Genomic DNA, 101,620 nt, shown 5'->3' on the forward strand with positions numbered 1-101,620 from the left:
TATATAGAGAGTACATAAAAAGTGGACAGAGGTTTGGGAAGAAAGCAGAGGCTACCGACTATGAGATGCTGCTGCTGGTTTTGGCAAAGTACTGTAAGCCAATGAGATGTAATTTTCTTTTGTTTTTTTTATCAGTGGGATCGTGATAGGATAGGATTTGTTAACGTCAAAAACAACAGGTGGGAGAAAATGGCGTCTCCACCGTATCTAGGCTAGAATGCGACTTATTGCTAGTGATGGGCACAAAGTTTTTATATAAAAATCCAATCGAGTCTGAAGAATCAAGTCCAGTTGTTTTCGTTCAACAGAGAGAGGGTAGAAGCATGATGGGATGTGAGTATTTGGCCATGTCTCCACCTGGAATCATAGTTGATGACGACTACGTACCATACATTCATGTGTCACCAAAACCAAATTCTCAGCTCTCCATGACAATTGATGATTTTGTTTGAAAACATGATATAAATTATACTTTAACAATTTATTTAATATTTAAAGTTTTTTATATTAAAATAAATTTTTTACATGATATCAGGATTTTAATTAATAAACAAACGGTAATGAGTTAGAATTTCTTCATATATATTCTAATTAATTAAAAAAAAAAATTAAACACTAAATAATGATAGGTTTATACAAGTTTCAATCCCAAAATATTTTTACTTAAAGATATTTGTTATAAAATAGTATAGATCATATCTTGAAACTCCATTTAATAATTTAAATTTTTTTTTATTAATTGAACTGGTTCTTTGATAATTTGGTTACTTATATTTTAAGCAAAAAATCAAGGATATATATCCTTTATTTTTATTTTTATTTTCATTTACAAGATTATGATCTATATCAATCATTATATTATCAAATTTGGTGTAATATAATTAAATCCTTCATCCATTTTCGTTAATAATTTTGTTAGGCCTGACCAAATGATATTAACCGGCTCAAATAATTAAAGGGTAATTGAGAATAATACCGCATATACATTTTGTATTTAATGTAAATAAAAACATAGAATAAAATAAAAAGGAAAAGAAGTGAACATGTAAAGGAGGGGGGGAAACTTATTATTTCTTTTAAAAAAAAAAACTAAATTAATAAAGTAAAAAAACTTTTAACTTTGATCCGATCCAAGAATCTTGTTCATGGCAGTTTCTCCTCAGAGAACTGCACGAGCAATATGATACGATGAGGACACTTAAGATATATGACGTCTAATTTCAAAATCTGAGATTTTTGTGCGTTACATGGATCGATGATTGCGAAAGATTTATTATAAACATTGTTTACATTTATATTAAAGAAAATATTTTCAATAAAATAAAATATTTTTCATTAATTAGTAGTATTGAAAGATGATAATAATAACAAAGAAATTGTGATGTTGATAATAAAAATAGTGATGATCGATGATGTAATTATAATGATAGTATTAATTTAATTATGATTATGATGATAATATTTTTATATGATAATGGTTATGATAATATTCGTAATAATAACAGTGGTTCTATGACAACATTTTGATAATAATAATAATAATAATAATAATAAATATGATAAAATTATAGTTATAATAATTATTATTTTAATAATAAGATTATGGTGTGGCAATGGTTACGATAATTAGTGATGGTGATGATTGTTGTTTGGATAGTAATGAAAATTTATCAAGTTTTTTATTTATTTATTTTTAAAGTTAATTATTTTCCGGCAAACAGAGACACAGTTTGAAATGTCTCCTCCAATCAGCGAGTTGAAAAGCTAGCTAAAGCCCCCTTCTTGAAAAAATAAAATAAAAACCATGTACAATAAATTTGTTTGATATATTTATCGAGTTAATTGCAAAGTGTACTAATTAATTGGGGTGTTTTCATCAAACTATATTTTATAAGGGATGGATTGGTTAATAAAATTCTATATATATATCTCTCTCTCTTCCCTTAGCCTCGTTTATTTATTATATTTATTGGAAAGTAGTTTTCATGAAAAATAAATTTTTTAAAAGAGAATTATTTTTTAATATTTAGTAGTATTATAAAAAAATAAGTTGAAATATTTAACCATGTCATAAAAATAACTTATTAACGTTTTAGTTTTTTTTAATTTTATTAAAAAAATGAGGACTAAATCTAATAGATAAAAAAATTAAAGGAGAATGAATTTTTTTTAAAAAAAATCTAATTTCATAAATGATTTTAAATAAAATAAATAGCAATTAAAATAATAAAAACCAATCAGTCAGATAAAAAAATTAAAAGATGATACAATTAAAAAAAATTTAATTTCATAAATTATTTTAAATAAAATAAATAATAATATAAAATAAAATAAATAGCTAGCTACCTGTGTTACTGGTGGTTTCGGCTCACATGAAAGCTAATAGTAGTATTTTAGCATGTTGGATTTATGAAATAATATAAATTATATTTTGAAATTTTATTTAATTATTTAAATTTTTAGGTTAAAATAATTTTTTATATAGTATAAGAATCTTGTTTACCAAGCCATCTATTTAAAAATTAAATATAAAATAATATGACATCGTGTAAGTTTTAAGTTCAAAAAGTACTTTTCTTTTAAGAAAATATAATATGTTAGAAAATAATATTATATTTGATAATATAAATCATAAGATCTGATTTGATAATTTAAATTTTTAAGTTGAAATGATTTTTTTTCTAGATTTGATCATTGAAAATCCAAATTAAGCCAAGATATAGGAGGTTAATCTACTTATTTTCCTTCAACAATGAAGCTTGACGGATATAATTCTAGCATTTGCCAAAGCATATGCTCAAAACCAGGAAAAATACAAGTTTTTTTTTTTTTAAAAAAGGAAAAGTGGAAAACTAACAACTTGCATGTGCAATTTTAAAAATAATTGTACTGTTGGAAAGTGCGATTTGTTTTTATAAAAAAAAATAACTAGAATAATGAAGAAGACATTGAAACTTCGAAAACGATGCCTCTAGTATTTCTCGTCCAGATAAGTCCAATAATACCAAATAAAAATTATTAAATGGGTGCAGAGGCTAGTGAGCCAGGCTGCCACTGGGAAAAAACTACTTGTTTTTCTTCACTAATGGGGCTTGAAGGATATTATTTTAGCATTTGCAAAAGCGTCTGCTCAAAACCAGGAAAAACACAGCACTACTTTTTGAGAACAATGATCGTTGATCATACGCAGCACGTTTCACATAATCATAATCATAATTTTTTTAAAAAAATTCTTAAGTTTCAAGGGGCTCGCACCGTATAAAAACATTGTCGACACGTCATGCATGCATAATGTTGTTAGAAATAATTTAATTATTAGTGCATCAATTTTACAAATTTTGTCAATTCAGTATATAGATTTTAAGTTTGTTTGTTTGAGTACATTGAATTTTTTTGTCGAGTACTTTCATCCAAGTTTCATTTTATTTGTTCTAAAATCTAATATATTTAGAAATAAAATTTATGTAATTGAATAAAAGGTTAATTATTTAATTTTTACGATTTAATTTGTTTTTCTTAGTCAAGAATGGTAGCTTGACGTGAGAAGTTAAATATTTATAAAATATTATTTTTGATAAATATGAAAATCGTGTATGTTTAAATATTTTTGTAAAGAGAAAACAATATAATAATATTTTAAAAAGTAATTTTATCTTAATAACATTAATGAAACATAAATAGAATTATATAAATATTAATAAGATGAGGAGTTGATAACCAGAGATTTTTATACACCTAAATACCTCGAGAAAATAGAATTCAAAATATATATGGGTTAGTAAATCCAAAATATTTTTTTTCATAGTTTGGGCCCATGGTTTTTTAATCCCTATTGGCTAAAAAGGAGAGGATAAGATTTTAATCCAATCATGTTAGCTTATTAATTCAACATCCTGCAATAATTCTAAAAGCTGTTTCATTCTAAAAATTTACTCGCGGAAATTATATTTTAATGTACTAATCAAAGGGATAGCTTCCTATTAAAAAAGAAATGAAATGAAGAACTCCCAAAAGAAATGGGAGAGCAGAAATTGTAAAATAAATGGTGTCAACAAAATTTATCCAAAAATAATATGGTTTGATATTCAGTAAATTGGGACCAAAATTTACAATTTACACTATTTTTCCCCCATCATTCAGGAATTCACTTTCAACATTGATCGAAACATAAATTGCAAGAGCATAATCTGATGGAGCTGAATAATTGTTGATGGGTTCCAACTTCCATCTCTATAAGAAGGTGGCCTTGTCATGTTTCTTCAAATAATGAAGTCTTGAAAACTGTAGATTGTCTCTATGCTGCTACCAGTCCATGCATGAATGTAGTTCCTCTGCAATATTTAGTTTAGAGACTAGTAAGGACCCCAAGAACTTAAGTACATGACTTTTCTCAGTGACTCCTCTGACTGCTTTGATTTCTGATTTTCTCTTAGTTTACCTGGAACCGCCCTAGAAGTTTGAGAAGAGAGCTTCTTGGCCAGAGAGAATGACCTGACTTGGTTCTTGGCATGTTGATGTAATGATCTTATTGTGTAGTTCCATCTGCAGAATCCTTGATCTTTCAAGGCTTCGACGGCTGCAATACTAGTTGCTACAGCCCAAGCTTTGCTTGCTGAACTCATTTCTCTATTTCCTTCTTAGTACTAGAACATCAAGGATTTGAAATGGACAATTTTTAGATAGAAGTTGAGATGTAATTGAGGATTTGAGTTTGACGGTGGAAATGGCAAGCTGGGTGCTTTTGCTTATATAGAGAGGAGGTAGGTAAGTGCAAGAAAGGGGGCCAGAAGTTCGGAGGAAAATCAGAAGCTAGCCACAAGCTGTAGCAGGTGGTTTTGGCTTAAACGAAAGCAAATGGTATTATATCAGTGGGGTTACGCTAGGATAAGATGAATTTAATGTACAGGATTGCCCACTTGCCTAAAATACAAAGGAGAAAAAGATGGGGAATTTTTACCTTTTAGCATGTTCGGTCAAGACAAAGCTAGAGTGTGACTTGTTTAGTGAAAGGCACACGGTTTTGCTTTACAAAAATCCAAATCGAGCCTCAAGTATAGGAGGCAAATCCACTAGTTTTTTCTTCAAGAATGGAGCTAAAAGGATAGAGTTTTAGCATTTGTCTTGGCCTCTACTCAAACCTGGGAAAATACAGGAGTCCTTGCTGAAAAAAATAGTAGGATTCATTGCATGTGTCACAAAAAAAACAAAAAAAAACAAGTTCTCTGCTCATGGAAAAGGACGACACACGTTATCCAATGCCAACTGATGACTGATCCAATTACCTTCAGCAAATATTGCCCCCTCAACCTCAAGATTTCTAATTTGTGAAGCTTATTTATTTATATACTTATCAGATTTGTTTTTTTTTTTTAAAAAAAAAGTGGTACTACCAAAAAAATGGGAAAACAGAAAACCATAGAATAAATGGTGTCAACAAAAAATTATCCAAAAATCATATGAATTGACTGGAAAATTGACAATTTACATCAACTGCAACAATCAGAGATACATGACTTTTCTTAGAGACTCCTCTGACTGTTTTCCCTTCTCTTCCTTGACCTTGCTTGAAATCATTGCAAAAGTTGAAGAAGAAAGCGTTGGTGTAGTGTTCTCAATGTGTAGTTGCACCAGCAGAAGCCTCGGTCTTTCAAAGCTTCCACACCTCCAAGAGCAGCTGCTACCATCCAAGCTTTACTTGTAGAACTCGATTTTTACCTGGTATGTAATGCAGAACAACTAGTTGAAAACTCTTTTGATGTGGGGATATTGTAGAGAGTAAGATATCACTTTCCATGTTCGATGAAGTAAATGGCAAGGACGAGTTTACTTTGTACAGGTGAGAGCACCAAAATTTTAGGAAAAAACCTGAGAAAAACCAAAAGCATATAATTTTGAGTGAACAGGCCAACGGTATATTGAGTGAGGAAACCAGCAAAGGCCTACGGTATTTTTTATGGGATAAGACGTCCCTATTCTCCTTGTAATATTGTATACAATTTGGCATTTGTACTCCTGGGATGCTATAATGCCACCATGATTTATCAACATATAATTAAATAATCTCCAATTGCTTGAAATGCTAAAGCATCAACCTTGATTTATCAGCATATAAATAAGCTCCAGTTGCTTGAAATGTTAAAGCATCAACCTTGATTTATCAAGGTATGGTTAAAAACTTAAATCCATGCTCAAAATTAAGCAGAATATTTGCATGTCGTGTTCTGTGATTTTAAGCTTCTGCATATTCGCCTGTCCTTAAGTAGGAGAGCAAATACAAGGATGATGGCCTAAATTGGCCATGTTCTTTCACAACAAAATGATGAAAAGCCGAGCTAGATTACAAGAGAGATAAAATAAAAAGAAAACACACGTAAATAGTAAGAGATAGGAAGGTGATGACAACAATATTTGTTCAACAAAACTCTCGTGTTGGATAATTACAGCTTGCAGTTCACATCGATACTTGCAGCAATCACTCATCAATTTCCTCATGTTTTGTTCTTCACAATGGACCAGCTTTAGCTTGAAAGTGTAATACCAATTATATTTTAAAGTATTTTTTACTAAAAAATATATCAAAATAATTTTTTAAAAAATTATTTTTAAAAACAATCCAAAAATAAAAAATAAAAAAATTAAGTAAAAACACCAATTTTGTTTTAAAATTGCGGTGCAAACGCAACCCTAGAAAGGTCTAAAAATATGTTTGTTTTTATGGCAACTTTTATTTTTAAGACCGGTCAACTACAAAAACAAGGTGTTCGGTTATATTTGAATTACATGTTTATGTTTATGTTTGTGTGATCTATTAAAATTTACAGTCCAACTAAGTTAACAAAAAGCAACATCAACATATTTTTACTGAGTTACAAACTCAATCCAACAAAAAAAACACCTTCTTTCTTAACATGCTACAGTCATTTTACCTCAACAAAATCAGTGTCTTTCTTTTTAATTGTTCTTATTCCAATATATTATGATTTCTATGCAAATTAAGAAAAAACTTAAGTGTTTTTTTTGGTAATTTAAGTTATAAGATCAATTTCAAACATATTTTTAATCAAATATTTTTAATATATTTTTTATTAGATAATATTTTCAACAATAATTTTAACCAAATATCTATTTAATTTAAACAAAACTAAAACGTGATTATTTTTTCATATCTCAACCACAAGAGACACACAACAAAAACAAACACTTTATAGGCTTGAGCTTCACACGTCGAACTTCTTAATTCATTAATACGGACCCCAACAACCCAAGTACATGGCCTTCCTCAAATACTCCTCGGATTGGCTTGATTCCCTCAATTTGCTTGAAACCATAGAAGAAGATGAAGAAGAGAGCTTCTTGGCCTGAGGTGTTGACCTCGTGTTATTCTTGGCATGCTGGTGTAATGATCTTATGGTGTAGGTCCATCCGCAAAAGCCCTGGTCCTTCAATGCCTTTACAGCACCAGTGCTAACTGTCACAATCCAAGCCCTTCTTGATGTGCTCGTATTTTCTTCTTTAAACCTAAAAATCTCCTCTTTCTTTTAGGTAGATGGCTGTATGTAGTAGGAATAATGGATTGCAATGGGGTTTTATTTATAGAGGGTGACGGTACGTAGTGAGTGAAGGTGAGGAGTAGAAACAAGAAACTAGAAACCATCAGCTAGCTATAGCTAGAAGGCAGTGGCTTTGGCCCCAGGTAAAGCAAAAGGTTAGTATCTTGTTTTGGCATAATGACTCTCTTGACCATGCACAACCATTTGACAAGTCAATTATACAAGGAGAAATATGGGTTTTGGTCACACTTTGATGGTGAAATTGGACAGAATAATGTAGCCATTAGAGTAAAGCAACCAATAATGGACACACCCTTTTCCTCTAAACTGCCTGCTACTCTATTATATAATAGATGAGGCAAAAATGGGAGTAACAGGTGGCACACTATGGTCATGCATGTGTGGTTTAGATCTCGTTTGATATTGTATTAACTATTACTTTTTAAAGTATTTTTAATTTAAAAATATATTAAAATATTATTTTATTATTTTTTAAAATTTATTTTTAACATCAGCACATCAAAATAATATGAAAATATCAAAAAACTTAATTTGAAGTAAAGAAAAAATAAAAAAATTATTTTTTTTCAAAAACGTTTTTAAAACGCAAAAACAAATAAGCTATTAGATTTTAAATATGTGTTTGGGAGGACAGTCGAACCACGTTTCTGAAAGTTTTTTATAATTTTATTCAAAAAAAAAATTTAAATGGTACTAACTAAAATAATATCCAAATATATTCTTATATATTTGTAATTAATCAACTTTTAAGAAAATTACACCTAATTGTTAGAAAAATATTATTTAAAAAAGGCCAAGTGTCCTAGATGGGCTATTGCACCTGGCTCATAAAATAAAAACACTAGGCGTAGGGGCTTGCAAGGCCAAGCCCGCACCCTGGCATGTTTTTTTGGTTGGTTGTTGCCTTGCTTTTTTTTAATAAAAAAATAATTAAACAACATGTTATTTGAAAGCCCTAAACCCGACCACTGGATTGGTGATCAAAAAATTCAAGATTGCTGATTTTGGCTAAAAAAGATATTTTTAATTTATTATTATCTAAAAACACCTAACAAATACCCTAATAAACTTAAAATGCTAATCTCTTAGCTTAAAACACCTCAAAATTAATTAAAAAAAATCAAGTTGAAAACAAAAATACTATATCGATCCCCCATCTAACATTTCTGGTAAGATAAAAAGCAAATAAAAAACACCCAGAGACGCCAAGAAGTCAAATAATTCTCAGGACGATGCTAATATCCTTCGAATTAACAAACCAGAAAACCAATCTAATAATTCTAAAAAGACAAAAAAAAAAAAAAAAAAAGAATGGTATCCCAAGGTTCCCAACCTTAATTTCCATATATATGCACAGGTTTTCTGTGGCCTCTTTAAGAAATCGCAGTAATGAGCTCATTAATTGCAATTTTCCTAATCTGAAAGATTTATTTAAATCGTGATTTTGCTTGGCTTACAAGAACTGCTTCTGTTGAAGACACCCTTTGAAAAGACACCGTATTTTGGCAGGTAGCAGAACCAAATCGCCTAATTTTTCCATCGGGCCAAACGTTTAGGTCATTAATCACAGGGTTTAGTCCTGACGTTTATAGGCCAACAAACATGAGTCTTAAGGTGCTTAAGCAGAAATTGTTTTAGAGCAGTTCAAGGCCTAGAAGACCAGAAGTCTAAAGGGATGATGATGCATCCTCAGGCAAAACCAAGACCAGAATCGGAAAGTTTCACTCAGTTTAGATGGGTTTCTGGTGCCCACTGAACCCAGGAAGAAGGCTGGTGCTGGTGAGAAGCGAAGGCTGAGGGAAGCTGAAAAGGCTGAGAATGTCATGCATCTCATTTCTTGTACTGGTTTTGGTTTTTGGATAAATGTGTACTGGTTTTGTTAATTTCTCGTATTTCACAGTACACGAATTAATATTCTGTTGTTTTTGAAATATTATTTAAATCTTATAGAATTTTGCTATATAAATCTTTAATTTCATGGTATTTGTTTTTGTTATTTATTTATTTCGGTTGAATCCAACACCCTACACTATTCGATTACACGATCGAAGATGGTGCTTTCTCAATCTTCAAATTTCCAAAAACTTCAAAACCAGAGACCTATGGAAATCCCGAATTTTAATAATTAGTTTATTCCATGGTTCTGAAACGCTTGGTTGGCCGACTGGATGCTCCAGCCATTTAGGTCGGGTTTTATTTTAAATTAATTGGACATTAAAAGTGCCAAACTTGATTGATTTGATGAGTTCATCCATAATATGGCTAAATTTAGGTGAATTTGATTAAGTTCCTTTCATATAATTTATTTTTAAATCAAAATAATATCATTTTAAAAATTCAGGTGAATCTAATTAAGTCAATTTCATATAATATATTTCTTAAAAATAAAAATAGTATTATTTTGAATGAAATAATTGATTTGAAATGACTCGGTGACATGCAAATTGATCAGATTGTCCCATGACTTAGTTGATCTAATTAAATTCAAGTAAACTTGATTGAGCCAACTCCAAGGAATTTAATTAAAAAAAAATAATGTTTTAGATAAAATAATTGATTTAGATTGGCTAGGTGACATTCAAAATGATCCTATAATCTAAAAAATAAAGTTTCGGATAATATTTAATAACTATGATTTTTGCAAGCTAACCTCTCCAAGAAATTTATGTTAGAATAGTTTTTTTTGCAAGTTTTGAATTTTTCATTCGAGGATTCTAATTTCGTCGTATGATCAAGAGAAAATTAAATAAAGTACAAGACGTAGCTTTATATAATTATTGCGGATATTAGCTTAATTTAGTAGATAAATTCACTTATTTATTTATTTTGTTACAAGCGAGACTAGAAAGTACTGCGATCTTTCAGAGAGGGGAGAATTAGGTAGATGCTAGTCAAGATAACAGTTCTTCGATGAAGTCCCTTTCTCAAGTAATCTAAAAAATGAATCTTGCTTGCAATTGGTTGAGTACCTAATTTAATGGAAGTCTGTCCCCTGATGCTTCGCCTAACAATGAGCCTTCTAGTAAATTGCAAAACACAAGATTATCTATGCATTCAGACATGTTGTGAAGTCTTCAGAGTTACAGTGCTTCTGTGTCCATTTGTCCTTGGTATTATCCAATAGATGAAAAGTCTATTTGTGATGCATGATGGTTTGAATAGATGAAAAGTCTATTTGTGTGATGCATGATGGTTTGATGCCTGTCTTTACTAGCTAGAGATAATATCTCCTTGAACCTTACTGTTATATATCTTGAAATTGTTGATTTGATTGATGTTTGATCAATAGATCATGTTGTGTTACTGATAAGCATATTCCTCTCCTAGTTCTATGGCCTCCCCATCACCATCAGGGTAAAGCATATCTTACAAGCAAGATAGTTTTGTCAAACATGTAGGTACCACATTGCATTAGCACCTTAATAGTTCCGATCCATGTTCTTTGCTTAAACACATGATCATTGCTTCCATTTATCCTCTTAGTAATTCCCATCGTGATAATTTCTTATCTGGTTCGATAGATTATATATACATGATCTTGAAGGAACAAGGAACAGAAAAAAAAGATAGTCATAGATGTTAACTTCAGAAATATTACATGTACATTACAGGCTCTGTATACATAAGCTTCTAAGCAACACCTCGGCCAGCTTTCGCAAATCGGATTGCACATCAGTTAGGAGTTAGGACCCCAGCAGCTCAAGTACATCACAGTCCTCAGTGACTCCTCTGCCTGTTTAAGCTTGTTATCTTCACTGTTTTTACCAGATTTATTGAGATCATTAAAACTGAAATTACCTGAAAAGCTTATCGTTTGCTTAGATGAAGCAGCCTCCTTGAGGTCAGTTTTAGGAGCTTTGTCTTTAACACTTTGCATCCTTTGGGAACCAGCTGGATGAAACTCTTCCTTGCTGATGGATCTCAAGCTCATGAATGCTTAATTTCCTTTGTGTGTGTGTGTAGGAAGTACTACTGTTTGTTTCAAGAACGTTAGAGAAGAGAGGAAGAGAGATGTAAATTCTACTCTATAAGAGTAGAGTAGAGCAGAGCTGGAGTGGAAGGATGTCAAGTAGCTGATCTAGTTATTGACTTGTGGGGGAACTTTGAGACTAGAGTTCAATATATATATAGGCTTTATTTGTTTATGTAATGTGGTGTGTTCAGTGTTTTACATCAATTACAATTTTAAAGATATTTAGTTAAGTAACACACTACAGTTTTGCAGAAGTTTATTTAAAAGTATTTTTTTCTTGGAATTACTTTGATTTTTTTTAAAAAAAAGCTATAATTTGCATACATGCTCAATTACTTCCGATATGGACTGTAGAAAAAAAATAGAAATGGGTTGAAGAAATCTTTCTTCTATCCATAAATTTCATGACATTGAAGTAAGAGTAAATGAATCTTTTCTCTTACCATTTTGTTTCTCGTGATATATAAATCTATTTTTTTAATTATGTTTCTTTGTGTCTACGAGAATTCTTTACATGTATTAACCTAGTTCTTCCAACATGAGCCGGAAGGAATTAATACAGGTAACTAGAACATTAATGGAGGTCCTATGTTGTTTCTTCTCTTTTGCATGAAAAATAGAGATGACAAGCTAATCTAAGTTCCTGACGCGAGACTTTAGACTCATAACATCCATACATACCTTAAGGGATTCTATTACTTCATCTATCATCTTCATGATCATACCAGTCTGTCGCACTTGATTTAAAATCTAAATTACTGGGTTATTAAATCAATTTGATGGTTTTCGTATCAAGTTAAATTAATTATTTTATCAAAATTAATATTGTTTGAATTTTTTTTTAATAAAAAATTCTTTATAGTTAACTAAACGATTAAACCTCATCTAAATTTAACCGGTCAAATATTCTAGAGTCACTAATATTTAACTAATTCAATATTAAGAATAATTCAAAATAAAATTTAACCACGATACACATCATTCAATCAATATATTTAATCAAATTAAATTTAATAACTTTTCTCTTTATCAAACCAAGGCATATGTAGTTGATGTGTCTTCCGGTGTCCACCATTACATTTTTTTAGTGAAAGATTCTAAATCTATCACAGCATTGGAGAATCTGTCCAACTAAAACTTCATTTTTCTGTATAGGTATAACATATTATATGCTTGTAGCTAGCTAGATTCTTTGGAAAACATGACTCGACATCAAATTTGTTTCTTTATCCATCTTAAGATCTTTCCTTGCTATTCCAAGCTTCTTTTGGTGTATCTTTTTGTCCCTTGAACTGTAGATCACTGAAAGTTTTTTCTCTCTCTAGCTTTACAGTTAGAAAACAGTCCGTCAAGATTGTTGCTGATTATTAAAAGATATCAAGCACGTTACTTCCACTGTCATTGGAGCAGAAGGCATATAACCACGTGAATCAATGGATAGCATGGAGATGGATACATGAAAAGTCAGTTGGATAAGATCGACACATAATCGTGGAGAAGCTAGCCATGGCTCTAAGTTGCAACTTGCTCCCTTCCTTACTTCTTGTTTTCTGTTTCAGTGAATTCTATAAATTAACCAGGTTGCTGGTTGAGTACTGGAGCACGTATTTCAGCCACAAGGTCATGAAACTCGCTCAATCCCAATCAAGTGAATATCATGACCAAGACAAAAATGACCAAGACCCTTTGATGGGACGGTTCCCAAACTGGGTCTGATATTTATACTTGAAACATGACTGTAATGATTTGCTTTCAAGAAATATATATTTTTTGCGATAAAAACAAACCTTCATGTGCCCAAGTTGATTCTAAAATATTATCTAATTAATCTAAACAAAAAGGACAATATGTATATCTTGACCAAGTCCATTTTCATTTTTCTTTTTGTAATTGTCATTTTGCCATTTAAATCCCTTCTCATTTCAATTATTTGATGAAATTATTTTGCCTTTCTCTGGTATCTAAATACAAATAAAAGTGTATGCGTCAAAACAGCAAAGCAATGGTACACTAGAACACGCTGAAAATCGCCTTCATGTAAGCTGTAACTTAAGCAATACGCATTTATTTTTGGACAAAGACCCATGTAGATGTAGTTCCTCCCAAAATGCATCTACTCAAAGAAAATGGCATCCAAGTACCTCTAAGTTTCAGCATTATATATCTACCATTACAGTGAGAAAGGACTCCTGAGAAGAAAGGCTGTTTCTCTCTCAGACAGCGGTTCCATGTTCACGTACATCCTAATTGAGTTCGACCTAAGACATCAGCTGAACCCAGTGTGTTTGTGTATCATTTTCTTTCTCTTTTTATTCTATCAGTATGTCATGATGTTCTAAAAATCAATATGATCATAAATAAAGTTATTTAATGCTAGGATGGAAGATAATCATGCATTTAGGTCAATATTTTTTTTTTTTAAGCTTAGAAAGTATATGGTTGTTGATAAAAAAATCCAAAACCTGCAAAACATTTTCTTCTAGTAGAAACCCTTAGATATTGATAAAGTAAGTGGCTTTTTAGTAAGGGATTACAATAAATGAAAGAATGAGCAATAAATTCCAAGAATAAGAGTTTTTTTTCTTGTTTTTATATGATAAATACTCTAAGAATTAAAGTATAAATACTTAGAGAATAAAACTTATGAACCCTTTATCCGGGTGGTTCAAGGGGTATTTTAAGCCCTTAAACCTTGTCATGTTGCTAGAATAGAAGGATTGGAGTTATTTTCTTTTGTTAGCATTAATAAGTGATAAATATCTCTTACACCATATCAATGGGGAGTAAATATTTCTTACACAATATTAATGGCGATGGAAATATGGTAGGTCCTTATAAGATATTTATACACCTAGGAGTGTAGAGAGATGAGTGCTCATGTCATTAACATTTTATGTTAAAAGTTATAAAAATAAACAAATGAAGTCTCATGACCCAGCCTGGGAGCCTATATATAATGGTCGTCATACCCATATCCACTTGGATTTAGTACGATACAAAGCCCATGGGCAGTGGGTCTCATAACTTACTAAACCCATGTCTACTTGGGCTCAGCGCGTAGTTGAACCTAAGGATGTTAATCTGGCAGTTTGCCACCTTCTTGTCTATTTAGGCTTAATTAACGCATAATAGAACCCAATGACATTGGGTCTAACAACTCACTAGATCCAATTTATTTGGACTCAATGCATAGCTAAACTCAAGGATGTTAGGTTTAGCAGCTCGCTAAACTCATGTCTGTTTGGGCTCTGCACTTAGCTAAACCCAGGGATATTGAGTCTGACAACTCGCTAGACCCACGACAGTTTGGGCTCTGCGCTTAGCTGAACCCAAGAATATTGGATTTGGCAGCTCGTCAAACCTATGTCTATTCAGGCTCAGCATGTAGCGGAACCCAAAAACATTGGGTTTGGCAACTCGCAAGACCCACATCTATTTAAGCTTAACGCATAGCTGAACCCAAGAAAATTAGGTATGATATCTTGCTAGACCCATATATAATTGGACTTAGCATGTACATAAAACCTAGGGAAGTTGGGTCTGACAATTTATCAGACTTATATGTACTTGGAATTAGCGCATAGTTAAACCCATGGATATTGGGTCTAACAGCTCATTAAACTCATGTCTGTTTAGGCTCAACACGTAGTTGAACTCAAGGATGTTGGGTCTAGCAATTCACTATACTTATATTTACTTGGACTCAACGCGCAACTAAACCTAAAGATGTTTGGTATGATATCTTGCTAGATCCATGTCTGCTTGGACTTAGTATTCAGATGAACCCTAAGGATATTGGGCTTGAAAGCAAACTAGACTCATACTATTTAGGTTTGATATTTTGTCAAGTTTAGGTATGTTAGATTATCACCCTATTTTTTTCCCTTTTAAATATAAACTTAGGTTAAAAATTAAATTTCAAAAATATGTTGATATATTTTTCAGACTAGTTTACACATAATCACGGGTTAATTTTATTTTTAAATAATTTTAAAAATATCTTGTCTTCATCGGTTTGGTGTATTCTCTAACTAATAATTTTAAATGTTAAATTAAAAAAATAAAAATAGAAAACATACATTCTTAACCATCATAAATCGATTTTTGTTAGAAAAAATACTCTCCGCGGCACCAGGAAGCAGAGGGGGGCAAGGAACAGGTGAGCACCTAAAAGACAAGAAAGGCTAGAAGCCCAAATATGCTAGAACACCCATTAGAGATAGTAAAGCCCAGTAATAATCATTTAGTTGACCCAATTTCAATTGGTAACTATGATAGCTGTTCATGGACCAAACTTGGGCCAAGTTTTTGTTACATTTTGAATGGGTCCAGTCCAAAATACAAAAATTACTACAGACCAACCAACACAAAAATTGGATCCATGGATAGTTATGGACTAAATAGTGACTGCACTACGCCGTGGGCCGGCCCAAATATTTTTCAGTATAAGAAAGAATGTTAAGGAAATGCAAGCAAGTGTTCCTAAAAAAACTAAAAGAAATTGAGACTCGGGTCGATGAATCGATTGTGTTTAATAAGCTCGACTAGTTTAAATAATATAAACAAGAAATGCAATAAAAATAAATAAAATGACAAAAAAGTTGACAACCAAAAAAAAAAAAATTGACTTCAGCCCATCAAGGTTAACATGTCAAATCTGCGACTTGGTTGTGATACTGGAATAACATAATCGAAAGCATACTAAATAAAATTATAAAGTTCAATTATCAAATAACTCAATGTTTAAGGGTAAAACTAAAAAAAAATAAAAAAGACTCGAGTCAACTCAGGTTAACCTACTAACCTTTCGACCATGGACATAATATTGAGATAACCCCATATAAAAAAATTTGAAAAGAAAAAAAAACATGAATATCATTCTTTGATAAATCAAATGTTGAATGATAAAAATATTAAAAAATCAATTTAAAAAATGACCAAATTTAACTCATGTTACCTTTCAAAACTCACGACTCCAGTCATGAGCTCGAGACTAATCCTATAAATGGTAAACCATAAAAAATAACAAAGAAAAATTTTAAATTATCAAAATATTAAAGGATAAAATTGAAAAAAAAACACAATTAAAAAAAATTCAAAATAAATGAAATAACAATTTAAAAAATGGAGAATAAAACTTTTACAACTATGATAAATACCTAATAAATTAGCTTAAATTGCCATCTCTACAAGTATTGGGAGCACAACTTGAGAAGATGATTGTTTGCGAGGATGCTTGTAACTGTAGTGTAATGTTTTTTTTAAATAGTTTTTTTTCTTGAAAATATATTAAAATAATTTTTTTTCAGATTTGTTTTTTTTTATTTTTAACATTAACAAATTAAAAATATTATTAAATACAAAAAATACCAATTTAATATTTTTTTAAGCTAGAAATACTTTTAAGAAGTTCTTAAAAAATATAAACAAAAAATGTGTCAAACACCGCGAGGTTTACCATCAAGGAAGGAAAGTGTATCTTTGGTATTGAAATTGAATATGCTTTTCATCAAAAATTGGAAAAACAAATTTTTTCAAATTAACTTTTTTAGTATTTTTTAATTATTTTGATGTACAATGTCAAAAATAAATTCTAAAAATAAAAAAATTATATTATTTTAATATATTTTAAAACAAATATTATTTTAAAAAATAATTTCCCTACACTCTAAACACCCTATTAATAAAAAAATCTTCAGTGGACTTCCTTGTTTCCAAGCAACCCATTGGTAAAAACCGCAAACACCCATACAACAACCCAAACAAATAAAACAGATTACGTGTCAAACTTCACTGGTTCCCTCTAAAAATCACAAAAGTCCTGTTTGTTTGTTTTTGTTTTTTGTTTTTTTTAAGATAAGCCTCTCTTTCAATTTCTAACCTCTCACTTTCTCTCCTTTTCTCTCAATCCAAACACAGGATTTAGAAAATGCAAATAATTTTCTTCTCTTCTTTCCCTATAACTTAATTTTCCCGGAAAAACACTCTCTCATTTTCTCTCTATTCAAACACGCATTTGTATCGATAAACAATGACTGCCATTACTAGCCTATCGTTCTCTGCTGTAAACCAATCTTCTAGTGAGCGAAACACTTTCGTGTCCTCTTTAGCGTCGCGTAATTTAAGTTTTGAAGGTTTTCGACTTCGGTCGGTTTTTTCGTGTCACTATGTTGGCGTTAAAGCTTCGAATTCGACTTCTCGTACGGCTATTCATTGCATGTCCACTTCCACTGGTAAAAAAAAATAGTCTTTGCTGATTTTTTTTATTGTTTTTCTGTTTTGTGTTTGGTTGCTGAGAAAGTGGGAGAAAATAGAAATAAAAGTTGTAGAAAGTTAGTGTAGTTAGGAGGTTAAGCTTTTAACATTCAATTGTTTGATTATAGATTCATTTTTTCACATTCATGAGGAATTAGCGGGATTTATTCATTTATTTTTATGAATTGTTTGTGTGAAAATTTCTGTTTAATAGTTGAAAAGAACTAATTTTGTGATTGATTCAGTAACAAAATGAAGTAAATATATTTTAGTATTTTTTTTTAACTATTAATGATTCACCTAGTGGATATTGGAAACTTAGACTTGAAATTTATATGTATGTTTTTAATGCGTAATTGTAGTTTCTGAGAATTTGTGGTCAAAGATTTTATTTTTCCTTGTCATTATTGTGTTTATGGTTTTAATTCTGCAATTTTTAGGTTTGTTGATGTAGCGTATGATAGTGTGTGGATTTGTTGGTAATGGTTTGTTTGGTTTATTGGGTTTTCAGATGTGCCACCAACGGTATCCGAGACAAAGTCCAATTTCTTAAAGGCGTACAAGAGACCGATCCCGAGTATCTATAATACTGTTTTGCAGGAGTTGATAGTACAACAACATTTGATGAGGTATAAGAAGACTTACCTTTATGATCCCGTGTTTGGTCTTGGTCTTGTTACTGTGTATGATCAACTCATGGAAGGGTATCCGAGTGACGAGGATCGAGAGGCCATTTTTCAGGCTTACATTAAGGCATTGAAGGAGGACCCGGAGCAATACAGGCTTGTTTTCTGAGTTTTTCTTTGGTTTTGTTGCTGGAAGTCTTTTTGTTTATTTCAACTCCCCAATAAAAGTTTAGTTTTCAAACAGGAATTAGTGTAAATAATGATTGTTAATGCTTTATGAGAGTATCTCTTTTATCAAGCTTATTGCATCTGAATGATAATTTTTTATATTTGAAACTATTGCATGAGAAATAAGAAAACGTTTGTTATTGTTGATTATTGGCATTTGTTTTCTGAAGACCACAAATCACTTTAAAATTCTGTTTATTTAGATGGAGAGAGTTAAATAATTGCTGGATGTTTGCAAGAATAAGGCTTAGGTGGTTCTCATGGATGGTTTCAGAGAAACATGAGAAAAAAAAATCTTATTCTATGCATAATTTACAACTATTTTTCTCAAGAATTTTTTTTATCAACATTGTTACCTTTATATATAGATCATTTGAGTTTTTCTAACCAATTGAAATGAAAAGAAATACAGGCAACACATAAAGATAGATAAATGACAAACGTAGCAGAAACTGAAACGTTTGAAAAGCTTAGCCAGATCATTTGAAAAATTGGAGATGCCTGGTGCTTTTAAGATGTTCATATATTGGTGGTCAATTTTTTTCTCTTTTATTCCTTTGTTACTCTGCATAACAGGAAACTGAAAGAATATAATTGTTACATCATATAGATCATTAATAGTTTCATTGAACAGAGTCTAAAAATTACCTTTCTATTTGACCTGACTTGAATCACCATTTGGGTTGAATAGTTCTGTATGTTTTGGTCTGCAGAATTGATGCTAAAAAGCTGGAAGAATGGGCTCGGGCTCAGACTCATAGTTCATTAGTTGACTTTTCATCTAAGGAAGGAGAAATTGAGGGGATATTAAAGGGCATTGCAGAAAGAGCTGCGAGTGGGAATTTCAGCTACAGCCGTTTCTTTGCTGTTGGGTTATTTCGTCTTCTTGAGCTGTCAAATGCAAGTGAACCAACAGTACTAGAAAAGGTTGGTTGTTACATTCCTTCTCTATTGCAATCTATGTAATATAGTGCTCTACTATTCTATTTAAAGTTTTAGTTTTCTAGTGATTTTCATTGTTTTGGATGTTGTTTTTAGCTCATCAAATCCATAAATTCTTCAGTTCCCAAGATTTGCTTCAATTTATAGTTGCATGTGTATAAATTTAGCCCATTTAACCCTCAAATCCGAGATCCAAATTTCCAGTATAGTATCTAGTTGTGTCAAGAAGTTTGGAGAATATGGATTTATATGAGACCTTCTTCTTGCAGATTGTGAAGATATTATGTGATACATTTTTAACTTTGTGTATTTGGGACATTTTATGACTTTAAATCCTTTCAGCTTCTGCCTGACAAAATGAATACGAAGCAAAAAAAAAAAAAAAAAGAAGCTTCAGGAACTGAAAGTTCTAATGGTGAATATATCCAAGTAATAAATTCATTGGCATCCTAAGGTTAATTTTTCCTTCCATGGGCTCAAGAGCTTCATATGCTTTCTTATTGCATATATTTGAGAACCATGACTTCTTACTTGAGAAAGTGTTGTTTTCAATTGGAGATTCAGTTCCTCGAACAAGATATGATGCATGTAGTATTTCAATTAACAGAGATTTCGGACTTGAATTTTCCAATTTTAATTTCAAGTGGTTGGATTTTTAATTTGGCTAACTTCAACTCCTTAATGAACTTTGTTATGAAATAAAGATTTTTGCTTGATAGTTTGACATTTACCCTTTAATTTCCATGCAACAGCTTTGTTCGGCACTAAACATCAATAAAAGAAGTGTGGATCGGGACCTTGATGTATATCGAGGCCTTCTTTCTAAATTGGTTCAAGCGAAAGAGTTACTGAAGGAGTATGTAGATAGGTAAAGATCTACATCCTTTCTCCATACAATTTCTTTTACATAAAAATGATGGTATGTGATATTATTTTATTCCACTGGTGATTATTACATTATCCATAAACAAAAACATAATTGTGCATCAGCCTGGACTGCTTCTCTTAGCTGCAAGTGTGCACCCTCTTAAAATGGGAGTATGTGAAAATAACACGCACAGAACTTCTTGCGAGTCGGAAACTGTAATCTGGAGAAAATTTGTATTCATCAAACTTAAACAGTAAATGTTTAATCAAAGTACATTGTTATATAATACGAACAATCTAGTTGTGAACTTGCTATGATATCTATGTTGAGCCATGTAAATTGTTCATCAAATGCCCATAACATCTAAAACTGATTCCTCCCAAGATATGTTCTAGCATTCTTCTTCTTTTGTTTGTCCCATCTTGCATGTGGTTCTGTTTTCTAAGATGCTTTTGGCTTTCAGGGAAAAGAAGAAACAAGAAGAACGTGCAGAATCACAGAAGGCTAATGAGATGGTAGCAAAATGTTTGGGAGATCCCCAAGTTGTAGGACAGTAGTTCAGTCAACACAGCATCGCTCACCACACAGATCAAATTATACGAAAGCTTCAACATCGTCACTCCTTTATTTTAAGGTACACTCGAAAGACTTCTCTGTTTCAGCAAACCATATGTCAGCTTGTGGATTTACAGTATGATGATCAGGATACATTCCCTCTTTGTTCCACATGTTTATATATTTCTTTCCTTTATTTCAAACAATTTTCTTTCTTATTTCTGTACCAGAAATGTATCCTGTTATTAAACACCCAGTTGCAAATATATCTTTGTGCTCATCACTATTAAACTTCCTTTTTGCGTTAACTGTGTTTGACCACGAATCTAATCAATAAACTTGATGAACAATGTCATACAAACAAATCATAGAAAATCTTCATTTATACTGGTGATAAGCACATAATTGTGCACAATCTACAGAAATGAAATATTAATTTATTCAACTGGTGATAAGCACATGCTATACAGAAACAAAAACATAATTGTGCATCAGCCTGAACTGCATCTGTAAGCTGCAAGTATGCATCCTCTTAAAATGGGAGTTTCTGAAAATAACATGTACTGAACCTGTGAATCATTTTCAAAATTTGATTTGCTACAGGAGAATGGACTTTTACTATTGTTAATTGGTGAAAGACATTTTGGTAACTAAAATTTTAGTCACAGCTACAAATTTGCACATACAATTGGAACCCGAACCCCCCTAGGGAATTGACCCTGATAAGGAGAGTAAGCAAATAAAAACAGAAAGATATTTTAGGATAATATTTAGTGAGCAGATGGGACAAAGCTGTCTTAGTGAGAAAGTGGGACAGAAGTCAGGTCATGTCACCATGAACCAAATATAATTGTACTTGAGATATTGATTGAAAGTATCAGCTTCCCTAAATTTTCTCCACTCCACAAGGTACAGGGACTTCCACATTACTATCTTTGTCCTTTGTGTCAATTATGATGGCTTAATCAAAGTCAATTGGTAGGAGTTGCTTCCGGGATTCTTAATGATCATGATGTAGGTATGTAGGGAAATTAATGCAGAGTATTTACTTTATTATAATGGAAAATTTTACTGATACAAATAGGATATAATGCAATGATTTCATAAAGCACTATAGTAAGTGATAGTCCAGTGAATGTTTTGCATAAGCAAGAAAGACGAACTCTTGACCAGTGTTCATTGTTTCATAAATCATTATATTTTTTTTTATTTGGAGGGAAAGTGATCATATTGAAGAGTAAATTATAAATTAGTTCCTCTAGTTTCAAGAAATGAATTAATTAGTCTTTTTTGTTTCAAAAACTGTTTTTTTAGTTCTTAGACCAGTGTTGACCAAGCTTGATTTAATATTATTTTATTTTAAAAAAAGCACCCCCCCCCCCCCCCCCCCCCTCCAAATCAATCTTGTGAACTTATGTGGTTTGATTCTCTAACCAAACATAATTGATAGAGATTGGAATAAAAGAGAACAGAAAAATCTACCTTAGAGAGTGAAGAATCTGGGTTTTGAGGGCAAGAGAAGCTGCCAATCAATCTCCAATTTTCTTTTCGCCTTCTCCAACTTATTCTCCATCTTCATTACTGCTCACACACTTCTTGCCTACACTTACCTAAACCTTAGAAAGACTGGAATCACCACTGAAAACCACAAAATCTTCAAAATTAGCCACAATTTGCTCAAACAAACAAGACCCAAATCAAACCCAATGAGAAAAGGAAGCTCAATTGCTGGAAGACATTCCATGAACCCTTCAACCGGAATTTTTATATGAAGGGAAGAGACAGCTGCTGCCATGTGAATTCCAATCACAATTGACTCCAATTCATTTTTGGTTTTCGTATTTGATTTTACTTGATGGAACAATAACCAAGTTGCAAGCAAGAGGGAAAAAAAAACTAAATAAAACGCTGTGAGGACGATTATGGTGTTACAGTATAAATCTTTAAAAATAAAATGAAGCCCGATGGTTGTAAAATAATAAAAATAAAGCGCATTTTGTATGAAATAAGCTTTAAGGTTAGGGGTAGATTATAACCATAACACCTGCAAAGACCTGTTTCACCAACAGTAATTTTTGGCAAGGTACCAAGCAATCCTAAAATAAAATTGCAAGAGTTTTAACCACCAGTTTTATTATCAATTGGTAAATGGATAAATTTACAATCAATTTCAGTAACAATATGGATGAAAAATGATATAAATGAAACTCCAAAACCATGAGAGAATCAACCCAATAAACATGTAAGCAAATCACAGAGAAAAAAATGAATATTTAAAGGTTTAACTGAGATGAGAAATGTCAACTTCATCTGGGATCCTGAATGTATCAGCTGCGCCAAATTTCCTAAACTCTTCGGCTAGTACCGAGTCCTCCTCGTCACTGTCTTTGTCTGCATCATGACAGGATGGCGATAAAGGATCGTTGACACTTTTAGACCTGCAATCATCGGTGGCAAGCATGTTGACTTGGCCAAGATGAGAGATTTCCACCAACACAGTATTATCATCATCGGATGGTAGCGGTTGCTTCCAGGGTTCCCCGTCAATTCTCATGAATGTGTGGTCAGCGCCACCTTTGTGAAACTCGAAGCGGATTCTGTGTGCCTAGTGCCAAAACCAAAAGAAAGTCGAGTTTAGAAGATTAATCTACATATTATGTAATGCCATTTTTATGAGACATTTTGATTTCTTGTATGAACCTAGAAATCACAGCACGCATTTCCATCTTAGGTCACTGATTGATTCCTTTATATCCATGAATAAGTAATCGATCTTGGTTTCCTCTTCGTGAATGAATTTCTGATATCCATAAAGAACGCGCCATTTAAAATCAGGGAAGAATTTCAGTTACAGTTTTATTTTTTCACCTGTGCAAGACGAGTTCCATGTCCATTTGGAGCAAGCAAAACAAGCCCATGCCAAGCGTCTCTAAAACCAACAACCTCGATAAGTCCATCATCAACAAAAGGTGGAGTCAAGCCTCTCTGAAACGAATATAAGAGGCCAATTCATCAGATTTTCCTCAGTAAAATAAACGTTCATGAGATTAAATTATTTAGTTTCCGTCAAAACTAAAATTTAAAGTAGATAAGCAAGTGGACAGATAAAACTGACGTCACGTCGTTTGTTGCTATTTGGTGTTCCCCATGGATTTAGTCCACCAGAAAAGCTGGGCAAGTTAAGGCATACAATTGACCTAATGCTGTTCGTAGAAAAAACAGAGGAGGGGATGTCAATAGACAAAACATTTTATAGTTTTTTCTAAGCAATATTTAGTTTCAGTGGAAACTTAGAAGCGTTTAACATTTCTTCAAAGTTAGCAGTCATGGAAAAGTGATGCATAAAACTGAAGCACATAACCATTGAGTTACCTGTTAGGTATATGAAGCTTTTCCCATTGACCAGTCTTCTTCATGATCTTCACTGTAGCAAGGTGCGCTATGTTCCTGTAATGAAGAATCATCGCTATTACATAATTTGCTGAGGCATGCAGCATTTATCATAACATGATTCGCTGTAGGATTTGCCAGCGAGTCTCTAAACTCTCAGACAATGAAATATATTTGTCTTATTTATAGCTCTATCTCTTCTCAAAGGGATACCAGTTGAAATCCCAATATACAGCGCAGACAGTAATATTGCATGCATCCAGGTAACAGTTAACTCTCGCTCTCTCTGTTTTGCTTTTTATACACTAACCTTGAAGAAGGGTGATAAAGAGAAGCTAAAAACCATCCTTGTGTACAACCAAGCTTTGCATAAGTACTCTGTTTCAATAGGGAGAAAATAAACAATAATTAAGAAAGCAGTATTTCACTTTGAGCTGACCATTTAGTATGTACAAAAGTAGGGACAAGTTATCAAACGAACAGTATTACATTCTTTAGCCGACCAATTATTGTCCTACCAACCAGAGTCCTAATGGTAGACTTCGGAGAAGCCCCGTATTTTGGTGAAGAATAGAAGTTTGATCAAAATTTGACATCCTTTCTTCAACAGTCAAGTATAATTGAACTACCGTGATATTTAATTCAATTTATTAAAATGCACTAGGAATATAGAAGACATTGCAGTACCTGATTAATCAACTGATTTTTGAATTTTTCAGGATGCAACTTCCGCTCAGAATGAAATGCATATGACACTTGGGCATCCATGCCTGTAAACAACAGAATACAAGTCGTGGTTATGTCAGAAAAACGTTTTGGGGTAAAATGTAAAATTTCTGAAATCCAAGTCTTCATGGCATGCTTCAAGAAAGAAGATTTTGAACTTTAAAAAGTTAAATTGACATTCCTTGTTATTTAAAACATATTTACAGTGTGACATTTTGTAACGGAAGTTAGAAGATACAACAAAACAAAATAAATCCTCTCTATATAATTCACATTTACATCTTAATGCTTATAATCACATGCATATAGGGTAGATATTAAAAACTTATAATCTGATATTAAATATTGAACGTCTCCACTATCTCAGATGTTTTCAATGAATCGATGATTACATAAAAAAAACAAGAACTCAGATATTCTAAACCTCAAGAACAAACTCTATAAATAAGACACGGAGTTTATCTTGCAGTTCAAAAATACTAATAAATTGCACTATACTTTAGAGGCATCCATGACAGATGTCGCGGGGCATGTGCGGCGTTGAGTGATGGTAGGTCTGCCTCCGGAAAGGATGCATTGGAAATGGGTTTTAGCTCTATCCATAAAATTATGATTATAAAGTTCAAGAGCTCTCGCCTAGTATTAAGTTATTAGGAAACCTATGATATGTGAGAATTTGGATAAGGGACTGGTTGTGCAAAGGAAGACACATCGCCCTCAGTGCACCCTACCTGAGGTAAGCTGCGTTATTGTTTAATTGTTTTTCTAAGTCAAGTTTATATTCGTTAGTCTCGTCTAAGATTCAAGGTAGATCTCCTTCATGAGGAAGTCTCTATCTTATCTGGTTAAATCCTAACCGTTCTAAAGTCTAAATTTTAGCATTGCATTTATTTTACTCTTTGTATCTTTAATACCTGAGAGTATACTTTATAATGTAATTTTATACCCTCAAATATTAAAGTCTACATATAAATTCATAACACTTTAAATATAAAGTGAACAAAATGATTAGTGAAAGATTGTTGATATTTTAATCAAACTCTAACGGATAATCATAAACTGATTATGATATCAATTTTACATTTTAAAACATGAGAGATGCAATTTTTTTTTCTTATGAAAATATGTTTGGAAAAATTTTAGGATTCAACAGCATGCACGGAAACAAAACATTTTTGTTTTTTTAAGAGGAAATTAATTTATTTTTTTTTTTGAATATTTTAAATTTTCAATTTTTTTAGAAAGTTTTGGAGAAAACCGAGTATTTTAATACCGGATCTATATCTTACAATGTAAGTATACAACATGAAATTATGCAAAATGGTTGGAAAAACATGCGAGGGACCCACAAATATTTTTAAAATGCCCTTTGGAAAATTTGAAAATTTTTCTTTTTTCCTTTAATATTATTATATTATTATTAAATATATTAGGTTGGGCTCGGCCCAACCATATGAGCCGAACCTAGCCGGGTCAGGTCGGGCCGACTACGGGTTTGCGCTAAACCCGACCCGACCATGTGGACTGGGCTGAAATAGATCCAATCCAAACCTTTCCAACTGTTGCAGGACATGAATTAATTAATTAACATCCTGCATGCAAAACTAGGGTGGCGGGGGGAGGCAGACTGACACAGGAGAGATGGGAGCTACTTGGCGTGGAGATGGTTGGTGGTCATGCTGGGAGGTTCGGTGTGATGCTGGTGATGGCGGCGGAGAAAGTGGGAGAAAGCTAGCAGGGAGAGAAAAGGGGGATTATTGGTTTTTTTAGACTCTAGCTTCTGATTTATTTCTCTTCAGGGCATATAATTCACCCTTATTTATAATAGGTAGAAAGGGACACTGTCTCTTCTGGGAATAAATCTTAACCCTTGATTCAGCTGGAAAAGATATCAATCATTGGCTCAAAGTGGTCATCATGAACTGTCAAATTTGATAGTTGAAGGTTGCTTGAGTTGGTCTTTTTGGGCCGTCGCCACAGCCAGTGTAGTGTCAATCGGCCAGAAAAAACCATACCAGGGTATGGTCAAGTGTTAGGCTATCATTTTCGTGCAAGTTTTGTCAAATTTGATGGAGAGGTGAAGAATTAAATGTACTTGAAAAGCAACCCCCTAAACAGTCTCTTTCAGGTGAAAAGAAAGAAAAAGATGAATAATAGACAAAACAACAAGTCATCTGGTCTGTCTTTTTTTTTTTACTATTTGGTCAAAACGCGCCGTTTCATTTAAATGAAACAATGTCGTTTCGACTTTTAGGGTTTTAATTCAAGCATTTTGCCAAAGTTCAATTTGATCCTCCATCTTTTATTTTTTTTTCAATTGCAGCCCTAATTGACCCTAAACTTTTAATTTTATACCTGAAAAAACTTCAACATCAGCCCTGAATTTCAGGGCCTTTTTCATTGTAGTCCTTGATTTCGGATTTATGCAAATTGATCCTCAATTGACCAATAAACTTTTGATTTTCTTTAATTTCATCTCTGATTTCAATCAATTGGATCCCCAAAGTTCGACGCCTTTTTCAAAATGATCTTTGGCTGTTAATTTCTTCAATTTAACCCCTAAATGACCCTAAAACTTTGATTTTCTTGCGATTTTACCCCTGATTGGAATCAATTGACTTTGTAAAAATTAAATTTGATCCTCTAAAATTCTAATTTTCTAAATTAAGCTCAAATTAGACTTTCAAATTTAATTTTTCACCAATTAAGCCCCTAATAAAATTAATTTGACTCATTTAAAATATAATTAAGTCCTTGTACCTAATTAAATCTTTTAATTAGACTCAAATTAATTCTTAAACATAATTAAACTTTAATTTGGTCCATGATTAAATCAAATTGACCTATTAAAAATCTAATTATATCCTTGGACTTTATTTTTATGCAGATTCGTTCAATTATAATTTAATTTGACATTGAATCTGTATTATCTCTTTAATCTTGGGTACAACAAGGTACAATTAGATTCTCAATTCCATCAAAAATTGCAGCTTGATTTTCCTACTTTTGCTAAAATACTAGTTTTCTTGCTATTATTATTTATTATTTATTATTTATTTTAAAAGAAAAGGGAGTAAAACTTTAGGGAATAACCCAAAAATGAATTATGAAAACAGATATATCTTCTTTTAAGGTTTCAATTGGCCAATAAGAAAAATAAAAAGAATTATACTTGGTCCAGGATAGAAGTCTTACCCATACTGAAGTAGTTCCAGAATCCCCCACGAAATGTGATATAACCTTCCTGTGAAGCAACCAAAACATTTTTGTAAGACATGCATGATGCAACTTAAATTCAAAGAAGTTGATATGTTAAAGTGGAGAACAGAACGATTCTAAGGTTTGTCCACACTTTTCTTCGCTAGAGATAGTACTCTCTTAGAAGTCAACGAATTTTGTTTTTCTCACTTGTAGAAAAATTGTACAAAAACAATTAATGACAATAAATAAAACACGTTCTCAGTAGGAATCTTCCGATTTTATCAAAGGTTTTGCACTAAAGCTAAAGCAGAAAAAAGGCCACAGCATTTAGTTATTTATGATGCAGGCAAATATACACTATTGAATTTTAATTGGGTCTGGTTTAAATGGTACCGAAGAAATCCAATTGTCAGTCTACCGTAAATGCAATTTCATATGCAATATCCTTCTTCAAAGGAACTACCTTTGGTATCAGAGTAGGCACTTGATAGATATCAAAGACTGCACCAGCACCAAGAAAACAAGTGAGGTTCTTTCAAAAAGTATATGTTATTTCCAGGCTCAAACGTAATATCGAAGAATTTTAATTTGAAAGAGTAGAAAAGTAGTGTTGGGGTTCAAATAGGCAATTACTACTGGATTTTGCACGGGCATCAAATGCAGTTTCCTGATTATAAGCAAAATGATGACCAAGAAATGTTTTAGACAGTTCTTAAGAGCACTTTTCCAAAAAAAAAAAAGTTCGTAAGGGCAATGTAGACTGCACTACCATGTTGAGCTCATCTGTTGGAGAAACGCGGTGAACTGCATGCAGAGAATGTGGTAGTTCAAGAGGTGCAATGGGATCACAGGAACCTTCTTTAGGAGCTCTCATCCTCATGAGAATATGCCAGCTGAATTTCAAACAAGAATATAAAAAAGCAAATATGTAAGTCAAAATAAAAATGAAGCAAGCAATGACGAACCAAAATATAAAGCAATCACCCCATGTTTGTTCAATCAGACACCAAACTTATGGCGCAGAAAGAGATTTTCAAGAAATTAAATCCTAAGCGAATTATCCCCACAAGAACATTAATCCGAGTCATGTAACCAGACAAAGCTACACTATGCATGCACATACAAACACAAAGATAGTTATGCTAACTAACTTGTCTATTTTCATTTCCTTGGCATTCTTTACTTTCTTCATAAAAGCCATCACAGCCTGAACATCCGTTCCTGGATTCTTCTTTCCCTGCAAATACACTTCATATTACACTCCAGTTCTTCCAGATTGCTCATTCTAACATTACATCACTCAAACTACCATCAATTTCAGAAATCTCGAAACGTTCAAATTACATCCTCCATTTCAAATTCATAGACATTATTTCTTACCCAACCAAACGCGAACGGAAGATTGTTTCCGGTCCCCAGTGGCATAGTAGCAATCGGCAGCGGATGCGATAATTTAAGATCGCAAACAACACCAAGAAGCCATCCAGCTGTTCCATCTCCACCAGCAACCTAACATTAATCCAAACAAAAACATTTCAACAAACATAAATATAAAAATAAAACAATTAATCCCAACAAAAACATTTCAACACTCATAAATTTAAAAATAAAAAATAAAACAATCAATCCAAACAAAAATATTTCAACACATAAAAAAAAATAAAACAAACACAATTACATTCACATTCACCTTCACATTCAGGAATCCAAACACCACCTAAAAACTAAAATTAAAAAAAAAAACTTACAATAATTCGCAATTTCTCTTGAATTTTAGCCGCAAATTCATCATTAGATTTCAATTTCTCCAAATTCAAATAAATCCTCCGCAACACCACATCCGGCGCTTCCTTCCCCAAATCAAAAACCTAAAAGTCCATTAAAAACATAAACAAATCACCGATTTGTCATCAGAGAAGAGAAACTCAAATAAAAAAAAAAGCCTCACCTGATTTTCATTAAGAAGAGCAGAATAAGTCTTAAAAAGATCTGCACCAAGCTGACCACCACTTTTGGAATTGATAAAAACCAGAACCGGACACTGAGGTAGCTGAGGTGGAGGAGTGGAATCGGATTTCGAATCAGGAACCAAAATGTAATTAGGAATATAAAATTCCTTAAGGAAATCCGAATCTGAAACCGAATCCGTCGTCAATGTACCCTCCATCTAGCCGGGAAAAAAAAGAAACGAAATTTGATTGAAAGAGGAATTCGATTCTGAGAATTTTGATTTAGTTGGAGAGAAAGAGAATTCAATTCTCTTATTATAGCAATACAGAGGGGCAGCAGTTGACTCGGTTTGTTTGTTTACTGAGAGGTATCCACGTTTGTGAATGTGAATCACGCTCGCTGTTATTTTCGTTTCGCGCTAAGAAGGTGATGCTGTCAGATTCCACTTGGGGTGGGGTCCATGCTGATGTGTTGTCCTACTTGGCATTTACGGCGGTTAGGTTTAAGAATCCAATGTTGTTGTCACGTGGATTTTTTTTCCTTTTCTTTTCTTAAGAATATATCCCATAATTTTTTCTGAGTTACGAGTTTTAATTGGACAAGTGTATCATTCAGCTCAATTTTAATATTTTTATAAATTAAAATAATTTTATTTTAATTAAAAATAAATAAATAATCAACGGGTTACAATCGAGTTTTACTGGATTTGTCAAGTTTTTAACTTTCTTTATTTTTTTATAAATCCAGCCCGGTTTCGGTCTCAAGTCGGTCAGATTCCAGGTTGACCTATCGGACCGAGTCAGATTTTAAAACTATGATTTTAAGTGTATATTTTTTTAATTTTTATCACATAAAAGGCACCTGATTAAGTTAAAAAAAGAAATAAATTATATTTGGTTAAATTTAAAATAACGTGAAATCATGAAATAATTAAAACCCAAAGTTTTTTTATTTGTTATTATTTGCTATGGTGGAGAATGAATGAAAAAAGGGAAGAAGAAGATGTTGATGGTGATATGAACATAAATGGAGATGTTGAGATGTGGCTGGAGCTTATATACCATTATAGAATCATAATTCAATCCTTCTAGAAATCAATACTATTGTATCAACAGAAATGATATATCTCTATTATGAATTTAATAATTTTGGTTTGATTTATCAAAAGAATTTAATAATTTTTTCTAAATTTATATTTAAAGTTTAAATCCAAGAAATTAAAAAAAAAAGTAAACTTCCTTAGCCAATAAACCTATCTTTAAAGATAAACAAAAATATATTTAGTAAAAAAAAAAAAACAAATACATAAATAATTTTATCTCTTAAACAATTTTAAAGATAATAATCAAATGTTATAAATTTAACACTATTGATTTAGCATGAATTTGATATTGTGATGTATAATATTTTTTAAAAATATATATTAAAATGATTCAATTTTGATATCAGTATATCAAAAATAAAAAAAAAATACTAAAAAAATCAATAAAATACTTTTTTCCCGATAAAATATACTCTTAAAATATAAAAAAATAAATATAAGTCACTCCTGAACATCCCAAATCTCATTGCATTATTGCATGAATACCTAATAATAACTCCTATTTTGTTTTTTTTGTTTTTTATTTTTTTTGACATGGATTGGATCAAGCCCAACGAGCATAATGTTAAATAATTTTTAGTGGCTTGATATGGAGCTCCTCATAGTCCGCCACCAGAACTTAGGCACATGGGAAGGAAAAAACTTCTCATCTTCTTGGCAAACATTGACGCAACAATGTCAAATATAACCCAATATTGCTCCATCAAGAACAATGACTAATTATCTCTATCGTCAATGTGTTTCGTCCATACTTTATCGATTGTCTCCCTTCTATTCAAAGATTACACAACTATCCTATAGCATATTACACCCGTGTACGTATCCATCTTCTAGATTTCAAAAATAACCAGTAAGACAGAGATGGTATTGATTTATTAGCAGGTTTTTATGCTTCATAGTTTATTTAAGCCTTTCATCAATACATACATGCAACGCAAAGTAACCAGGAGAAGCTAAATTACCAGATGAATCTGCCGAGATTAAGGTAGGTTACACGGGAGGAACTATGCATGATTCTTGAAACTTGTTGTCGCACAACACCATAAGCAAAATTATGATAAACCGAAACGATATGAGAGAGAGAGGGGGGGCGTACCTTGTATGCTGTGAAACATGAAGTTCTTCGTTTACTCTGTTCATGGTGCTTGTCTCCAGAAATAGTATCTACTTTGCTGATCTTGGATGGAAGAGAGTTGCCCATAGCAAAGGTGGCTAACAAATATAACAATCTTGGTATAGACAGAAGATGCTTTGCTTGGAAAGAAGATGCTTTGCTTGGAGAGAGAGACGTGGTGTGGGTTTAAGAGAGACAATGAAGATTCTATCCAATTCATAAAAGGCGATTTAATTTTCTATGTATGAATGTCAAGAACTAATTTAATCATTTGAAGACCAACAAGGTTTCAAGGAGAAAGAAACAAAAGCAAAATCCTCCTTGTAAAGTTGCTTATAATTTTCAGTTGTCTACAATTCCACGTCTGAGTAGCAAAATTCAAAGCAATCGAAATCCATTCCTGCACGGCGAATTTTCTCATTCATCAAAAATTAAAAATTTTACTTGTGTTTTCTATGTGGAAAAAAAAAATCCCTTTTATTTTGTACGCAAAGAAAAAACTGGAAGATTGCTCAGCTGATTAGGATGATTTGGACCAAAGAACGAAAAATAACAATTTGCCGCCGCGGACTGTGGGCAGACGTGGTCAAGCATATGAGAATAGACAAAAATGATTAGATTATAACTGTTTATCATACATTATTGATTATGAAAACAAACTAAATAGGAAGCTGATGCTGTTTTGTGGGTCAGGTAAGATTTCTCTTCATATAAAAAAAAATATTTAGGCAATGATAATAGTTTAAAGAGTAAAAAGAATATGATACTCGTGTTATTAATTCAAATAGGTTTAATAAATTTGGTTAATTAAAAAAATTAATTTTATAAAAAGAAAATTAAAAAAATTAAAACTCAGTTATTAGTAAATCAAACATCGAAGGACAAACTAAAAAATCAATTTTAAAAAAGAATAAAAAAAACCCAACTCGAGTTAGCATGTCAAATTCATGATATGATCGTGAGATTGAGATAATCTTGTAAAAAAATAATTGAATAAAAAAATAGATGCTGACTCCCAAGCAAACTAAATGATGAAAGGTGAAACTAAAAAAAAATCAATTAAGAAAAAACTCAAGTAAACTCGGGTTAACTCGACTAACCTGCGACCCGAGATATGAGATTATGATAACTTAATAAAAAGGAATGTGGGAAAAAAATCAGAAAACTCAAGGTCCAAAATTTAATGTTGAAGGATGGAATTAAAAATTTTTTTAAAAAAAAGACTTTAAATAATACCAAGTCAAATTGAGCTAATTTTTTTTTTTTGGGTGGTTGTTGAACCTGGGTTTTTCATGTATTGTTTTATAGCAACTTTCACATGGATGAGAAACTCTCATCATGGTGCTTGTTATTTTGGATAATTAATTTTATGATTTTGATTTATTTTATAATGATTTTTAACTTAATATGTCACAAAAACACTTAATATGTGTTGATTCTACAAATTAAACAACACTTTTGGATTTTTATCTAAAATCTTTGTGAAAATTATAGCTGTAATACTCAATTCGAAGAGTGATTTGAAAAAGAACTTGGTTTACGTACAGAGTTAATCTTCAAGTCCAGGTTAATGTTTTTTTTATTAAAAAAATAGTGATTTTTTTTTTCCGTATTGATATAGACGCGTCAATATCTAGGAAAGACAAAGCGCAAGGCAATTGCCGAAACAACTAGCTAGGAGGTAGGGGCGGCTCCAAACGAGCTCTACAATCTGCCATGAAAATGAATTAAGGGCTCCATTTCATTATCACCTCCTTCCTCTTCATCAGTTGCCGTTCTTGCCTTTGACATGCAATTAAGACCACACGTAAGCACAAGTTAAGTGAAAGTTGATATATGTGATCGAGAGGGGTATTGGTTGTCGCTATTTTCTCGAGCTGTTGAGCAGTGGTTTGACCCATTATAAACGTGGCTCGAACCTTATTGGAAGGTGGCGGCGGAGGTTGTGATCCTTCATACTAGTTTTCTTGAAATGATTTCACACAATGTCGACCTCGAGTTCAAGGCCTTCAGGCTGGTCCCTTAACTGAGTCCTAATATCATAATATGGCACGAATTGATCAGCCCTAATTAAAAAATGCTTCATCGATCTAGATCTCTTCCGGCTGCTTTTGTGATTGAAGACCACAACCTTGCAAAACTGCCATCACCTATCCCATGTTGGATGTTGAATCCCATACAAATCCTTTTTCCTGGGAAAGCGTCATGACTTTGAATGCTGCTTTCGGAAAAAGTACTGAGTAGTCATTTGACACAGGTCGTCCTGGTGAGAATTCTAGTGCAAAATCACTGCTAGATTCAGTGAAGATTAATGAAGTTGAATCGCCTTCTAAAATAACGGATTTCAAGCTTATTAGAATTCGGAGGAAATATTAAGTTTTCAGCAAAAAGGTAGAAGTATTTGAGGGTGATGGGAGAATGAATGTTCAAGGCTTGCAATGATGAACTCGATGAAATGATTCCTGGAGATATTTGTGTGTTCATTGAAGATGATACGTTCTATGGAAACCCAATTAACGCAAAGAAAATCGAGAAAGGTTAGAGGCAGTGCCTGTTGATTTTCATTAGCTATTGTAAAATAATTATGTGAGTGAAAGTTTTTTGAGTTTAAAATTTATATAAATTTATATTTTATTTTTATTAAATAAATAAAAATAATAAAATTCAAATTTATAATTACTTAATTATTAAAGTAATAATATCATATTATATCATATCAAAATACCGTTTTAATTTAATAATTTAAAATATTAAATAAAATTTTAATATATAATTTATATTATTTTTTATAACTATTACCTGACCGTTGTTAGCATTTGCAGTCTATTATATTGATTTTCATTTCCTTCTTAGAATTTTTTTTTTATCGAAACTGAGGGCTAGCATGTAAAAATAAAATAAAATTAGAACACGACACGCCAACCCCAGGGAGTTGGGAACTCTAGCTTACGTGGCTGCCAACTAGAAAGCTTGCACGAGGTCTAATTGAAGTTGTCAGCTCTGACCCGGTTGGGTCTTTAATTATAGGCTTGTGACGAGTCAGCCTAGATTTATCTTAAAATAAGTTGTTTCAATTTTTTATTAAAAGAAGTATTAAACAATATTTTTTTAATAAAAATTTAAAAAATTCTTGAAGTTGACTTTACAAAATAAACTGTATCATAATTGATAGATCTGATATCGATGGCGTATTCAAAATTATTTGAAAAGATTTGATAAATCGGTGGGGCCAGATAGATTTAGGCCCCCTCCTTTAGTATTGCTGTCAAATTATATTTTTAATATTTATTTTTTAGTTTTAAATTAATATATTTTTTTATATTTTTGAATAATATTAAAAATAAATTTTAAAAAATATAAAAAAATTATTTAAATATATTTATAAATAAAAAATACTTTAAAAACAACTTTTATTAGACGCTTGCAGTCCTGTATGAATTGCTTTTAACCAATTTCAAGTACTTGAGTTACCTTGAAAAGTCAATGCTGCCATCTGCTGACCGGGCAGGGATCAAAGTCCAAAGACCCATCTGAGCTTTGAGTCCAGTTTTTCGAAGGAGTGGTAGAATCGAGCTTCATCGTGGGGTCATGATTTGGGCTCAGCCCATTATGATAAACTTGCAGACAAGGTTAGGGCCATATTTGTGATAGCCCAGCCCAACTCTGGATTTTATATCACTTCTAAGCTAATTAATGACAAGCCCAATTTCCCACTTGCTAGAAAGAAAAATAATCGGCAATTAAAAAATGGGGTCAAATTATGTGGAACCTTTAATCATGCCAATTTTCTTATAACTAGATCAAGTTTCTAGCCCATTTGAGTTTTTTTTCCTATAATGATGGATGGAATTTTACAACAAAAAAAAATTATACAAATCAAAAGTAAATCTACACTCCGTTCAAAATAAACTGATTTATTAAAAAGTTTAATTTAATATTTTTATTTTTTAATAAAGTTTATTGGATAATAATAAAGAAAATAACATGAGCTAATTTGGGTGTTGGAATGCTGAATTTTGGACATTCTAGTAATACTAGCTAGGCCCATGATCTAATTGTTATTTTGAAAGGATAATCTTTCATCAGATCAGTAACTGGTTAGTGTCTCTTACCTACTTGTCCTATTCTTACAATTGTTTTTAATTATAGATCGAAAAGACAACGTATACATTTAAATTGAGAGTTTTTAGTTTCAATAAATATAAAAAAGAAGTCATTTATGATAATAAAAATTTAAATTAAAAAAATAAGAGATAAATGTTGATTAAAATATTTGATCTAATAACATATGTTATAAACCCAACTGAATTTAATAATTTTATTTATCGGAGTTAATTTTTTATTTAATCAAACGATAATAAAAATAAACATGCATATGGGAGCGAATCAGTGATTAAGTAAAAAACTTTGTAGGGTTACCTAAAAAGGAATGCCCACTGATATTAACAAAAAATTACAATTTTATTCAAAAACCAAGCAAAAAATAAATAATATTCACCAAATACTAAATTGAAAAACTTTTAGATAGACTCAAATTAAGTTGTTTGGTCTCGAAATATGATCCATAGAGCTAGTTATCTATAAGAAATTTGTTTCTTGGAACTAATTTTTATTTAATCGAATAATAATAAAAATAAATATGCATAAAAAAACAATTGAAAAAAATTAAAGAAAAAAATATTATGTGGGGTTGAACTAAAAGAACGCCTACTAATAACAGAAAAAAATAATGTTGCAATCTTATTCGTAAACCAAGTAAAAATTAAATAATATTTTATTAAAAAACATCATAAAATTTTGTTTAATTTATTTATTTTAATTAATCTTAATTAAAATCAAATACTTATTAGATCAAACATCTCACACATACATTGAATCAATCTTTTTAATTAATATACAATTAAATAAAAAATAAATTAAAGTTAAAAAAAAAACCCGTGTCAAGGCTTGGATGGCATATTTGCTTGTCTCATTAAAAGAAAAGGTCAAGTGTATGGACTGCATGGCCTGGCCCACACACCTGACCTTTCATTTTTTTTGGAAGTAGGAGCGGATTGACATGTCATCTATCCCTTATTGTTTTTAAAAAAATAATAACAAACGATGCATCATCTATTATGACAAATAATGATTCACTTATCGTGGCAAACAATTTGTTGTCAAATTGCCTATTTTTTTACCATTGAAAGGATGATTAGGAAATTAGGCTAGTGTTTTCTTGACCTAGAAATATGATTTTTTGACTTACTTTCACCTAAAAACACTTAATAAACATCCTTATAATGTCAAAGAAAAAAAAACAGATCAACGATCAAAACACCCTAAAATTTGCTTAAAAACACAAAATCAAACAAAAACAAAAACATCTCTTAACCCTGATTTTTTTTTTTGGCAAGATAAAGGGAAAAAATATCCCAATAAAAATTCTCTTATCGAATGAAACTTGTTAACACAAAGAACAATCTTTTTGTGTTTGAAATGTAGTCATCTAATGATTTTCTCTCTCTTTCACTGTTTTTTAATGATTTTCTATTTCGTCAACTAAAAAATAAACAAATTGATGTTTGGATCAAAACTAAAACTTTAAAAACTAAATGGACTAAAAATGAATGAAAACCAAAGTAGATGGATGAAAAAGAAATTTTCTATGCTAATTTGTAACTGGTCACCAGATTTCCTCATGTTATTTACTTTGATCCTCTTTTTTTAAATTATATTTTTCTGTAACAAATTAGCAGTGAGTGGTCATTAAAATGGCCTAAAAAAGATACAGTCGAGGAGGAAAAAACTCATTACTAAAATCCATAGTGAATTTAGGCATTTCTAGAGCATATATACGTGCATTGTAGAAAAAGCCTATCTGTCTGTGCTTTCCTCTTTTGAATTTTGAACATAAACCTCATTTGTGCTTTAAAAAAAATGCATCGCCATATCAACGAGCATTTTGGTGGCCAAAGACACAAATCCATCGTTCATCAACACCAGCAGCAAATCATTTACGTGTAATTTTGACATCGATCATGTAAATTTCTGCCACAAACCTAGCTAGCTAGTACGTCCACGTGCCCTAGCTCATCTTCTCACAATCCAACAACTGACAGGATCAAAGTTAAGTTTATCTTCTTCGATCATGCTATAAATTCTTTATACATTACAGAATTTGGAGCTCAAGATTCTGTTGATTTACCTAATGTTTTCTATTAAGTACGTAGCATAAACTAGCTATAAGTACATAGAATAATATTGTCTCATACCTTGAAAATTAACCTCTATTTTTTATACGCATGCATGTGAATTCAAAAGATTTAAATGATACCTTGAGAAGAAGATGAAATTAAAAACCCACCATTATTCAAAGTTTGTTGGAGCTCTCGGCTATCTAGATCCAACAACAATTTAACAACATATGTATAACTACCATATATATATATATATATATATATATATATATATATATATAGACATATATATACACACACACACACACACACACACACACACACTTATTTCTGGCATTATATAATATATAGCTAAGTCAACTCTTAAGACGTTTAATGACCATAGATATAAAGAGTAAGCCATGCACAAGCAAACCCTAGATTTGTGACAAGTAATTACCTGAAATAGTATATGTTATGTAAGCAAATATTAGATTTATAAGCCATGCATTATAAAAGAAATTATGGTGACGAACTGCTTTCAGGAACTTTCCACAACAGCGTCATGGATTGATATCGCAGCCACATTAATGGGAAATGAATAGAAGATTCACATAATCTATATGTTTATGTTCTTAATAATTTAACGTGTATACACGCAGGCACCTGTCATCATGGTAATCTAAAGACTTAAAATATACATGTAATTAATCTTGTAAATTAAATGGCATTGTCACGTAGACAGCAAACAGGGAGACAGGGGACTAAGATTTCTCCTCTCTCTTTTTTTTTTTTTTCTTCCTGTTGAGCTTGACTAGATAATTAAGATCATGGTTTGAATAATAGATCCCTTTCGTATTGTATTAGATACCTAGAATATCTAGAATATATGTATAACATTCTTAATACAATGTTATTTCTATTAATAATGGTTAATGACATTGCTAGGGATGTTATAGAATAGAATAGATCATGTATTAAGACTTCATATAACGATTTATATTTTTGGATTAAAATAATTTTTTGACACGATATTAGAGTTTTGATGATCAAACAGTTACAAATTTGAATCTCGTGATCTGTATTTTTATTTTAATTAAAATTAATTATTACCATAAAGTAGTGTAAGTCCGTGGAGGTTTCAATATCTCCAAAAAATTTTACTTAAAAAATAATATACTGAAATCTCTTCTAATAGTTTAAGTTTTTATATTGATATGATTCTTTGACAAGAATATCCTTTTAATTTGCACTTTCTTTTTAATTGAAATGTTCATTAGATTATTAAGTGGCTAATTCCATCATCTTTCTTTTATTTTTTCATTTTGTCATTTCGAGATTATATAATTTGTAATTTCCATAGAGTTTAAGGCTCCCTCTTGAATCTAAAAAAAAAGTTTTTATTTTTATTTTTTCATCTTAATTCCACTCGAACATGTTGTCAAATATGACTTTACTAGCTAAACTAACTTGTTCTTCGAGATCAAATTAATGTACTGAAGTTCTTGTATGTTTTCCAAAAAGTAAAAATATAAGAAAGGTAGTGAACAAGTAGAGCAAGCAAGGTTCAGGGAATTACCATATTGACCTAGGGCAAAACATAGCTAGGTGCATGTAATATAATAATATTTGACCAATGGCTCTGATTGTTAGCTAGAGAGTGGATGAAATTAACACCGGATTTTCAATGACTTTGAATTTGGTTCCACAGAGAGGGTAGCCTTTCAAGCTTCCACAGAGGAGGCAAACATGTAATATTTGGACTATCAAGGGACAATTGTCGAAGGGAGAGAGCTCCAAGGTCATTGAGAAGAGAAGGTTGACTTTATTGTTGGAGTTAGAAAGCACACCTGTAATTTTATGCTACGTGGTTGGATCTTGGTGGTCGATTTAGACTGGTCATGCTTGGAAGATTACAGGCCTCTCATACAAACACACCTGTAAAGGTCAGTGGGAAAGCAGCAGACATTATGTTAAAATATTATCACGAGGAAATCAAGAAGGAGCTAACAAATATTTGATAAATGTGAAAGACAATAAGCCCTAGCTCCTATATAATATATATTTTTTAGTTTAACGTGGGTGTTCGGGCCAGCTTGCGTGTATCTCGACTAATTCCACGGGCCCTGAAGTTAACGATCATATAAGCCTTCAGTGGCCATCATATGAGCAACCACAGGGTTCGAACCTGAGACCACAGAGGGAGCAAACTTCTTAATCTCAAGCTTTTATCACTGGGCCACCACCTAGATGGTTGCTCCTATATAATATTGTTGTTATATGTTGATGAATGGCATATTAATGAAAAATCAATGTCTAATTAATAAATTAATTCCAATTCTTTTTATATGGGATGCTATTGCAAACTATTTATGGTGTATATGGTTATGGATTTTAGTATAATTTTAGGATCATAAATAAATTATTCACAAATATATATATATATATATATATAATTAGGACTATGAAATGAATCATATTGTTGGATACATAAAAGATAAAAACATATTTAGTTAAAAAAAAATTAAAATATAAAATAAATCTAACCGGTTTTGAAATAGATTTATATACTTTCAAAACAAAACATAATGTAAAAAAACATGTCTTATTTATCATTCTTGTTTCTGTATTTTCCATTTCGATATAATAATTAAAGGTTATTGAATGATAGAACTAGATTAATAGTCATTTTGTAGTTGAAAACTCTTTGAATGAAGCAGTGATCATTTTTCAAGTATAATTAAATTGCAAATTATCAGCATTTGTTGATATTAAAATTATGAACTCTTGTTCTTAATTAATAGCAAGTATGTACTCATATATTTCCACGTACAGTAAATCTCATATGGTTACTTAATTTTGCTTGGCTATTAGAGTACTGTGCTGAAATGCCGATGACAGCTAACGTAGGGAGGCCTAATCATCTCTAAAATGGGCAAATGATTTAAAATAAATGATAGCAACCAGCCATGCAACTGAGGAAAAAATTCTCCGATCAAGTCTAACCACTACCGTCCAATCATTCTCATCTTGGACTCGTACAAAAACAAAGTCAAACACATTACACGGTTATCGCTTCTCTGTATGATCCAAATTTCGTTTAATCCATCTACTTTCATAGGCATTCACACCATGATCTTCAATTTGATCTGCTGATAGTTAAAGTTGCCTGTTTTTGTAGCATGTATCTTTCAGACTTTCAAAGCTTTTTGACCTTTTTCATTTTACATGTATTTGCAATCTCAAGAACAAGGATTTCTTCAATCTGGGAACTTGATGTGAAGATGGAAGCATTTCTCCTGATAAAACGAAATTAATTGGAATAAGAAAATATTTTTTTTTTGTTTAAAGTCTTTAATTGTGCATAATTACTAGATTGCATACCCATATATATATATATATATTATACATGTGTGTTATTGTATTATTAACATAGAGAAGAAAGATACGTACGTGGCCAGAGGCCGGCACCAAATCTTTTTGACTTGAAATCTCTCTGTCCCCCTCTATATATATGAAGGGTCATCTTCCTCCTAGCAGCCACAAGAACACTTTCTGTTTTAAGATCAGCTTAGCCCACTTTCTCTCCTTTTGACAACCTTGTCTCCTTCCTTACAAAGTCCTAACCACAAGCACTATTGCAAGAAAAAAGAACACGGTACTATATCAATGGGAAGAGCACCTTGCTGTGACAAAAATGGACTCAAGAAAGGTCCTTGGACTCCTGAAGAAGATCAAAAGCTCACCGCTTATATTCAACTTCAGGGACCTGGAAACTGGCGTTCCCTCCCCAAAAATGCTGGTATATATATATATGATCGTTAATTTATGAATGATGGATTTTTTGTTTTATTTTTCTTATAACTTAGCTTGTTGCATTCATTGTATAGGGCTCCAAAGGTGTGGAAAGAGCTGTCGTCTTCGTTGGACAAACTACCTGAGGCCTGATATCAAGAGAGGAAGATTTTCATTTGAAGAAGAAGAGTCTATAATTCAACTTCACAGTATTTTGGGAAACAAGTAAGACTACTATCCCTTTGGATTTTGATTTTGATTGATATTTTTTCTCCTTGGTATCTTGTAGGATTAGTATGCCAGTCATTCATAACAATTTTTCTGTCATGATAGTCATAAATTAACTTGAATAATTAGGCTAACAATTCCACGTTTCTTTTCAATTTTAGGTGGTCAGCTATAGCAGCTCGTTTACCAGGAAGAACTGACAATGAAATCAAGAATTATTGGAACACTCATATAAGGAAAAGGTTGCTTAGAAATGGAATTGATCCAGTGACTCATGCCTCACGTCTTGATCTTCTTGACCTATCCTCTATTCTGAGTTCAGCTTTGTGTAACCCATCATCACTACTCACTCTGTCAACCTTGGTGGGCAATACTCAAGCCCTACTAAATCCTGATATTTTTAGACTATCCACCACTCTATCATCGTTGAAACAAGAAAATTCAGACCTGTTTTTGCAGCAACTACAAGAAAACGAGCTTTGCAGCTCACTGTTACAAAACCAAGCTATCCCTACATTATCGTCACAATCTAACCAGTTTCAGAATCAAGCTGAACTAATTCCTGCTTGCACTACTACTACATCTACTGGCACATTTCTAAACCAAACAACACCACTTATGCTAGCAAATGTGGAAGGGTTTTCACCGAATACAACAAGTACTTTTAGCTGCCAAAATTCACAAGAAAATTCCGTGCCTTTGAACGAGGGATTGGTTTCACAGCCAAACTTTTATTGCAATAGTACTACTACAACAAATCCTACAGTTCCTGAACTTGAAGAGTACTCAGGATTCCAATCAGCAAACAACGGCTATCGGAATTTTAGCATTGGCTCGGTTATTTCAACGCGTTTTACGAGCCCGGATCCATTGAATTCACCATCAACATATGTCAACAGCAGCAGTACTGAGGATGACAGGGAGTGCTACAGCAGCTTGTTGAAGTTCGAAATTCCAGAGAGTTTCGACATTGATGATTTCCTGTAAATATATATTGCCTAAAATATGATAGATGATGTAACACTAGACTGAGGTTTTTTGCTGTTTTTGTGCTTTGATTTTTGTTTCGGATTTTCAGTATTTATGTTCATATATATACATATATATGAAATTTGTTTTATTTTTTCAGTTATTTTTCTTCTTGTTTTGAGCCATGTTCATGAATTTCTCTTAATATATATAGATTTTGTTGCCTTGCAACAAAACATAAACCATTGTTCCTTAACCAGAAGAGCTGTATTGGAGTAGTAGCTAGGCACCTGGGATTCTCACTTAGCAAGATAAGGTCAGGACATAAGGTAGAAAATTAATTATCTGGGATTATGTCTAAATTAAGTCATTAATTATTATCATTGATGATATTTCAAAATTCAATATTCCTTATTACTAAGGAATGAGGATTTAATGAGGATTTTAATGAGGATTTTTTAGTATTTGGATAGAGAGTGATTACATATAATTCACGTTAATATTGTATTCTTTAAAATTCATGAAATTGATGATTGATGATAAAATATATCCTATGATAATAAAGTTAGTGAATTTTAATAAGAAATTACAATAAATAAGATAATAAATATTAAATTCTAAAAATAAGAGCATTTATTTTTAGTTGTATATGATAAATGCTTTAAAAATAAATATATGAATGCTTAGAGAATAGAAAAAAATATGAATCATTTACCTGTGTGGTTTAGGGGGTACATATAGCATCTAAACTTTATCATTTTACTTGAATAGAGGGGTTGAAATGTCATCTCCTCATGATAGCATTAATAAGTGATATATATCACTTACACAATATTAATGAGGAATAAATATCTCTTATATAATATTAATATGGATGGAAATATAGTAAGTTCTTAAGAGATTTTTATACACCTAAGGATGCAAGGAGAAGATCATTCTTGATTTTTAACATTGTATGTTAAAAAACATAAGAACAAACAAGCAAATACTTGTGACCCAAAAAGAAACCTAAAAAGATTATCAACTTCATATATATTTAGACCTGTAATGATTCCAAACTCAAGGGCGAAGGGTCTGACAACTTGTCAGATCCATATATACTTGGACTTAGTGTGTAGCTGAACCGAAAAATATTGGGTCTGGTATCTCTCCGAACCCACATGTACCTAAGCTTAACATCTAGTTGAACCCGAGGATATTGAGTCTAGTATCTTGTCAAACTCGCATGCACTTGGGCTCAGCACGTAGCTAAACCCAAGGGTGTGAAGTCTGGTATAAACGAGACATAAGAATAAATAAGCAAATACTTATGACTCGAAAAGCAACCTAAAAAGATTATCAACTTCATATGTATTTTCAGCACGTAGCTAAATCCAATGGTGTCGAGTCTGGCATCTTGCCAGACTCACAAGCACTTGGGCTCAACACGTAACTAAACCTAAGGGTGTTGGGTCTCGAGTCTCACCAGACCCACATGCACTTGAGCTCAGTGCCTAGCTGAATCCAAGGGTGTTGGGTCTAACATCTCTTCAGACCCACATGCACTAGACTTAGCACATAGCTCAACACAAGATAGGCCATTAGGAGATTTTTATGCATATAGAGATGTAGAGAGATGATCATTCTTAACTTTTAACATTTTATGTTAAAAGACATAAGAATAAACAAGAAAATACTTGTGACCCAAAAATAAACCTAAAAAAATTATCAACTTTATATGTATTTGAACCTGAAATGATTCCAAACTCAAGTCTAAAGGGTTTGACGGTTTGACAGCTTGTCAGAAACATATGTACTTGGGCTTAGCGTGTAGCTAAACCCAAGAATGTTGGGTTTTATCTCTCCAAACTCACATGTATCTGGGCTCAACACGTAATTGAACTCAAGGATGTTGGGTCTGGTATCTTGTCAGACCCATATGCAGTTAGGTTCAGCACGTAGCTAAACCCCAAGGTGTCGGGTCTAGCATATATCTTGTCAGACTCGCATGCACTTGAGCTCAACACGCAGCTAAACTTAAGGGTGATGACGTCAAACCCACTTGCACTTGGGCTTAGCGCATAGCTGAATTCAAGAATGTTGGGTCTGGCATCTCTTCAAACCCACATGCATTGGGGCTCAGCACGTAACTAAACACAAGGGTGTTGGGTTTGGCACCTTGCCAGACCCACGTGTATTATGGCTCTGCACGTAGCTGAACGCAAAAGTATTGAGTTTGAAATCTCTTTAGATTCACATGTATTTAAGCTTAGCGTGTAGCTGAACCTAAAGATATTGAGCCTAATATCTTTCTAGATCTATATATACTTGAACTCCGCCCCAGTTAAATCTAAAGATATTGGCTCTAATCTTTTAATTATTAGAATGGGAATTTCAGCTACCTAGCTCTATCTATTTCAAAATGAATGCGTCACTCACTTGGTATGCAAGGATGTGATCAATTGCTTAGTCTAGTTGTTATGACAAGTATAGTTAACCACTCGAATGGAAATTAATTAATGCTGAAATACGAAATGGAAGCAAGGAACTCTCCTTCGAATTTTCCCCTCGGTGACACAATCTCATTGTCATTTCTTTACCAGCATCGATCTGCCTTTATCAATCTACCTTCTCTTTTCTCCTTGACCGCCCACGAAAAATGGTTTCGTGAAGCACTGTCCCTTCAGACCAAGAACAGGTTCAAAGAGTTCCACAAAAAGTTACAACATTCAAATTTCAACACAAAAAGTGCCTCCTTGTCTTCACATATGACTCTAGTTTTCCTTGCAACCAACTTGATTTGTTGAAAAAGAAAAATCAAAAAGCTGCTGCATTGAAAAATATGTGCCAAGTGATAAAGATTCTTTAATATAGAGAATATAATTTTTTTATTATTATTTTTTCGTGCTTTCAAGAGTTTTGATGTCATGATATTAAAAAATAATTTTAATAAATATTATTTTAATAAATTTTTAAACACAAATATTTTCAAAAATAATTATTACCAATTATATTTTGTGTGCGAGGGTGTTTTGTTGCTTGAAGGAAATGATTTAATCCCAGAATCTACAGAACAGTTTTGCTATTATAATGAAATATTGAAGTAATATTAAACAAGATTTTATTTTGAATCCAATTGTAACCAAGTTATTTGTGTTAATATTTGAGAGAAGAAGTATGAGGTTTTGAAGAGGTTGATTTAGCAGTTAAAATGATATACTTTTTCTTTAATCATAAAGTTTAAACTTTACATTAAAATATTATAAAAAATAAAATTTCATAAATCTTCTAATTTTGACATGAATAGCTTATAAACACAGGGATTTAATTTTATCGTGTCAAGTATTTTATATCCAGAGGTCAACTCATACATAAAATCTTCATTAATTATGGAGGAAACTTCAAATAAAGTTGGTTTCCTTTTTCCAACCCTGGTGACGGCCATGGATAAGATCATCATCTGCAATTATTGCTCTTACAATAATGTGAACTGTTCAGCTATATTATTGCTGCAATGATTTCAAACAAAATGGTGGTCTTCAGCTAAAAGTGGGGCCAAAAAAAATAAAAGCAAGAAGACTACAAAAAATCAAACCAAGCATGACATAATTATTGTCCTAAATATACTTAGATTTGAAAAAAATATTAAATTAATATTTTTTTTAGTAATTTTTTAATAATTTTAATATATTAATATTATAAATAAAAATAAATTAAATTAATTTATTTTAATATATTTTTTAAAAAAACATGGTACGTACCACAATCTGAAATGGTCGGTGGCTTGCCTACTTGTTTTTGTTTTTATTTGTTTGCCTTGCATTTTCCTTACGCGTTAGTAATTTCTTCAAGGCAAGTATTAATCGTCAAATTAAATACACCTTTAATTTGGTGGAAAATGAAACGGATATTTTTATACATATGGGCACCGTCAAGGGATGATACGATGCCTGTTAATCAATTTCTTGTTTGACTTTCCAAATTATGGAAAAACCATAGTTTGGGAATGCTGTGATCATATATTTTAAAAAATAAATTGAATTTTTTTTATTTAAAATTAATTTTTTTATATTTTCAGACCATTTTAATATGCTAATATAAAAAAAATATTTAAATAAAAAATATTTTTAAAATAATAGCTATCACAATATAAAATTCACCGAGTGCTTAAGGATGATAGAATTAATTTTAAAATCATGTATTGAAAATCATGTAATACAATTTTATAATATCTTTTAAAATCAAAAGTGCATATAATTTTAGGAGCCCAGGCTAAAGCCCAATCAAAATAAACATTGGACTATTAACTTCATTTGTGCTTTTCTTAAGTAACAGCTCAAACAATTGGGCTGTAAGCCTACTGTGAATTCTTTTGGGCTTTAGGCCCTTTAAACTCTCTTCTTCTTCTTTTCAAAGTAGTTTATAGTTGTTATATTGGGGAGTAGGATATCTATAGGCCTTGGGGCATCAGAGCAATGAAAAGCTAGGCCAAATTTTAATACAACCCATCCCAGGCCTTGGGCTATTTTATATGCTTCGTCCGTTTTAAGAAATAAAAAACTTTAGTGACGAGGATTTTGTCGTCAGAAGCGTTGGTTTCGTCGCCAATTTTTGTGGAAAAAAAACAAAGCGACTAATTCGATCGTCTATGATTGTCGATTGATCTCCCTTCGCTTCTCTCTCCAACTGAGAGAATGCTATATTATAATTTTAAAATCTAACTTGATTTAGTGAGTTTATCTGGATTTTAGCTAATTTGAAATTAGAATCGGATTAGATTTATGAAAAAATAAAGATAATTAAAAATTTTATTGACCCGGTTAACCTGGTGACCTGGTAAAAAACCTGATTAACTATTTTTTTATTTTTAACCAAAATAATATCGTTTTGATTTATAAAAAAATAAAGTTGATGTAGATGACTCAGTGATCTAGTAACCCAATCAAAACTAATAACCCTAACTTTGGTTCAGTTAAGCTACCAAACTGAGTTTAAAAACAGTGCGCTCTACCCATTTAAAATTGTGATAGTTGACAATGGAGATTGGATAATCATTTGCTGTGTTAATGATTTTGACTGACTCTTTTTTTTTTCCCCCTAATAAATCAATGACAGGATATTTGATTATGGTTTGAGATCCAAAGGTAAGGTGTTGATTATGGGATACAATGGAAATGGAATTTCCCAACTAAATTTGTCAATAAAAAAAAGCTAGAAATATATCTTTATATTATATTGTTCTACAATGACCAAATTAATTTATGAAAATATATCCTATAAATATTGATCAAATTTGTTCCTAACCTAAATAGCTTAACATCCGCACAAACTCATACTATTTTATATTTAATTTTTATTAAATAAAATAGAAGTGTTTAGATTCGAAAATTCTGATACTATATCAAATAATCATCTCAACCTAATGATTTAAGCCGTTAGATGAAATTCTAAGAATAATTTTATATTAGTCTCTATCATTCCCAACTTTTTTTTTTTTATATTACTCACTAGCATTCTCAACTCTTTTTTATCTCATGCAGAAGAAAAAAGTAAATATAAAATTATATATAAAAAATCAAGATATATGCCTTATAGTGACGTGGTTCACAAAATATAGCCTGAAGAAAACACAGAAACTAGCTGGCTAGCTAGCTTAATTAATCGTTATATTTCCTCTAGTAGCACTTGTTTCATGTTGAGGTAATCACGCCGTCATAAAGCTGCCTGAATTTAGAACGAAACTTGTATTTGAATTAAGTGATTGAGATGTGCCAACTTCCAAAGGAATGGCTGTCATAATCTAATGTTAGGTTGATAGTGCTGCTTCCATGGAAGAAGACCTTTCATTCTTAATTATTTAAATATATTAAAAAAAATAAACTATAATGCCAATGGGGCAAGTAATCCTCGGATTGAACAGCCACTTAATCTCAATTAAAAATGTTTAATTAGTAATTAATTATCTTACCTAAAAAGTGCAAATGAGAACAACCTTTTTCATGACACTTGTGTGATTTTGAGAGCTGTGATATGTATTAATTTTCTTTTCTTTTTCTCTTTGACGAAACCAGAAGGAACTGGGAGTGGTTGCAAGAAGTGCAATTTTTTTTTTTTTTCTAAACTTTGGTATCTGAAAGCCCACTAGATCCTGACCAATCTGATTCAGCTAAGTCGGCTCATTGAAAAATAAAGCTCTCACAGTAATAATATGTTTCATTTACAAGATTTGAACTCGAGATCTTATTTTAAAAAAAGAAACATCAAACCACTTGAATCAACCACACCATTGGTCAAAATATATAGTGTATTTAAGAGTGTGGTATTAGTTTTTTTTAAGTGTATTTTATTTTTAAAAATATTAATTCAATATTTTTTAATAGCTTTAATATATTGATAGTAAAAATAAATTAAAAAATATATATATTTTCAAATGAAAATTTAATTTAATAAAAAAATAGCATATCACAGTGCCTATCACTTTAGACGGTTGCTTTTGTGTATGAAAAGGCAAGAGAGAAGGAGACGTCTATGATGCAATCTTTTCACCAGCTACTTTCCTTTCTATGAAATTCGAAATTATGATTTTGCTTTTTTGATGATTGAATTGCTGAAAGTGTTGCAGATAAGCCATGCTAACCAATGTTTCTTTATTTTATTGACTTCAGGCAAGAAAACTGGTTCGTGTTGCTTGAAATGAAGAAAATAAAGCCATAATTACTGCGAATGGAGAGGCCGAAGAGAAACATTGCGAAAGCTACAAGGGCTACAATATTTTTTACCCTTTTTTAGCACCATTAATTTTAATTTTTTTTTTAGAGAGATTCAATTGTATAATAAAGGGTGTTATTTGATAGTGTTGTAAATTTTACTTTTAAATATGTTTTAAAATTATATTTTATTTGAAAATTCATGAAATTGATGTTTTTTTTAATTTTTTTTTAATTATTTTAATGTATTGATGTCACAAATAAAAAGAATTCTAAAAAAATTATTTTAATTTATTTTCAAGTAAAAAACACTTTTAAAAAACAATTCATACCACGATACCAAATACACAACTAAACAACTTAATACTAGGTTGATAATGTTTTTAGAAAAAACAAATTGCCCTTTTCCAATAAAAAAAACTAACTAGCAAATGCATCAAATCACTTGGAAAAAAAAAAAAAAAACTTCCCAGTATATCCATCCTTCAATCTAATTAAATTTGTAACATTCTAAGAAAAAAAGTAATGTCACAAATTAAGCATAGGTTTATAATCACAAATTAAACAAATCACAAATTAAAGTTAAATCTTTATAAATTAATATTTTTATAATCATAAAAAATTATTGATTAATCAAGATATTGTTTAAATTACAAATCTAAATCGAGACTAAAGTTGAACAAACATATTTTTTTAATTAAAATTATTAATTTATCAAGATTATACTGTAAGGACCCCAGAATGCTATATCAGATAGCCCTACATACACAAAAATGTTTGCAGAGCCATGGCGATAGCCCTACATTACCACAGCTTTTTCTTACAAAACGAAGACATCCTCTCTAATTTGAATCTCTCGGCATTGTACTATAAAGGCTCAAGCAAGGGATAGGTCCTTCCTTTTTCTGTCACAAAAACTGAAACTGAGGGACCCGAAACCCTAAGACGCAAATAAAATTAAAGAGAAAAACAAGATTAAAAAAATAAAATCATAGGGAGTAGAGATGGGAAGCTTTTGGTAAAGGAACTTTATGCTGGAATAATTCTTGCTTGATTGGCGCTTTACGTTTTGTCCTTTGATTTTTACATTATATTCTTCTTGTTTCCATTTGTGGCTATTATTTTTTATTCTATAGTTTTCAATTTAATACAACTTTTTGTCACACAAAAAGGGATTTTTTTAATGTGGGAAATATTGTCGAATATGCAGGGAATATAGAAATATTAGCTTGAAAATGGAGAATATTGGCTGGGTTGGATGGTAGATGTCAAACATAGATTTCTTTTATTTTTCTTATAGATCATGGGTGAAAGAAAATAGAATTATAATTAATATTTTCTTTAGAAGAGAGACTTGTGCTATCAATTCATTCATTCCTTCCATTTTATTGTGTATTTTCCTCCTTAAAATTAAAAAAAAATGTACAATTATGAACCCAAGTTGGAAAATCTTCTTACTCTTTTTTTTCACATTTTTTAATATATATATATATATATATATTGACCTTTGTTGAAAACTATATATAGGAGTGGGCATACCATGTGGATTGAAGTGTTAAAACGTTTTCCACCGAATAAAGAAAACAAAACTGTCCAGGCAATTTCATTACTTTATGTTATCCCAAAAGCAATTTTTGTTAAAGAAAAGAAAAGTATGATGTTGCTGTCTTGGGCTGTCAAGCATGACTGCTGTCCTGGAGATGCAGCTAATCAAGCAAAGCAACTCGATCGAGCCAAGCAGCAATTGCTGCTCAAAAGAGTTCAGTAGAGAAATGTCAAGTCCATGGGATGCTCTCCTCTTCCAATGCTACTAAACATTTCTTTTCCAGGGCCACCTTCTTGAAAAAGCAAAACTGAGTTTGAAATTAAAGGGTTTGTTTTTCTTGTGATTTTAAATTTGAGCTCTGTAGTTATTAATATAATGATCACAGTAAGTTTATATGGTTGTTAATTTTAGGGCTCGTGGGATTAGTCGAGGTGCGCGCAAGCTGACGAGGACACCTACGTTAATAAAAAAACAAAAAAATATTAAACTTTTATTTTTATTGTGTTGGTTTAAACTGTGTTTTGAATTAAAAAAATATATAAAAAAATAATTTTTAAAAGGGTACACTTGGTAATTGAAAAGGATCCTAAGTAAGCAAGGTCATGATTGGATTGAGAAATACTCCACAATTATTGTTTCCTTTTTCTATTTACTAGCACATTTCCCCTCTTTTCAGTCCTGTTCTGTTTTTTTTTTTACCCATCATAGAGAAACATGCATGGACCCGTGCAAGGAATGGAAGGACCTCCACATGATTTGACTTCCACATCATTTTATGTACATATGATAGGAAAAAAAAATGGTCCCAAAGCCAAATGTTTCTGTTCTTATGGTATAATCCAAAAGATTTGTTAATCTTTGCCCTTCACTAAAGCAAACCGTCAGATTTTGTGCTGATTTTGATGATCAGTTCTCAAGGGTCATGTCTTTTCCTTTCCCATGTCTAAAATATTGCTGCCTCATCATTTGTTTTGCATGGATCCTAAGTATAGCATCATTTCTTCTTTAGTTTTTGCATATATATATATAAAACCTAGAAAATCCTAATAAAACCGATTAGAAAAAATTAAACTAAGAAAAATATTCCTTTCAAGAATGGAAAAAAAACTAGAAAAATATCTATTTTTCTAAAAAATTTATTGCATCAAAATAAAATTATAATAAATTGTGGAACAATGTTATTCATAGGAACCTCCTCATCTCTTTCTGTACAAGTACGTCATTTTCTACTACTTTATAATATAATTGTTTTAAAGCACGCATCAAAGCAAAATAACCACCAAAGATTATTGGGTGTTTTAATACTAATTGATGTAAATGAAAGTGGAGGATAAATGATTTATATGAGTCAAAACTCTGAAAGACCAAGAATACCATAAATACAAGAAGACTCTCAAAATTCTTAATTTTATTTTTCCATATCTCCACTTTTGAAAAGGCTATTACAACTCTTTATATAGAAAAAAAAACTAGAAAACTCTAATAATAATGAATAGAAAAAATAAACTAGAAAAAAATTATATTCAAATAGAAAAAAAAACACTAGAAAAACATCAAAATAAAAAACAGGGAAATAAAAATAGGAAGAAATGAAATTAACTAAGGAATATTTTTCCTAAAAAAGTTCATGCATCAAGTTCTCCATAGCCTGATTTTCCTTTACGTTCAATTTTTTTTATTTGACTTAGAGCATAGCAGGAGCATGTAAACTACTTATTTATGATTTTGAAATTTTATAATCATCTATTCTTTTTAGTAGTTTTATTCCACATTTCAAATTAGATGCCTTTTGACCTACCATTATTTTGTGAATTTTTGTAATTCAAAATCATCATTTTCACCTGCAAATTAAAAAATCTCCATAATATCCCAAACATCATTTTTACTTTAAACAGTTATTTAATAATGGAATTTCAAAGTTTAATTTAAATCTTATAAATTTTTGGATCTGGGGTTTGAAACAATTTCTTATGATTATAAATGATGTTTAAGGTGTTGTGTGATGATTTCTACAACTGAAAAGCGGTTGAAAAATAGAAAATAATGAGTAGTTAGAAGGGAAAAGGTAATACTAAAATCTCAGAAATTCCATTATTAATGAATGGAAAATTATTATTTTTAATTCTGATCAAACACAACTCAACATGAAATTAGATACACAACATTGGTTTGCTTTTAATTTTAATTCTATTAATCTTTAATCGAGTCAAAATATTATTTTTTTTAACAAGCTAACGAGAGATGTCTTGAACGATTTTTGAAAGTTAGAAAAAGAGATTAAAATTATGAATATTTCTAGAGGACCAAGTGGGCAAAAAATTACAAGTGCAGGGACCAATATATACTGTATCTTTCATATCACATCCAGCAAGCATGAGCTAGAGAATATAAAAGAAAAGGACATGAACATCGCAAGTTGCCAAACGAATCTCTTCTGTTTTCCATTGGACCCCTCTCTCTTTTCCCTTCTCTATAAACAAAATAAAAGGACTTAAAAGCACATCAATAAAAAATTACTATACAATAATGGATGATTGCTTTGTATCCTTAATTTGATGTCTCATCCCGGCCGGGTCGATCCAGGATCTAAACTATTCGGGACTGAAAAAAATATCTTGTAAAATATTCGGGACAATTTATAACTCGAATTAAAACTCGGGTCTCAACTCTTGAATTTTTTCCTTGATAAGATGACATTATTTTAATATTTTTTTTTAAAAAAAAACCAACCTAGACTGATTCTCTTACCCATAACTAGATTCTTATCCCAAATTGGTTTCAAAACTGAGTTTCGATTCTGTTTTTATAAGTATGGTATTATCTAGCACTACCCTGAGCTCGGAACAAGAGAAGATCTATGCCCTTTTTCACGTGGCTGATGAATCCATGATGTATCTTTGGCCTTTTTCATGTGGATGATGAATCCATAATGTGTCATTTCTTACACAAATATTAAAAAGTGGAAGGTATCGAAAGAAACAAGAAAGAGACACTTCTTCCAAGTCATCTTCCACAAATCTTCCACTTCCTTTTTTTTTTGTTTCTCTCCCTCTAGATTTCAAGATCTGCATCTTCTCAACAAAGAAAATGGAAACCATCTTTCTAAGCCAGACAACAAGACCACCAAAGCCCACTAAAACCACTCCTTCTTTGAATATCTCATGAATCTTTAGCAGACGCACTCTCCCTTTTCCTTGATAATTTTCAAGAACCATAAAGGAACTCTCTTTTTATAGTGTTTGATAAAGCTTCTGAAAAGCAAAAGACTCAAAACCCCATCATTCCTTTAACTTCTCTCCATTTCCCAATCAAAATCTCTCACAGCTTTCTTTCACACCCATAAATCTATCCACACTCATTACCTACTCAACACCATCATTAACAACAAGAGCTAGCCAAGAAAAAGTAAAACCCTTTTCTTGAGTTCACTAAAGATGCAAACTTTTCTCACGATCTTCCTCTCTACTTCCTTATTCGCTCTCTCTCTTTCAAGCTTCCTAGCTGAGCCAGTTTCTGGCCAAAACCAGCCTCTAAAACCAGGAGACTATTCAAACCCCAACACAGTCCCTGCAATTCCAGTCCAAACTGAGTCTCAAATTTGCCACTTGGACCTCTCAGCTGAACTTTTTGGTGGTGTGAATGATGCATGTGGTAGAGACCTTGACCGTAGCCGGTGCTGTCCAGTTCTTGCAGCTTGGCTCTTTGCAGCTCATGCAAGGTCAGCCCTTCAAGTCCACGCTTCAGCCCCGACACCATCACCTGATTTTCCAATGATGCCTGATGATTCACAAAAATGTGTGAATTCATTACAAAGTGCACTTTTGAGTAAAAATGTGAAGTTGCCACAGCCTAATGCTAGCTGTGATGCTATACTGTGTTTTTGTGGGATTAGACTTCATCATATTAGTTCCCTTAGTTGTCCTGCTGCTTTTAATGTGAGTTCTGGGTTTCATAATGCAACTCCTACTGCTGCTGTAACGAATTTGGAGAAGAATTGCAAGAATTCCTCTTATGCAGGGTGTACTAAGTGCCTTGGTGCCCTCCAAAAGGTTAGTTTTTAGAAGGAATTTTGCATTTATTGCTCCTTGTGAATGTTTCATCTTCAATGGAGAGAGGGATTACTTCATTTATTAAGGTTGGTTTTCTTGTGGGAATTTTTTTTTTGGGGGGTTTGTGGGTTTTTCGATTGATTAATTCATCTGAAAAATTGGAGTTTTGGGTTCATTTCAAGACTGCCCTTTTCTCCTGGGGTTGGTGATCTCGAGCTTTTCTTGACTTTGCAAATGAGTGCCCTGCCTCAATTCATGGCATTTTTTGGGGATTTCACAACAATTTGAAGGGCATTTTCGTCATAATGTTCATATTATCATTCGGTACGATGCCTTCAGTTTATGCTGTCAAAAAAAAAAAAAAAACCCCTTTCAATTCAAGGTCTTATGTGGGATCTTGCTGGATGTTGTCCAAGTAACAACTTGTTTTGTTCACAAGCAAATTAGTGGAAAAAGGTGTGAAGGACTAATAAGACTTTTTAGGGGATTTGCAAGGGCTAGTTTTCATTTTCTGTTCCTCACTCTCAAAGCAAAAAAAACAAGAGTATATGCTCCTGCTGCTATCACGCTTATAATAATTGGGCTTTTAGGTATGTATTGACTAATGCATTGCATAGTGAGAGTAGCACTTGAATAAGCAGTAGCAGAAGCATGAAAGTGAAAGTGGGGCAGTGTAGGTTTACTTTCAAGGTCTTCTTTTTGCTGTTTTGTGAAAACCCACCAAAGCTTTCTAGGGTAGACCCTGAGAAAGTCACCCTACCCATAGGTCCCATACCCATGTGCCCTCCTACCGAACCTTTTACACTGCAAACAATTTGGTTGTCCAATTCCTCGAACACAGCCTTTCCTCTTTGGTATTCCACCTTGTTCAAAAACCCTTTTTTTTTCCATCTCTTGTGCATTATTTTCTTATGACTAAAACAATCTTGAATGTGATTGTTTTTACAGCTGAAGGCCAAGAATGCAACACAAGACAGGAGCACAAGAGATGAGAGGGCAAGCAAGATGTTCAACAGGGATTGCCAGCTAATGGGTCTAACTTGGCTCCTTGCAAGAAACAAAACTGAGTACATACCGACTGTTTCTGCTGTTTTAAGAGCCATAATGTATAGCACACACCCACCAGTGCTTGAATCCAAGTGTAGCCCTGATCAAGAGAACATGCCTTTGGCTGTTGATTCACTTCAATTTGAGAAGACACAGTCATCGTCTTCTTCAAGATCAACATCATCATGGCCTGGTTTTTGTTTTCTTGTTTTACCCCTAATGATTCTAGCTAGTGGTTGGTGAATGGCCTAAACCACTGTACTTTTAGCCCTAGACCCTGTAATTCTTTTGGTGGTACATTTTGTTTTAGGGCAATCACGTGAAGCTAGTAGACAAACTAGCACTAAAACGGGCTAATTGGGGATTTTTTTTTCTTGTCGTTTAGCCCTCTGTAAATTTCAGCTCGTTTTTGCCGGAGTTTGTTCATTGACATCTTTTATAAGGAGGAACTCTTTGGGATTGATTCTTATTAAGTTTCAATTTTTTTTAATGTTTTTATTATTTATAATTTTTTTTTAAAAAAATATTATTTAACTTATTTCTAAATAAAAATTATTTTAAAAAGCATCTGCAATTATATTTTTAAACACGCGATGCGGTCCCCTTGTTAGAAAACCAGTTGATTTTTCATAGTTTTTCGCTTGCTTTTTTGCCAAATTTGTTCATATGAAAGCTGGTTCACATGGATTGTATTATAAAATTTTTATGTTTATAGAAGGAAAAAGGTGGGTATTTCTAGGGATTATTTACTAAGAAATATTAAACAATCTAGTTTGATTAATTAAATACTAATCAAAGGAATCTGTATCAATGGCAGCAATTAACATCAATGTGATCGAGGAATCAGTTCCCCAAGACTGAGTATGTTGGTCGTATATTAATGTCAATTATGAGCAAGAGTAGATCCTTTCACATTAATAGTCTTGGGGTTAGGATCTCTGATTATTAAACTTAAAGCATAAAGTTTTGGATGAAAAGTTTGATTAATTTATTTTAGTTGATGGATTCGAAACATAATATATGATTTCACATGCATATGCATGTTTTAGTGCCCTTCAATACTTGTCTTTTTGTGCTGGTCTTGCCTTCCATGAAAGATGCTTTCAGTTTCAACTTTCAACATTATATATATATTTGCATAAGTTCTTTTGTCAGACTGTGCTTACTGTTCTATAATTGGATCCGGTAATTACTCTGTGACCCGGATAATGCGGGGTTTAGACCGAGCCGAGTCTCAATTAAAATAAAAGGAAAATTGATCCGGTAACTATGCTGGTGAGTATTACTTGCAGAGAAAATTATCTATGAACTCACTCCAACATAAAAACTATGCTCGTGAGTACTGCTTGTAGAGAAAATTATTGACAAATAATTATCGAAAATTGTAGAAATTGGGACGTTGTTTGGATGGGGGAGATCTTAAGGTCTTTCAATAGCCTTAAACCCAACCCAGGAATTGCCTCCTCCCCTCCTAATGTTACGCCACCAATGCTACAGTCTTGATCCATGCCATTTTGAATCCGAGAGAGCTTGAAGCATCAAGCCCAAGTAGGAAAGTAGGAAAAATTCTTTGAGAATTTTTTATGGTGATTAAGTCGTAACTATTAATATTTATTCAATATAGAAGATAGAGAAAGAAACAACATAAGTAAAAATATTTTTGGTGAAATTAAATATGATTTTTTTTCTTTCTTTTTATATGAATTTTCTCATATTAAGGCCCTATTTGTTTAACGGAAAGTGATTTTTTAGAAACTACTTTCCAAACTTTCCTGTGTTTGTTTGCTATTAGGAAAACTGGTTAACGGAAAACACTTTTCAATCAAAGAAAAATTTGGCTTGATTTACAGGAAAGTGTTTTCCTTTTATTTTAGGCGGAAAACACTTTCCAAAAGTTGTGAAAAATTTATAAATATCATATTATTTGCTGATTATATCAAATCTGGTCCTCAAACTTTTGATTGCTATATATTTTATTTTGAATTTTTTTTTTAATTTAATCCCTTAGAATTTGATTTTTATATTAACTTTAATCCTCATTTTTATGATCGTTATTTGCTTTTCTATTATTATTTTTTTAATTGAAATTTTTTATCTATCAAATTTGGTTCTCATTCTTTTGATTGTTACTTATTTTATTTGAAATAATTTATTAAATTGTAATCATTATTATTTTAATTTATCATCTTTCAATTTTTTTATTTGTTAGATTTGATATCTATTATTTTAATTGTTATTTATTTTATTTGAGATAATTTATGAAATTAGATTTTTTTCAATTTCATTCTCATTCAACTTTTTAATTTGTAATATTTGTTTCTTATTATTTTAATAAACTTAAAAAAATAAAACATTAATAAGTTATTTTTCAGCTTATTTTTTATGACATAACTAAATAGTTGAAAGTATTTTCGAACTTATTTTCCATTATATTATCAAATATAAAAAAATAATTCGCTTTTTAGGAATCTACTTTTCAAGGAAATCACTTTTTTTTTAAAAAAAAAAATACTTTCCAACAAATAAACAAGATCTAAATAAATATATATAGTTATAAACAACCATCATAAAACTTCTCAAGCACATCAATAAGATGTTTCATAAGTTTAAATACTAAAAAAAATAAAAAAACTTAAGTTCATTACCACTTATAAGTCATATATCTATATGTCCAAAACAAAAATGTTAGAAGGAGAAAAAAAGAGTCTCTACTCTTCTACCTTTCTAGGAAACTGTTCAAAGGAGAATCATTTCGACTCGAAATAAGGATTAGGTGCCGACGATAATGTAGCTCAACTGACAGTAAAATCTCTCTCCTGCTAGAGATCTTGTGTTAAAAAAAAAAAGAAAAAAAAAAGAAAGGATTGGTTCAGAACATCCACCAAGTTTAAATGGATTTACTAACTTTATATTTTGCCAATCGCATCATGAATCCTCGTTCCATGAATTTTATAGTCTTTACCTCCTAGCAGACAATCCTCATTCCAAATTCAGAAAAATTCAGTGTTCATCATCCCTTGCCTATAAGCCATAACAGGTCGAGAAACGTATCAATTGCATAATCAATGTTCTGCAGTAGTAGCTCCTTGTTGCCCAGCCGCTCGAGTTGTTCTGGATCTTCCTCAGACTGTTAAAATATTGCAAGCCTTCAAGTTCAAGATTGGATAGTGGAAATACCATTAACATTCTGTTACACATCTATACAAAGGGAACAAGGATAGATAAATAAAGGTGGCATACTTCTGGTTGTAGCAATGTTTCAATGCCACCCGCAGCAAGATCAGCTGAAACAGTTTTTGACCCTTCCGAGGCTGCCTTAGAGTAGTAGTACTTCACGATGGCCAGTTTTGGGAAAACGTATGCGTACAGAAGAACACAAAGAAGCTCAAAAAATGCAGAGATGGCAAGAAATGAAACTGCAGAGAGAGGTGGAACACAGTTGGCCATACAAATCGAATTGGCAGAAGACTGAAGAGTACACTATCTCTAAAACCAACAATTATCAAGAATTATCAGCAACACATACATGTACGAAGAAAGTATAGGAGTTCAGATTTGTGCTCAATTGCAAAGAGTTTTGAGAACATATTGTTCTTGGGATTGAATAAAATTCTAAATAGCAAGCAAGAGAAATATTGTCATTGGTACTCCATGCACACATGGTAGCAATTAGCAAGCCCCTGAATTCGAAAAGAAGTTAAGAAAACGAAATTTGGGTTAAAAAAGATAAACGCAATTGAGATGAAATTATCGGTTATATGATCATAAATCACTCAAATTGTAATTAGACGTAAAACGATTCCATGGTAACTTGGATCAGCCAGCAGATACTTTAAATGAATTGAAGTACTCTCAAACATCACACAAGCAAGAAATTCAATAGAGATCTCAATAATTAAGTACAAGAAAGTTGCAAGAGAGTAATATAAAGTTATTCGTGAAGCTTCCATCCTTCTTTCATTTAATTAAATTATAAAAATTAAATATAAAATAGTGATAAATTCATGTAAAAGCATGTGATAGAAGTAATATAAAAATATTTTTCATGTTTAAACTTTTGAGTTGAGATTAAAAAAAAAAACGTTTTCTATTTACATGCATAAAAAATAAAGGAAAATTGCATTGCTACTGGGTTTTGGTGGAAAACGAATAGCAGACCTTCCAGAACTATCATCAGGAAACCATTTTCAAGTAAGAGAAATGGAGGTTCATTTTTCACAACTTTTCTTCTAAATAAAATTACATGAAGCAAAATGAAAAGGGGATTGAACATACTGGCTCCCTTGCGAAGTTCATCCTGTGAATTGTCGAATGCTGCTTTTGTAATTAACCTCAAAGCAGAGATTAGAGCTCCAGATGCTGATAAACTAGCGAGAAATGACTGCAGAAGTTCTATACAAGGAAAAGGGTCCAACTAAATTGAACCAAACTCAAATATTTGTGCAGCACAGAAGCACACGAGAAATGTAAACTGACTGTACACTGGCCTGAACAAATTCCGGTTGCATGAAGGAGAGCTCACCAACCATTCCACCGGCCCTGTACATGAGCATCTGCGAGTCCAAATGCCCCACTGAGTGCACAGATTCCAACAAAGGTTCCAAGTCCTCCTTTCCCTGATGACGGTAAGAGTGTGTTTAGTATTTTGTTATTGTGATTTTAAAAAAATAAGTTTAAAAAAATTATTTTTAGTTGTTATTGGTTTAATTAAAATATATATTTAATTAAAATTGTAGTTGAAGTTGCATGTTTAGCAAAAAAAAAACATGTTCAATTATAATTTTTATTTTGCAATTAGATTTATATATATTTGATTATCAATACATTGTAAAAACAGCCATGTAAATTACGATGCTCGTTTTATTATCCTATTAAACTTATTGTAATCTCATCACAAAAATAATCTATACACAAAGAAGTATGTATTTCACTATAATATACTTGTTAATTATTACTTAACTATAAAAACAAGAGCAATTAATTAAATTCATGTACATGTTTCATTCTATTTCATCATTTAATGAATTAAAAAATTAGTTTTTTTTGTTGGTGTCAAGCATTGATATAAGTCTGTTTAAATACAAACACTCTAAACATTATTGAGATAATTTCAAGTTTTTTTTATTCATATAGTTATTTCTTAATCTAAGAAAAATTTTAAAGGTTGTTTTGTCTGTGTCTTTTCAATAATAATACAAAATAAATAAAATTAAAAAACACATGATGAGTGGTTCTGGAAGTATGTAAAAATTGCTTCACCAAAATCTAAGGTCGAATCTCATTTATTAGTAGGTTCTATGAATAAAACCACATCTTTATTTTATAATCAAATACCATATAATTGAGGTTAGAAAAAAACATAACAGCTGCCGCAAAATCAAACGTTACCTAATCCAACTAGAGAAGCATAACAAAAGGGATTGAAAGATTATTTATGTGCTTAGAATTTATGCAGTAAGTCGATGAGAAGCGGAAAATGTAGTTTTTGAATAAAAGGCACCCTCACAACTAAAACCAAAAGAGTGCTGAAGAAGAAAAGAATGTATCCAAAGAAATTCCGCAAACGAGTGTTGATTTTTGCCTCGTAGTATGCAAGAACTGCAAGTGTTCCAAGCGCAAATGGCTGATATATACAAGTGTAAGGACCCTGGAAGAGTGGTATCTCTGCATAGCCAACCAAAAACTATAGTCAAATATCATCTATGCAATCTGAAATTGAAATTCATCCAACAGTTTAATAAAAATTATATTTCCTTTTAATTAGATAAATTTCATATATCTTCTTGAGTTTATATGCCCATTATAAATTATCTTATACAAATTCTAAAATTAATAATTTTCTTATAATATTTCATGCATGATAGGCTTCTTAGCATGAACTCTATATACTATAACATTGAACCACCAATCTTCAACCATAAATTAAAGTGAGTTTGCATGTGACAAATTCTCTCTTCTAATAACAAGGAACGCTGTTTAAATTAAATTAAGCTTCCATCTCTAATAATTATTTAGTAAAAAAAATAATTATGAATTTAGTTTAAATTAAATTTAAATAATTAAATTAAGCTTTCAAATTGAACTAAATTGGTGAAGTATCAGAAAAAATACCAAAATAAAACCCGTGGAAATCAACCATCAATGAGTAGTTTTAAATATGAATTTTATATAAAATTTCCATGGTTAAGAAGGTGGGACCTTTTATATTTTCTATATCTATCATTAAAAAAGTGCTTTCCCTCTAATAAATAAAAAGAAGGAAAGCAACACACAGGTCGATTTCCATTGTTTGGAGTGTGAAAAGTTCATAAAATAGCTCAAGTCAAATATCCCATCAATGTTATGATGATCACAATATAGATATTTGGACAGAGATATCTTAACTTTCAAGAATATTTTATACAAACAGCTCACTAGCTTGGATTAATTGTAAGTGGATTTGTTCACCATGTTAACTTCTAGTTCTGAATCTAAGGAAGGATGCGAACAAGAAACTCTTGCGATTTTTTTTTATAAAAAAACCCAGTTTTCATCTTTTTAGACCGGGTTTGATAACTATGGGTTCAGGTTCCAGGTTTATGACATTGCCAATCTCCAGAGCCACATTCGGTCCGACGGTTTGAAATTGTGGTGCCTGAACAGTTTACATTGGTATTCTTTCGATTAAACCCGAATACCCAATGCAGGTTGGGTAAGACCGGATTGCTGAAACGAAAACTACTAGACTGGGTGAACTCAACCGACCGGGTTTATATGACCCACAAAATCGTCGGTGAGTATACGTGCTGAGATTTGCAGTGGAGGCCACCCTTACTGATGAAAGCCGCGTGGTTGCTGGAGGGAAGTTGATCATTGGCATGTATGGCAGCTACAGATAATGTGTGACTGCCATTACCTCGAGGCTAAGGACATACAAGACCATGCAATAGAATAAGGTATAAAGAATAGATTACCAAACATCACAAGATTATCCATTTTTAAACTGTATTGTTATCCTTACATCTCATGAGCTCGTATTCACATAGCATACCTCTATGACATAGGATGTTTTGGCTCTGTTGCGAAACAAACCAGTTCACAACTTGAATATATGGTGATTCATTTAACAAGTGACTTAAGTCCACCATGGATCATCTCCGGTTCTGAAATCTGTTTCGACCCATGGAACAAAGACCACCTTGCCGTCGTCTACGTCGCAGTGAGCCAATGCCAATGACTGTGCCGAGAAGTAAAATTGAAGTTGGATATTGATAAGCGTGAAATCAAAAATCAAGTAAACTGTTACTAATTGTTGATCTAGAACAACTGTTGTCGTTCTTTCATGATCTAGGATAAAGTAACTAATCCGCTGGGAAAATTCTGTTTGACTTACCAGGGGAGCTGGCCCTCGGACAACTCTTCCTTGGTCATTGTACTGGGATCCGTGGCAGGGGCAGATGAACTTCTTCTCGGCCTGGTTCCATGGCACAACACACCCAAGATGTGTGCACACAGCATTAATTCCATATGTTGCAAGAGTTCTATCTTTCTCAACAACAAGGTAGGTTGGATCTCCCTGAAGTCCACAAAAGAATCCAAATAATTTTCATTATTACAAGTTGCTTCAGAATATCTAAAGCTTATCTCAAAGGACGTTTGAGCACCAAACAGATTAGCCATTAATGAAAGTTGTGTTCAAAAGGCAAGAAAATGATTTAGTTTAACAAAATTTTACAGGCCCTTGTAGAAGTGTGAGAACGATGGTTGAATTCGCACAAACATCTCTTTACCATAAATTGCAACTTCTAATAAAATCTTGCAAGAAAATAAAAGGCATGAATGTTATATTTTCTTTCGAATTAATAAGTGGAAAATATGATTTAAGATTGGAAGGAAAACATGATTGAGGAAAATGTACACCGTCATAAAGATCACTACAAGCAATTGGCACATAATATAACAAAAATGTTTACAATAACAGTATAAAAATTCATTTTAAATTGTTTCAGAAACATTTATTTTATATTTTTACCTTGTCTCTCCAATTAAATATGTTTATACTAAGACACTAAATAAATACAATGGTGATAATTTGATAAGAAAACAATAAACCTTGTCGTTCCTTTTCCGTAGTAAATGAACTCTTTTAATAAGATAGGGAAATGGAATAAAAAAACATGTGCTTCAGGAGAAAAAAAAGAAGCTGCCAGTACCTTCAATCCTTGAGAAAGGGTTCGGTCTCCAGGGCCATGAGTCTTAAGCCATTGCTCTACAACGATATCATTTCCAAGGGCATCCTTGGCAACGGTACCGCCACCACCACCTCCTAGTCTGTTAAGATTTTCCAATTACAACAAGGAAAAGTAATTTGTGTGTTTAGCGAAGTCCCAATGGAACGATGTATATTATCGTTCGTGATGGCCAGCAATTTAATACCTAAACAAATGAACTACAGCAGTAGTGAATGGCCAATTTAGAACTTGTTAGCAGACAAGATTAATAACAAAGAAGTAATTTATAAACTTAAACACAAAATGGGGAATTTGGTACTCTTTACTTCTTAAGATGATCAGTGGAACTAGAATTTTAGGAAGAGTGGCTTTAAAAGGATCAAGTTTTCCATTGAAGAACTTATCAATTAAGCTTGTACTTTCCATGATAAATTGAACCTATCATTCAAGAAGAAGAGGAGGAGATGGCATTTCTTACCCAGAAGGGACAAAGAAATAAGTATAAGGAATCAACATGCCAGCAGTGGGGAGTGAAAGAGCACCCAAAAGAAGCAGATTCATAAGCTCCCTCTTACCCATGTCAGGCACTCCATCATCAGCAGGAATACTTGTAGCCTGACATGCAATTCTCATTCCTTTCTCTTTTGTCACCATATTTGTCCTTGCTGGTTTCACAAACGCTGCATGTGTAGGAGAGAACATGCCACTCTTGCTAGAGCATAGCTAATACGCATAACAAACAAACACATAATTCAATCGAAAAAGTCTAAGAGAAAGAAATTAATTAAGTTCAAGGATAATCATTATTTGATGGGATTTTTTCCATTTTCTTTTCTTTTCTTTTTACCTGTGAGGGAGTGGCAGGGGAGAGAGTAGTGGAAGCCATGGATTGAGGATTTTTGGCACAGGAAAGTGAGTGTTCTGGATGATATTGTGAATGGTTCGGTGATGTAAGAATACGGTTAAAACTATAACGACCACCACTGTACTAGATAAGACACCTAAGCTAGTATTGTGCCACACGACCACATGTTTAGAGATATTGCTTCTCTTTGAAAACACTTTAGAAAATACCCAATAATCTCTAAACCACATGTTTAGAGATTCATTTTATTCTCACTATATATAAAATGAAATGCATTGGATTAGAGGGGATTTAGGGCATCCATTCCATGAGTTTTCCTGGTAGAAACAGAAGTCTTTGTGTCTTTCGACCTTCATTATTTCGTAATTTCATCCCAACCAAATTTATTATAAATTAATGCTTATATTTATTTTAATCTTTTTATTTTATAGGAGATCCATGGGATCTGGATGATATAATAGGGGTCTGGATGATATAATAGGGGCACGCAGCTTTCCTCCCATTCTAATTTTCCACCTCCTTTTTCCGAGATTTAAAACAGAGATCTGCTAGAAGAAAAATGGCTAGGAGTCTTTACGCAAGGAATGCCTCTTGGTGGTTGCTCAAGCGGCAATATTTATCCATTTTCAAACTTGTTCTATTACCCAAATAACTGTAATTAGGTCAGCATATGGGTCTTGGTGACTAAGAACCATGCTCAAATTAATGATAACCTATGTTGAGCGGTGAGAGAGACGAGTGACGACTTGGAGATTAATGGTTGGCGAGGCTATGCTAAATGCTAATCATGCCAAGAGGTTAACAATGGCTTCCGCCAGTAATGGGCTTCGAGTTCTGGACTTCTATGCAAGTATGCAACTGCAAGTCTGGACTCAACTCGTGTCCTTTTTGATAAACTTAATAAATATAATGATGGGGCTATCTGCATGAGGGCAAGGCGTGAAGCTTGCACTAATCATGCAATTGCATGTGTCTTTTACTCTCCTTCTCTCTCTCTCTGCCTTGAAAACCTCTCTCCTTTTCTCACACCTCACCCTGCCTCTCAAATCGCAATACTATAACAATGTTTCTGTACATATTCAACACATATATCAACAATTCGATATGTAAAGAGAGGGTGGAAGAAAAGCAAAAAAGAGTGGGAACAAATGAGTCTTTCAATGAGTGAAAAATGGATATGTTTTGAGTTCTTTAGACCTTCTCTTGCATCAATACAGAGAAGAGAGAGAGAGAGAGAGAGAGAGAGAGATGGTAGTCCATTGTTTTCGTCAAAGAAGAAGACACTTGGCAAGAAAAAGAAAAGGAAAGATGGTAAATGTGTGTAAATAAATAAATGGAAAGGAGAGGTGTACGAGAAGGGGCAACCTTGAAGCAAACCAAAAAAACATTAATGGAACGTTCTTCAAAGACATTTCGAAGTTATGAAATACTCCAAGCTGTTTGGCTTCTTCTGGTATCACTAGCTTTTTTTGTCTCCCAGCTTCAATCTATGTCCATAATTAACTAACATTAATCTTTTCCTACACATATATAGTCTTATAAACTTAATTAGAGAATATAATTAATTTATTGCATTCGAGATTTTGAAGTTTGAAGATGGAATCCTAAGTAGAATGCTATTAGATTAAGGGGAGATCATTAATTAAAATCCCAACTATAATTCATTTTATACTAACTAATCAAACAATTTCTCTAAACCTTTTTTGTTCCTTAATGAAATCCTTTTCCAGTTCACAGACCTGTTTTGAAGTCAGAGTATCGAACCCCTCATACCCCATAATTGCCCTGACTGAGTCTCCCTTTTTGAATAGGTCTGAGAAGTATGAAACAGCAGTTGCCTTGATGTCTGTTGGAGTGTTGTAGGTGACCCCATGATGCCTTATTTGTGTCATGTGGTTCCAACTTCTCCTCATACTAGATGCGAAATGAAAGAACTTGGTGTTCTTATCACCTAATTTGCACCAGTTTTATCTTGATTTTTGCCTCCAAATGGCCTCTGCACATTTACTAACTTCCCAATACTCAGAATTTAGTCTATGCAATTCTGTGAGCTCTTGTTGCGTGAGTTGTCTGTTCTCCCCTGCCCTTTCTAGTTGAGCAATTTCTTATTGAAGCTTTATCATTCTTGTATCCTGGTTTCTAAATTCAGTCTTGTTCCACAGTCAAAATCTGGAGATCAAACAACTAATCTTCCTGACCGTTCTAAATCTGCAACAGTCATCCCATAATTCATGAAGAATCTTTATAAATTATGGTTGATCAGCCCAACAGTTTAGAAACCGGAATGACTTCCACCCCCAAATCTTGTTATGTAATCCTAGAAGCTTCTGATAGTGATCCGACAAGCCCCTGGGGTAACGTAATAAAGCTAAGTCTGGGAATTGTAAATGACACTCTAGAGCTGCTAAGGCCTTATCAATATGACTCATAGATTGCCCCCGAAATCTAGTGTAGCGATGACCATTTAAAGGGTACTCTACAAGATTGCAGTGAGAAATAAAAGAATGAAAATCCTTTGAGCCAACCGCGTTCAAGTAAGCACTACTTCTATCACCATGCAAATTTTCATAGAAATCCCCTACGATAAACAGAGGAATTGCAATGGCTACTTGTAAAATACTAATCTCCCCCCATAAAACGCGCCTCTCAGCAACTAAACACCCTGCATATACACCAATAATTGCACAGGCAAAATTTGTTTTGACATGACTACCAAAAATTGCATTCCATTGCCCACTGCACTCTATATTGTCAACCTTAAAGTTTTCCTCATACCATATTACCAGAATCCCACCAGCATTATTAACAGAGTCCACCGAGTGCCACTTTACATTAGGATCATTCCACATTGCATAAACTATACTAGGTGTATATATTCTCCGCTTAGTTTCTAAAAGGATGCAAATATCAATGTTGTGGTGCAAAATCATCTTTTTAACAGCCACCCTCTTAGCAGACATGCCTAATCCACAACTATTCCAAAAGAAAATTTGCATAAATAAGGAGATTTAATCCTTACCAAGGTAAAGGTAGACCTGCAACTACTGATTCGCAGCCCAATCACCATGCTCCCTATCCAATTGCTTTGTAATGTCAGCAGTTAGAACTGCCAGATTGTCTGTATTTTGAAAGCCTAGAACCTTGGACTTCATCGTTTAACATCTCTTGGACTTCATCATCATTCACAATTTGACAATAAGGTGAGTGTAACGAGCGTTGCCTTGTTTGATTCCAGAGTCAAACGAGATTGAACCATCCTCTACCGTGTCTACCATAGCTTGTTTAAAGCTGTCAGTTGACAGAAAGACTTTAACCTTCCTCTTCCTTCTCTGTGAGATCATAGGATGTAATGAAGGCTGGTTGCTTGTGGTGACGACTGCTCTATAGAGTTGGCCCTTTGATAAGTGAGGACTGTCAAGAGGCATGAATTCATGAACTGGGTTGTGATGTGATGTCTCAACATTGGAGTTTGTTGGGCCCTTCTCTCCAAATGGGCCCTTTTCCTTTCCTGATGGGGCTTCAAATCCCACACGCTGCTTTTGGGTAAAAGTTTTCGTTGTTGTGTTGGAATCTCGTAGTCGTAAATCGACTGTGCAATATTTTCAGAGGCAGAATTTTAACAGCAATATCAGAAGCAGCTGTTTTATTGAGTTTCAAATCTCGGTTGTCATGTGAAGAACTAAACACATCTTCAAAGAACGCCAAATTTGCCAAATCTCCGCATTTTACAATTGCATCCTTCTCTTCATTTGCAGCATCAGAAGTGTCAGCAGTACTACTCTCAGTCTCACTATCATCTTCCTGATGCATCATTTGAAAAAAATGGGATGTATATAATTGACGAAAGCAGCTGATCTTTATAAAGAGGGTGTTTTTTAATTGAATGATGTTGGTTATAACTTTAAAGGTGATTGGAAACGTCATATTCATTCGGGTGAAGGTGCTTACTCGATTAGCTAAAATTGCCAAAGAAAAAGCTAAACAGTGATCAAATGATGCGTCGTCTAACTTAAACCCTAAAATTAGAGTTTTTTAATTTGAAATTTGGCAAACTTCAATTTAGTCCATGTTTTTCTGCTTGCTTTTAATTGCACCCATAATTACCTTCAAAACTTTTAATCTCATGAAATTCCACCCCTGTCAAACTTAATTGCAACCCTAAAGTTGACATCCTGTTTCATTTTAGTCCTTAGTTATGAAATTATATTTTAACCCTTGATTTATTAACAAACTTTTAATTTCTTCAATTTGACCCCTGATTTGATCAATTTCAACTCTTGCATTTCCACGTCTTTTTTTGGTTTGGTAATTGATTTTAGATTTCTTCAATCAAGTCCTTAATTACTCATCAAACTTCAATATTTATGCAATTAAGCCCCTAATTTGATCAAATTAACTCAATAAAATTGCAATTCAACTCCCAGATTTTAATTTCTTCCAATTAAAGCCTAAATTGACTTCAAAAATTAATTTTTCTTGCAATTAAGCCCTCAATGAATTCAATTAAACCTTGAGAAATTCCAATTGAGTCCTAAAATATCTAATTTTGAAATTTTCTTTTTAAATTGAATTTTCATTGTCAAGATTTTTGCACCCAAACTCATCTTGTCAAAACCGATAGCTCTCTTATTTTTAGTTTGTTTTGTGGTTTAATTTATTTTTTAAAATTATTTTTCATTAAAAAAATATTAAATAGATATTTTTTATGTTATTTTTAATGTATTGATATAAAAAATTTAAGAATAAATCTGGAAAAAAATATATTTTTAATTAAAAAGTATTTTTATAAAAATATTTTCCATTACCAACCATAAACTTTCATATATACATCCCATCATTTCATAAAGTGAAGGTGTGTGTGATTTATATAACGATATCATATCTTATAACATCATCATAATTAATATGCCCCAGATGTTTTCCTTCTCTGAATCAGTGAGGTTCATTGCTTGTAAGTTAGGTGGTAGGGCCGGGAAGTGAGGACATTATAATTAATTTAATTTCGTAAATTTATCGTACCCATGATGGCAACTACTGAATTTAAATAATAAATGCCTCGCAAATAATTTTGGTGAAAGTAATAAATTAGACAGTAGTTGTCCTACTACATTGCATAATGGCCTAACTAATACATAATTACTCTCCTAAGGAACGTGAAAAATCTACCTGTTGATGCTTACATTGTTATCCAATTATTGTGCCCTACCAATTAATTATCAGCATGCGTAGGGCCTAGATTTTCATGCATTTAATTTACACAAACTTTAGAATTTTCCACAACTTTACACCCACGACCAGGACAAAGGGCCTCTTTGAAACCATGGACAAACCTTCATGTCAAAAAAAAAAAAAAAAATTCTAGGAATGATCACGGCCATCATGGTATATAAGTTTATAACTATTACCCTCCATGTAATTTTTAATTCTTTGATAATATCAACATTTTCTTTCCTTTATCTACATCATGATTTTAAAATTCAATTTGGGATTGATCCGGATCACGGGTTAATTAGATCGATTCAGGTTAATAAAAATATCAACATGCATATCATAGTTTTAAAACTTATCTCGAGCTCGGTCTAGATTAAATTAAAAAATTAAAATAATATTATTTTGATAAAAAAATTTTTAAAAAAATAATAACAAGTTGGTAGTCAAGTTTTAATACCCGAGTCAATCAATCAGTTTTTGTAAAAGAATCTTTTTTCAATCGAGTCTAAATTGACTGGTCCTTAATTTACCTGCAGTTCTGGTACAGGTTTTAAGACAATTTTCTGCATGGATGTCGGGCTTGCAAAGAAGATCAAGGGAACAAGCTTCCTCGTGGGTTTCATACATTAAAAGGAGATGGTTAGAGCATTAAATTAATGGATTGGTGAATAATTTCAAGAGTAGGTGAAATTGAGAATTGAGAGTGCCTAACCCACTTAACATTGACCACATATGCGATTCATATGGCTTTCATAGGGCGAGACTATTATAGCTTGTGTTCCCATTTAATTATAAGTGTGAAATAGTGCTTCAAAAAGGACCCAAATTTAGAGTATTTAATACAGAATGATTTGATGTAAAGATCTTAGGTCGAAGTCACGAGCTAGCTACTCATCCAATGTCAAAAGGAGGAAGAAGAAGAAGAAGACTTGAGTATCATTTGCCTTGAGGTCTTCTTGCCCATGTTGTTGTCATAGTTGAGAAATGATTTAGCAAATGTTTTGAGTGAAAAGAGATGTTGGAGGGGGGGGGGGGGGGGGGGGGGGGGGGGAGAAACAAGAGGTAAATCAGTCGACCAATGCTTTTTATGCCTTGGATTTTTTGGACAACATGTCATTGACTCTTGAAATCAGGTAATTATATTCACATGTTTTCCAAATATTCCTTTTGACCACTTCTTATGAAAGCTATGTCCTCGGTAAGTTTTGAGAGTAAATTAATTAAACCATAAAAGATTTTATACCGGAGGAAAGAAATTGAAACACCAAAAAAAAAAAAAAAACCCTAAAGCATATGAAAATAGATTTCAAGAAAGAAAGAAAGAAAGAGATAGGGATAAAATCAAATAAATTTTTAAAAAATTAAATTAGTTAAACCAGCACCAACTAGGTGGCTAATTCATCTCAAGTCTCAGCACATAAGCTAAATACCCATTAAAATAATTTAGATTTCTCGGAATCCTAAAAAAAATTATTTTTTTCCTTTTCTTTTGATAAGTACACGCAAGGTTCAATTAGACAGTTATTTGCGACTTCTAGCATGAATTTATAATTGAAAGAAAATTTTAAAATTAATTTTTAACATATTTTGTATGTTGAACGTCATTTTCATAATAAAAAGGCCAAGAAAATATATCAAAGAATTATGAATATAAATTCTCACTTCAGCACTTGATGATAGATAAATCGGAGAAAATGTCCAAAATATAAATTGCTCATGACATACATATGCTGGTGTAAATATATCTCAGAGTGAGATTTGCTAATTGCTAAAGCCTTTGGTACACATATTAACTCCATTGAACAATTCGGCTAACCATTTATTCAAAAATCGGTCCACTGTCTAGAGAAAATTGGTGAAAAAACTAACTAGAAGTAAAGAAAGTAGCTCTTGACTAGCCCCATTCCTTATTATGGCAGTAGGCCATAGTACAACCCTAGAAAAAAAAATCTTTTGTCAATCATCTTTTTTTCCCACCTCTTTAATACAGCTTCTGCTTCTTCTGTAAGAAGTAAAATATCCGACAACAAACCATCTAGGTGGTGGCCCAGTGGTAAGAGTTTAGGATCAAGAGATTTGCTCTTTCTGTGGTCTCAGGTTCGAGTCCTGTGGTTGCTCATATGATGGCCACTGGAGGCTTACATAGTCGTTAACTTCAGGGCTCGTGGGATTAGTCGAGATACGCGCAAGCTGACCCGAACACCCATATTAAACTAAAAAAAACTAAAATAAAAAAAATTCCAACAACATGCTCATTCTCTTGAGCATGAGCATGTTTGTTGATGTTAATCTATGATTTATGGTTATATCTAAGAAGATATTTTTAAACTTTAATATGACATAAGTTTAATGAAATTTTTTTTTCTTTGATTAATATGGGTATTCGGATTAGCTTGTGCGCACCTCGACTAATCTCACGAGCCCTGAAGTTAACGACTTGCATGTAAATCTCTAGTGGCTTTGAGGTTTGTAAAACTCGAACTGCTGACCTCTAGAAAATAAATCTATAAGCTAACCAGTTGAAGTTGAATTATTGTCGTGAGTATAATAATATCTTAATTGGAAATTCATCATAACCTTCTATCTCCTCCTTTTTTTCTCTCGACCTACTAGAGGTGCAGAGCGTCTCCTCTTTACTTCTTCGCATCAAGTGAAATAGTAGAATTTAATTTGAAATCACTATTTCATTGATAGATTAGAAATAATAAACTATTATATATATATATATATATATAATAGTTTATTATTTCTAATCTATCAATGATCTCTTTACATAAATAATATTATATCCATTACAATGAATTAAACATTGGATCGCTGCTTCAACCCTAACAATTTTAAAATCTAGTTTATCTTTACTAGACTGGATAATTTTCTTCCTATGTATGTATGTTTCCTAGTGCAAAAAGAAAAAGGTATCCTTCTATTTTAACTCTTGTTGTTTTTCCAATTAGAAAACAAGTTTTGAACTCGGAAATCTTTTAAAATAGGGAAAATCCCCGTGCCAATGGACTTACAACTCATTGGCCAATCTTGGTATTGTTTTTTAATAACAAAACTTCTAATTGTTGACTATAATGTTGTAAAAAATCAATGAAATATAATAAAGTGGTGATAAAACATTCAATGTAATTAAACTTACCACTAAGGTTTTCAACTCAGGAGGACTCCCTTTCCATCATGGACCTCCACTTTAAGCAACTATGTTGAATAATAAATTTCCTACATCTATAAATGCTTAAAAAATACTAGCTTTGTCCTATTGATAGTCTTTTCTACTTGTAAGATGAGAAGACATCAATTCATTCAATACCTAGGCCAAGAAAACGAGCTGTCAAACTGCCACTAACATTTGAAAGAGTCCAGACAATGTCAAATGTTCTGGACCCCTTTGAGTTCTTTAGTGCATATATTAGCTGTGGCAATGGTCACATTTTTTTATGACTTTCACGTAGAGCAGTTGTATGGTTTGGTGTGAAGAGGCAAAACATTTCAAACTTTGTCATTGTCCTTGCATTAATGTATAATGTTTTTTTTATTATCAACGTGGGTATCTGGACTAGCTTGCACGTACTTCGACTAATTTCACGGGTCTTGAAACTAATGACCATGTAAATTTTCAGTGATTCTGAGATTTGTGGGACTCGAACCGGTGATCTTTAAAGAGTAAATTCAAGTCTGACCAGTTGAATTACACTATGAGAGTTATTAATATCTAATGTTGTAACATATGTACATGTGAATGGAGGATTTTGAGGACATGGTGGTAAGTGGCTGGTCAATTGGTATTGATGATTTTTGTATTTCTTTATCTTTATCTGGTAGAGAGCCCTTTGTTTCATGTCAATTTGAGAATAATCTAACGGGTCCTGAAATTAATGACCATGTAAGCTTCTAGTGATCCTGAGATTTGTGGGACTCGAACTGGTAATCTTTAGAGAGTAAATTCAAACTTGAGCAGTTGAATTACACCCCGAGAGTTATTAATGTCTAATGTTGTAAGATATGTACATGTGAATGGAGGATTTTGAGGACATGGTGGTAAGTGGCTGGTCAATTGGTATTGATGATTTTTGTCTTTCTTTATCCTTATCTTGTAGAGAGCCCTTTGTTCCATGTCAATTTGAGGATTCCATGAGGGTAGCCTAAGTTCAACGCCAAACTCGTTCATCTTGAATCAACCGAGTCCATTAACAATTTCTGTCAAATCCACCTCAAGTCAATAATTTTTGGTATGACGGGAAAGGAAATAATTACAGAGAAGAAAAATGGTTTTATTTATTTTTGTTTATAATATATATTATAATTTACAGGAGTTAGCAAGTTAGTTTAGTCATTGGTTTGAGACTCAAACTCTATGCCGCGGGTTGATTCAACTTGATTTGCGGGTTGATTAATGATGTAGGTGAATTAAGATCTAGACTGGATTGAGTTTAGAGAAAAATAAAAGAAGAATTGACCCATAATTTAGTTAGGTCAGGAAAAATTGAGTTAAAATTTGTCAATTTTTTATTAATTTTTTTTAAATAATATTTATTTATTTTTTAAAAAAATAAATAAAATTCAATTAATCTGAGTTAATTGAGAAAATTAAGTTTAAAAACTATAATTTCATAAACACTTTTTACCATCAAATTAAAAAAATAAAATCCTAAAAGATGGTACGTTCATATTTTTGGTAACACCCAACTTACTTTGGTGGGGTCATATTGGTTTATTGTATCATAATTTTTTGGGAACGTTTTTTTTTTTTTTATAATCATTTTTTTTTTTTTTGGGAACGTTTGATACGCTGTTTGAATGTCCAGACCTAATACTTTTGTGATGGATTTACAGTTAATTTACTCCAATTGACAGACTTTTCTTTGCTTTTATTGTCTGTTCAGAGTGTGAGGATGCTATATTTTAAAGTATTTTTTATTTAAAAATATATTAAAATAATATATTTTAATTTTTAAAAATTTATTTTTAACACCATAACATCAAAAACAATTTATATAAAAAAATTTATTTAAAGTAAAATTTATTTTTTAAAAATAATAAAACAAGAATAAACTGCAACAGTAAACAGAAACTAGTTACATCAAATGTAGAAATGTTCATCCGTGCAATTTCTGTAGTTTGAGCTGGATGCATTTATAACAGGCTTGGAAGAATGGGAAACTCCTTTTGGCATGTGAAGACCTTCCAAACAGTGTACACCTGGTTATTTTTAAATGTGTTTGAAAATAGCGTGGTGATTATTTTTAAAAGTAATTTTTGTTTAAAAATATATTAAAATAAATTTTTTTTAAAATTTTTTTTTGATATAATTACATCAAAATGATATAAAAATATTTAAAAATATTAATTTAAAACAAAATAAATAAAAAAATCTAAATTTTTTTCAAAAGTGTCTTCAAAACATAAAAATAAAAAGATCCTCATGAGTTTCAAGCGGGTGTTTGAGAGTAAATTTTAAATTGTTTTTTGTTGAAATTTTTAAAAAAAAATTTCTTCAAATTAATTTTTTTAATTGTTTTTGGATTGTTTTGATGTGTTGATGTCAAAAATAAATTTTAAAAAATAAATAAAAATATCGTTATTTTGATATTTTTTTAATAAAAAACTATTTGAAAAGCAACTATTATCATATTCAGAAACATTTTTTTAATTATTGTGTTTGCGTTTAGTTATGAGATCCACCACTAAAAATAAAAAAACATCAACAAAAACATGAAAATTATGCTTTCCATACTTGTGTTTTGCACATATGAGGGTTGTACCACGTAATAAATATAAAACGCAACTACCAATCTAAACAGTCCTAAACATGCACTAAAACAAAAAAAAATATCAATTTAATGTTTTTTTTAATTTAATTACATTTTAAAAATAAAATTATAAACATAATGCGAAACATGTATAATAGTGTGTTTGGTATTTTTGTACAGATTATTTTTCAATTAAAAATAAATTAAAATAATATTTTTTGCAGAAATTATTTTTTATTATTTATATCAACATATTAAAACCATAAAAAACCCTAAAAAGTAGTAATTTGATTTTCTTTAAGACAAAAAAGTGATTTAAAAAACACTTTGAAATAACACAATTTCATACGAGTGTTTAGAATCATAAAAAAAAAGATTTTTAGTTTTTTTTTAAATAGCACATTAAAAAACAATTTGTGAACTAGTATAGTTAAAAAAGAAAAAGAAATAGAAATAGCATAATTTGGATAGATGTAGCGCAACAAATAAAAATTTAATAGGTTCCAGTACTTTGCCTAGCAACACAGCTATCCAAAAATTACTATTTTTTTAAAAAATAAAAACTTAATATTCCTTCCTTATATATATATATATATATATATATATATATATATATATATATATATATATATATATTAATGAAAAAGTAATTGATTCTAACAAATGTTATTGACTGACAAGAGTTGTAAGTCAAGGCAGTTAAAAAATAGGTAAACCAGTTTCCAGTCTTTCTGCTTTACATCTCCTAAGTCCTACCAATCCTTTCTTACTTACCCCAGCTACTTACCCTAGCTACTTACCCATCTATTACAACCACTTCACTATATCAAAAAAGAGACATTGCCAAATTCATTGATTTTTATAAAAAAAAAAATTAGCATGCTAAATTAAAAATATCAACAGAATAATATAGTTTTTTTAAAAAATTATGAAATAATATAATTTTAGCATATTATATTTTTCAATTTTAATTATGATATTAATATATATCACCGTTAGTTTTAAACGTAACAATTTACCATATTGTGATTCTAAATCACGACATATAATGAAATTAAAATCTTTTTTATTAGTATTTAAATGGTTATTATTTTTTTAAAACATCAAAATATAATATTTATTTAATCAATCACAGCTTCTTTATGTCGAAACAGTGAAAAACACAAGCTATATTAGTTTGTCAAAAAATTATTTTACCAAAATTAAAATTTTTCCGTTCTGATAGCTAAAGATACCCAAATCCAAAATGCAAACAAAAAACCCTATAACGAGTGAATTGTGTAGTTCCTAGTATTTTAATAGCCATCTTAGAAACAAACGGTCACCTCTCTTCTATAAAAAGTAAAAAAAACAAGAAGAAGAAAAAAAGGGTCACCTCTCTTTATTTCTCACTGTCTTTCTGCTTCAGTTCTCTTCATCTTCCTTGCTCTATCTTTAAACCCATACTGATCAGAGCTACAAACAGATCAATGGATTTCAATCTTGAAAACCCACTAGCGAATTCCCATGACTTTCACTTTGACACAATACCTTCTGATCTCTTTCTCATTGAGTCTGATCACATGCCTTCTAATAACTACTTGAACACCCTCAAAGAGATGGACTTCGATGGCTCTTTCAGAAGAGAAGCTATCTCTTCAGTCTTAAGGGTAGGTGTGCAAAATGTAAAGCACAACCCACTTCTTTGCACTACTAACTTTATATGTATATATATATTTCTTGATCGGTTCTTTAACATACTATGTCTTGTGGTCCTCTTCTCAGGTTTCTTGCAACTTCGATCCATCCTTGTCCTATCTTGCTGTTAATTACCTTGATAGGCTCTTATCAAGCCAAGGAATTCCTGTAAAAAATCAAAATCCTGCTTTTTTAATACCCAAAAGTTATTTTAATGGATTCTTTTTTTACTATTTCTTTTTTCGTTTGAGATCCAACTGAATATTTTATCAATGTTTGATCATCACAGCAACCAAAGCCATGGCTCTTTAGGCTTCTTGCAGTTGCTTGTGTTTCTCTTGCAGCCAAAATGAAGGAGGCAGAATTCTGTATTTCTGATACTCAGGCAAGTATCCATAGATAATATTAATGTCTATATCATAGCCCCATATGTGAATGATTAATAGTATTATTTTTCATCTTGATTATCAAATAAAATTTTTATTTTTTATTCATTTTGTGTAGGGTGATGGTGGCTTTGTACTTGACACACAAACGATACAAAAGATGGAGGTGCTGATACTTGGGGCATTAAACTGGAGAATGAGATCAATCACTCCATTCTCTTTCATTTCTTTCTTCATTTCTTTGTTTAAACCTAAAGATCCACCATTGAGGCAGGCTCTTAAAGCTAGAGCCAGTGAGATCATCTTCAAAGCTCAAAATGGTATGTAGATTCTCTCATACAGAGATCATCTTTAGGCAGAAGGAAATCAGCAAAACTTGGTGCTATCTTTCCTTTTGGATTTTAATAGCTGACTGTTGGTATATCTTTTGTGCAGATATCAATCTCTTGGAATTCAAGCCATCATTGATTGCTGCATCAGCACTTCTCTATGCTTCTCATGAACTTTTTCCTATGCAGTTTTTATGCTTTAGAAAAGCCATATCCAACTGTTCACATGTAAATAAGGTAATTTTTTAGTAATTGCGCTCTGATTCTTTTTTTTTTTCCTTTCAGTTTTTATCAAATTTTACTGCTTAAAGAAAAGAAAAAAAGAAAAAGAATTTACAAATGGTGTCATGGGATGGTAATTAAGCTTTCCAGCCTGTAAGAAAAAGAACATTGGTTGACCAATGATATAGTTTGGACCTAATTAGATCTTTATATATATAGTATTTTTGACTGATTATGGTATATTAGGCAAACTTGCTGTTAAGACCTAATAAGGCAATGTGATGTTAATTTTGTTACAGGAAAACTTGCTGCAATGCTATAATGCAATGCAAGAAATAGCAATGGATGGATACAGGTCGCAATTTGACATGGTGTCAAGCTCTGATACACCAGTTAACGTGCTTGACCAGCATTTTTCAAGCTCAGAAAGTGAAAAGACCAATGGGACTATTGAAACGATATCTACCAATAGCAGCAACAAAATCTGGGCTGAGAAAGATATCAAGAGAAGAAAAATCAGTGCTTTCTGAAACAATCAAACGGTTCAGCTTTCTCAGATGCAACAACAGTGCTGATGTGAGAATTTAGAGTGTTTTTTTTTTTTTTCCCTTTAGAACTGGCTAAATCTCAGGTCCATCTGAGTGTGACCCTGGCTGCTAAAAATAACAAGGATGAAAATGAAGGAAAAGGCTGTAAAAAGAGAAGATTGAGTGTTGGGTTTAGAGACTTGGAGCTTGGGGGAGGTTGATGTATTAAAGAAATTGCAATATCCATGGTGCATGCTGCATGAACTCAGTCAATGGAATCTATTATCTTTGATTAGTTCCAAGGAGAAAAGAACAACAAAAAGGGATTTTTAATTTGTTTCACCTTGGTTTGTTAGGGAACCAATGGCCAAAAACGGAGAAATCTTTATTTTGAATTGTAGGGATGGATTTTTGTGTTTCTTTTTTGTTTTATTTGGTTGAGTCCTGACAATAATCATTGCTTTAGTAGCCACAACAATGGAGTGGTTTTTGGTGATTTTATTTTTTTGGAAAATGGAACTGATGACTCTTTAAATATTCATTTGTGATATTATATTTTAAAATTAAGTAATATTTTAAAGAGAATTAAATCAATTTGTTTTTATATTTTATTAGTTTTTGTATAGGTCTTAGTACTTCAAAACTATCTTGAAAATTGAGTCATATTCTAATCTATGATTTTGTCATGTATTTTTTTATATTTGAATTAACAAGATTATCCTCACGTGAAAAAACTATATTTAAACCTAACCTTATTAAAAAATAAAAAGGAAACTTTAACACCACATGACAACAATTCTTTTTTTAAATTCTTTTTTTTATATAAATTTAGTTGTGTTTGAGTTTTTTATGTGAGAATTTTTTATGATTTCAACTTGTTTGACAATATGGTTGCGGTAATAACTTTTAGTACTGAAATGCATGCCAATAATTTTTTTATTTTTTAAAAATTAATTTTGATATCAACACATCAAAACAATCCAAAACATACAAAACATATTAAATTTTAGCAAAAAAAATTCTTTTAAATTTTTTATCTCATCGGTTTATATGAGCATGTTTATCATATAATAATAAATTAAAAAAATAACTTAAAATACAATAATATATTAAAAGCAATTAGACTTAAAATGTTTGCAATGCCTTCGGTTTTGTTTTATTTTAAATTTGGGTCAACTAAAGAGTAGGGGTTTCATTTTATCTATGTCTCGGAATTTACTATGAAAATAGCTGGGTTAAATTAATAATTATTAAATTCAGTTTGATGCAGTAGGTTTACCTAATAATATAAATTTCGACTCGAATTGAGTTTTATTTTTAACTAATTTGGAAATTAATTAAATAAACCTCTATTGATTAAAGTTTGATGCAGTAGGTTTACCTAAGATTAATTTTCTTAAAACTATCTTAAAAACACATATTTATATTAGTGTCACATATTTATATTAGTGTAGTGTATTCTGATAAAATAAATATTTTTAAATGCTAGTTTAAGGTTCGAAAATCAAAGAAGGAAGCACATTTTATTTACCATCGATCCAATACTTTGAGATTTTAATTTTGATTATTAAAGTAATGGGATAAAATTATGTAATAAAATAAACCATGTCATATTGAGATGAAAAAATTTTTACTTATTAAACTTCGCCTTACCTAAGGGATTTAAATGATTTTTGAGACACTAATAACAATTCTATTTTAAAATGGTTTTTTTCTAGAAATATATTAAAACAATTTTTTTTTAAAAAAAATTTAATTTTCTCATTACAATATTAAAATGATATAAAAATATCTTTCCACTGAATAATTCTGCATCATATCTTCATCACTCCAAATTATCCATATTTACCTGTAACCCAGAAAAGAAAAAAAAGGTCAAGAGAATTCTTGACCAAAGATCTATATTCCAATTTGTCTTTAATTTTAACTATAGTTTTTATATCTGACCCGTTCCAAGACCTGGATTCCGGGTTTTGACCGGGTCAATTTTTTTTTCAAATTAAAACGACGTCGTTTTAGTAAAAAAAAAAAAAAACAAAAGTCAATGGGTTGCAACCGGGTTTTTGACCGGGTCTTGCCGGGTCACACCAGGTTTTATCTTTTCCTATTTTTTCTTCAACCTAGCCCGGTTCCAGTCCCAGATTGACCTGCCGGGCCGAACCGGATTTTATCTTTTCCTATTTTTTCTTAACCCAGTTCATTTCCAGTCACAAGTTAACCTGTCAGACGAATTAGATTTCAAAACTGTGATTTAAACACTAAGTGTCCGCTTTGGAAACCTATAACTTTTAGCTATTATTACGGCTTTTAAAATCTTACAGATTGTAGCTTTTGAAAATAAGCCTGTAAGAAGTAAAAACTATGATATTATCTTTTAAATTATTATCAAACACTTAAAAATTATAATCACAGTTATGAAATCAAATTTATGATTCCCAAACAGATACTAATAGTGAGGTTGGTATGATGCAATTTTTTTTCATAGGAAATCGTGTTTTTGTCTTAAAAGAAAGAAAAGTGGGTGGCCGTGCTGTCCTTCGTGTTCTCTGCCATCATCCATGGCAGAATGATGTTCTTAGCAACTGTGGAGGATGGTCAATTTACTCTCTTTAACTTACCAAATCAATCCCTAGCTATATTTGAGATCCGAGGTACAGCATTAATGCATATATTTTCTTTTTTTTTTCTATATTTTTTACGGGGCAGGAGTCGAGATTAATGCACCTTTTCTTTCTTTATAACTTGCTAAGTAACACCTTAACCTTAATGTATTAAAATGCAAGGGCATTTGTTAAGCCTGTTATTAATTATATTAGAGGTTATGTTTTAAATTGTTTTTTTTTAATTAGTTTAAAATAGTATTTTTTTATTTTTTAAAATTTATTTTTGATATTAACATATCAAAATAATAAAAAAATAATTTTAAACAATTTTTTTTTTAAATTTTGAACAGATCACGTTTTGGTTGTACTACCAAATACCAAACACCTTTATAGACTATTAAATCATAAAAAATTATACCTAGTATATTTATATATTAGAAAAAAATTATCATGTCCAAGCTACAATTACTGTATATTTATATCTTAGAAGACAAATGAATACGAAAAAAGAGAGAATTATGTCGTGTTTTATATATAAAAAAATGATACCAATTTCACTCAGAGGACCCTAGAATTTATACCAATTTCCCTTCTCAATCCTCACAGCCACCAAAAAGCTTACATGAAATAAATAGAAAGGTAGAAGAAGAAATGGCAGAGAAACGTTTGAGCTTTTAGAGAGCGAGGAAGTTTCTTTGATGTCATGTCGTTCTCTCCTCTGCTTGCTGAACTGGACTGGACGCTGCTGCTTGGGAGTGATGCCATCAAGCTCATCTACAGAGCCACATTGAACCCGAGAAGGGGGCAAGAAAGGGACTCCTTAGCTCCCATGGTTGCGCAACTCCAAGCCTCCAAGTTTCATAAATGAAATTAAGAGCTAGCTAGTGGTGCATTGTCTTTGTTTGTGGATTAATAAGATCAGAGTTGCCAAGGTCCTCACTCACCTCTGTCAATCAACCACTAGGCTATGCTAACTAGAACAAATATTGTTTTAAGAGCAAGGCTAGTGATCATCAAACCCTTTTAAAGAATAGAGACATCAAAAAAAACTTCTTCAAGTTGTATTTAATTACAATCATGTTATTGGTTCTTCTCGACTTCTCCTCGTGATCGATAATTTAGTAGGGAGTTACTAAGGGAGATTTTTGTTATTTTTTACTTAACACTACAAATTAATTATAGAAATTTAAAATTTAAAGCTCCATCTAAGCTAGTTTTTTAGTTGAACCAAACATGAAATTCATTTAACTCAATTGAGTTTTTAATGATCTAGTTGCTTTGTTTAAACCCAATCGGGTCAAAAATCAAGAAAGAAATGAAGTCATTTTAATAGAAATAATTAATTTAGATTGACTAAGTGTCTTTAAATTGATTTGATGATCCAATTATCTGAATTCTTTTTCAAATTAGTTCTAAGCCAGGTCTGGCATGTTAAAGGCAACTAAACCATTGATATCAACCTCAGTTATGTTAAAGGCAACTAAATCATTGATATATGTCATGTTATGTGGTTTCTTCTATTATGATTCAATTTTTTGATATGATATCAGAATTTTGATGAACAAACAGTCATAAATTTGAATCTCATTATCTCTATTTATTTGATAAAAATTAAGCACAAAATAGTGTGAGCATGCGCAAGTTTCAAGTTCAAATTTTTTTTATTTGGAGAAATATATCAAAAAATAATATAAATTATATCTTGAAATCTCATCTAATAATTTAAAATTTTTAATTAAATTAATTATTCCTCTGCACATTGAACACTAGTGATTTTGATTTGAGCCATCGGGCTGTTGCAACTATTGTTAGCGATCCTTCTACCCGAGAAGCAAAACAGGTGTTTGCACATAGCAGAAGAATTTTCACCATGGCATTCTATGGTTTATAACTCAACAAAATATACTCCTAGATTAAGGCATATAGCCTCTTGTTAGAGTACATTTGTCAATTTGGCAGATTTCTTCTACCTTCATTGATTTACATCATAAGCTAAAATATCCATAATTTCTGGGTTAAGGAAAATATATCAGCTGGTTCAGACCAGGTACAAGCAAGCAAGTCTTTGTGGTAATAATATAGACAAGAGTTTTGTTTTGTGGAATTCTTGCCATAGTTTGGATTTGGGAAGGCGAGGGGTTCCAGAATTCGGCATTTTAATTTAGAGGGCCTCTACATTTAAAATATTTTTCTTCACCAGATCATGGGCCTGATGGACTTGAAGCTATGGCTCGTCTTGGTTGTTAGACGTTCATTTTTAGCCAAGGCTTGGTTTTCAGCCCTTGGAAAACTGCGGCTGTTTAGGCACTCCCTACATATTGGATCTTCTTCAAAGATCCACCGAAGCCGGTTCTGGCAGTGTTCGGCATTACAGTTAGAAAATATTTTAAAAAAAATTAATTTTTTTTTATTTTAAATTAATATATTTTTAATATTTTTAAATTATTTTGATGTACTGATGTCAAAATAATTTTTAAAAAATAAAAAAAATATTATTTTAATGTGTTTTAGAATAAAAAACACTTTGAAAAGCAACTGCTAATATACTCTCAAACACTCTCAGAGTAGGTATTTATAGTTGATGTTTGGTTTTGCGTTTTTATTTATATTTGAATGTGTATATTTTTTTAAAAATAATAAATTGAACAATCTGAGTTATAAACATTTTAAGGATTCAAATTATATTTGAATGTGTTTTTCAATCTGAGTTTGTTTTTTTAAAAAATTAATTTGATATTATTTTGATATTTTCCGATGATTTTAATGTATTGATGTAACAAAAAAACATTTTTAAATTTATTTTTAATATATTTTCAAATAAAAAGCACAACTTCTTTGCTTTTTAAAGTGTTCATGGATTACACAAGAACTTATAAACATTGTTCAATTTGAAATTACATTATCTAATTGTTTAAGTTTTATATGATTTAATAGGTTTTTTTTTCCAAAAACAAATATCAAAATCAAAATACTCTAATTATACGTACTCTAACTATAGCAGGCACGTTCCATGCTTTGAAAAAAACAACAACTATGGCATGTATTTATGTTTGAGGCATAGAAAATCAAATCCTTGAGTGACATTGAATTTCGTTTCACACTATATGAATTGACTGAGAAAAGGAAACCAATTAATTAGTGTCGAAACCAACTATTGAATTGACGGAGAAATGCTCACATAAAAATCCAGTCAACTTCAAGACTGGCGAGTCTTGGCATTTGGCACCCTCTTCATGCATCTACCACGAACGCCCAGAAATGTCAGTTAAAATATCAAGAATTTTTGTTTTATCTGAAAATATATTAAAATAATATTATTTTTAATTTATTTTTTATATTACAACATCAAAATAATTTAAAAACACTAAAATAAAATTCATAAAAAAAATATTCTTTTTTAAAAATGCTTCCAACCGCAGCACGAAACACCCTCTTTAATGCTGTTGAATTGCATTTCTAATTTCTGAATATTCCACTCGAAAGTTGGAAAATTTGCAAACCCTATTCAGAGGACTAGAAAAATTGTCTCTTAAAGCCATGAATCTTTCTTTACGACTAGCTTGTCGTCGTGATGACTTGAAAGATAGATGTTTGTTTACATGGCCACGGCTTTCAAAAGATTGGTTCAGATAATAAGAAAAAAAGACTTATTCAATTATATATGATTTTACATTTTATCCTTGCTTTTTTTTTAAAAAAAGAAATCAAGTTAGCATATCAATATTTAATTAATTTTGTCCTAAAAAATATACTAAACTTCGACCTCATATAGAAGTAACAGAATCCCTCGAATTATATAACCCAAGGTTTAAAAATAAAATATTTTATATTATGTTGATCCATCAATCTATTTATTCATCATTTTTAGAAGAAAAAAATCTTTTCTAGCTTGCGTGACTGTCACATACTACAATATATATGAATGAAACAGCAAAAAAATCCAATTTCATATTATCTTTCATTGTGTGGCATCCATGTTATCGCAAGTCAATTACATGAATGTGTTGCACAATATCGAGAGATACGTGACTATAGGTGCCCTACTCCGAAGCTTCCCAAGCCCCACACCTTAATTTTCTAACTTTATGCATTGTTATATCTCGATCTTGTTTGAAGAATTAATTTATTAGTTCCTTTATATATTCAGATATAGTCAGGTGTTATATCAAATCATGTTAAGAGTTGATTTTGATAAATTCAATTGACTTTATAAGTCCACACAACTTAATCAAAACCAACTTGATAAAATCTAGTTCAATTTAAATAAAAATAATCACATTTATTATCACCCAACTTGTAACTCAAACCATCTTCTATAACTATAGCTTATCTATAACTTGATCAAAACCTGATAAAATCTAGTTTGATTTAAATAAAAATAATAATAATTCAAGCGTATTTTATAACTATGATTTGATGGAAGCCTTGCACATTGGAAGGAAGATGCATGACATTTTCTCAAGTGCATATTAGTTGGAGGAAAGCTCTCCCAAATCCTCAAGTCTTAGTCTATGAAGTCAAGTTCCGTGATCAAACCCAACACTGTCACATTCCCACTATCACTTCAAGCGTATTTTATAGCATCCGAGGGCCAGCTGAAGCTACAATGAAATTGTGTTGAAGGACTGAATAAATGCTTTTCCATGTTCTTGGAGAGGAAGTATTTGGAAAACGAGCCTTCCTTGACACATAATAGGAACCCATGCCGTGTGAAGTTGTTGGCGAAACCTTTCGAAGTAAATGCCATGCTCTTCATGAATGTTTGATTGACTTGTAGCTTGCAGTGTAGAGATTAAATTACTCTTTAGTCCTCGGTTTTGTGTGATATTATAATCTAGTCCCTTTTGTTTTAAGAACCTAAAGATGATCCCTTGACGATTACTGACCGTTGTCTCATTAAACGCCTTGGTTTTTCCTTAAGCTTAAGAAGTTAAAATCATCCAAGGAGACATCAACATGTTTTGAAATAAGACATCGGTGGACAAGAGTCAAGGGATGGAACTGTAGACTTTAAGAACGAAGGGCTAAGTTATAATTATATTAAAAAACGAGGGACTAGAGTATAAAAAAAATCTATTTGAGTATATGATAATTCTCATCATTATATATAGTGTGGTGGCACTAGGCACTATCTACTTCCTAATGCTTATAAAAAATATGCAGTCAAAGGACTTGAGAATAGGAAACTTGTTTGGAGTAAAGGTGCTGATTGAAGTTTGAAAGTGTAGTCACGATGGATTTTTAAAGTATTTTTTATTTAGAAATGTATTAAAATAATATTTTTTTATTTTTTAAAAATTATTTTTGACATCAGCGTATCAAAATAATTTAAAAATACTAAAAAATATTAATTTGAAAAAAATAAATAAATAAATTTGAAATTTTTTTTTAAATATTTTTAAAATACAAAAATAAACAAAATAGTAAAGAATATGCCATGAATAATTTTGGTTGGAAACTTCTGGGGAAAGGCTTGTTGGATGACATTATTTACAGTTGAGTACAGTTGACGAGTGTGTGGTGATATCAACCTAGAAATTGACGGTTCCTTTTCAAGCACAGCCTTAACCAATCAGAGCGAGCCACTTGCCAGAATCATTGTGGTAACTAAGCATTTCCTTGATTATGTAATTACCAAAATCATTGTGGTTTTTTGTTTTTTGTTTTTTTCCTGCCAATCAACCTATAGCCTGGGGTCTGTTTGGAGTGTATTGCAACATGGTTAAAGTTGTGTTTCGCTTCTATTATAGTTTTAAAAGTATTTGGTTAATTAATATATATTGTAATTTTGTATGATATCTTTAAAAATTCTATATTCAAACCTAAATTAAAAAAGAAATTATAATATATTGTTTTTTTAAACCTGTTTTTTCAAATTATAATTGGAAAAGCTACCACAATACTAAATACATATTTTAGTTTTATTTGGCACTGTGATGTGATCCAACCGTGCTTTTACAATTTTTTATTTTTTTAGCTTAAAATTAAATTTTCTTTAATTGTACAGTGACATGACACAGAAATATATGTGTTGGTATGCACATGGAGAACTATATGTTTTTTACGATACCATGGTAGAGAGAATGGTTGGGTCAACTTCTAGTGTTAACATTGCACATGGAGTTGTAAATGACAATAGTAATTCTTATAGGAATATAATTATCGATACGATGAGAATGAATAAAGGTCATGTCGATCAATGTCCAATTATAGATGAAAAACTTAATGCAGACGTGACTATATGTTTTGAACTTTTGAAAGATTTTAATGAATCATTATAGGATAGTTGCATAAATCATAATAAATTATTGGTCGTTGAACAGGTGTTCACTATCAAGTCGGATCATTAGTTAAATGAGACCGGTTATGATCAAATTGTCAAATAAACGAGAAGAATTTTATTTAAAAAGAACATGCTGAAAAAAAACTTCTATATAATATATAATATTTATGGATGAAATTCAATTCAATTGAATATTGCCTTCGACATCGTACTCCTTTTTAATAGATTGGAGGTTGAGCCTGTCTCCTAAATTAAAAAAAAAAATTCATAATTTCTTTTTTGCACTATTGCCTCCTAATTCCTATTTATAGATTTATTTATCTGGAAAATCTAGAATGCATAGCTGAAAACACGTGGGGAGGTTGGAATTCCCTTTCAATATGAATTATCCAGTCCTGTCAGAATATTTCAAGAAACTTGATCCTAATCTTAGAAAATTAATTCGATTTATAGACATAATACAAGGAATGCGTACTTCACATGCACGATATGAAAAAATTAATCTATGTTAGTGGGTTTGCTAGATCAGGCAAAATCAACTGACATGTCTTGCATGTTTTCGCCATCACCACTTTGACTTTGTAGAACTCCATTTCATGCATTCTCTGTATATAGGCGATTCTTTTCATGTTTGTATACGATGGTCGATCTCCAAGGCCCTCGAGGATGGCTCATTGATTTAATGTGCAAGATACACACTTCTTTCTACTCATGGTATAAGACTTCGACTTCTTTTTAAGTTTTTCATTCCATAATGGAATATTATTAGTATAAACGAGTTGCTCTAATCTAACATTATAATTTAATTAATTATTTTATTATTTTATTAAAAAAATATCTCAATTCAATAACTTAAGGTATTAAATGAAATCCTAAAAACAGTTTTATATTATTCTATAATACATTCCATCATATAAAATTTTTTTAAGTTTAATTTTTTACAGATTCATACTATCTTATGTTTAATTTTTTAAAATAAAATAAAATAATAAATTATTTAATTAATAAAACTCTATTATCATACAAAAGAATCATCTCAATACAATATTTTAAAACATTATCTAATATTTTAAGAATAATTTTATTCTTTAACATATATCCCTACCATGCTAGAATAATCTTCCTCGGTTTTGGAGGACTATCAACTAGCTAGGTTTAAATATCTTGTTTTAACTGGTAGGCACATCGATCTAGTTGATTATTTAACTATACATCAATGACTTACAATCTGACATGTATTCGAAAGATGTAGACTGAGTTGTTAGTAAAAAGAAAAAAGGTTGAAATTTATAAAAATATATTGGAATTTTGCTATCTTGTTTTAGAAGAGGCATTCCAAGTTCAATGCTTGGTTTCTCCCAAGGCATTCAGAGAAAGTGTGTAGACATTAATTTTAGGATTACATTATGGATTAAGTTTGGAGGGATGATTCTCTGATACCCTATCTGAGCTAGTTTTTTTCTATAAAACAATGGCTCGGCTGAGTTCTTTTTCATGCAAGATCGATCTGCATACCCAATTGAACATATTTCTGATTAAAAACAACCATTTTACTCATCCATTTTCTACATATTAACATATCCAATTAACATTTGATATAGCATATAACCTTACTGTCAACATGCATATATATATATATAAAGAGAGAGAGAGAGAGAGAGAGAGAGAGAGAGAGAGAGAGAGAGAGAGAGAGAGAGAGATTAAATTCTACTCCCATATGACTAGTACTGTTCTATTACAAATCTGATAACCTGATGAAGTTCAAACAACTCTAGATTCTAGACTTGAAAGAAAGAGTTTTATAATCTGAACTAATTAATTACTGCCTTCCAGTTCCTGCAGCACTTGCTGGATCCAATATGTACCATCATCGTCGTAGTTGGAAGCATAGAAAGACATGTATCCTTCTTCTGTCAAGAACAATGATTCATAACCATCTTGGTTGTAATTGTTGTCTGCTAAAAATGGCAGGTTCCAGAAATCTGAACCTGAGTCTTGAAATATCTCCATTGAAGAGAAACTATCCTCGGCAACGCTATTCATGCCTGACACAGAATCATTACTCATGGAGGAGAACTCACTGCAAGATATTTCTTGAGATGAAGGAAAGTTCTCTACATTTTTTTGTTGATGATCAGATTCAGAGGGAGTATTGACAGAAACACTGTCAGTTTCAGACTTTTTAGTCTGAATAACTTCAGATTGTGAAGATTCACTTGACTGCTCTTTATTCATCACCTCAGAAGAAACTGGTTGGTTTTGCTTCACTCTCTTGCTCAAGTTGGTATGCCAGTGATTTTTAATTTCGTTGTCTGTTCTTCCAGGTAATTTCCCAGAAATAATAGACCATCTGTAGAAGAAAAACTCACACTTCGTCAATCATTTTCATCATATTTGCTTTGAATTTTCCTGTCAATAGAATGTTTTCTTAACATTTACATGGAAGAAGTAGCATGCATGCATGTTGTGAAGAAAATTTGAATGAAGTTGCTTTCATGTTGAGTCCATACTTATTTCCAAGTTCTTCATGCATTTGAATGATCAAATTATCCTCTTCTTCGGAGAAATTTCCTCGCTTTACGTCCGGCCGGAGATAGTTCATCCATCGTAATCTGCAACTCTTGCCACACCGTGATAAACCTGCAAAACATTACCAAATTAACATGGAAATTAACCATAAAGTTGAACCAGATTTTTCTTCCTATTTTCTCTTCATGACAAAGAAAAGCAAAAGATCATATCATACCAAGACACAGGAAGCAAAAAAATTATCAGAAATAAGAAAACGCTGGTGAATTTTTCTTTTTCGAAACCCATTTTATTTGTAGCTTCGAAGATGCAAAAAGAAAGTTGTATCTCATTTACCAGCAAACTTGGGAAGTTGGCGCCAATTCCAGTGGCCATATTTCTGAATATAAACTCTCAACTTTTCATCTTCTTCGATACTCCATGAACCTTTCCTGATTCCATTTTTATCAATAGAGGCCGATTTGACCATCTTTCTGTAGCTAATAAGTATAGCCTTTCTAGTATCTATAATTCCTATGTTGAGGGATAAGGTTATAATTAAAGTGTTACTGAGTAAGGCAAGCGTGTGTGTTTGTGTGTGTGTGTATATATATATATATATATATATATATATAAGGCAAGCGTGTGTGTGTGTGTGTATCTTCCATTACATCATAAATTTGGACACAAAAAATGTATTCAAACCAAAGGAAATTAAAAGAATTCAACATCATGAATTTGAACACAAAAGCTATTCAAACTAGAGGAGGAGAATTGTCCTCAACCATGTAAAGTGGATCAATTATTATATATTTTAAGGAAATTGAGGGCCCATTAGAAAGTGCAATGATGTTTTCTCTTTTCAAAATTGAATAAAGCCATGTTTGGAGTGAACATGGAGGCTTCCAAAAAGCGTTCTCTCTCGGTCAAAGTCAGATGACCACACACTGTCCAACATTGCTTTACTTCTAGTCTAGTCAATTGATTGCCAAAAAAACAATAGGAAAGGAAGGGGAAAAAAACCTTGATTATAAGTACGTTTGGAACTGTATTTTAAAACCATGTTTTACTAAATTTTAAAATTAATTTTTTTATATTTTTTTACTGTTTTGAAGTATTAATATCAAAAAATAATTTTTAAAAAATACTTCTAATAAAAAAATATTAATTTTTAATATATTTCTAAATAAAAAATACTTTAAAAAACACTATTATATTTTCTAAAAATAAACACTATCATATAAAAATGCCTATATACAATTCAGTTCAGCAACTTGTCCTCGCAAAATTTTTGTGGAAAAATGTGCTCTTATCTTAATGGAAAAAGAAATCAGAAACTCCTTGTCAATATTTTTTTTAGTTTATGTGCATGATTTTCTTTTTTCTCAACTTGGAGAGTGGGTATGGTAAGACACCATCTCTTCTTAAAATAACTCCTTTATCCTCACCACAATTTCAATGAAATTTGCGTTCGAGATCCATTTTGACATGTCAGGCCACTTAGAAAACAAAATCTAATATGCTTTTAGTCTTCTTAAAAAAATAAATTAATTAAACTGCTATCTCATCCCTGTATTTTTGATGAAATAATAAGTTAATCCCTTTGAGTTAAGAAACTTAATATCAAATCCCTATATTTTTCATATTTATTTGTAACTTAGTATTTGTGTTGGTTTTTCAAGAAAATTTAATCGTTTTTCTAAATATCTTTCATTAATGTTTAATAAAAGTTTTTAATCTTAGAAAAAATAAAAAAAATGTATTTAAAAAAAAAGTGATTTGGAGATTTTAAAAACAAATAACATTAAGGGGATTATATCTTATTACAACTCGTGTTGCCAAGGCCCAACCTTGTTTCACGAGGAACGTTCCACAATTGCTCAAATTACCTTAAGGTGTGTTAATTACTTTTCTTATGGTTCAAAAGGCCCAGTTTAACTAATAAATTTATGTTTCTTTTCTTTTCTTTTCTTTCTCAAGTGTTTTGCTTTAAAAATTAATCATGTAAATGGATCACCTTTTTTATAGTTGGAAGAAAGGAATTTATTTCTTAAAAATAATGGATCAATGTGTTGATGCAGAATAAGCCAATTATTATTAGAAAATATTAGGGGTGATCATTTTTGGTTCGATTCGGTTCGGTTTTTTAGGACAAAAACCGGTTCAAACCGGTTTGGCTCGGTTTTTTCGGTTTTGGCTTGGTTTTTTCCGGTTTGGCTCGGTTTTTTTCCAGTTTGGCTCGGTTTGTTTTCTGGTTTTTTCCAGTTTGGGTTCGGTTCGGTTCGGTTCGGTTTTTTCGGTTTTAGGCTTATAAAATCAAAACCGAACCGAAACGGCCGGATTTTTCAAAATTTTAATCGGTTTAATCGATTTTTTTTCACGGTTCGGTTTTTTCGGTTATTTTTTTCTGGTTTTCTCAGTTTTTTGGATTTTTTGCTCACCCCTAGAAAATATATATATTTCCTTTGGATTTTAAGGGAAAAAATCCAAATTTTAAAACAAGTTTTTAAAATTAAGGTTTTTTTTTCCTGATTTAGTCAAAAATAGACTATATATGAAACCTAACAAATTTTAAAAAGCTTCACCTCTTGCAATTTGATATAAGCTCCCATAAACCTCCTTAAGTTCCATTTCTCATAATATTCTATATAGAATACATTTTTCCTTATGTAACCATTTCTAATGAGTTCGTAAAACCTTTTTAGATCAGTTTCAAGAGTTCTTTCTATCTATAGTTTGTTTTGCTTATCTTTTACAAATGAAGTAATTATAATTATAAAAAAATATTATGGATTGCAACAATATATTATTTTTTTTATCCTTAATATTTTCTACTTCAATCATCATTTTTTCTTACATATATATCATTTCATATTGCGTTGATTAATATTTATGTTGATAACTTATTTTGATTTAGTTGCTATGGGATTCTCGCAGTGTCAAAAAAACATCCCAACAAAAAGTTGATGCTCATTTTTGCATAATAGAATTCAATTTTATTTCTTAAGAAAAATCAAAACTACAAGGATAAGTTTGACACTAAAACAAAATCGCATGCTTTTTTTTTAACTATTCATGAGGCTCATTTATAAAAAAAACTTGCTCTCCTTTTTTTTTTATCCCTATTTATTAAGGTTTTGACATTTTAGTCTTAATTTTTATTTGTTTTGCATTTAAGTCCCTGGATTTTATGAAGAGAGAGTCATCGAAAAACAAGGAGAGATTATCTTGAATGTTGGAATTTTAAGAGACAATGAGCAACTAATTCCTAATTTCGGTTCAAGGAAAATACATATCATCCTTATTAGCAAGTTGTAAAAAGTAACGTTATCATTTTAATTTTTTCATATTCAAATATTTATTTTTTTTTATTCAGAATTATGCTATTGATTTTTATTCAACTTATGGAATTGTTTTGAGATGGCATGCATGCTTTCTAGTTTCTTTCAACCAGTAAAGCAACATCAGAAAGTCATGTATAGATAGGAAGAACTCTTGATATCCATAAAGAGAAATTGATCAAATAGTGATGTAGCCAAATTAGGGGGAAAAAAAGTTATGAGCAGTCAGACAAGGATCTGCCTTAAAAGGATTACTTGGATAACTTAATAAATATATTTGTAGACTAGTGGGACATGACTAAAGTCTAAGAGGAGATCTGATCGTATCATATTAGCACCTTAGCAATAAAAAATCATGATTTTTTATCCGACCATTAGATTGAGCTCAATTTTTTTCAAGTAATTTTTAAGGCCCAATCATATAATGCAATTAGTAGGCATGTCCAACTCCGCTTTGAAATACTGTCAAATTAAGTATTGGAGATACTATTTGAGTTATTTTTATTATTTTCCTTGATTTTATGTTGTTTTCATATTTTTTATTAGTTTTTTGTTTTTGTTTATAAATTATGATTTTTCTTCATTATTAAAGTCAATTCCATGTCTATTTAAAGATATGTAAACTTTCTAGAGAGTCAGAATTTATTAATATTTTTTTAAAAATAAAACTACAAATTCAATCAAAACTCTATCTTTCTTCTATCTTGTATTCTTTGTTTGTGCTTTCATTTACCTCAAATAGGCTTTTGCAAACTAATTAGAAATAGTTACATAAGGAAATATGTGTTTTATATAACTTTGACTAGAATGTTACGAGACATAGAACTTTAAGGAATTTTTTTGTAAGTTAATGAGTATGTTTAAATCTTATATCAAATTGTAAGAGCTAAATTTTTTTGTAATTTTTTAGTTTTACAGTCTATTCTTGACAAGATCAGGAGAAGAATATATATAGGAGAAGAATATATATATATATACACACACACACACATCTAGATTACAATAGGTTTTTGTTATATTCATATTGTAATTATAATTTATATAAAAAATTTAAATATTCATATTATATACATTATCTATTGAAATGTAACTACACATAGAAAAAAATAATTTATCTAAGTTGATTTACACTTAGTATTTAGGATTAAATTGAATCCTTGAATGCGCAAACCTTTAGCTCACGCAGAAAGTCAACATGATGAAATTAAAATTTAGAAAGCAGTGTTAAATAAACGTGATTAGTCTGAATTAATTAATTAAGAAAAAAAAAACAGCATTGACTTTCAATCATGTGTTGGATCGGTCAACATGGAATTTCAATCATGAGGCACTCTTTGCAGTGGTGCCTCATTCCCATTACAGGTCTTCCCTTCATCCTGTGAGTTTTATTGTCAGCCTTAGAGTTATTTCATTACAAAAAAAGGGTAAGAAAATAAAGTAATTTTAATTATTACATTTGTGTGTTTCTTTAATATCATTAAGAAAAAATTAAATTCCGAAAGTAAACTCATTGGGTATTATATCTCCGTTGGAAAATCCTATAAAAATTTAAATATAATGGTATTAAATTTTAGATAAAAATTATTTGAATTAATTAGAAAAAGGACTACTAAAAGGTTTTCAGTTTTTTTTTTTTGCTGTAGATTACGCATGTCTTGGAGAGGATGAATATAAGTTTACATAAAAAAAATTAATTAAACTTAGCGAACAATTATTTAACCATTCTTAAGATATAGAAAAATATAAATGGCATGTAATTTTTAAATATCATGCACATGATAAGTTTAGTGATATTTTGATTAATTAAATTAAAAAAAGGAAATATTAAGTTAAATAATATTTTTAACGCATTTAGAAAAATCAATAATTATATATTTGAGCCCAATTTTGATAATGAGTTATTTATTGTAAAGGACAACTCAACCTTGAGGCTTGGGCAAAAGGCCTTCTTCTCTCCGTTTTTTTTTTCTTTTTTCATTTCCTTTTTCTTTGTTTTGTTTTTCGTAAGGTGTTAACAACTCAAATCCACATTTTAGATTTAGATTAGGGTGGTCAAAATAATGGCTCATTTATATTATTTAATCTGATTCGTTCTGGTTAAAATCAATTAATATAGATATTATGGATAATAATAAGTTAAAAAAATTAATAAATAAATATGATGAGTCGAGTAACGAGTCGAGATTTTTAAAACTCAGTCGACCAGACTTAATTAGTATTCCCTATATTTTTTATTGTTTTTATAACTAAATTGATTATTTTAGTTTAGTCAATTGATTCAATTAATATATTAAACTTAAATTATTTGATACAACTTATAACAAGTTTTGGACTAATTTATTAAGTTCAAGTTTTAAATGTAATTAAGTTTAACTTATAAAAATTAACAATATAACCCCGCCGTGAATATTTATAATATTTATAAAAAATTTAGTTCAATCCAATATATTTAACTTGCTTAGATTTAAAAAAAAAATCTAAACTAATCGGATTTATAACTTGTAAAACATAAAAAATTTAGTTTGATGCAATTTTAAACTCAAATTCGATCTAATTATATCCATGAATACTTATAATTTAGATTATTTGTGTTTTAAGTTCTTGGGTTGTTCGAGGAATTTTAGTTCTTGGAATAAGATTTTTGTACTTGTTTGTTGAAGTGTGATACTTGTTTTTTATTAGGTGAAATAAATTGATGTTCTTTTATTAATTTATAATGATATTAAGCTTGAATGTGTATATGATATGCAGAAGAAATATCATCTTGAGCAGTATTTATCAGAAGATTCTAGTGAGCTTATGATAAAACCAATATATAAAATATTTCTACTTCAAAGAATATTATACTAAAAATTAAAAAACTGAAAAATATTTATTCAATAGTGAAATAAATTAATATCTGTTTTACATTGTTTGGATACCAACATTGTCAATAAATTAATTTTTTGCTGAGTTGGGGTCATGGGTTCGAGAGCTAGGATAAACAATGTTTTCTGCATTTTGTCACAATTTTTTTTTATATAAAAAAGAGGGCATTCGTCCACCCTATATATATAGGCCCAGGCCCAGGCACAGGACAGGCGGGTCTGTCTCAGGTCTACTTACCTAGACTTTTTTGTAACAGGCTCACGGCCATTGTTTTTACTGGACCTTTGGTTGTTTTGAAACTTAATTTTTTTATTAATTTTATTTTTTAAGCTCGTTCTAGGTAAGCTGGGCTTTTCTGTAACAGGCCCATGGCCATTGTTTTCATTGGGCCTTGAGATTGTTTAGGCCATTTTTTTTATTATTTATTTCATACTTTGAGTTATCCTTTTTTTGTTTTTAATTTTTTGGTTTTTGTTTTTTGAAACCAATTATAAGTATAATTCTCCTTTAGAGATTGCAGCTTCCTAGATTTTGATCTGGGTTTGAAGATTGCAGCAGGTTCCTGGGTTCCGAGGTGGTAGGAAAATGAAGATGGATTAATTATAAAGGTACTCTGGATATTAAATTAATTATAATAATATTTTTATAACATTTTTTTTTACCATGTTGGCTTGCACTTGGCTTGATATATAAAGTGTTATCAATTATATAAATAATATGATGTGAAATGTAATTTTTAAAAAAGATGGGCGACAGGGTTTAGGTAATTCTTCCAAAATAAATTTTTACCCATGTAGAGTTAAAATTTCAAATTTGCGAGGCATATTTTATTGAAAAAAATCCTTTGATCACATGAAAAAAAACAGAGAGAGTTATTGCTATTTGATCCTATATTTTAAATAAAATAATTAGATAATCCCTTTATTTTTGAAAATATAATATTAAATCCCTATATTTTCATATTTTATTATAATTTGGTTCTAATTATATTTGGTTTTAATTTTTTTTATCACAATAATATTTTTTTTTTCAAATTATATTTCATTTGTAATCAAATCTTCCAAACTTACCTATCGCAGACAAAATTAAAAGTGTATTTAAAAAATAATTAATTTCAAAAAAGAAAAAACAACAGTCAACTTTAATTAAGGGAGTGACTTATGCTTTCTAAGAATTAAGGGACTAACTTACAAAACCAATAAATAATTGAAGATCATTGTTTCGTTAGCAATGTAAAAGAAAAAATTGATTAATTAATAAATAAAGAAAAGAATGAGGAAAATATTATTGAATGAATGTTTCATTAATTAATTAATTGTTAAAACATAATCTAAATGGTGTGGGGGAATCAATGTTCCCCACACACATTTCACTGTGGATTACAACAGTAATCCACAGTGATTCTTTCCCACTTTTTTTTTTTTCTAACTTTTCCGTTTTTTTTTGTTTTTTTTCAATTTTTTTTTCAAAATTACTTTTTTTTTCAACTTTCCTAATTTTTTTTTCTTTTGTTTTTTCCAAAATTATTTTTGTTGATTTTACTTTTTAAATATTGATCTGGTTAAAATTTTTACTTTGTAATTTTTTCTTGAAAATACTGTGGATTGCTTTGATGTTTTTCCACATAGTTTTTCTATTTTATTTCTTTATTTTTCAAAATTATATTTCTTTATTTTTTTTAATATGGAGCTGATTGAAAATTTAGTTTTGTAATTTTTTTTCTTTAAAACATTGTTTATTGCTACAATGTTTCTCCGCATGGTTTTTCTTAATGATTTTCTCTGAAATTATCTTTTTTTATTTTATTTTTTAATATTGAGTTGGTTAAAAATTACAGTTACAATATGTGAGGAAAACACTTTAACTTTCCTCGAAATTTACTGCTAGTTGCTACAGTGTTTTTTCCCACATGGTTTTTTTTTTTCTGTTTTCGTTATGTTTTTCCCTAAAATTATCTTTGTTAATTTTATTTTTTAAATATTAAGCTGGTTAAGAATTGTAATTACAAGTAAATACAAGTTTTTCCTCAAAAAACACTATGGATTGATATAGTTTTTCCTCACATTGTTTTTTTCCAGTTTCTTTTGTGTTTTCTTTTTTTATAATATTTTTTTCCAAAATCATTTTCATCGATTTTATTTTTTTAAATATTGAGTTGGTTAAAATTTAACTTTATAATAAAGTTTAATCATGTGGGGAAAGTATTGTAGCTTTGCTCATAAAACATTTGTGGATTGCTACAGTGTCTCTCCGCATAGTTTTTTGCTGTTATAATTTTTTTCAAATTATCTTTTTCAATTTTATTTTTTTAATATTGAGTTGTTCGTGAATTACAATTACAAGTCATTACAAATAAGGCTAAATCATGTGGGGAAGCACTGTAGCTTTCATCACAAAACACTGTGAATTGCTATAGTGTTTCCAACATGATTTTTTTCGTCTTTTTAGTGTTGGTTTTGTTATTTTTTTTGTTAAATTATCTCTGTTGATTTTTTTTTAATATTGAGTCGATTAAGAATTTAGCTTTATTATTTTTTTTTAAAACACTGTAAATTGTTGCAATGTTTTCTCATGTGATTTTTTTATAATTTTTTCTAAAATTATATTTGTCAATTTTTTTTTAATATTGAGTTGGTTAAGAATTATAATTACAATAAAGCTAAATCATATGAGAAAAGCGTTGTAGTTTTTCTCACAAAACACTGTGGATTGCTATAATATTTCTCTAAATAGTTTTTTAGTTTATTTTATTGGGAAAAACGCTATAGTTTTCCTCACAAAACATTGTCAATTGCTGCAACATTTTTTCTCATGGGTTTTTTTCCTTCCAAAATTATCTTTATTGATTTTTTTTAATATTAAGTTGGTAGAGAATTTAGCTTTGTTTTTTTTTTTTTGCTTTTTATTAACTGAAAAGCTAAATCATGTGGCGAAAGCACTGTATCTTTCCTCACAAAACACTGTAGATTGCTACAAATTATTTTGTTCAGTCTCTAAGTTTTTAATTACCAACACAACTTTTTTTTCCTTCATGAAATATTTGCTCCATCATATCTTTAATTTTTATTATTTATCTAGCGTTGAATCACAATTATAACACCATCAAGTACATTTATTTTATAAGCCCGCGTCAGCGCGCTGGCAATTCATCTCATTATATATATAAAAAAAACCCTCTCATCCCAAACCCCCACCCGGTGATCAGTCGTTCAAACTACTATTGTACTAATATTTCAACCGAAAGCCCAACTACACCTAATATATTTTCCTACGAATGGACTTGCGGCTTGGGAGAACTGTGTCCCCGTACAATAAAATCGTGTTTTACCACCAGAAAGTCAAACACATGACGAGTGTATTTGATAATGTGTGCATATATTTTTTTAAGAATTATTTTTTTTTAAGAATATATTTTTGATATTTTTTTTTAATTTATTATATCAAGACATCAAAATTACCGGACTAAAACAAATTAATTTAATGCCTATCTAGATAAAAACAAATTTAAATTCACTTTAAAAAAGGATTGAATTGAGAAAACATGGAATATACCCCAAGGAACAAATCAAGCATAATTATCAAGCAGGGAATGTGGAATTTATTTTCTTTCCCATCTAGATATACAGTGCTCGTATGAGTTGCCCCTCAATAATTTAACCAGCTTGCTAGCCATAAAAAGAAAATTATAATTATGCCCAAAACAAGCAAGTGACCATTTTTCATGCACTTTTGTCTATCAAACACCGTCACAAGCATCATGGCAGGAGAATGGGAGGCACAGTGTACAGAATAACTTCCACTAGAAGAGACATAGTGATCAGAGAGAATCAAAATATTTGTAAATTGTTTAGCAAATTT

The 101,620-nt window shown here is 31.2% G+C and overlaps 11 protein-coding genes across 12 annotated transcripts in view; 4 read left to right on the top strand and 7 right to left on the bottom strand.

Annotated features, from left to right (window-relative positions):
- The window catches only part of LOC18104666 (uncharacterized), a 612-nt gene extending 535 nt beyond the window's left edge, over positions 1 to 77 (bottom strand). Inside the window, exon 1 of the mRNA XM_006376465.3 lies at positions 1 to 77. This exon is cut by the window's left edge and continues 535 nt beyond it. The gene's annotated coding sequence lies outside the window, so the exon portion shown is untranslated.
- A 3,980-nt stretch (positions 78 to 4,057) lies between these two features.
- On the bottom strand, positions 4,058 to 4,868 carry LOC18104667 (uncharacterized). Its single transcript, XM_024584195.2, has one exon. The coding sequence runs from the start codon at positions 4,620 to 4,622 to the stop codon at positions 4,353 to 4,355; it is 270 nt and encodes an 89-aa protein (XP_024439963.1). The 5' UTR covers positions 4,623 to 4,868; the 3' UTR covers positions 4,058 to 4,352.
- A 12,489-nt stretch (positions 4,869 to 17,357) lies between these two features.
- LOC7494440 (protein THYLAKOID FORMATION1, chloroplastic) lies at positions 17,358 to 21,313 on the top strand. 2 transcript variants are annotated; one of them, XM_024583286.2, is made up of 5 exons: positions 17,358 to 17,777; positions 18,311 to 18,428; positions 19,367 to 19,580; positions 20,348 to 20,463; positions 20,927 to 21,313. In XM_024583286.2, exons 1-5 carry the CDS (start codon positions 17,576 to 17,578, stop codon positions 21,018 to 21,020), a joined length of 744 nt encoding a protein of 247 aa, XP_024439054.1. In that variant the 5' UTR covers positions 17,358 to 17,575; the 3' UTR covers positions 21,021 to 21,313. The 2 variants fall into 2 exon arrangements, with proteins under 2 accessions (XP_024439054.1, XP_002319386.1); XM_002319350.4 differs by having other exon boundaries at positions 17,360 to 17,777; positions 18,311 to 18,581.
- Positions 21,314 to 23,120: 1,807 nt separating this feature from the next.
- Positions 23,121 to 32,731, bottom strand: LOC7497406 (diacylglycerol kinase 5). Its single transcript, XM_002319895.4, has 13 exons — positions 32,484 to 32,731; positions 30,284 to 30,502; positions 30,084 to 30,203; positions 29,716 to 29,844; positions 29,487 to 29,572; positions 29,105 to 29,228; positions 28,330 to 28,378; positions 25,096 to 25,178; positions 24,719 to 24,786; positions 24,391 to 24,465; positions 24,134 to 24,221; positions 23,887 to 24,003; positions 23,121 to 23,623 (listed from the first exon to the last, which is right to left on the bottom strand). Exons 1-13 carry the CDS (start codon positions 32,586 to 32,588, stop codon positions 23,300 to 23,302), a joined length of 1,587 nt encoding a protein of 528 aa, XP_002319931.3. The 5' UTR covers positions 32,589 to 32,731; the 3' UTR covers positions 23,121 to 23,299.
- Positions 32,732 to 42,183: 9,452 nt separating this feature from the next.
- Positions 42,184 to 43,848, top strand: LOC7494441 (transcription factor MYB41). The gene is made up of 3 exons (XM_002319351.4): positions 42,184 to 42,461; positions 42,550 to 42,679; positions 42,844 to 43,848. The coding sequence occupies exons 1-3, from the start codon at positions 42,329 to 42,331 to the stop codon at positions 43,667 to 43,669; spliced, it is 1,089 nt and encodes a 362-aa protein (XP_002319387.1). The 5' UTR covers positions 42,184 to 42,328; the 3' UTR covers positions 43,670 to 43,848.
- Positions 43,849 to 54,819: 10,971 nt separating this feature from the next.
- Positions 54,820 to 57,446, top strand: LOC7497407 (uncharacterized GPI-anchored protein At4g28100). Its single transcript, XM_024582953.2, has 2 exons — positions 54,820 to 55,932; positions 56,881 to 57,446. The coding sequence occupies exons 1-2, from the start codon at positions 55,318 to 55,320 to the stop codon at positions 57,220 to 57,222; spliced, it is 957 nt and encodes a 318-aa protein (XP_024438721.2). The 5' UTR covers positions 54,820 to 55,317; the 3' UTR covers positions 57,223 to 57,446.
- Positions 57,447 to 59,629: 2,183 nt separating this feature from the next.
- LOC7497408 (equilibrative nucleotide transporter 3) lies at positions 59,630 to 62,679 on the bottom strand. Its single transcript, XM_052446250.1, is given in 7 exon segments — positions 59,630 to 60,106; positions 60,220 to 60,395; positions 61,255 to 61,360; positions 61,467 to 61,514; positions 61,516 to 61,609; positions 62,481 to 62,611; positions 62,614 to 62,679. Coding segments are annotated over 7 exon segments (738 nt in total). The 3' UTR covers positions 59,630 to 59,989.
- Positions 62,680 to 63,928: 1,249 nt separating this feature from the next.
- LOC7494443 (cytochrome b6-f complex iron-sulfur subunit, chloroplastic) lies at positions 63,929 to 66,205 on the bottom strand. The gene is made up of 5 exons (XM_002319898.4): positions 66,037 to 66,205; positions 65,668 to 65,912; positions 65,172 to 65,289; positions 64,352 to 64,534; positions 63,929 to 64,195 (listed from the first exon to the last, which is right to left on the bottom strand). Exons 1-5 carry the CDS (start codon positions 66,073 to 66,075, stop codon positions 64,094 to 64,096), a joined length of 687 nt encoding a protein of 228 aa, XP_002319934.1. The 5' UTR covers positions 66,076 to 66,205; the 3' UTR covers positions 63,929 to 64,093.
- A 12,122-nt stretch (positions 66,206 to 78,327) lies between these two features.
- LOC18104671 (putative cyclin-D6-1) lies at positions 78,328 to 80,700 on the top strand. Its single transcript, XM_024583419.2, has 6 exons — positions 78,328 to 78,667; positions 78,783 to 78,863; positions 78,985 to 79,080; positions 79,200 to 79,401; positions 79,517 to 79,647; positions 79,932 to 80,700. Exons 1-6 carry the CDS (start codon positions 78,488 to 78,490, stop codon positions 80,160 to 80,162), a joined length of 921 nt encoding a protein of 306 aa, XP_024439187.1. The 5' UTR covers positions 78,328 to 78,487; the 3' UTR covers positions 80,163 to 80,700.
- A 10,041-nt stretch (positions 80,701 to 90,741) lies between these two features.
- LOC18104672 (transcription factor MYB15) lies at positions 90,742 to 92,131 on the bottom strand. The gene is made up of 3 exons (XM_024583348.2): positions 91,911 to 92,131; positions 91,556 to 91,685; positions 90,742 to 91,395 (listed from the first exon to the last, which is right to left on the bottom strand). The coding sequence occupies exons 1-3, from the start codon at positions 92,041 to 92,043 to the stop codon at positions 90,861 to 90,863; spliced, it is 798 nt and encodes a 265-aa protein (XP_024439116.1). The 5' UTR covers positions 92,044 to 92,131; the 3' UTR covers positions 90,742 to 90,860.
- Positions 92,132 to 101,581: 9,450 nt separating this feature from the next.
- The window catches only part of LOC7497409 (transcription factor MYB4), a 2,225-nt gene continuing 2,186 nt past the window's right edge, over positions 101,582 to 101,620 (bottom strand). Inside the window, exon 3 of the mRNA XM_002319899.4 lies at positions 101,582 to 101,620. This exon is cut by the window's right edge and continues 507 nt beyond it. Coding sequence (XP_002319935.1) covers position 101,620 — 1 coding nt within the window. The 3' untranslated portion in view covers positions 101,582 to 101,619.

Source organism: Populus trichocarpa, chromosome 13, assembly GCF_000002775.5.
Source record: "Populus trichocarpa isolate Nisqually-1 chromosome 13, P.trichocarpa_v4.1, whole genome shotgun sequence".
NCBI classification, from domain to species: Eukaryota; Viridiplantae; Streptophyta; class Magnoliopsida; order Malpighiales; family Salicaceae; genus Populus; species Populus trichocarpa.

Coding starts and splice junctions, on each gene's coding strand:
- LOC7494441 (XM_002319351.4), top strand. CDS start 42,329: ATGGGAAGAGCACCTTGCTGTGACAAAAATGGACTCAAGAAAGGTCCT. Junction 42,462..42,549: donor TTCCCTCCCCAAAAATGCTG/GTATATATATAT, acceptor TTCATTGTATAG/GGCTCCAAAGGTGTGGAAAG. Junction 42,680..42,843: donor CACAGTATTTTGGGAAACAA/GTAAGACTACTA, acceptor TTTCAATTTTAG/GTGGTCAGCTATAGCAGCTC.
- LOC7494443 (XM_002319898.4), bottom strand. CDS start 66,075: ATGGCTTCCACTACTCTCTCCCCTGCCACTCCCTCACAG. Junction 65,913..66,036: donor CCCCTGCCACTCCCTCACAG/GTAAAAAGAAAA, acceptor TATGCGTATTAG/CTATGCTCTAGCAAGAGTGG. Junction 64,535..65,171: donor CCCTTTCTCAAGGATTGAAG/GTACTGGCAGCT, acceptor TGTGGACTTCAG/GGAGATCCAACCTACCTTGT.
- LOC18104667 (XM_024584195.2), bottom strand. CDS start 4,622: ATGAGTTCAGCAAGCAAAGCTTGGGCTGTAGCAACTAGTATTGCAGCC.
- LOC7497406 (XM_002319895.4), bottom strand. CDS start 32,588: ATGGGCAACTCTCTTCCATCCAAGATCAGCAAAGTAGATACTATTTCT. Junction 30,503..32,483: donor CATGTTTCACAGCATACAAG/GTACGCCCCCCC, acceptor TTTCCCGGCTAG/ATGGAGGGTACATTGACGAC. Junction 29,229..29,486: donor AAGGAAATGAAAATAGACAA/GTTAGTTAGCAT, acceptor TTTGAAATTCAG/CTGGCATATTCTCATGAGGA.
- LOC18104671 (XM_024583419.2), top strand. CDS start 78,488: ATGGATTTCAATCTTGAAAACCCACTAGCGAATTCCCATGACTTTCAC. Junction 78,668..78,782: donor CTATCTCTTCAGTCTTAAGG/GTAGGTGTGCAA, acceptor TCCTCTTCTCAG/GTTTCTTGCAACTTCGATCC. Junction 78,864..78,984: donor TATCAAGCCAAGGAATTCCT/GTAAAAAATCAA, acceptor TGATCATCACAG/CAACCAAAGCCATGGCTCTT.
- LOC7497407 (XM_024582953.2), top strand. CDS start 55,318: ATGCAAACTTTTCTCACGATCTTCCTCTCTACTTCCTTATTCGCTCTC. Junction 55,933..56,880: donor GCCTTGGTGCCCTCCAAAAG/GTTAGTTTTTAG, acceptor TTGTTTTTACAG/CTGAAGGCCAAGAATGCAAC.
- LOC18104672 (XM_024583348.2), bottom strand. CDS start 92,043: ATGGTCAAATCGGCCTCTATTGATAAAAATGGAATCAGGAAAGGTTCA. Junction 91,686..91,910: donor CCAACTTCCCAAGTTTGCTG/GTAAATGAGATA, acceptor AATGTTTTGCAG/GTTTATCACGGTGTGGCAAG. Junction 91,396..91,555: donor CATGAAGAACTTGGAAATAA/GTATGGACTCAA, acceptor TTTCTTCTACAG/ATGGTCTATTATTTCTGGGA.
- LOC7494440 (XM_002319350.4), top strand. CDS start 17,576: ATGACTGCCATTACTAGCCTATCGTTCTCTGCTGTAAACCAATCTTCT. Junction 19,581..20,347: donor AACCAACAGTACTAGAAAAG/GTTGGTTGTTAC, acceptor TCCATGCAACAG/CTTTGTTCGGCACTAAACAT. Junction 20,464..20,926: donor CTGAAGGAGTATGTAGATAG/GTAAAGATCTAC, acceptor TTTGGCTTTCAG/GGAAAAGAAGAAACAAGAAG.